The sequence below is a fragment of the Entelurus aequoreus genome, linkage group LG10 (assembly GCF_033978785.1).
Source record: "Entelurus aequoreus isolate RoL-2023_Sb linkage group LG10, RoL_Eaeq_v1.1, whole genome shotgun sequence".
In the NCBI taxonomy this organism is placed as follows: Eukaryota; Metazoa; Chordata; class Actinopteri; order Syngnathiformes; family Syngnathidae; genus Entelurus; species Entelurus aequoreus.
The window spans coordinates 23,408,806-23,552,984 of record NC_084740.1 but is presented as its reverse complement, the minus strand read 5'-3'; the positions used below and the strand labels follow the sequence as shown (position 1 = coordinate 23,552,984).

The window sequence follows — 144,179 nt, the reverse complement described above, 5'->3', positions numbered from 1 at the left end:
TTGTGGATATTACGGGGGAAATGATTTGGTTAATAAAGTCCTTAGTCATGTTTGCACACTCCTGTTTTTGAGTCCTTTGGCTTGAGCCCAACACAACACAATGATGTAATGTGTTAGTCGCACATTTGCTATTATCAACAGTATTTTATTTATTTATTTTAAACTGAAAAACGTTCACACAATAATAATCTATATATTATTTCGCCCTATTTTTCATCTGATTTCTTCACCCACCTTTTTCAGCCTATTGAAACCATTTTCGATATGTTAGCTCAGTCATGACTTCATGACACACGTGCTACCATTTTTTATTTTTTCAAATTCTCACATTTCTAGGAATTGCACATTTTTTGGGACATTTTGTCCTATTCTAAATGAATGGGCAATTTTCTAACTTTCCAGTTGCTGCATTTCTCAACCGATTCAGAGTATTCCAAAGTCTAAATGCTCCCTGCATACAAATGTTAGCATGTTAGGATGCTAACACTAGCATGCTATTTTTTTTTTTACAGCTATACACCACGAAGTAATATACTTTGGTACTGTAAACATGCTGACATCAGCATGCTAGCTTTTTAGCAGACTGCAGGTATACACCTCACAGTCATAAATGTTGGTACTGCATGCTTACTTTGAGCATGCGAATGTTAGCATATCTGCATGCTAACATTAGCGTGCTAGCTTTTTTTGGTAAATTTTGCAGGTATACACACAGACATCATCGGCTGCTGTGGCGCAGGAACCTTTGGCAGCCAACTTGTGATGGGCTTCTACTGGTGTTTCAACGAGGAAAAACACGACGTCAAATCATTGTTCTGCATATTTTTGCTTAAATCGGCGGACCGTGGAAAACAGGTGACAGGGGATTACTTTTCACAAGTCAGAGTGAACATTAGTATTGGTTGGAGTTTGTAAATCAGAGTTTATTGTGTCAGGTTCAAACACTGATGGCATCTATTAAACAAGACAAGAAGCAAGGAATTAAACAGAGCCAGAATTAAATTTGGCTCAATTGAGGAGAGACGCCTGGGCTGTACTCTTGCACAGTCTCACCCCGCTCTGACGAAAGATTGTACGCCTCCTCTTTTATTTGGACGTTCCCTGATTACATGGCAACGGCTGTTTCTAAGGTACGGGGGTCGTAAACAGCCAGCGCCTTTGGTTACAGAACAGTTCAAAGAAAAGGTCGCCTCGAGGGGAGTCCGGTCCTGCTCCCTCTCCGCTTTGTAGTTCTCGGGTCAAGACAAAATCTTTCTGTGGATTACAATACACCAAAGAATCATAACACCTTCATGTTGCTTCCCATCCTACACAGTGGAGTTTTACAAGCCTTCTTCTTGGTAGGATTAAAGACAGCTTTTGTCCTCTCGCCGGGAACTCATTGAAACACAAAGTTTTGTGATAACTTAGACACAATTATTCTGACATTTTGTATTGTATTAATGCCCTCCAGCGAAATCGTTATAAACCAAGCTAAAAAAAACAGTTTAGTACTTAGAAAGTTGTGATGCATTAAATGCGCTGACAATTCATCAAGCCTGTCAGCAGATGGAGATGTTGCCCCTTTCAAGATGGCCGCCCTGCATCTCGTCAGCACCAATAGGCAGTAGCGGTCTATGCGGCATCTATGATGTCTATGGGTATACACCTCACAGATATTTTGGTACTTGATGCATCCATACTGTTAGCATGCTAATGTTAGCGTTGTTTGAAGTTATACACCTCAGAGTCTTATATCTTGGTTTTGGACGCATTTTTTGTTACCTGATGCTATCGGGTTAGTGTGCTAACTGTTAGCATTTTAGTTCCGCTTTCAGCATTCAAGCGCAATATTTAACAGAGATATCTTTTCGTACCCAGCAGTAATACACGGATTAAATGATGGATTAAAAAATGTCAAATATTAATACTAGTGTGGAAGGAGATTGTGATCAGCGCGCTGCAGGAGTAAAGGTCAACGCCTCTGTCCATGGTGCTGAAAACAGAGCGCCATCAGACGGGGGCGTGGCATGTGCTGACGGCGAGACACAGCTGGCAGATGATTAGTTTGCACAGGTGGTACGTGTTACACTAATCATCTGTTGTCTTTAACAGTGAGCGGCCGGGTGCAGGAGCAGGGCGAGGATTGGAGCGACTGAAAAGTCAACAAAAGTACATATTGGAGAACTGCAAAAAACATATTAAACCCTGTCAACTCTGTGCAACTGACTTCCAGTGGGAATCCGTGGGACTGTAAGTAGAAAAAGCTTACAACTAGATGAGGCAATTCCTGAAGGAATTGCGTGTGAATGCTCCAATGCTGACGTTGAACTGAAATCCTGGATTTTTTTTTAATAATTGTTGAAATAGAGCACACAATTCCTAAAGAGGCTGAATAGGTTTTAGTTGGAACTGTTAGAATCAGATGAAAAATGTGGGAATTGTGGAACTTTGAAAAATGTCCCATTGATTTCAATGGGAATTTCCAAAACATTTGGGAATTTTGGGAAAAGGGGGATTTTTTTTTAAATTGGTAAAAAACTTGAATGATCTGAATGAGTTGAAATGGTTGGTGTTGGAATTTTTCAAATCGGTCGAGAAATGTTGAGGTAGTAATATTTTTTATTGAGAAATGGTAATAAGGAATTCCTGGAATTTCGGGAAAACCGGGAATTTTTCCAGTTCGAAAAAAAAAAAAGTTTTTTTGTCCTGATTAAGAGGAATGTTTGGACGGTAGAACGCTTGAAGTGGGTTGAAAAATGTGGAAGGAGTAGTCGCCAGAAGGGTCAAAGAAGGGTTTGAAAAAACGAGAATTCAGAGAATTCCTGAATTTTTTTTAACTTGAAAAAATAATAGTTTACATGTCCAGGATGAGTGGAATGTGTTGAAGGTAGAATGGTTTTAATCGGTTGAAAAATGAAGAAATGGTGGAAGTTGGAAAATTGCCATTTCATTTTGAATGGGAAAAATGTCCCGGAAAACCTGGAATTCTGAGAAATTTTAATATTATAAAGCCATTTACATTCTATCAATATATACCGTATCGTCCAACAGACTACATTGCATTAGTTACATTCCCTTCTAGTAACTGTTTGTTATTGTCCTAATATTTAAACAAAAAATAATCCCTTTTGATAATATAAAAAAATATATATTTATGTAAAGTATTTTATGAATCCTTTTTTTTTATGTATCATTTATTTTTAGATATTGTTGCGTTGACCAGCATTCCTCCAATGGGGAATTCAAATTGCTAGTCTCTCCCAGATTCTTTTAATGGCAATAAGCTGATGTTTATATTCAATCAACAGGCAGTAGTTGGTATTTTGTGGTTTATTCTCCAAGCTTAGAGGACAAACGTGAGACCAATCTCAGTACACAAGCGTTCCCTAGCCCGGTCCAGATCGGTCTCCCCTCAAAACCCCCGGAAGTCCCGTGATCTTCCCTCTGTCCCTCGCCCCCACTACCTTTGTTTAGACTACTCCGAGTTATCTCTACTCTGACACATTCCAATCTAGAAGGCCGACACCTTACTATGAGACTCAAAAGAAGGAAGAATACTAGCTATTCTTTATATGACTATAGGAGTTTAGAAAGAAGTAACACTTAAATATGGATATGATTCTGATCTGCTTCCCACAAGTCCCCCTTTAAGATCTTCTAATAAGATCTTTATTACTTGTACAAAACTTATAAAGAACGCCCCACATTAAAGTCTTAAAGTTACCACTTTGCTAGACCCCCTTTAGTGACACTTAGCACAAGGGGCTGTGTGGTTCTGGATGGTCTTGAGGGAGGTTGTTCAGCAAGTCCCTCAACTGTGTCACGAGTCAGGTTGGTTAGTCTCAATGGCGGCGGGGAGTTAGAGAGGCCGCTGAAACAGGAGTTCCAAGGAGTGTTAATTTGGTGACTGGGGTCACCAGTCCAACCATAGCACAAAGCCCAACGGCTGACGTCGGGATTTTAATGTACAATCTGTGCTCCCCAAAACACCAGAATAAGTCAGCTCGTGCCCAAGGGCCTATCCTAGAGCCATCTATCAGTGTGGTGCACCAGTAACGGTTAATGTCACCCAATTTGTTGGGGGACGAAGAGGGTCCTGTAATTTGAAAACGCGTGTAATTCAGCTTTTGGGCCACAAAGGGAAGAAGTCGGGTGGCATTGTCAACAGAAGGGTACACATGTCAGTCAACTTAAAAGGGGCGGGGTAAATGTGGGAAAAGGGACGTCCAGCGGAAGAAGCAACACAGTCACCCAGGTTTTGGCATCCACCTGAGCCACAGGTTGTCTGCACCCGCTCCTAAGGTCAAAGTTACCAGGCCTTCGGGGGTGATGTCATTAGCACGCACAGATGTGAGAGCCTTTGAAACACCACCGAGGTGGGGTGGTACTTTAGGTGCTACAGAAGGTGTAGAGGTAGTTAACGCCCTCTCAAGGACATTAATTTGAATAATTCCTTTAGCGTCTGTATCAGTCAGGTCTACCCCCAAAACAACATAAAAGGGACGATGGGCACCACTTACCATAGTATGTTGTCTGCATCCGACACCAATGGTTCAGGGTTGGGTCGTAACAAATATAGAGGTTATTACCACGGTAATAGCTATTGTGTCCCCCGTACTTAATCACACTGCACAGGTCAAAAAATAAGTCTTGCTATCCCCTTTGACCCAGTCTATTTAAAGTCCGCTGTATGTTCTTAGACACTTGTCAGTCACTGTCGTCAGGAAGGATAACCTGAGACACAAAGACAGTAGAACACGCCCAAGCACCAGTCCGTCAGGGAATACTAGTCGGGTGTAACATCCTGCCTTTCGTCTATCAATATCAGAGTAATTTAGGTAACAAAAAGGGGATAAACATCAAACTTTTCACTTATTGTAACGACACATATAGTTATGCTGAAAACAAGCAAGAAAAACTAAGAAACATTTAGCATACTGGATTGGTCTCACACAAGGATATACAATATAGAAGTTGAAAAGAGTAATGTAGGTAGAAAATCTCTCTCGTCTCCTGGGCTGTGGGGCAGATGATGTGGCGAGGGGGTCAAGAGGGGCAGATGTTGTGGCGATGTCAGCAATGACATCCGCTGGTAATCTGTCAGGTTCTTCAGCAGTAGTGCAGAGGGAGAGGTGGTACCAGGTGTCCCCTTTACCAGCCAGTCGAAGGGCGTGGGACGTCCGTTCCACGACCTTGAATGGACCAGTCCACCTGGGCTCCGTCCACTTGCGTTTGATGACCTTGATCTTGACCCTCTCAGCGGGCGGAAGGGAATCTGTACAGAAGAACTGGCACACAAATTCTGCAATTTTTTGTGTAAAATACCGTTTTGGTTTTACGCTGAGTCCTCCTTCCATGGGGGGCTGCTGGTCCTGTGAATGGCTGACCTGTATGCAGCTCATAGGGTGAAAAACTCAAAGGGCGGTAAAACAGTTTTATTCACGGACCTTCGAATGATCATTAACGCTAATTGCAACATGTCAATCCAATTAAATTTTGTCTGTGCACAGATTTTAGCCAATTAGTTTTTGATGTTCTGGTCCATCCTTTCAACCTTACCTTGGGACTCAGGATGGTACCCCAAACCTGTGTTCTAGTCCGAAAGCCTTTTCGACCAAGGCTAAGTGAGTATTTTTTTTTAAAATGGTTGCCGTTGTCTGACCTAATCTTTTTGGGGAAACCATGTCGGGGTACTAGGTCATTCACAAGTCATTTAATTACTGATATTGCATCCTCCTTTGAGGTTGTTGTTGATTCCGGCCAACCACTGTGATTGTCAACACAAGTCAGTACGTACCTTTCCCTTGTACCGTATTGATCATATCAGTGAAATCAAAGACATGGTTCACCCTCACCTCCTCCATATTCTAAATTTGATCTACTAAACTACTATCGATGTGTAAAATCGTTATTTTGAAATTAAAATTAGTTATAACTTCTTACCCACGGGAAAAATGTTAAAACTATGGAATGTGTCAGAGTCGGATGATTGTCGATTTTGTTCCAAAGAGTCTGTATCCACCCTCACTCACCCCCTTCTGTTTCTGAAAAAAGGACTGTGTTAGTCATACTATCACTTTCAGAAACATCTAAGAAAAAGGTCAGCTAATAGTCAAGTAGCGGAGGACAGGTCATGTTTGAGGTCAATGATTGTCTCTTTAGCCTGTATGGTCCACTGGGGGGTGGTGTTAGGGTAGGGGACCCCTTAGCAATATCACAAATATCTGAAACTCAACTAAACCCTAACTTTTTCGTAACTTATTCAATATGGTGAAAGTAACAAAATATGCTTATATTTATATTGTCACCAATACTAGAAAAATACTACCCTTATGGCGGATGCTTTAGCAATAGTATTTTTGAAATTTTACCACAACTGGTGGCCCCAATAATTCATTAAGTCAAGCTCATGTTGTAGAAAGTCGAATGATGCGGACATGTTTGTTACTGAATACTTTCTATCAGACTTCTGCCATGGCAACTTTGTGTATGTATTGAGCAACTATAATTATTTGATATACTTATATGTGTAATGTGTCGTTTTAGCTCAGCTGTTGTGTAGCTGCTAGCTCCTCGTAGCCTACAGGTGTCTAAAGTGCAGCCTATAGTTATGTGTTTAACATAACCCTGGGCTAAACCTAAACAATTGAAAATGTGTAATTTGGGTGTCGGTGTAATTTGTGGCAGCTACGCCGTGTCTTATCATTGGACCTAAGTTCTTTGGTTTTGTAGGCGAGACAGAGAGCAAGGGAACAATGTGGGACATCAATTGTGTGCATCTTATACCATGCTAGCTGTTGCAAAGATAGGTCAACATGAGCAGCCACACCTTGAGTTCCAACATATATAAATATAAAAAGGAGTCAAAGGTCTCCTGGTATGAGTGTCTAACTGGTAATCATAACATATGGCGAGTCGGGTGGCAGAACACACGGAAGCATCTCAGCCAGCCAGGGTTTTTACTGTTAGAGCAGTTGGATGTCAGCCATTCCTGTTGTTTCAGGTTGTGGTATTTGAATGTCAGGTTACAGTCTGTAAAGGAGGTCCAGCAATCTGAACCGGAAGTGGTTTGGTGACAGGTAACCTTCTTGTGACCCCAGCGAAGCCTTCAACCTTTAAAGAGGAAGCACACAGTTTTTTTGGTACCTCTGCACTCAGAATCGAATGGGCGGCTGCCGTTGACCCTCATGTCCAGCAGGGGTCCTGTCGGTACTTCCTGCTGGGGCTCCTGATGTGGGCGTCCTCTGCCACGCCTTCGTGTTCGTTTGTCGGCACGACGGAACCTTTCCTGTTCGGAAATGTTCGGACAGTCACGACTCCAGTGACCAGGCTGGTCACAGCCGAAACAGTTTCTACCCCAGACTGGCTTTGAAGCATTTTGTTGTCCACCACCCGAGTCCAACCGTCTGGTCGCACGTCTGTTGAGGATTCTTTCCTCCACCTGTTGGAACTCAAAAGCAAGGTCACCCACTGCTGAATATACCCTAGCTGATCTTTGACCTTTTGGTTCTTTTAACTTTTTATCTTCAGCGATCTGTAATTTAAGTAGTCGTTTCCTTGTTGCTCTGTCATTAACCCTATTTTGCATGGGATGAATAAAATGTCCATGCCATATGTTGGTTTTGGCACCGTGTATATCAGGTTTAACTTTGTCCAAAGTGTTTGGCCAAAGGTTCCCTCCCTGAGGTACAGGTGGGAAAGCAAGGTAGAGGTTGGTAGAGTGGCTGTGCCAGCAATCGGAGTGTTGCTGGTTACTGGGGTTCAATTCCCACCTTCTACCTTCCTAGTCACGTCCGTTGTGTCCTTGGGCAAGACACTTCACCCTTTGCCTCTGATGGCTGCTGGTTAGCGCCTTGCATGGCAGCTCCCGCCATCAGTGTGTGAATGTGTGTGTGAATGGGTAAATGTGGAAATACTGTCAAAGCGCTTTGAGTACCTTGAAGGTAGAAAAGCGCTATACAAGTATAACCCATTTATCATTTATTTATGTATGCATCAGCAAGAGACTTATATTGAAATAGGCCCCTATAATTGTCATGTGTCAAAAATGTCTGCCGGAGAAAATGGTCAGACGTGTACAAGGGGTTAATTTTCGGAGGCAGGATTAATCTTAGAGGGGGCGTGTTAATACCTCCTTCTCTTGTCACTGGAGTAGGGGGCGGTGGCCTAGTCAAAGTCTGGGCGGGTCGTTTGAATTGTCTTGCGCTTGCGCGGCAGACAACAAAAAAAATCAGTCTCTTCTGTCATATTTGTCTCATTAATCATCGGTTCTTTTGCTGCATTTCGTTTTTCCACATAATCCCCGCTTACTTTTATCATACGCCAAACTCTTAAATTCTCAAGCACCAACCTTGCTCCTTTTACTCTATCTCTGCGCGTTCCATTTTCACCAGCGCACACACACACACACACACACACACACACACACACACACACACACACACACACACACACACACACACACGCACGTGTAAGCACATGAGCAAGCAAGCGCTTACGCACACACACGAGCATGCGCAACCTGCAGCACACACATACACGCACACACACACACACACACACACACACACAAGAAAAAGCTGCACCTACCCTTATCTCTGCGTTTCACTTTACCATAAAACTTCCAGTTACTTTTCTTAATTTACCAGACGTTTGAGTTCACGACTTTTCGAGTATTGTAAACTCCCTCTTAACCCTTTCAAGGAATGTTCTCTTTTTTTTTTTTTAAACTCTACCTGCTAATTCCATTGTCGACAACCGTGCATTCAATTGATCATTAAACAGTAATGATTCATCACATTTTCCCCAGCCGCCATCACATTCTTGTCTGTCACACTCTTTGGCCATTGTGTCTATTTTTTTTTTTTTTTTCAGGGGCCTCGAACCCCTGAAGGCCTTTAAACCCCAAACCATACGGCGGCCTTTAACCCCGTGCAATTTATCGTACAATATGCAGGCCTCTAACCTCCATATCATACGAGGGCCTTTAACCCGTTACTCTTTTAGGCGGCGACCAACTACCCAGGGTGAGCCACACCCAACTATTAGTTCACTCGTCAATGAAACTGCCCGTCACGGTAATCGAGACACAATGGCGTGAGTTGACCACTTATTTACAATTTTAATGCAATGGCAGGCTCGGCAAAAATGCAATCAATCTATCAAAATCACCAATCTGTGCCTGGGATTAAAAACCGTGTTTGACTTACAGACTTCAGGACAGACTCCTAAAGCAGATTTTATATAAAAAGGCTCTGCTCACCTTGTATTGGCCATTTGAGTCTGTCCAGAAGATTGCAAGAAGTCATCAATCAACAGCGTGCCATCCCGGACGAGCCCCCAAATTGTTGCGTTGACCAGCATTCCTCCAATGGGGAATTCAAATTGCTAGTCTCTCCCAGATTCTTTTTATGGCAATAAGCTGATGTTTATATTCAATCAACAGGCAGTAGTTGGTATTTTGTGGTTTATTCTCCAAGCTTAGAGGACAAACGTGAGACCAATCTCAGTACACAAGCGTTCCCTAGCCCGGTCCAGATCGGTCTCCCCTCAAAACCCCCGGAAGTCCCGTGATCTTCCCTCTGTCCCTCGCCCCCACTCCCTTTGTTTAGACTACTCCGAGTTATCTCTACTCTGACACATTCCAATCTAGAAGGCCGACACCTTACTATGAGACTCAAAAGAAGGAAGAATACTAGCTATTCTTTATATGACTATAGGAGTTTAGAAAGAAGTAACACTTAAATATGGGTATGATTCTGATCTGCTTCCCACAATATAATGCCGTACATAAGAATAACACACTGTATACTGTGTATATATATATATATATATATATATATATATATATATATATATATATATATATATATATATATATATATATATATATATATATATATATATATATATATATATAATTTTAATCTTAGAAGGAAAAGATTCCAGAAGAATAAACAAGGATACACAAAAATGTGCCTAATAATTTATATTTTTTTCATTGTTAATAACAATAATAACACATTGGGGTCTCCTGGGAAGATCTGGACGAAGTAGCTGTGAAGACAGAAGTCTGGGCTTCTCTGCTTAGGCTGCTGCACCCGCGACCCGGCTTCGGATAAGCGGAAGAAGATGGATGGATGGATGGATGGAATAACAATAATAATAGCACATTATTTTTGCATTTGTTTGTTCTACTTTTTGAAAGTATATTACAAACCTAAAATTAATAGATAACAAAATACACTTTTTTTTAAATTATCTTAAAACAAAAAATAAAGTTTCCAGAAAAAAAGATTGGAATTTCACATATACTTATCTATAATTAAATTCACTTTAATAATCGTAGAATCTTAGTATGCTTCACTGTGAATAAAAAGTGCAGTAAAACTTACAAAAACATGTTGGTATGGGAGGAGAAATTCCAATGTTTGCTTTGGTCAACAGAGGGCGCTGTGACGTCACATTTTATTTGTATGCACTGTCTAGTTGAGCACACTTTTCAGCAGGTGGAAAGAGAGGAAAAAAAGACAGTTTGAGTGAGACAACAAGGAGGTTCTTCAGGTTCCGGTGTGTGTCACCATCTAGAATACTATGCATTACTCATGTAATACACACACACACACACACACACACACACGCACACACACACACACACACACACACACACACACACACACACACACACACACACACACACACACACACACACACACACTTGTATTTGTTACCTTCTTGAGAGCTCCGAATAATGCCTACCTCTTTAGGACCACCCTTTCTGGATATATAAAGATTTGTATTTACAACATTAATAATATATACATACTATGCAAATATAAAAAACAACTGGTTGTGAAAAATGAGAATAGAAAAAGGTCACAATTTCACCAAAAAAAAAACTTAGAATGTTGGCAGTTTTATAATAAAAGTTGTCATTTTACTCAACACAAGTCAATATTTCACAAGAAAAACGGAACATTTGTGCAATATTATGATGAAAGTTGGAATTTTACTCAATAACAGTCGCAATTTTACAAGAAAAAGCTTACAATGTTGTCAATTTTATGAAAAGAGTCGTCATTTTACTCGACAAAAGTCTAAATTTTATAAGAAAACTTTAAAATGTTGGCAATATTAAAATAATAATTGGAATTTTACTCTGCAAAATTATAACAAGTCATAATTTAACTCAAAAAATGTCGCTATTTTACAAGAACAACCAACAAATTGGCAATATTGTGATTAAAGTCAGAAATGTATATGACAAATGTCACCATTTTGCATTAAAAAGTAGTAATTTTACATAAAAAGTCATAATTTTTACATAAAAAAGTAATAATTTTTACGTAAAAAAGTAATAATTTGACGAAAAAAATATTGCAATATTACAGAAACAGAAAGAATATGAGAAATCGTTCCCAATTTTATGAAAAAAAAGTCGACACATTGTGAGAAAAAGACTGCTTTTAGTTAATTTTTTTGGAGGGGGGGAATTTTTTGTTTGTAATTGGTTCTTAATCTTCATTATTTTCTTCAAGTTATTACAGTCATACATGTCTCTCTCTCTCTCTCTCTCTCTCTCTCTCTCTCTCTCTCTCTCTCTCTCTCTCTCTCTCTCTCTCTCTCTCTCTCTCTCTCTCTCTATATATATATATATATATATATATATATATATATATATATATATATATATATATATATATATATATATATATATATATATATATATATATATAAATATATAATTTTATTTTATTTTATATTTTTTTTTAAATTGATTTTGGCCAAAGGGGGCACATTTCAATGTCTTACACACACTTGTTATTTCATATGTTGACCAGAGGGGGAACACTTTTCAAACCGACACACAGTCAATTTGAAAAATCCCTCCTGTTTGGGACCACCCTCATTTTGATAGATTTCACCACCAGGGGTGCAAATGAGATCTCTATTTTTTGTTTTTTTGTAATGTGCTTAAGGCCGATGACAAAGGAGTCACAGACGACAGATGACCTCTGTGCCGCACTTTGGGCAACCCAGCTGTAGAAGCTAACTGTTAATGACCACTATAGTCTTAGTATACCTACGGTCACTTATGGGACGCGGGTTGTCTTACGTCTGCACCCGAAGTCGTAAAATCATCTGTTCACCCGGCGGGTTTTTTGGGGGGATGAATAAGGAAGTCCTTCTTTCACTGCCGTCTTGTTTTATCATATATTGCTGCCTTTGCACCTGTCAATGTTTACTTTTGTATACACATTAAATCAACAAAAAATCCTGACTTTGGAGCAATGTTCACAGACTCTAGTTTTTGGCTTTCTATTAAATGCAATGGTTTTCCGTACTGACCTACTCAGTGGCCTAGTGGTTAGAGTGTCCGCCCTGAGATCGGTAGGTTGTGAGTTCAAACCCCGGCCGGGTCATACCAAAGACTATACAAATGGGACCCATTACCTCCCTGCTTGGCACTCAGCATCAAGGGTTGGAATTGGGGGTTAAATCACCAAAAATGATTCCCGGGCGCGGCTACGCTGCTGCCCACTGCTCCCCTCACCTCCCAGGGGGTGATCAAGGGGATGGGTCAAATGCAGAGGACAAATTTCACCACACCTAGTGTGTGTGTGACAATCATTGGTACTTTAACTTTAACTTTAACTGGAAGGTACCGTAATTTCCGGACTATAAGCCGCTACTTTTTCCCCTCGTTCTGGTCCCTGCGGCTTATACAAGGGTGCGGCTTATATACGGCCTTTTCTTCTCCGACACCGACGAAGAGGATTTTGGTGGTTTTAGTACGCAGGAGGAAGACGATGACACGATTAAAGACTGACTTTTCATATACCGGTAGGCTGCTTATTTTGATAACGTACAGGCGAGCACTTTGTATTACTTTGCACCGTTGTATTATTTGTACTCTGCACGAATGCTGTTCGCCATGTCAAAGATGTGAAAGTTTGATTGAATGATTGAAAGATTTATAGTTAATAAATGGGACGCTTTGCGTTCCCAAACAGTCATCTCTGTCCCAACAATCCCCTCCGTGGTAGCAGGAACCCCTATATACTACGCTAATTACACATCAAAACCCTGCGGCTTATAGTCGGGTGCGGCTTATATATGGAGCAATCTGTATTTTCCCCTAAATTTAGCTGGTGCGGCTTATAGTCAGGTGCGGCTTATAGTCCGGAAATTACGGTACTTCTCCCTTGTTGATGTCTCAAGAAGGGTAGAAATACAAGAACACACACACACACACACTGAGGGCCCAAAATCTAGAGTACACTGTCCCCTGAGAAAAGAACATGTCAGCCGCGACCTCTTTTTTTATATTCTGCAATATTTGCCATCTTCGATTTCCCCCAAAAGGCTTCTGAAATAGATTTTTATAAAACCTTCACGCCGGGATTGATCGCATTAAGACGAGCACACGGCGAAAACCAAGCAAAGATGGGAACACAGAGGAAAAGTGTGTGCAGCGTTGTTGTGTGCTAGAGCAAAGATGATGCAACATTACAGTAATCGCTTGCTGTGAAATGGATTCCTACAGCATGGAGACATTATGACAACTAAATGAACATCAACTTGTCCCTGCTCTCCTATTCGGCATTTGTTAAGCCTCAAACGATGCGTTTACTGACCATGAGAGGAATAGGGAATTGCTTCGTCCGCCGTCGTCGCCGTCTTTATTTTGGGGCAGAACAGACGGCACGCTATGAAATTTTATAGTCGCGTTCTCGGTGCAAATGTTCCTCGTTTCGGCACATATATCAACATATCATTATTACCCCTGACTGCATGCGCCAAAGAGTGTTTCTCTTTCTGTCCTCATGTCCACTCCTGCTAGTCCAAACTTCCGGTTTCTTTCATTTACCTTCGCATTTTTCTCATCGGGTGTCACCATACGGTACTGATATTGGTTTGATATCGGCAAAACAAATTATATAACCGCTCCGATACAGGCTGGACAGTCAGGTGATGTCCCCCAATAAGCACACAAGGTGGCAGCTACACAGCAGCTAAGCACACGATAGCACACAAGCTAGCGCGTGTCCCTAATTGAACAATATTGCAGTCTAAAACAGCACATGTGTCAATATAAATTAGTATCAAACAATTATTAGAGATGGCCTGCCGATATTATCGGCCGATAAATGCTTTAAAATGTAATATCGGAAATTATCTGTATCGTTTTTTTTATTATCGGTATGTTTTTTTAAAACATTTTTTTATTAAATCAACATAAAAAAACACAAGATACACTTACATCTAGACACCAACCCAAAAAACCTCCCTCCCCCATTTACACTCATTCACAAAAGGGTTGTTTCTTTCTGTTATTAATATTCTGGTTCCTACATTATATATCAATACAGTCTGCAAGGGATACAGTCCGTAAGCACACCTGATTGTGCGTGCTGCTGGTCCACTAATAGTACTAACCTTTAACAGTTAATTTGACTCATTTTCATTAATTACTAGTTTCTATGTAACTGTTTTTATATTGTTTTACTTTCTTTTTTATTCAAGAAAATGTTTCTAATTTATTTATGTTATTCTATTTTTTTTTTTTTTAAAAGGACCTTATCTTCACCATACTTGGTTGTCCAAATTAGGCATAATAATGTGTTAATTCCACGACTGTATATATCGGTATAGGTTGATATCGGTATCGGCTGGTATCGGTTAATTAAGAGTTGGACAATATCGGAATTTTGGATATCGGACATCCCTAACAATTATAGTTGCATTTTTGACTCCAAGTACTATCCAGTAACAAACGTGTCTGCATCGTTCAACTTACTGCGTGATGAACGTCATAAATTATTTTGTTGCAATTAAAAGCCTGAAATAAATGAGTCTTAAGAGTGCTTTTGAAGGTATGTACATTTACGTATATAATATGTATAAAACATGAATATATTGTTACTGTATAACATTCTGACAATACAATAGCATATTTGTCCAAATATTGAGGTCTTTTTTTAAGTAAATGTGAATTATGAAAATTATTTAAGGCATTTAATCGAAATAAAAAGTGTCATTAAACCAATTCAAAAATAATAATAATAATCATTTGACAGGACTAATATGTATGCTTGTATATTAGGGGTTGTGGGGGGGGGGCGTGGCCTGCGGATCTGCAGGGAAGCGGGGTGTGCCAGGACCGGTTTCGTGATTAGCGACAGGTGCGTAGATGGCACACCTGGGCTGGCTTATTTAATCACTGGTCGCTCTGTTAAAGAGCAGCAGCCGGGAAGGAGAGGGGTTGATCACACGCCATCTTACTTAAATGACTATTTAAACGTGTGTGCTACCAAGAGGGGAAGGCGGAAGTAAACCAAGAGCGGTGGCTAAACACGTGAGAGTATCCAAATCTTCTTGGCTGTTGTGCATAAACTGTTTTGTGACTGGATCGAGATGGAAGGGGATAGTGACGGGATGTATGAGGAAGGTATGGACGTGGATAGGACTAGAGGGGAGAAAGGAAAGAAGGGGAGCGGAGGGCATGAAGGAAAGTCGAGTGCTAAAAGAGCCCATGAAGAAGATGAAGAAGTAGAAAAAAGGAAAAAGACTATGGAAGATAATTATAGGATTATATATACATTTAAATCAAGTCAAGACATGAATGACATAAGTTTAATGACACTGGTTAAGGGGTTAAAGAAGGACATCGGAGAGGTGGAGATAGCGAAGGTGCTTAGGGACGGGCGACTTTTGATTAAATGCAAAAATGGAGAGCAAAAAAGTAAAGCAATGCGGTTGCAAAAACTGTGCAATAAGATAATAAAGGAAAAAAATCGAAGTGGGAGAACGAAAGGGGGCAAGAGGAGTAGTGACAGGAATTCCAAGAGGTGAAAATTTAGAAGAATTGAAAAGACAAATAAAAGGGGGAACTGTCAAGATGTTGACAAGAATGATGGCATATAGAAATGGAGAAAAGATGGAGAGCGAATCAGTATTAGTACAGTTTGTCGAGGAAGTCCTCCCGCAGAGAATCATGATTGGGTTTTTAAGCTTTTATGTTAGAGCTTACGTCCCACCCCCAGTACGCTGCTTCAAGTGCCAACGCTATGGGCACATAGCCAGTGTGTGTCATGCTAAGTTGAGATGTGGAAGGTGTGGAGGGGAGCATGAATATGGACGATAATGATCTGGTCAAATGTTGTAACTGTGGCGGGAATCACACAGCAGCGTATGGGGGATGTGTCATTAGGAAACAGGCAACAGAAGTACAGCAAATCAGAGTAGAAAGAAATATTACATACGCAGAGGCAGTTAAAGTAAGAAATCAAGAAAGTGCAGAACAAGATAGAAGTGAGAATAGTTCAGAACGAGACAGAAGTGGCAATAGTTCAAGTAATAAAAAACAAGAGGCAACAAATACAGGACTTTCTATGGACAAGCTAGTTGTGTTCCTGGCATATGTCATAAACTGTACAGAACAGGCAAGGAATAAAACTGAGAAGATCAAAATAATTGTCAAAGCAGCAGCAAAGTTCTTAAATTTAAAAGAACTATCTTGGGAACAGGTACAAGGTGAACTACAGAGAGTAGACGAGACAGAGTCATGTTACCACAATCCAACGCCATGTTAATTATTCAGTGGAATGCCAGAAGTTTAGTAGCAAACGGACAGGAACTAAAGGGATATATTAATAATATGAAAAATAAACCACATATAATATGTATTCAAGAAACCTGGCTGAAGCCAAAATTGAGCTTTATAATAAAAGGATACGTAACAATACGTAAAGATAGGAATGATGGGCAAGGAGGAGGATGTGCCATATTTATTAAAGAAGACATGCATTATACAATATTAAAAGAAAAACAAGAACTAGAAATAGTAGGGGTAGAAGTATGGAATAATAAAGAAAGATACAAAGTGCTAAACTTCTATAATCCGTGCAAGAAATTACAAATTCATCAACTAGAAAAAATAGTCGAGCACTGGAGTGGCAATATCATTTGGTGTGGTGACTTTAATGCACATAGCACAATGTGGGGTGAAAGGGATGACTGGAATGGGGAAACATTGGAAGCATTTTTGGAGGAAAAAGAACTGGTGTGTGTGAATGATGGGTCGGGAACAAGATTAGATGTAGTTACGGGTAAAGAAACAGCAATAGATTTAACACTGGTGTCACAAGGGTTAGCAGGAAAGGTAGAGTGGGAAGTAAATAAAGACAGCACTATAGGAAGTGATCACTACCCAATCTTCATTCACATAAACATAAACCAAAGGACAGAAAGCAATAAAAAAGAAGGAAGATGGAAGTATAATCACGGTGATTGGGGACAGTTTAGGGAAAGTACCGACATGACATTAAAGGAAGTGGATATAAATCAAAATATTGAACAACTAAATACAGATATTACAAAGTGCATAATAGAAGCAGCCAAAAAAAACATACCAAGGAGTAGTATAGGGAAAAGAAGGAAGATAGTGCCGTGGTGGACACAAGCGTGCACAGACGCAATAAAAGAACGGAATAGAGCATTTAGAATATTGAGAAGAACACATAATTTCCAAGATATGATCCACTATAAAAGGCACCAAGCTAAAGTAAGGTACGTTATTAAAAAGACAAAAAAACACTATTGGAGAACGTTTTGTGAATCATTAAATAGAACTACTCCTTTAGGCCAAGTGTGGGGAATGATCAAGAAAATGTCAGGGATCAGAAGTGAACATAAAAATCATGTGATGAAAGATGGGACACGGTGTGCGGTAGAAAATAAAGAAAAAGCAGAACTTTTAGCAAAGACATTTGTTAAAGCGCACAGTAATGATAATTTGAGAAATGTAGAAAAACAAAAGAGAGAAGAAACAATTAGTTTAAATATTGGGGAAATGGTGGAAGACAATGATAATAGTTTAACCAACACTATAGATATGAAATGTTCTTTGAATGAAATGGTTCGAATATTGAAAAAGGTTAAAAATACAACACCAGGAAAAGACCAGGTGAGTTATCAGATGATCAAAAACTTAAGCAGCATTGGCAAAGAAGTGGTCTTGAAATTATATAATAGGATATATGAAGAAGGGAAATTACCAGCAGAGTGGAAAGAAGCTGTAATAATTCCGATATGCAAACCAGGGAAAGACCCGGAAGAGGCAGGTAATTATAGGCCGATAGCATTGACCTCAAATTTGGGTAAAGTAATGGAAAAAATGCTTAATGAAAGACTAGTGTATTATTTAGAGTCAAAAGAAATAATAAAAAACTACCAAAGTGGATTTCGCAAAGCAAGAAACCCAAACGACCCAGCAGTGCAGCTGGAAGAGGAAATTAGAAAGGGACAAATAAATAAAGAAAGTATAATTGCAGTATTTTTTGATGTAGAGAAAGCTTATGATATGTTGTGGAAACAGGGGTTGCTGATAAAACTAAATATAATTGGGATTAGAGGGAAAATGTATAGATGGATAAAAGACTTCTTAACAAGTAGAAAAATATTAGTAAAAATAGAGAATGAATACAGCAGAGTATATGAAGTGGAAAATGGGACCCCGCAAGGGAGTATAATAAGTCCAGTATTATTTTCAATAATGATAAATGAAGTTTTTAGTGAAGTGGAAGGATTAGTGGATGTGGCACTGTTTGCTGACGATGGAGTGATGTGGAAGAGAGGTAGAAATACTAATCATATAGAAAAGAAGATTCAAAAAGCGATAAATAAAGTTCAAGAATGGGGAACGGCGTGGGGTTTAAGATTCTCTGTTGGAAAGACAAAAGTCATAAATTTTACAAAGAGGAAAGTACAAAACAAGATCCAAATTAAACTCTATGGAGAAAATATAGAAGAGGTACAAGTATTTAAATATTTGGGTATATGGTTTGATAAAAATATTAACTGGTCAACCCACATCAGCAAAATAGTGGAGAAAAGTAAAAAGGTGTTAAATGTAATGAGGGCTTTGAGGGGTAAAGACTGGGGGGCTGATAGGCAGACATTGAAAGCAATATATATCAGTTTAATACGATCTGTTATTGATTATGGATGCATTATTTATCAATCTGCTGCAAAAACATTACTTGGGAAAATAGACAGGATCCAATCACAGGCTTTAAGATTATGTTGTGGAGCTACTAAATCAACCCCAGTTGCAGCATTACAAGTAGAGATGAATGAAAAACCTTTAGATATGAGGAGAGATCAACTGTCAGCAGTTTATTGGGCAAACTTAAAAGGGTCCAAGCAAGGACATCCAACCCATCAAGTGCTACTAAACTGCCAAGAAAAAGAGAAGAAAAAAATGAATAGTTTTGGGTGGATAATAGGAGACAGATTTAATAACGTTCAAATTGATAATATTAAAGTTAGCCCTACAGTACCAATCCCCGCAATACCACCGTGGATGTATGAAAACCCAAATGTAAACCTGCAATTACTAAAGGATAGAAATTTAAATAGTTACCAGATAGAACAATGGATTGAGGAAACGTTTTTAGACAACATCATGGTGTACACAGATGCATCAAAAACTATAAATAATAAGGTAGGAGCAGCAGCTGTTATTCCACAAGGAAACATAGTATTAAATAAAATAATTAGTGATAAATTATCTGTTTTTACGGGAGAATTGGTAGCAATTTATATGGCAATTAAAGGCCTACTGAAACCCACTACTACCGACCACGCAGTCTGATAGTTTATATATCAATGATGAAATCTTAACATTATAACACATGCCAATACGGCCGGGTTAACTTATAAAGTGACATTTTAAATTTGCCGCTAAACTTCCGGTTCGAAACGCCTCTGAGGATGACGTATGCGCGTGACGTAGACCGGGGAACACGGGTATGCCTTCCACATTGAAGCCAATACGAAAAAGCTCTGTTTTCATTTCATAATTCCACAGTATTCTGGACATCTGTGTTCGTGAATCTGTTGCAATCATGTTCATTGCATTATGGAGAAGGAAGCTGAGCAAGCAAAGAAGAAAGTTGTCGGTGCGAAATGGACGTATTTTTCGAACGTAGTCAGCAACAACAGTACACAGCCGGCGCTTCTTTGTTTACATTCCCGAAAGATGCAGTCAAGATGGAAGAACTCGGATAACAGAGACTCTAACCAGGAGGACTTTTGACTTCGATACACAGACGCCTGTAGAGAACTGGGACAACACAGACTCTTACCAGGATTACTTTGATTTGGATGACAAAGACGCAGACGTGCTACTGTGAGTATGCAGCTTTGGCTTCTAAACATTTGATCGCTTGACCGTATGTGCGCAACTTTTTTTTGCGTATGTACGTAACTTTTTTAAAATATATAAGCTTTATGAACCTTGGGTTAGGTGAACGGTCTTTTGGGCTGAGTGATTGTGTGTGTTGATCAGGTGTTTGAATTGTATTGGCGTGTTCTATGGAGCTAGGAGCTAGCATAGGAGCTAGGAGCTAGCATAACAAACAAGCAGGTGTTTTTATGCAGGATTAATTTGTGGCATATTAAATATAAGCCTGGTTGTGTTGTGGCTAATAGAGTAAATATATGTCTTGTGTTTATTTACTGTTTTAGTCATTCCCAGCTGAATACCAGGTACCGTGAGTATGCAGCCTTGGCTGCTAAACATTTGATAGCTTGACCGTACGTGCGCGTCACGTACGTAACTTTGTAAAAATATATAAGCTTTATGAACCTTGGGTTAGGTGAACGGTCTTTTGGGCTGAGTGATTGTGTGTGTTGATCAGGTGTTTGAATTGTATTGGCGCGTTCTATGGAGCTAGGAGCTAGCATAGGAGCTAGGAGCTAGCATAACAAACACGCAGGTGTTTTTATGCAGGATTAATTTGTGGCATATTAAATATAAGCCTGGTTGTGTTGTGGCTAATAGAGTATATATATGTCTTGTGTTTATTTACTGTTGTAGTCATTCCCAGCTGAATATCAGGTACCGTGAGTATGCAGCCTTGGCTGCTAAACATTTGATAGCTTGACCGTATGTGCGCGTCACGTACGTAACTTTTTAAAAATATATAAGCTTTATGAACCTTGGGTTAGGTGAACGGTCTTTTGGGCTGAGTGATTGTGTGTGTTGATCAGGTGTTTGAATTGTATTGGCGTGTTCTATGGAGCTAGGAGCTAGCAGAGGAGCTAGGAGCTAGCATAACAAACACGCAGGTGTTTTTATGCAGGATTAATTTGTGGCATATTAAATATAAGCCTGGTTGTGTTGTGGCTAATAGAGTATATATATGTCTTGTATTTATTTACTGTTGTAGTCATTCCCAGCTGAATATCAGGTCACCCCCGGCTCTCACAGCATCTTCCCTATCTGAATAGCTTCAACTCCCCACTAGTCCTTCACTTGCACTTTACTCATCCACAAATCTTTCATCCTCGCTCAAATTAATGGGGAAATTGTCGCTTTCTCGGTCCGAATCTCTCTCACTTCATGTGGCCATCATTGTAAACAATAGGGAACTTTGCGTATATGTTCAACTGACTACGTCACGCTACTTCCGGTAGGGGCAAGCCTTTTTTTTATCAGATACCAAAAGTTGCAATCTTTATCGTCGTTGTTCTATACTAAATCATTTCAGCAAAAATATGGCAATATCGCGAAATGATCAAGTATGACACATAGAATAGATCTGCTATCCCCGTTTAAATAAAAAAAAAATCATTTCAGTAGGCCTTTAATTGGATAGAAGAAAATAAAGCAAGAAAAGCAGTCGTGTGCTCGGACTCCAGCAGTGCATTGACTAGCATAAAAAACATAGCGTCAGAAACAAGACAAGATTTAGTTTATGAAATAGTTCAGGCAGTCTACAGAATAAATAAAGCGGGAGGTGTGGTAACATTTCTTTGGGTTCCTGCTCATGTAGTAGTTGAGGGGAACGAATTAGCTGATAAGTACGCAAAACAAGCAACCACTAAAACAGAAGTAAACATGGAGATTAAGCACAGTAAAGAAGAAGTGAAGAACATCATTAAGATAGAACACAATAAAAAGTGGCAGGATAATTGGAATAAGGAAACAAAAGGTAGAGAGTATTACAAAGTCCAGAGGAGAGTAGGTGTAATGAGAGGAGGCAATAGAAATAGGAAGGAAGAAGACATTATTACTAGAATGAGATTAGGACATACATATCTAAATAGTTCATTGAAATTGATGGGGAAACATGCTACAGGACTGTGTGATTCTTGCCAACAGATAGAAAATGTAAGACATGTTTTAATACATTGTAGAAAATATAATAGAGAAAGGGAAATACTGGGAAATAAGTTAGCGAAAGAGAATATTAGGTTAGCAGTGGAAGATATATTAGGATTGCACTCAGAACACACAGGTTATAAAGCAATACACACATTTTTTAAAAACACTGGGTTAAATAAAATAATTTAGAGTAGGAATCCACCTCGATCCACACTCCATTACAGTAGGTGGCGGTAATACTCACCACAAGGTTGCTTGCCAACCGCCATAAAATCACAAGAAGAAGAAGAAGAAGAAGGAGAGGGGTTGTTGATGGTGGAGAGAAAACCCGAGCACGAACGAGAGTGAGGAAGAGACGGACAGAAATGACTGAAAATGAACACAAAAAACATTTATTGCAAAATAAATCATTGTTCAGAAAGATGAACGAGGCGGTCATGTCTGTAATTGGTGGTCTGAAGAACACGGAAGAGCAAGTCTTCCACAGGGGTGTACCAATCCGATATTGATATCCGATATCAGCAAAAATATATCGCTTTGCATCAAAAATGTCCGATACAAGCAGCCCTGCCGCGTGTTTACTCGTGCAGTTAGCGTCTAAATGTCCTCCAATGAACACACAAGGTTGGTGTTTTCTTGTATTTTAGTAAAGGTCGTTTCCAAAAGGTAAACATGGTACGTTGTAGCAGCTACACAACAGCTAAGCACACAAGCTGTGTCCTTAATTGAACAATATTGCGGTCTACAACATGACATCTGTCAACATAAACAAGTATCAAATAATTATTGTTGCATGTTGCTTACAAATACAAAGTCTCCCAGGCAGAAGCGTATTGGAACGTATCCAGTAACAAACATGTCCGCATCATTGAATTTACTTGGTTGTGACTTAATTTAATGAGATTATTTCCCAGTAGGTGTCACCCAAGAGAATTAAAACAATTACCACTCCACTTCAACTTAAAGACAGCATACGTCCATTCCACACGGTTAATAATAAATAGGTTAGTGATTTTCGTACCTACCATTGTTCTTCTGTTGGATCAAGCCTTGTCTAATAAAGTAATAAAAGTATGAATGATTTATGCTGATATTGTTTCGGATTAATATCGATATATTATTATAATTGATTAACTGTACTAGTAATGTTTTAAGTTGCATTTACTCTTTTATAGGCGTAAAAATAAGCAAATACAAATGAAGAAGCATTTCCTTAATATTCTATAAAACTCTACAACTATTATTGTACAGTGGAACCTCGGTTTACAAACTTAACCAGTTCCTGAACAGGGTTCGTCAATCGAAAAGTTTGTAAAGTGAAGCAAAGTTCTCCATAAGGCACAATGAAAATGTGAATAATTGTTTCCAGCTTTGACAAAAGTCCATATTTTAGTGAATATTTGTACACTTTGAACACATAACCATATATACAGTGGTTTATATCCAACAAACACAAGCTATTAACGAGCTACGACAACAAGCTGAACTGCACTGCAAAAACTGAAATCTAAGTAAGATTAAATATCTCAAATAAGGGTGATATTTGCTTATTTTCTGTCTGATAAGATAATTCTTCTCACTAAGCAGATTTTATGTTAGTGTTTTAGTTGTTTTAAGGGTTTTGGTCCTAAATGATCTCAGTAAGATATTACAGCTTGCTGCTGAGATTTGATGACCTATATTGAGTAAAACATGCTTGAAACTAGAATATCAACTGATGCAAAGCTGTGTCATCAACACTCACAAGTATAAAACTACTTTTTTAAAGTAATAATTTCTTACTTCAAGCATGAAATAAAAAAAGTCATGCTGCCTTGCGCATATCATTATGTCAAGATAATGGCATTAGCATTTACTTATTTAAGAATATTTTTCAACATATTGAGCAAAAACGTAAAAAAAAAAAAAATTCTACCAAGAAAAGTACAGTTGTTATTAGTGAGAATATACTTATTTTACGGTTCATTGAGGTTAGCTAATTTTACGTGTTTTGGAAAGTCTTGACAAGCCAAAACTTTATTGGCTTGTCAGATAATTTTGCTTAGTTCAAATAAAATACCACAAATTTTTGTATTTTTTTTTCTTGTTTTCGAACACTGACTTTTTGCAGTGTAGGGACTGAAAGTACTGACAGCCTACAGAACCAGGCCAGACACTACAAAGTTCTACAGGAGCTTAATTTAAAGATATTTTTCAACATATTGAGAAAAAATATTTTTATTTTTTTTTCTGTTAAGAAAAGTGCACTTGTTATTAGTGAGAATATACTTATTTTAAGGTATTTATTTATTTTAAATTGCCTTTCAAATATATATTCTTGGTGTTGGATTTTATCAAATAAATTTCCCCCAAAAAATGCGACTAATACTCTAGTGCAACTTATATACTGTATGTTTTTTTCCTTCTTTATTTGCATTTTCGGCCGGTGCGACTTATACTCTGGAGCGATTTAGAATCCGAAAAATACGGTATATATACATGTATATACATATGAAATGATAGTACAACATGTCACGATTCTACGTACCAGGTTTCAGGCTCAGAAGGTGAAAAGGAGCAGAGAACGAGTAGTTTTAGTGGTAGAAGGTATGCACTCAGGTATAATTTAAGTCCATAAATGATCCAAATGCAGCAGTTGGAGTGTGTTCTCCAATATTGCCATCTGGAATGAACATGCAGTTTATTTATTGTACACACGCTGTGTTTGACAAACAGTCTTTATTCATTCAGTGTACAATGTTAGTACCATGCGCTGTAGGACGAAGGGAAATAATCATCTGTTAGATTGAAGGATGCACTTGGCTAAGTTGACTAACAAACACTTCATTTGCTCCATCATCTACTGACACAATATTTATCATCTGGGGACGAGAATGTGAGACAAAGAAAGAAACAACATTTGTTCAATACAGTGGTGGGTAATAAATAGAAATGTAATAACACAGACACATGTTGACTATTGCATTCTGCCATCCCAGCCCGTTCAGACTACAAAGTGAGGACTCATGCAAATGTCACTGCGTCGTCAACTAGGACTTCTCCACGCGCTTCTTCTTCTGGAACTTCCTGAACTGCGACTGGATGGCGACGGCCGCCTTCTCCGTCTCCGGGTTGTCCATGTCGATGTCGAAGTCCTCGGGCATGTCCGTCTTGGACGCGTCTGGAGGAGGGAAATAAATGAAAGTGAGTTTTCGGTTGTCATCTGCTTTATAGCGTTTCTCAATATTATACATCATTTACTACAGTACGTACGGTGTATTGTTCCACATATTTACTTCATTTTTAATTTAAATTTTTTTAAATTTATTTTACTGGAGAAATTATGTACATTTATTGTGAGATAATGTTTTTATGCCACCTTTGACCCCACCAAAAATGACTTAAATGTATTTAAATAAGTTAACGGAAATAAATAAATAACCACAATAAGTAGAATATACAAACAGTTTTTTCAAAATAATCCAATAAAATGCTTGCGTTCAATTAGTTTTCACGTCAATAATGTGTGTGTATATATATGTATGTATGTATGTATGTATGTATGTATGTATATATATGTGTATGTATATATATATATATATATATATATATATATATATATATATATATATATATATATATATATATATATATATATATATATATATATATATATATATATATATATATATATATATATATATATATACATATATATATATATATATATATATATATATATATATCCAGCCGAGTCATACCAAAGACTATAAAAATGGGACCCATAACCTCCCTGCTTGGCACTCAGCAACACGGGTTGACACTACCGTTCAAAAGTTTGGGGTCACATTAAAATGTCCTTATTTTCAATGAAGATAACTTTAAACTAGTCTTAACTTTAAAGAAATACACTCTATATATTGCTAATGTGGTAAATGACTATTCTAGCTGCAAATGTCTGGTTTTTGGTGCAATATCTACATAGGTGTATAGAGGCCCATTTCCAGCAACTATCACTCCAGTGTTCTAATGGTACAATGTGTTTGCTCATTGGCTCAGAAGGCTAATTGATGATGAGAAAGCCCTTGTGCAATCATGTTCACACATCTGAAAACAGTTTAGCTCGTTACAGAAGCTACAAAACTGACCTTCCTTTGAGCAGATTGAGTTTCTGGAGCATCACATTTGTGGGGTCAATTAAACGCTCAAAATGGCCAGAAAAAGAGAACTTTCATCTGAAACTCGACAGTCTATTCTTGTTCTTAGAAATGAAGGCTATTCCACAAAATTGTTTGGGTGACCCCAAACTTTTGAACGGTAGTGTTTATATATATATATATGTATATATATATATATATATATATATATATATATATATATATATATATATATATATATATATATATATATATATATATATATATATATATATATATATATATATATATTAATATAGTATTGTATACTATTGGAATACATATTTGGCATTAGGTACAAGCTGTTTTTATGCCACGTTTGCCCTTACCAAAACAAACAGATGAATGTAGTGACATAAGATACCCAAAATATTAAAAAATTAAATATTACATACGGTAGTAAAAAAAAAATAAAACAATAAAAAATACAACAACAACAAAAATTAAAAATACTAATATATATATATATATACACATATACTGTATATAAATATATAAATAATTACAACTTATAATAATATAAATATTAATAAATATTGTAAATATTACATATTATTATTGTAAAAACTAATTCTGTTGTGATATATAGTAATAAGTTATTTGTATTTTACAAAAAAAAACAGTTAAATGTAGTAAAATAAGATCCCCAAAATATATTTAAAATAAGCAGATAAATAACCACAATAAGAACAATCGACGTTAGTAAAACAATTATTTATCATACAAGAGTTATAGATAAAACTATATAAATTAATAAAACCAATTTTATTCAAACTAATCATAATGCAACACATCAAATCACATATATAAATCTAAACATTGATATAAATATTAATAATAATAATATCCATCCATCCATCCATCCATCTTCTTCCGCTTATCCGAGGTCGGGTCGCGGGGGCAGCAGCCTAAGCAGGGAAGCCCAGACTTCCCTCTCCCCAGCCACTTCGTCGAGCTCTTCCCGGGGGATCCCGAGGCGTTCCCAGGCCAGCCGGGAGAGATAGTCTTCCCAACGTGTCCTGGGTCTTCCCCATGGCCTCCTACCGGTCGGACGTGCCCTAAACACCTCCCTAGGGAGGCGTTCGGGTGGCATCCTGACCAGATGCCCGAACCACCTCATCTGGCTCCTCTCAATGTGGAGGAGCAGTGACTTTACTTTGAGCTCCCCCCGGATGACAGAGCCTCTCACCCTATCTCTAAGGGAGAGACCCGCCACCCGGCGGAGGAAACTCATTTCGGCCGCTTGTACCCGTGATCTTGTCCTTTCGGTCATAACCCAAAGCTCATGACCATAGGTGAGGATGGGAACGTAGATCGACCGGTAAATTGAGAGCTTTGCCTTGCGGCTCAGCTCCTTCTTCACCACAACGGACCGATACAGCGCCCGCATTACTGAAGACGCCGCACCGATCCGCCTGTCGATCTCACGATCCACTCTTCCCTCACTCGTGAACAAGACTCCGAGGTACTTGAACTCCTCCACTTGGGGCAAGATCTCCTCCCCAACCCGGAGATGGCACTCCACCCTTTTCTGGGTAATAATTATAATAATAATAAAATAATAATATTGTAAATCTGATAAATATTACAAATATTAATACCTCTTGTAAATATTTGTATTATTGTAAAAAATGTACGTGGTGATATACAATAATTCGTTTTTTTTTGTTTTTTTATTGGAATACTTGTGTACATATTTGGCATTTATTGCAAGCTGTTTGTTTTTATGCCACCTTTGCCCACTCCCCCCCCCCAAAATGAGTTACATGTAGTTAAAATAAAATAAAATAAAAAATAAAAACAATACATACGGTAGTCAAATAAATTGTGTGTATACATATATATATATATATATATATATATATATATATATATATATATATATATATATATATATATATATATATATATATATATATATATATATATATATATATATATATATATATGTACATAAACTATATTAAAACTAACCATGACGCAACACATTAAATCACATATATAAATCCAAATAATATATTATTAATATAATAATACAAAAATAACAATAGTCTAAATCTAATAATTGATACAATTATTAATACATATTGTAAATATTCTTTATTATTATTGTGATACAAATGTGTGTTCTGATATATAGTAATTAGTTATTTGTATTTATTTATTTGAATACATATTTGTCTTTTATGGTGAGCTAATATTTTTATTCCACCTTCCCTCTCCCCCACAAATGAGTTAAATTTAGCTTAACAAATGGAATATACTAAAATCTTAAAAAATAATAATACATAGTACAAACATATTTAATTTATCAAAAGGACGGCGTGGCGAAGTTGGTAGAGTGGCTGTGCCAGCAATCGGAGTGTTGCTGGTTACTGGGGTTCAATTCCCACCTTCTACCTTCCTAGTCACGTCCGTTGTGTCCTTGGGCAAGACACTTCACCCTTTGCCTCTGATGGCTGCTGGTTAGCGCCTTGCATGGCAGCTCCCGCCATCAGTGTGTGAATGTGTGTGTGAATGGGTAAATGTGGAAATACTGTCAAAGCGCTTTGAGTACCTTGAAGGTAGAAAAGCGCTATACAAGTACAACCCATTTATTTATCATTATTTATAAATTAATATTAAAGAAAATAATCTATAAATGTATAAAACCAACTTCAATTAAACTCTTCATCACCATAATACAATACATTAAATACAATACATATACCTAAACATTTACATAATATATATATTACATATTCAAAAAAATAAGAGGGAAAATTAAGGGGGCTCCTATTCTCTTTCATGCAAAAAAAAACCCAACTATATTGAGTTTGTGTAAATTATCTCTTCACTGGTTTATTGAACAGATGTTTGCGTTTAATTTGTGCTCACATCAATACAATTTATATACAAATAGATTTAGTATTTTATTGTATTGGAATACGTGTGTAGATATTTGTCATTTAGTGTGAGTTAATGTTTTATTCCACCTTTGCCCCTTCCCCAAAATGAGTTAAAGGTAGCTAAATACAGGAATCAAAATATATTAAAGTTTTATTAATTCACAAACAATATACAAAAAAGTTTTGAAAAAAAAATATTACAAAATTAATGAATATTTAAAAAAATAATATATAAATGTATAAAATAATTATATTAAAACTAATCATAATACAATACACTAAATGAAATATATAGATCTAAACATTAATATAAATACTATTAAATACAATAGTGTACATCTAATAAGGCACATAACTCTTAATACAAATATTATATATTATTATTGTAATAGAAATGTATGTTATGATTATATTACCAAGTTTATTATGGGAATTATGGGAGCTACTATTTTCTTTCATTCTTAAAATATATAAATTGAGTTAATGTAAATGAGCTCTTCGCGGATTTATTGAACAGATGTCTGCATACAATTTGTGTTCAGATCAATACACTTCATTTGTAGCTTTTCACAGAGATCACACAGAAGGCCCAAAAGGTCAAATGTCTGCCCTCGTTTTTAACGTTATTAAGTGAACGGTGAGTGAACCGAGAGCATTTGTTTCTCAGGTCAAAGGTCACAGGATTGATTCATGGATTGTCCTCCAGTTGGTAATCCTCTTTGGAACGCTGACAAAACCCAACTGACTGTAATCCAAAAATAAATGTGAAAGTTTATGCATTTCAAGCCTTACATTAATAATGCATGAACAACTTCAAACAAGTCTCAGCAGATCGGATTATATGAGTTCCAAATTAAGAAATGAATAACAATAGTTATGCATACAGCACAATCGTACCAATGCGAAACATCGCTATTACTGGGACTTAAATTGGATCATTTCCCATTTTAGGGTCAGAATAGAATATGTTAATAAAGCTGGAATTATTCCGGATTCAAAAGGTCATGACACGTTTGTGAACGCCACTGAGACTCAGACATGTAAAGTAATGTAATGTAATATTATGGTATGTAATGTCATGTAATTGTATGATATTTCAATGCAATGCAAAGTGACCCTAACAATGTAATGTGATGTAACGTAATGTAATGTAACGTAATATGTCATGTCATGTCATATAATGTAACGTAATATGTCAGGTCATGTCATGTAATGTAACGTAATGTAATGTAAAGTAATATGTCATGTCATGTTATGTAATGTAATGTAATGTAATGTCATGTCATGTCATGCAATGTAATTAGGGCTGCAACAACTAATCGATTAAAATCGATTATTAAAATAGTTGCCGATTAATTTAGTCATCGATTCGTTGGATCTATGCTAAGCGCATGCGCAGAGTTTTTTTTTTTAATTTGTATTTTTTTTTTTTTTAATAAACCTTTATTTATAAACTGCAACATTTACAAACAGCTGAGAAACAATAATCAAAATAAGTATGCTCCAAGTATGCTGTTTTTTTTCAATACAATACTGGATAGGATAGAAATGTAGTTTGTCTCTTTTGTCCGATTATTAATCGATTAATCGAAGTAATAATCGACAGATTAATCGATTATCAAATTAATCGTTAGTTGCAGCCCTAAATGTAATGTAACACAATATGTCAAGTCATGTAATGTAATGTAACGTAATGTAACGTAATATGTCATGTAACGTAATGTAACGTAATGTAATGTAACGCAATGTAATGTAACGTAATATGTAATGTTATTTCATGTAATGTAACGTAATGTAATGCAAAGTAATATGTCATGTCATGTCATGCAATGTAATGTAACACAATATGTCAAGTCATGTAATGTAATGTAACGTAATGTAATGTAAAGTAAAGTAATATGTCATGTTATTTAATGTAATGTAACGTAATGTAATGTAAAGTAATATGTCATGTCATGTAATAAAATGTAACGCAGAGTAACCCTAACCAATGCAATGTAACGTAAAGCTGATAGAACATGCAGACTGACTAATTAGGAAGCACCAGAAAGCGCTGAAGGCGGCACAGCAAAGCGAGGCGCGGCGATAACGCGTGCATTGACACTGTCGCTAATCCCACTTTCATCCCCCGAGACGGGCCCTGACTTCTTGTATCTTGCTGCCGGAGGCTGGATCACTAACTGCTGCGTCAAGACAAGATTCCGATGCTACATTAATTGATATCGACTTTTTCAGTTCTCCAATGATTGCTGCTTGTTTGCAGCCGGGAAGAGCTGACGATTGAGTTGTGACCTTCATCACTGACTCACCACCGCACAGAAATCTCATTGATGAATATAAACTACGAGCATCTGGAACGTCTGGAGGAAGAGTGGAGATACCGCAACTTACAAGTATTTTAAGATGTGACTTGTTGCTCGCTTTTTGTTATGCTTTAAGTCGCGTGCATGCATTTGAGTTACTAGAATGTTGAGTGCAGACACAACAATTGTTACATCTATAAACACAACCATTGTTATATCTATGAACACAACCATTGTTATATCTATGAACACAACCATTGTTATATCTATGAACACAACCATTGTTATACTGTATCTATATACACAGCCATAGTTACATTTATGGACACAACCATTATTATATCTATGGACACAACCATTATTATATCTATAGACACAACCATTGTTATATTGTATCTATATACACAACCATAGTTATATCTATGAACACAACCATTGTTATATCTATAGACACAACCATTGTTAAATTTCTGGACACAAACTTTGCTATATCTATAGACACAACCATAGTTGTCGTCGTCGGCGGTCACTCGAAACGAGTATGACTGTCCTCCATCCGGGATGTTAGGGTGGATTCCCTATATGGAGGACGCCTGTGCGTGGAATCTTTTAATGTGGGGAGACTGGTGCACGGTCAGCCACCACACAGTCCTTGGCATTGAGCGGGCCAGGGTCCAGTGGCATGGAGACCAAGACGACTGGGGACCCGTCTTTGCTGCAGCCTTCATCCGCCTTCCCAGCCGTTGTGGTGCATTCCGCTGCCGCCATCTTCCGCCTGGTCCACCGTTGAGGCGGTTTTCACTATTCGCCCATAGCTGGGGTTATTTACCCATAGCTGGGACAGGGGTTGACTGGGCACCAGGGCATGTCCACACACCGGTGGGCCTGCATGCCCCGTCTCTGGGGCCCCCTGCTGCTCCGAGATCCCGTACAACTTAGCCTGGAACCGCGAGGTTCCAGTTACCGTGTGTGGCCACGAGGAGGCATGTACGAGTCTTGACAATGGAGAGGCTATGTACCGGCTGAGGAGGCTTATGCACTCGGCTCCTCTTTTCGCCCTCTGAGACAGAGGGCTAGCCGGCGGCACTAGCTGAAAGCAATGAGTATCAGGCAGAAGCAGCATGCAGCATAGCAAGCAAAAGCGGCATGCAGCATGCACTAACTACAGGTACTACTACTCCAAGGCTACTGCACTAGACGCATCACATCGCCCTGTGCGATGTTTTCTGCACACACACACACAACCATAGTTATAGCTATAGACACAAGCGTTGTTATATCTATGGACAACCATTGTTATATTTCTGGACACAGCTTTTGTTATATCAATAGATACATCCATAGTTATATTTATGGACACAACCATTGTTATATCTATAGACACAACTATTGTTATATTTCTTGAAACAACCTTTGTTATATCTATAGACACAACCTTTGTTATATCTATGGACACAACCACTGTTATATTTCTGGACACAACCTTTGTTATATCTATAGACACCACTTTTGTTATATTAATGGACACAACCATAGTTATATCTATGGACAAAACCACTGTTATATCTATAGACACAACCTTTGTCATATCTATGGACACAACCATAGTTAAATCTATAGACACAACCTTTGTTATATTTGTGGACACAAACAGATATCTATGGTCAAAACCATTGTTATATCTATGGTCAAAACCATTGTTATATCTATAGACACAACAATAGTTATATCTATAATATAGACACAACCATTGTTATATTTATAGACACAACCATAGTTATATCTATGGACACAACCATAGTTATATCTATGGATACGACCATAATTACATCTATAAACACAACCATAGTTACAGTATATCTATGGACACAACCATAGTTATATATATGGACACAACCATAGTTATATCTATGGACACAACCATTGTTATATTTATGGACACAGCCGACACAACAATAGTTACATCAAGAGACACAACCATAGTTATATCTATAGATGCAACCATAGTTATATCTATAGACACAAACCTTGTTATAATTAAGATGATCTTCAAGCACACCTGTGAAGTGAAAACCATTTCTCTTGAAGCTCATCGAGAGAATGCCAAGAGTGTGCGAAAAAGTAATCAGAGCAAAGGGTGGCTATTTTGAAGAAACTAGAATATAAAACATGTTTTCAGTTATTTCACCTTATTTTGTTAAGTACATAACTCCACATGTGTTCATTCATAGTTCATAGTTCATACAGTACAAACGTTTGGCCTGTACTGTACAGAGAGCCAAACCCAAAACAGCAGGTGGGGTTCCAAGGGACCAAGGGACCACCGGCCCCGCGCAGTCAGACCAGCCAGCGACAGGACCCCCAGAGCCAGGGCCAGCGGCAGGCCATAGACAGACGGGCCCAGCAAAGGACAAGGCACAGGAGAAGCAGGGGACAGCCAGGGTTTGGCTTTCTAACTAAGAATAGGGTTTGGCTTAAGGTTTGGGGTTTGCATTGTAGTAAAGTTTAGCGTTATAGTTATCCTTATAGTTAGGTCAAGTATTAGAGTTTTATTCAGGTTTGGGTTGGGGCTGGGATTAAGGTTAATAGTAGGGCTCGGGTTAAGTTTAGGTAAAGTTTAGAATCAGGCTGCAAGGCCTGAGATAAATTGTCTGTCTTTCTTTATGAATGTCTGAATGCGACAGTGACGGATCACTCTCAGTCTGAGGATGTCTTTCCATTTTCAATCTATTTCCTCTGACAGCACCATCAGTGTCCCTGCCTCCACATAATATCTGCCGTCAGGCCATTTCAACAGAGGGTGCTGTTTATGTAAAGGGTTTTGCTGCGTGATAACAACTTGCGCCAATAGATGCAAGGTACTGACATGACTCCCCGGCATGGTGCCAACTTCTTCCACCGTGAAGATGAAATGGGTTCACAAGTGACATCATGAGGCCGTCCTCGCTTGGCCGTCTTTCAGAATGTCTTTTCAAAAAGTGTCTCCGGGGAGACGTGAAATGTGTGGCTCTTTATTGATTTCACCGCTTAAAAAGCAGTCGGGCCATGAGAGGGATTTGTGGACGAGACGCATGAAAACTGACTTCCAGACCTTGAGACAAGTGAGACGGATCGGGAAAGTCAAAATGCAGCTTAAGGTAATGTGATGCAGCGTTTTACACTATTTATTTCGGCTTAAGAGGCTTCTAACAGAGATTTACTTAAAACTGAATCTGAGTCCCTTAATAGCGATGCTAAATCTCAGCAATTACATTTACTACATTTGCGGGATTGTAAGCTACTGTGTGCTGTACAATGTCATATTATGATTTTTTATTCACATTCAAAACACTTCCTTGTGGTCTACATTACGGGTAATGAGGGTTGCCAATCGTCGTTTGAAAAACGAACATTTTCTGTTTTTTAGAAACAAATGTACATGTTCCGTATTGAGCTCTCAAGGGACACACTTTGTCCCATACTTTTATTTACCGTGAGAATAAAAAATAGTATGAAAACATCAATAGATTCCATAGAATACATCTTTGACAAGAGTTTGACGCAAGCTAAGGCTAAACCAATCGATGACAGCATGTCTGATCGCTCACCTGTCAAGTCCAGTTGCCTCCACTCAGCCTTTGCAAATAATATAAAACTCCTTACATACAAATAAAGAAGGCAAACAAAAACATTAGGTCGACCAGCCCCACAAAGGTGTCCATTATTTTTTTTCAGGGAGTTGGCAACCCTACCTGTAATGCTAGCGTTTTGGTAAAAATTTTGCATACATTTTAGGGGTGTCAAAAAAATTGCTACTTGATTCCTATGTGTAACAATTGTTACACACATATATACTGTATGTATGTGTGTGTGTGTATATATATATATATATATATATATATATATATATATATATATATATATATATATATATATATATATATATATATATCAGTGGAGGCTGGTGACTTCCAGAATTGAGGAGGCCATTTTTTTCCGCTTGCTCACTTCACTCGCGATGGAATGTTCCCTGTTCTCTTATCTGTCTTTGTGCTGGCCAAAGGCATACTATTTGGAGTGTAAGCTACAGTCAGAAAGTTCTTGCTGATGCAATTCATTGTGCAGAGCTTAGCCTTGTGCCTTCCTGAAGAAATTACATTGCTGTAAGTCTATGAGCCTGCCTGATAATTAAGCTGAGAAATGACATTTGGATGTTATATAAACGCCAAGTGAACATGTGTAAAAGGCAGGAATTTTAATTATGTAGTTAAAAACAATTTTGTTTAGCTTACATTTTTCATTCTTCTACAGCTTCAACATGTAATCACCAATTTAATCAAGTTTAGCATATAAAAAGGATAAGATAACACTTTCTTTATCATATGTAGTTTTATTCAATATATTTAATATAAAATATGTAAAAATATGGTTCCAGTTGGCTTTATCTGCTGAGAAACACAGACAAAATGGAGTGTTATTACTACTGAGAACTAGTGGTGTAACACTGGTAGAGACATCTAATTAGTTCAACTCACATCTGGTTTAGCTGAGGGGCGGCATGCTCTCTCCTGGACTCCAGGTATCTATCTCCAGCCCAAGATCTCAAATTGCGCCAGAATCTCGCCGATTTCCGAGGTCGTTTTAAGCAAAAGTATTTGGCTATATGAGCTATAAACTTCACGGATGATAGCCAGGGGTGTTCTCTAAATTTCCTGAAAAGCACAAGTTGATAGGACACTCGTAGCCACTATGGCGAGTGTTTGTTTGACTGAAGTGGCTGGCGAATTCTCAAAATGGCTTCTGTGTTGATTAGGAAAGGAAAGGATTGATTCCAAATGAACCAGTAGCATGTGATTGGACGAACAAAATGTCAATCTTTCAGCCCTGGACACAATGCATGGTGAGGCCAGGCCTCCGTTGCCCACCCATTTTCAGTGATCTGGCCAATCACATATTGGCATGAAAAAGCATGCATTACATTGACTTCTATGAGAAGCTAATTTCCTAGGGGAGGCCTGGCCTCCCTTAATACAAACTGATAGGGAAATCTGGCCTGTTGCTTTACAATTGCAATATTGGGTTTTAGCCATGGGAACATTTAGATTTATGAACAAAACTAAAATAATATGAATATAAAAAATAAAAAATATGTTTTTTGTTAAAATAAATAAATAAAATAAATATATTTATTGTTTTTTTTAAATCTCTCTCTTCTCTCAAATTATTGGGGAGGCCAGGCCTCCTCCACCTCTATGGAGGAGCCTCCACTGATATATATATATATATATATATATATATATATATATATATATATATATATATATATATATATATATATATATATATATATATATATATATATATATATATTCATTTTTTCCCCCATAATCTGTCAAGCAGTTTTCTTTAACTGATATAGAAATTTATCAGAGCTGTTTATCTGTTTTATGGAGGAATGTAGTTACTCATAGAACTGGCACCCAATGTTATCAAAAAATCGAGAATCGACTCTGAATCGAATCGTTACCCCCAGGAATCAAAATGGAGTCGTGTGGTGCCCAAAGATTCACTGGCCTAATAAATATCTACTTTGCAGACCATCGCCAAGCCCCCTTTTTTAAACATGTGTTTATTGAGTTTTTACTGACAAACAATTGACAACAGTAAATGCAAATACATCAATTGCTGTTCCCCCAACAAGTAAAACAAAAACTACATATATATATATATATATATATATATATATATATATATATATATATATATATATATATATATATATATATATATATATATATATATATATATATATATATATATATATATATATATATATCCAGCCGAGTCATACCAAAGACTATAAAAATGGGACCCACAACCTCCCTGCTTGGCACTCAGCAACACGGGTTGGAGTTGGGGGTTAAATCACCAAAATGATTCCCGGGCGCGGCGCCGCTGCTGCCCACTGCTCCCCAAGGGGATGGTTCAAATGCAGAGGACAAATTTCACCACATCTAGTGTGTGTGTGACAATCATTGGTACTTTAATCTTTAATCTTTAATATACTAAAACAACAATAATAGTAATACCATTAATAATAAATAAAGAAAAGAAAAAAACAGACAAAAAGGAACCACAGACAGATGTCAACATAAAACCACAGACAGCTACATTCCTGAATGGCCTTAGAGAGATATAACAACCAACAAGCACACAAAAGGCTCATCAACCACCCACATCCCAATAGTGTTTCAATCAGGGTTAATTTGGAGATCAGTTTCTCCTACATATCTCTGAAAGATGCAGAACAACCATTCCATGTCAGCCTAATCTTCTCCAATTTGAGAACATACAAAACATCTTTAATCCAGCGGGTGTGGCAAGAGGGTCAAGCACCTTTTCGAGCGTCGTTCTGCAGGCTGTCGTGTATGAGATACGCTCTTGTGAGGTACATCATAAAATTAGAATTATAGATCATGTGATGGGATCGGGGGCCGATATTTGCCTTTTTTAACGGATCTTTACCGCAGCTGTGTTCAAGTGTTTACGTTGCTAAAGTTTGTACTCGCACAAAAGATTCCTTTAAAGGAGATGCACGACACGATTATGTTTCATATTCCACACAGGCAGAAGATGCATGAATTCCAAGAGGGGGCATGTCTTGCCAGAACACCGGCCCTTGTCGTCTGTCCAGAGTGCAAAGCTGCTTCTAAGATACTGTACTAATCCTCACCACCACGGTGGAAAATGAAAAAAATAAAACGTTTCTTATATGTACTATTATCACTGGAGGACTATAGAAAAAGGAATGGCTAAGCGTATTACACACACACACACACACCAACCAGGACGACACAAGAAGCTAACGTTAAAGCTTCGATGTAAAGTAGGGGTGATTGATTGATTGATTGATTGAGACTTTTATTAGTAGATTGCACAGTGCAGTACATATTCCGTACAATTGACCACTAAATGGTAACACCCGAATAAGTTTTTCAACTTGTTTAAGTCAGGGTCCAAGTTAATCAATTCATGGTAATTCATCGATATTATTGATGCCTCATATGAATTGCAACCCAGCAATTGCAGCTATTCTTAAAGTGTGGTACGCGGGCTCCATCTACTGGTACGTCAAAGAATCACCTAATTAAATATTCAAACACAGTCTCACTGTTCAATCTGTGTGTAATGTTACAGAGGCCAACAATATTAAATATACCTGTTAAATAAAACCTCTGCTTTGTTTTTGATGAATACTTTGGCCTACAACGCTACTGTATTTTAATACTGGTCATTATGGTGGTACTTGGAGAGTGTTTTCTGAGATGATACTTGGTAAGAAAAAAAGAAGTTTGAGAACCACTCAGTTACTCTCAAAGTATCGGATAGGATTTGAGGACCAAAAAATCGGATCGGGATCGCAGGCCAAAAATGTTGATCATGACATCCCTAATTTCAACGCTTCCAAACTGTTATATATATATAAGAAGAAGTGAACCTCTGTTGGTCAGTCAGCATTTTTCAGCACCAATGCTGGTTCAAAACTAACTGTCACGGCGCAAGCGCATGCCGTATTCAATCTGCAATCTACACACCTGACGCTGATGAGGCTCCGCGCTTTTTAAGCCAGCGCAACCTGCGTTCCAGGGCCAGAACGTAGACCCTTGTATAGTACAGTAAGCCTGCACATCTCTAGCTCTCTCCCTATTTTCATTCGCTCTCTCTCTGTTTCTCCTCCTCTGTGCTCATTGTCTTGTGTCCTGTGTCGTCATCCTGCAGCGTTCCTCCGTTTCCTGGTTTCGAGCAGTGTGTCTCGTCTCCCCGAATTCCCTCTGGTTCCCTGGCTGCCTTCCTGGATTTCGACCTCTCGCCTGTACACAGACCTGACTTCCGCATCTCGCTCAACACGCACTTTCAACAACTCCTGGTAACACTCAGTTAAACACAACACGTAGTCACACCATACGTATCTTGATTCATTACACGCGTCATTTTACTGTATTAATAAACATGCTTAGAGCTAAACGACGTCCCTGCCTCTGTGCCGTCTCCTTCTCCCACTGTACCGTTACACTAACACTAAAACAACAGTAAATTCTTCCTAAGGTAAAAAAAACAACTGAATAAAATCTCTGGCTGTTCCAACATACCAAAAAAGTATATGTATGTTTGCGTATGTCGCCCTGCCAGGATGTGTGTTTAATGTTGAAATCGGTATGTGAAAGTCAAAAAGTGACCCTTCATCCATCAAACAGCCTTGAAGTGCGAGCAAAGTGTGAGGGCGCCCTGCAGGAGCGATCGATACGCGGATACACATGAAGGACGATATTGATCACCACTGCAGGCTCGCTTGCTAACTCGCACTCTGTCAAATTTTCCGCGTTAGGGTTGGACATGCGGTAAATGTGTGTATAAAAAGAAAAAAAAAAGAAGCAGTTTGAGTTCTTTCTCGCACGGAATAACTCCAAATAAGCAAGAGATGAATTCACCACAAACAACTAGACGTTACAGTAGAGCTAATTAAAAACGTGTGCAGGAAGTGGGTCATCATCGCTGAGAGCCCGCTGCTATCTATTTATAAAAAAAACAAGGATGACTTTGATCTCTAAAGGTGAGCTCAGTCAAATTATTCCTGGGCTTGTTCACAAAGAGGAGCTTACTCCAGCAGACTACATGCTAAAGGAAGACCGGTTACATGAAGGTTCCATATGACACATAGTAGGTACACAAATTTATAGTGTTTTTTTTACTATAGCTAACTAACAAAAGAAAGAAAAAAGGTCCACTGCAGAAGGCACTGGTTCTCAAGAGGATATGGTGCAAATGGAATAGACAACATGAATACATGTACGTATAAAGAATATTAGATCATAAACTGGAACACCCTTGAAGAGGTCAATTCCATCAAAATATCAACAAATAGCTTACAGGCCTCGAATTTTAACTTTTTAAGGTCAAGGCAAGTGTTGCCTTAAAGGAGGGCTCATATTTTAGGGCACCAAGGCAAGTTAGAAGGGCACCAAGGCAAACATTATTTGCTTTCCAGGGAGCGGCTCCAAAGCATGCATGCATACATATACAGTTTTTTTTTTAAATTCATTATTAATATAAACTTGTCAACTTTTTGTCATTTAATGATGCCTGTATCTCTATTTTTACCTTTTGATAGAGGGAAGTATTTTTATGTATTATTTATTTTTATAAGTTATGTACATGTAGATGCTGTATCGCAGGGGTCCCCAAACTTTTTGACTCGGGGGCCGCATTGGGTTAAAACAATTTGGCCAGGGGCCGGTCTGTACATATATATATACATATATATATATATATATATATATATATATATATATATATATATATATATATATATATATATATATATATATATATATATATATATATATATATATATATATATATATATATATATATATATATATATATATAGATATAGATAGATAGATATCTATATATTAGATATCTATATATATATATCTATATATATGTATATTATATATATATATATTAGATATATTTATATATATATATATATCTAATATATATATATGTACATATATATATATATTAGATATATTTATATATATAAGATATATTTATATATATATATATTAGATATATTTATATATATATATATTAGATATATTTATATATATATATATATATATGATATATATATATATATATACAGTATATATATGTATATATATGTATATATATATACAGTATATATATACTAGATATATATAGCGCACTTTCCGCGCGCGCGATGATGTCGCGTTATCGATGAGAAAATGCATTTTTAGACAATATGATTTGCCTGAGCGGCTAGGAGACACCGTGAGTAGCAAGCGGTACAAAGTGGATTAGAAAAGACAGAGTTTTTTTTTTTTAATATTTGGGACTTTATTTTGATTTTGGACGCTGGCGGGCCGGATCCGGCCGGCGGGCCGTAGTTTGGGGACCCCTGCTGTATCGGGACAGATCCATTAAGAGTTTGAGTAGAAATATGTTGTATAGGAATTAACTGCACACAATAAAACATTAACAAAATTATGTGTCAAATATTTTTTCAAGTAATACCTTTGCGACATGAAAAAAAACATGGCAGTTACTTTTTGATATCAAAATAAAACACAAAGCAGTTTGGCTAATAAAGATAAAGTCTAATAAACAAGATGTGTTCTTCTCTAATGCCACCCTTGTGGTTCAGTACAACAGTTTGGCCAACAACAGCCAGGAGTGACAGCATGTTTCCTCACCTCATTAACTCTGTCACAGCAGCTGATGGACGCTGTATTGTCAAAATGAAAGCAACATCATATGGTTTTTCTCCTTCGCTGTATACTTTTAGTGTGGGGACAAGTGCGTCTGTCTCCAATATTGTCCACACCTGTCTCCATCTAAACACAGCAGTGCGCTCTTAAACACATGGCGGGAAACAAAGGAAAAAGATTGCAAAGCGAGCGCGTGGCCCTATAGTGTCCTCTCTCACCTGAACCCTTAAAGATTAAAGATTAAAGTACCAATGATTGTCACACACACACTAGATGTCCTCTGCATTTGTCCCATCCCCTTGGGGAGCAGTGGGCAGCAGCGGCGCCGCGCCCGGGAATCATTTTGGTGATTTTACCCCCAACTCCAACCCCCCTTAACAACCGCATGCTGTCCAGGCGTCTGCTCTTCCTCCATATAAACAGCGTGCCGACCCAGTCACATAATAATGTAGCGTTGGACGGGTTTAACAATGGTCTTTACTCGAAGATGTCAAGAAATGCTGACACGTCATATGATCTTTTAACTGATTTAACTGACGTTAATTTCAAAGACACTCACATACACTCAAGTAAATGCAAGGCATACCTGATCAACAGCCATACAGGTCACACTGACGGTAGACGTATAAGCAACTTTAACACTGTTACAAATATGCGCCACACTGTCAACCCACACCAAACAAGAATGACAAACACATGTCGGGAGAACATCCGCACCGTAACACAACATAAACACAACAGAACAAATACCCGGAATCCCTTGCAGCATTAACTCTTCCGGGACGCTACAATAACATCTACGGCTTTTGGAGCTCAGTGCACAACTGCAAACACAACAAGAAAGAGACGAAGCAGAAGAACGCAGAAGAGACATGGCGACGACGAGTAAGAAGAAGAAATACGCTTGCAAGTTCCAAAATGATTGGAAAAAAGAATTGCATTTCATCCAGGACAGCTCGAAGGGGAAGAGGTATGCTGCCTGCACCTCAACCCCGCCCCCGCACCCCCCATCTCCCGAATTCGGAGGTCTCAATGTTGGCAAGTATGCCTGACACACCCTGTTACTGTAATTTACCACGGACAGGCCCGGAAGCAATGGGAGGACAGTTTGACACTAGAACAGATGATTGCCATATCCAATATTTGCCATGGGGAAAATTGCCTGTAAATCAGAACCCCTATCACACTTGATTTCCTCTAATAGACACTGAAATAAAGACATATTTTCATACCCAAATCGTTTTTCAAAGCCACTTATACAAAGTTATTATGAAACTTGCATACTCGCACTGCGGTACAGATTTGTCTCACTCTTTGCCTAAAGTGATTATCCATATAATTGCACAAAGTGTGGAGTAAAAAGTGCTGCGATTTGCAGCGAGCTAACTCACAGAAGACATTAGTTTGCCGGTCGATGTTTACTTTGCCGCTGCTCAGGTGTATTGACAGGGAGCTTAACGCTAAACGTGATTTGTAAATTCATTTGCGCGTGACTTTCATTTCCCACCGCAGGCCTTGCGTAAATACAGTCAGTCTACTTTTCTAATCATGCGTATCCTCGTTGGAGGATTTACGGCGTCCTGCTGTTTTGCCTTATTCTGCCCAGCCGAGTCAGGCCGTTGTAACGCGACGTGACTTACGAGTGCGCTGTAAATCATGGCGTGGTCTAACAAAGTTACCGCAAAGTAAAATTGGCTTTTGGATGAGGCAAAAAAAAAAAAAAAAAAGTGTGAGATGCTGGATTGTCTTTGGTGATTCATTTGGATTAGAAGAGCACTGCAGCAGCCTGCTGATGGATGGTTCAGCCCAGCGCTCCAGCACACGCCATCATGACTCCAGGCTGCTGCAACATAATATGACCAAATAGTGCTCAAAAGTGACGGATGAGCTCATTTCTAATGCTTGCCGCTGTCATGTCGACAATGATGATGTGGTCAATGTGTGTGTGTGTGTGTCTGTCAATCATAGGACATGTGTCTTTTAAAAAGCTCATCATGAATACATGAGCCATCATGTTCTATAATCTCTGCCTGACTTGTTCTTCCTCCCACTCCTCCTCTTCCTCCTCAATCATTCCCTGAATGTCTCTGCGAGGCTCCCTGTAGTTCTTCACTTACATGATAAAAAATGTCTTCATATTGGACGTAATGTAATATTTACTTTACAGGAATCCCCCGCGGGTTCCTCTTATACCAGGGGTCGGCAACCCAATATGTTGAAAGAGCCATATTGGACCAAAGATACAAAAACAAATTTGTCTGGAGCCGCAAAAAATTAAAAGCCATATTACATACAGATAGTGTGTCATGAGATATAAATTGAATTAAGAGGACTAAAAGGAAACTAAATGACCTCAAATATAGCTAGAAATGAGGCATAATGATGCAATATGTACATATAGCTAGCCTAAATAGCATGTTAGCATCGATTAGCTTGCAGTCATGCAGTGACCAAATATGTCTGATTAGCACTCCACACAAGTCAATAACATCAACAAAACTCACGTTTGTGCATTCATACACACAGTTAAAAGTTTGGTGGACAAAATGAGACAGAAAAAGAAGTGGCATAAAACACGTCCTAGAAAGTCGGAGAAAGTTATATATGTAAACAAACTACGGTGAGTTCAAAGACCGCCAAAATTAGTAGGACAAAACGGCGCTCGCTAAATACTCGAATCAGTGAAGCATGTTTAATACAAACAGTGTGCTTTATAACAATTAGGGAGGTTTGTGTCATGTTTGTCCTCCTACAGAAACCATACTAAAACAAAAAATATATTTTTTTCCCCCACATCTTTTTCCATTTTTCATACATTTTGGAAAAAGCTCCTGAGAGCCACTAGGGCGGCGCTAAAGAGCCGCGGGTTGCCGACCCCCGTCTTATACCAATGCAGCTTATACCACGGCAACTACAGGAGATTCATTCTAACACTTACAGTAGGTATGCAATTATTTTTAAATACATAAATGCTATTACCACTAACACACAATTGTGTAATAACAGCCACACTTGTATGTGTTAAATAGAAATGTTGTTTAAAACACTACCACTAAACAAAATGTTATTCTAATTCTTCAAATGTTCCCAAATTTGTACAAAGCAAATACATTTTTAATTGAAATGTTTTATTTACATTTTATTTGATTATTTTTCATATATACCGTATTTTTCTGACTATAAGTCGCAGTTTTTTTCGTAGTTTGGCCGGGGGTGCGACTTATACTCAGGAGCGACTTATGTGTGAAATTATTAACACATTACCGTAAAATATCAAATAATATTATTTAGCTCATTCAAGTAAGAGACTAGACGTATACGATTTCATGGAATTTAGCGATCGAGAGTGACAGATTGTTTGGTAAACGTATAGCATGTTCTATATGTTATAGTTATTTGAATGACTCTTACCATAATATGTTACGTTAACATACCAGGCACGTTCTCAGTTGGTTATTTATGCGTCATATAACGTACACTTATTCAGCCTGTTGTTCACTATTCTTTATTTATTTTAAATTGCCTTTCAAATGTCTATTCTTGGTGTTGGGTTTTATCAAATAAATTTCCCCAAAAAATGCGACAAATATATGTTTTTTTCCTTCTTTATTATGCACTTTCGGCCGGTGCGACTTATACCTCGGAGCGACTTATACTCCGCAAAATACGGTACCCTATTTTCTGGACTATAGAAGCATTTAAGTCCCATCTTAAAACTCATTTGTATACGCTAGCCTTTAAATAGACCCCCCTTTTAGACCAGTTGATCTGCCGTCTCTTTTCTGCTCTGCCCCCCTCTCCTGTGTAGAGAGGTTATCAGGTGACCACAGATGAGGCGCTAGCTGTTCAAAGTCGGGACCCGGGTTAAAACACTCATCTGTGCATCAGTTGGAGACGTCTCTGCATTTGTGGTCCCCTCCAAGGTTTCTCATTGTATCCCATTGGGTTGAGTTTTTTCTTGCCCTGATGTGGGATCTGAGCCAAGGATGTCGTGTGGCTTGTGCAGCCCTTTGAGACACTTGTGATTAAGGGGTATATAAATAGTCTTTGATTGATTGATCGGAATATAAACCGCAGGCATTAAATTTTGAAAGAAATCAATATTTTTTACATATATTAGCCGCATCGGACTATGAGCCGCAGACATATACCGGTTTCTTGTGAGAAGGGATATTTACACAGGAAGATTTTGTAAATGTTTATTTACATACCTTCGTTAGCGAAGAAAAATCCATAGATTAGCCGCATCATTGTATAAGCCACGGGCTACGAAGCGTGGGAAAAAAGTAGCAGCTTGTAGTCCGTAAATTAATTCATACTTAAGATACCTAATACTGTAGGTTACATTAAGGTAACCATTCTCACATGGTTACATTTGCACAATATGTCTGAAAAGGAGTCGGATTTTAATTTTTGCTTTTACAATAATACTTATAACATAAATAATGATAATATTAATTTTATTAATAATAATAATACGGATATTAGTATCAATATTAATATTATTTATATTAATGATATTAATATAAATACTAGTAATGATAATAATTATTTTAAAAAACTAATAATAGAAAAGCATTCAAATGTAATTTCTTTAAATTGATTTACTTTAAGAAATAAAGGAAAAATGGTGGAAAATTATGGCAAAAAAGGATTCTGGCTGGAAACACCAGAATTTTCAACAACACCCGGCTCTATGAGTTAAAAGATGCCTTATGCCGGATGAGAAGCCGTGCTGCTGCGGTAGTACTAGATAAAATGTTAATAATTTTTTTATTGAAAGTTAAAATACCTGAAACTATCAAAACATGAAGGCACCCGGAAATAAGGGAATAAAATGGAAGTTACCGAGGGAAAGCAGGTAGGATTATGTTTGTTGTAAAAAAAAACACACTCTTCATCGTGTTTGTGGTAAGTATGTAGTGTTTTGATTCAAATGGCGCTCTCTGGTGGTATTATTCCGATGCAAAAAACTCACGTAAGCATAAAGGCATTAACATTTACAACCTTTAAAGTGCACACATCTGATATCGTGTATTTGCTCCCAGCAGGCACAAGACATTAAAACTACGTTGAGAACTTGTTGAATTAGGTCCTGATGTTGAACAACTCCAACATAACGTTGAAACAACATGCTCTTTGACGACGTTTAATCAATGTTGGGTTCTGACGTTGATTTGACCATTGAATTTTGGTCATTTCTCAACCAATAATCTACAACACAAATACAACATTAAAACAACAGGCTTTTTGACAATGTTTATTTAATATCAGGTTGTGACGTTGATTTGACCATTGAAATTTAGTCATTTCCCAACCAACAACGTAGATCCAACACTGGGACATCAATGTTGACTCAATTCACAAATACAACTATATTGCAAGGTTGTTTTAAAGTCAGTTTTCAAGGACATGTATGTTTAATCAACATTGTACTAGGGTTGTACGGTATACCGGTATTAGTATAGTACCGCAATACTAATGAATCAATTGACGGTACTATACCGCCTCTGAAAAGTACCGGTCCGCCACCAAATACCATTGGTGGATCTTCACCTGACATCCACTGTAATGATACCAAGTACAGTTGCGTATTAGGTCGATATTACTACGATTACGTCAATATTTTTTGGCATCACAACATCTTCTTTCATTTTTAAAAAATTTATATTATGTTTATAAACTCAGGAAATATGTCCCTGGACACATGAGGACTTTGAATATGACCAGTGTATGATTCTGTAACTACTTGGTATCGGATTGATACCCAAATTTGTGGTATCATCCAAAACTCATGTAAAGTATCAAACAACAGAAGAATAAGTGATTATTACATTTTAACAGAAGTGTAGATAGAACATGTTAAAAGAGAAAGGAAGCAGATATTAACAGTAAATGAACAAGTAAATTGATAATTCATGTTCTACCACTTGTCCTTAATATTTTTTTACAAAATAACAGAATGGAAAATGACACAATATGTTACTGCATATGTCAGCAGACTAATTAGGAGACTTTGTTTGTTTACTTACTAAAAAAAGACAAGTTGTCTTGTATGTTCACTATTTTATTTAAGGACAAACTTGCAATAAGAAACCTATGTTTAATGTACTCTAAAAAAAATTGTTAAGATAAAGCCAATAATGCAATTATTTGTGGTTCCCTTTATTTAAAAAAGTACCGAAAAGTATCGAAAAGTATCGAAATAATTTTGGTTCCGGTACCAAAATATTGTTATCAGGACAACACTACGTTGTATCAATATTTTGTGCCTGCTGGGCTGTTTGGCCTTGTTAACCTAAAAAAAAAACATATCGATCCATTCTTTTTCTTCCAAATTGGTTGATATTCTGCACAAACATTCATTTTTGTTCTTACCTTGTCCTCCGGAGGTTTTGTTGTTGCCGGCAGCAGGCCCAGAAACTTGTCTCTGCAGAGCAAAAGCAATCATTTGATTAGCGGGTTAAGACTTTTGCACCGCGCTGCAATATCCCCTAACCCCTCACTCTTGCAATATCCGTCATCCAACTGTATTATTTGAATATTAGACTTTTTTAGCATGAACTATAACACATCACGCTTGTTTTGCACGTCTTCCATCACATTCTGCTCTTGTTTGCTTCTCCTTCCACATCTGCCTCTCGTTAAATAATTCAGCATCAAGCATCCGTCTCACAAGTGATGTCCCAGAGCATGTGTTTACAATGGCCTCTGATGGCCCATCTATCTTCACAGCCACGGTGCATCAACAAAGCCGCCCTACAAGCCTTCATGGGAATATTGCCGTCTTCATGTAAAATTCACAAGATGGACGACGGCATGAGCGAGCGATGGAACGATAGTCAAAACGTTTCCGCACAATCAAATTAAAGTGTCTCTCTACTTGTCGGCGAGGCAGACAACTTTATTGCGGCGTGGCCGACAGGCGGCCGGCTGGTGTTTCGAGCGAGAGCGCAGGCCGGGTGGGAGCTGCGATGACAGAGCAAGATCGATACCAACCCTCTGCAGTTAAGACTTGGTTATACAATCATTGGCAGCGGGGAGATTGATGACTAAAATCAACTCTGCAGCAAAGAAGGGGAGGAGAGGAAGAAGGGCAAACGTCTTTGAAGCCAAAACGGAAAAGTTGCACACTTTCAGATTAAACATATGCAATGGAAAAATCCTAGAGCAGGGGTCACCAACGCGGTGCCCGCGGGCACCAGGTCGCCCGTAAGGAACAGATAAGTCGCCCGCGGGCCTGTTTAAAAAAAAATGTAAAAAAAAAAAAAATTTTTTTTTTTTTTTTAAATTAAATCTACATAGAAAAAACACAAGATACACTTTCAATCAGTGCATCAACCCAAACAACCTCCCCCATGCACACTCATCCACACCCACTCACACAAAAGGGGTTATTTCTTTCTGCTACCAATATTCTGGTTCCCACAACATAGACAACACATCTGCAAGGGACACAGTCCCTGAAGCACACATGATTGTATAGGCTGCTGGTTCACTAACATTTTCATTAATTACTATTTTTTATGTAATTATTTGTATATTGTTTTACTTTCTTTTTTATCCAAGAAAATGTTTTTTATTTATTTATCTTATTTTATTTTATTTTTAAAAAAAGGGCCTTATCTTCAACAGACCAGGTTGTCAATGAAATTAGATTTGTTTAAAGGGTTTTTTAAACCAGGCCCAGTCCAGATAATGTCCAAGTCGGACTCAGCAACACACACCTTCATTCATGTACACAGAAAAAAATTAGGGAACACAACAGATTGCATATAATTTATAAACAAAATTACATTTTCAAAATAAGCATTTATGTACAGTCCAGATTATGTCCAGGTCACTCAAATTAGGGAACACAACAGATATCATATAATCTATAAACATAATTATACTTTCAAAATAAGCCTTTGAGGACTTCTCATCTTTTTTTTTATGTTTTTTGGCATCATTATCGTTTTCAACCATGTAACTTTCTAAAGTTAGAAAATAATGGATAAATGTTTTAAAGAAAGTAATACTAAGTGAATATCTGTTTTTGGCCTTAAAAATAAACATTTTACAGAGTACTATAATTAAATTGACTAAATCATGATTGTCAATGAACTCTCCTAAAATAACAGAAACCACATTAAGCTTCATAAACAAACCAATCTTTAAACACATTTTTTCAACTTCCACCCAAAACAAAGACACAATATGACAATACCAAAACAAATGCAGGGTGGATTCGGGCTCCTGACAACAAAATCGGCAATCATCTGACTCTGTCATATTCCATAATTTTAACATTTTCCCTGTGGGTAAGAAGTTATAAATAATTTTAATTTGAAAATAACGATTTTGCACATCGATAGTGGTTTTATAGATTAGTTTGAATATGGCATCCCATGGCGACGGGCAGTCAAAAAAGTCCTCCCATTTTCCATTTGTGTTGTATGAGGCAGCCTTCAAAGATTTCTTTATCAAATAAAAATTATATATTTTTCTATTTATTTTAGTTCCTTTTTGCCAACTAGAATTTCTTATTAGAGGTTTACTAACTAATAATTTAGTAGTTCCATAATTAATTATTTGTTTCCATCTTTTCCCAATTACTCCAGTTAGTTGATAAAATGAAAAGCTTGAGCAAGCATCACCATACATAGCTCTAAATTCATCATACTTCATAATTTTACCATTCTCATTGATAATATCATTGACAAAAATGATTCCTCTTTCAAACATATTTTTCCAAAAGAAAAGCTTTCCATCTATTACAATATTAGAGTTCATCCATATTAACTGCTGCAAAATATCGTCTCTTTTTTCTGGCACATAAAATTGAAAACACCACTATGAGTGGATTGTTTCATTTATGAACCCCGCCATGTTTCCCAGCAGACTCTCTGGGAGGGGATCACTTGTAAAAAAGGATACAATTTCTTTTGATGCAGTACATGTTTTTTGTCCAACAGGACATTTGTGTACCACTCAATGTTTAAATACATCTTTGGAACAATTGATGCTTTTAAAGACAGACACATAGCTTCAAGGTTGAGAAGTTTCAGGTCCCCATATTCATACTCTTTGTACAAAACCTTTCTTTTAATCTTTTGTGGTTTGCCGTTCCAGACAAAATCGAAGACCCTCCGCTCATAAATCTTAAAAAAGTTTTGTGATGGAGCTGGTAATGACAAAAACAAATAAATAAATTGAGGAATAAGTAATGAGTTGGCAATAGACATTTTACCATACAAGGTTAGGGATTTCCCTTTCCATAATTGCATAATTTTGTCCAGCTTTCTTAGTCGATTATCATAATTTACTGAGCCTAGATCTTCCAGATTTTCTGGGACAACAAAACCAAGTATGTTAACTGGTCCATCTGTCCACAAAACAAGCACTTTGCATTCCATTCGAAAGGACGTTCCCTTTAGATTTCCGATCCTTAACATTTTACATTTATCATAATTAAGCTTAAGGCCAGATTGCTGTGAAAATATGTCCAAAAGATTAAGAAGGTTCCGCAAACAATGAGGAAAAATCTTATCTTTGTGAATCAGCCTTTTCTGACATGAACTTCATCAAGAACAAACACAGAACACGCCTCACTGATGCACATCTGCAAGACTCACTCAGAGTTGCAGTGTCAACTTACACACCAGAGTACAACACACTAGTTAACAGCATGCAATGCCAGGCTTCCCACTAACTGACAAAGAAACAGATAACAGATTTGGTGTCCAGTTCAAAGTGTGACATGATTTAAAAATTTGAGAGTTTACTTTTGTATTTTACATGAGTTATTATTTGTACAAACATGGTGCAAAGTAATTTATGATTTGTTGAAAAAAAATGTTAGTGGCTAGCTAGTTAAAATGGGATATTGTGATTTCACAAGCTGTCTTAGAAGTGATCATTTGAAAATGTTCAATTTGAAAAATGTGCACTTAGAGAAAATATAAAAATAAAGTGTTGCATATTGATATTTATCTGTTTCTATATATATTTATTGTGAGAAATCATTAAGATGATCAGTGTTTCCACAAAGATAAATATCATTAATTATTAATAATAACAGAGTTAAAGGTAAATTGAGCAAATTGGCTACTTCTGGCAATTTATTTAAGTGTGTATCTAACTGGTAGCCCTTCGCATTAATCAGTACCCAAGAAGTAGCCCTTGGTTTTAAAAAGGTTGGTGACCCCTGTCCTAGAGCATAGTAACAGCTGTGGTAATGCATGGATAGGGATGTAACAACAACAACATTTGATATCATTTTTTGATAAAAATATTGCGGTTATTATTATTGTGGGGGTATATGTGCTCAAAAAGTACTTATACACATTCTAACGAAAACAAATAGAGCCAAAGCCCTCCAATTTGCATGTTATTAGTTTTCTTATGCTTCACTGATAAGAGTGTTCTGGCGTCCTACTCCGCCCAAGACCCAACCTCCGGGCTGATTTATAAAGCACCAGTTCCATTGGCAGCAAAACAGGCCCAGAGCATAATACTACCACCACCATGCTTGACGGTAGGCATGGTGTTCTTGGGATTAAGGGCCTCACCTTTTCTCCTCCAAACATATTGCTGGGTATTGTGGTCAAACAGCTCAATTTTTGTTTCATCTGACATCCCATGGACAATGATAAGACCTTCTGGAGGAAAGTTTTGCCAAGGGACATGTAACCAAATATTAACATTGCTGTATGTATACTTCTGGCCCAGCAGATTTGGTCTCATTTTCAGTAGACCCATTATAAATTCATAAAAGAACCAAACTTCATAAATGTTTTTTGTGACCATAAAGTATGTGCTCCAATCACTCTGTCACAAAAAAATAAGAGTTGTAGAAATTATTGAAAACTCAAGACAGCCATGACATTATGTTCTTTACAAGTGTATGTACATTTTGACCACAACTGTATACATACTGTATATATACTTATACATATATGCATACATACATATATGCATTCATATATATATATATATATATATATATACACACACACACAAAGGATTATATACAACGTTCTTACAACCAAACAAACACCTTCCTTCCACCTGTCTTGTTTTAAGAAAAAGCAACAACTGGTACTGAGCAGCAGTTGCCAGTGACTCTTAAAGGCCTACTGAAACCCACTACTACCGACCACGCAGTCTGATAGTTTATATATCAATGATGAAATCTTAACATTGCAACACATGCCAATACGGCCGGGTTAACTTATAAAGTGACATTTAAAATTTCCCGGGAAATATCCGGCTGAAACGTCGCGGTATGATGACGTATGCGCGTGACGAAGTCAGTTTAACGGAAGTTATGGTACCCCGTAGAATCCTATACAAAAAGCTCTGTTTTCATTTCATAATTCCACAGTATTCTGGACATCTTTTGCAATTTGTTTAATGAACAAAGAAGGCTGCAAAGAAGACAGTTGTAGGTGGGATCGGTGTATTAGCAGCGGACTACAGCAACACAACCAGGAGGACTTTGTTGGAGAGCAGACGCGCTAGCCGCCGACCTCACCTTGACTTCCTACGTCTCCGGGCCGCCAAACGCATCGGGTGAAGTCCCTCGTCCTTCTGCCGATCGATGGAACGCAGGTGAGCACGGGTTTTGATGAGCAGATGAGGGCTGGCTGGCGTAGGTGGAGAGCTAATGTTTTTAGCATAGCTCTGTGCGGTCCGGTTGCTAAGTTGCTAAGTTAGCTTCAAAGGCGTCGTTAGCACAGCATTGTTAACCTTCGCCAGCCTGGAAAGCATTAACCGTGTATTTACATGTCCACGGTTTAATAGTATTGTTGATTTTCTATCTATCCTTCCAGTCAGGGGTTTATTTTTTTTGTTTCTATATGCAGTTAAAGCACAATGCTATCACGTTAGCTCGTAGCTAAAGCATTTCGCCGATGTATTGTCGTGGAGATAAAAGGCACTGAATGTCCATTTCGCGTTCTCGACTCTCATTTTCAAGAGGATACAGTATCCGAGGTGGTTTAAAATACAAATCCGTGATCCACAATAGAAAAAGGAGAGTGTGGAATCCAATGAGCCAGCTTGTACCTAAGTTACGGTCAGAGCGAAAAAAGATACGTCCATCACTGCCTCTCAAGTCCTTCACTGTAACGTTCCTCATCTACGAATCTTTTATCCTCGCTCAAATTAATGGGGTAATCGTCACTTTCTCGGTCCGAATCTCTCTCGCTCCATTGTAAACAATGGGGAATTGTGAGGAATACTAGTTCCTGTGACGTCACGCTACTTCCGGTACAGGCAAGGCTTTTTTTTATCAGCGAGCAAAAGTTGCGAACTTTATCGTCGATTTTCTCTACTAAATCCTTTCAGCAAAAATATGGCAATATCGCGAAATTATCAAGTATGACACATAGAATGGATCTGCTATTCCCGTTTAAATAAAAAAAAATCATTTCAGTAGGCCTTTAATTGTGACATAATGAATACAATCTTGTGAAGTTCCCACACCCGACCATTCTTGAGTTCGGCCCTCTTTAAACGCGGTTTAAGGCCACTTAATAATTAAACAAAATGGTCAAGATGTAACTGTGAGGTAAAGGTTGGTGTTGAATAAGAGCTGTCACACTGAAGCCATATCTACACAAACACAGATACGTTCTTAATCACACATTTCATACACTCCAATGTTAAACAAAAACTGCATCAATTCCAGTGAAGTAAACATTTCTTGGCTGTTAATATACTGAGCCATTAGATGTATGATGCTGTGTAGATGATCTTTAAAATCATTTATTTGGAGCCCAGCAATGAGTGTTTCTTAAGGCACATCCTGATCCAATACTGATGTCTGTCCGATATCAGCAATAAAACAAGTATCAAATTATATCGACTTGCATCTAAAATCTCTGATATAAGCTCTGATCCTGCCTCGTGTTAACTTGTGCAAAGCTGAGCAGCCAGTACACATCTAAATGTCTTCCAATAAGAACACAAGTTAGCTTTTTTATACTATTTTAAGTTAAGTCGTTTCCAAAAGGAAAACAAGGTAAAATATAGGCTTCTAAGAGCTAGCAGCTGCGCAACAGCTGAGCACACAATAGCACACAGCTAGACATACGTAATAAGTGTTAAACACATTTGTCAATACAAACTTTTATCGAATAATAATAATAGTTGCATATTACTTACACATACAAAGTCTCCAAGGCAGAAGCGTATTAGAGAGTATCCAGTAACAAATGGGTTCGGATCATTCAACTTGAGCTTAACTTAATGAATTTTTGTCGCCATTAGGTGTCCCCAAAAATGTATTACCACTCCACTTCAACTTAAAGACTGCATACGTTCATTCCAGACGGTCAATGATAGGGGTGTGAATCTTTCGGCACCTAACGATTGGATCCGTTGTGATTCCTGGGGTGAGGATTTGATTCAGAATGGATTTTTGATTTAACACGATATCAAACCGATTCTCGCAATGTATTATTTGGTGAAATAATGCAACTTTTTCAAAACAGGTTACAGGTTAGAAAAGCTCCTTCGGATGGCATGAAAACGGCATAAAAACGTGCTTTTAAAAATTTGAAAAATTAAAAAAAAAATTTAAACAATTAAAAAAAATTATGAATCCAATTAGAATCGGGATGATTAAAAATCGCAATTCAGATGTGATTGGATTTTTTGGAGCATACTTAGTCAATAAATCGTTTTTCTATACCTATGATTGTTCTTTCATTTGATCAAACCTTCTCTAACATTCCACACTATAACATATCAAAGTATGTTTGATTTGTGCTGATATCGGATCAATACCGGTATCGACCAATACTCAAGGCTTTAATATCGGCAGCATATCAGACGTACAAAAAAAAGTCTTAGAAAAGATATAAGCGCTCATCCTTCATACTGTTTACATATCGCTACATGAAACGTCAATTACATTAAAATCTATAAAGATGGTCCACGCTGTCTTCTTCCTTGTGAATTATATTTTTTGTATGTTATATGTTGGTGTTGGAATACTAAAACGGGGGAATACACAGGGCTTGTGCTGGTAACCAAACCGAGACAGGAAATGATTAATCCATTTAGCGGCAACGTACGTGCTTGCATCCTTAGGAGAGTCGCCAGCGTCTCTCCCTGCAACCACGTCGTTGTAATCCCCGCTTGTGCCAAGGTTTCCTATTTGTTCATGTCAGGAAGGCCTGCCATCCCCCTAATAGCAGAGGACTCCACCAGGCATCGTACTATTTGTCCTCTTTCCTCAGCGTGTCTCGCGACATTATTAATTCAGCACTTTTCATGAATTTCAAACAGCAGAGTGTTTGTTTTGATGTCAGGGTGAGGAAGTAAGGGATGATGGCGTTTGGAAGTGTTTTGTTTTTGTTTGTGGTCAACCATCGTCTTTGAGTGTATGTAATAAACCGATCTGACTGATGTATTTTTCAGGTACGGTGGATTCCATATATATTTGCAGATGTTTGGTAAAAAAAATGTTTCCTCCGAAAATAGAAAAAACCCAAAAGAAAAATTACAAAATACATATATACAAAATGTATAAGTATGTTCTAATTAGGCTGTGTTTATGGGCCTTTCAACAAAGTTTATTCGCCACTCGCGGGTTGTCTCGGTCCGTAACCATCCTGGGGGTTTATTGTATATACCACTATTTCTCACTGGCACTCATCGAGGGCGGACGCTCCCCCCTCCTCTCCTTTATCGCTCCTGCTGGCTTCTTTGTCTTGTCTTGTCTTGTCTTAATTTTCTTGTTGCCTCTTTTTGCACTGCTCTCCAAATCTAAACATTGGAACTATTTAACTGGCCTCAACAAAATTGACAAGATCTTGGGTTTGGGGGAACCTGGTTGTCGCGACGGAGTGGTTGTTGCTGGACACACGACGAACTCTTGGGAGAAGAAGGAGTGCCGCGTGCCTGGCGACCCTTTCAGATTTTAGGTTGTCCTGAAGAATTTGGAGGTAATCCTCCTTTTTCATTGTCCCATTTACTCTCTGTAAAGCAGCAGTTCCATTGGCAGCAAAACAGGCCCAGAGCATAATACTACCACCACCATGCTTGACGGTAGGCATGGTGTTACAGGGATTAAAGGCCTCACCTTTTCTCCTCCAAACATATTGCTGGGTATCGTGGCCAAACAGCAACATTTTTGTTTCATCTAAACCCCCGATCTTTCCTCCAGAAGGTCTTATCTTTGTCCATGTGATGTTAGATGAAACAAAAATTGAGCTGTTTGGCCACAGTACCCAGCAATATGTTTGGAGGAGAAAAGGTGAGGCCTTTAATCCCAGAAACACCATCCTACCGTAAAGCATGGTGGTGGTAGTATTATGCTCTGGGCCTGTTTTGCTGCCAATGAAACTGGTGCTTTATAGAGAGTAAATGGGACAATGAAAAAGGAGGATTACCTCCAAATTCTTCAGGACAATCTAAAATCATCAGTATATATACACATTATATAAATATATACATATATATATATATACACTACCGTTCAAAAGTTTGGGGTCACCCAAACAATTTTGTGGAATAGCCTTCATTTCTAAGAACAAGAATAGACCGTCGAGTTTCAGATGAAAGTTCTCTTTTTCTGGCCATTTTGAGCGTTTCATTGACCCCACAAATGTGATGCTCCAGAAACTCAATCTGCTCAAAGGAAGGTCAGTTTTGTAGCTTCTGTAACGAGCTAAACTGTTTTCAGATATGTGAACATGATTGCACAAGGGTTTTCTAATCATCAATTAGCCTTCTGGGTCAATGAGCAAACACATTGTACCATTAGAACACTGGAGTGATAGTTGCTGGAAATGGGCCTCTATACACCTATGTAGATATTGCACCAAAAACCAGACATTTGCAGCTAGAATAGTCATTTACCACATTAGCAATGTATAGAGTGTATTTCTTTAAAGTTAAGGCTAGTTTAAAGTTATCTTCATTGAAAAGTAGAGTGCTTTTCCTTCAAAAATAAGGACATTTCAATGTGACCCCAAACTTTTGAATGGTAGTGTATATATATATATATATGTATATATGTATATATATATATATATATATATATATATATATATATATATATATATATATATATATATATATATATATATATATATATATATATATATATATATATATATATATATATATATATATATATATATATATATACAGTATATATGTATACACATTCGGGTTCTACGGTATACCGGTCCTAATAAAGTACCGCGGCACTAATGAATTAAAAAACGGTACTATACTGCTTTTGAAAATACCTGTATTTTTATTTTTTAATCAATGGTGACAATTGCTGGCAAAAAAGCCTCGGCGCATGTTAATCAACACACACACAGCACTTGCAAGGAAAACGTTTAGACAGGCAAAAATATAAGATTTGTGTCACTTGAAGGCAAAAAAATTAGATTTGGTGTGCAGAGTAAACACAGCCATAGAGTGAAGGCCACTATTTGATGTTATACAAACATTAAAGTCACTGACAGTATTTTACCAGGTGACTTGAAGTTAAAGAATAGAAATATATGAACACCTTCGTGTAGTCGCATTGGTTATCCATGGTTAGGGTCTAGCAGGGTTGCGGCTCCCGAGACCTAACTGGAGGCCATGGGAGTGTTGGTTGCTCAGTGCACTGAGGTGACGATGAGGAGCAAGAGTATCACACTCCTCAGGGTGGCGGCGAGGAAGAAGGATAAGAAGAAGCGTCACGCCTCAGCAGCTCTGGGACTGAGCCAAGTTTAAATTGCCATAACAGCGGGGCTCCACGAGCAAGATTACTGAGCGGGACGAGGCTCTAAACACACGCACGCGCGCACACACACTCATACACACACACACACATGTGGACGAACAAATCAACTTACCCGGGGGCAAAATGTACACACAAACAAGTGGATGTGTGAAGCGAGAAAGCTGTAATTACACCGATGAGAGTGATGGAGAGCAGTGAGATTCATATTGAACCTCTCGTTTATCATTAGTGGCCTCGGAGGGACACATTGAGGTGAATTTGAAACACACACACACACACACACACACACACACACACACACACACACACACACACACACACACAACACGCACACACTCTTGTATTTCTTACGTTCTTGAGACCTCCGAAAAATGCCTACCTCTTTAGGACCACCTTTTCTAGATATGTAAAGATTTGTATTTACAACATTAATCATATATACATACTATGCAAATATAAAAACGCTTGTTGTGAAAAATGAGTTGGAATTTCACAGGAAAAAGGTCCCAATTTCACAAGAAAAACTTTGAAATTTGGCAGTATTATAATAAAATTCCTCATTTTACTCAACCGCAAGTCAAAATTTTACAACGAAAAACGGAACATTTGTGCAATATTATGATAAAAAGTTGGAATTTTATTCAATAACAGTCACAATTTTTACAAGAAAAGCTTAAAATGTTGGCAATTTTATGGTAAGAGTCGTAATTTTACTCGACAAAAGTCACAATTTTATAAGAAAACCTTAACATTTTGGCAACATTATAATAATAATCGGAATTTCACTTGGCAAAATGATGACAAAAGTCGTCATTTCACTAAAAAAATGTCACTATTTGACAAAAACAACAAAACAATTGGCAATGTTGTGATACAAGTCAGAATTTTATATGACAAATGTCGCCATTTTGCATTAAAATGTAACAATTTTACATTAAAAAAAGTAATAATTTTACAAGAAAATATTGCCATATTACAGAAACAGAAAGAATATGAGAAATTGTTTCCAATTTCTTAAGAAAGAAGTCGACACACTGTGAGAAAAAGACTGCTTTCAGTTAATTATTTTTTTTAATTTAATTTTTTGTTATTTATTTCAAGTTATTACAGTATGTCACTATATCCTTATTTGTTTAGTTTTTTAAAAATTAATTTTGGCCAAAGGGGGCACGTTTCAATTTCTTACAAACTTGTTATTACATATGTTGGCCAGAGGGGGAGCACTTCAAATTTTTACACACACTTTTAAAACTGACACAGTCAATTTGAAAAATCCCTCCTTTTTGGGACCACCCTCATTTTGATAGATTTCACCACCAGGGGTGCAAATGAGACATTCTCTATTGGATGGAATGGTTTTCCGTTTTGGGACCATGATTTATGTCCTAACTTGTTCCTCATATGGAAGGTACTTTTCCTTGTTGATGTCTCAAGAAGGGTAGAAATACAAGAACACACACACACACACACACACACACACACACACACACACACACACACACACACACACACACACACACACACACACACACACACACACACGAATAAATACACAACATGCGACTGTGGTCTGCATAGAGTGTTGTGCCCCTGGGCTCACAATTAGGATACTTCAAGGGGAAAATATGAAAGCGCACAAATACAGGCAGGAAACAGACACACAAACACACCCAAACACACACACACAGGATGAGTCAAGCAGAATTTGTACTGCGCTTATATTGTAAGCACACTGCACATCAGAGAATAATGTATCTTCACTGCGATTGGCCAATCATCAGAACACATGACATTATTATCTCTTTATTTAGACACCGTTCCTTCCTCCTAACCTTATTATTATCATCGCTTATTGGACGCCGGATGCAAGACCTCATCCACAAACAACCTTGTTTGTGTTGTTTGCGATGCAACATAGCGGCCCTTAGTGATAGTTCTTAAAGGGGAACTGCACTTTTTCGGGAATTTTGCTTATCGTTCACAATCATTATGAGAGACAAGAACACACATCGTTTTTTTTTTATTCAAAGATGATAAAAAACGCTTTGAAGGTGCACCTTTGTAGCCTTCAAAGCCCTCTAAAACTACTTCAAAACTTTCCATCAACGTTGTATATACACACTGCAAGTATATATATAATGTATTAACAGACACGTTCATAACAATATGTAATATGTACAATATTTACTATATTTTGGTCATTTTAATCATTGCTAGAACTAATTCTTTGGCACATGTATTTGTGTTTCCATAGAATGCACGTCCCACTTCAATTATTCGCTTGTGTGTCTTCTAATCATGGCAGACTTGGTAACAAACAACGAAGACGACTATTTTTGGTCAAATGAGGATTCACAACCTTATCTTTTTGAAGCTGAATATACTGAGGATGAACTACTGCTTCTAGAAGCCATCACGGAGAAAGAGTGAGACGTTGGAGCAGACGGACGCTGACAGAGTGAGGTGAAAGTGAATCGAAGCTGCAAAATGTGGAATTTGGAGCCAAACTATTTCGACATAAATGGATTACTTACCCAAAATCAACAGGAAACAACGTCCCCGGCCAGCTGAACCAGACGAACAACTGTCCATCAAGTGAGTCACTTTAATATCGATCATGATACACGCAGCACATCATGCGTGTTATTACAACTACAGTACATACGCTCTCTGGCTAGCTGTGTACAAACAAAACATGAATTGTGGGCTTATACTTTACATATACCGTAATATGATTGTTCAAGTTTTTCAGTCAGTACAGATTGGTGTCCTATCGCATTGTGTTGTGCATTATGAACTAGCTTATCTAGTTACTACTACGCGGGAAAAAAAGAGTACTTCAGTGTTCGCTCTTACAATAACAATGTTACTACAGCTTGGTTAATATACAGGTTATCGACGTATGAAGTATTGTTGACGGTTTTGAATGCATTTTTAAAATGCTTTAGAGGTAGAATTGATTGCTCCCATTAGTTGCATTGCTAGCCACCAAGAAGGAGACCATTTTTACAAGTTAGAATGCAAAACAAACAATCTTCTTGTCTCACATAAGGATTGTGAACGATAGGCAAAATTCCCACCAAAAAGTGCCGTTTCCCTTTGAAATATCTAAAAACAAAAATGTTTGTACTGATCTTTATGTTAAACCGTTCACTAAGGTGAAGTCTTCGATCATAAAAGACGAGAAGAATGTGAGGAGATGAAAAATCAACCGTAATGCAAAATTCAAGGCTGTTATTTATTTATACAAATTCAAAAATGCATTGTTTATAAATCATTTTTAAACTGTAAGGAAGGACATCACAGTGACATTCTTCCCTGCTTCAACACCACTTGGGAGTAACGCCTGCAGAGAGACTCCAGGCCTATAGACACTACACCACTACACCAGGGCAATGGTCATATCCCCCCCCCCCCCCACCCCACGCTTTTGGCGCCACTAAAACCCCACTGAGGAGATGGAAGGATGCGGCGCACTTTAGATGGCATAAGCCTGCCCTCGTAGCTTCCTCCCGTGTCTTTGGTGCAAGTTTTGTAGTTTCTGTGTAACATGTTTACCGTAATTTTCGGAGTATAAGTCGCTCTGGAGTATAAGTCGCACCGGCCGAAAATGCATAATAAAGAAGGAAAAAAACATATATAAGTCGCACTGGAGTATAAGTCGCATTTTTGGGGGAAATGTATTTGATAAAACCCAACACCAAGAATAGACATTTGAAAGGCAATTTAAAATAAATAAAGAATAGTGAACAACAGGCTGAATAAGTGTACGTTATATGAGGCATAAATAACCAACTGAGAACGTGCCTGGTATGTTAACGTAAAATATTATGGTAAGAGTCATTCAAATAACTATAACATATAGACATGCTATACGTTTACCAAACAATCTGTCACTCCTAATCGCTAAATCCCATGAAATCTTATACGTCTAGTCTCTTACGTGAATGAGCTAAATAATATTATTTGATATTATACGGTTATGTGTTAATAATTTCACACATAAGTCGCTCCTGAGTATAAGTTGCACCCCCGGCCAAACTATGAAAAAAACTGCGACTTATAGTCCGAAAAATATGGTATGTGTGCTTACGGCTATCGAGTTTTTTTCTTGGCCTCAGTCTAAGAGTCCAGTTTGAGATTGACTTTTTTTTACTCATCCCTAACCCCCACAAGTATAAAAAAACCATTTTATTCCATTAAAAAATACCGATTCGCAAGTAGAAACACAATTTTCTTTAAGTTAAAACTTTTGGCAACACTATGCCACCCTTTTGGCAGTAATATTCAATGCTGCGGTGAAAACAAGCTCAACCTGTAAGTTTTATCCTCTTCTGTCTGCTATTTTACTCTGCACTCTTTTTCTTCTTCTTCTTTGTTATTTTTGGCGGACGGCACCATGCGCAAATAACAGTAGCTCTGATGGCCTTAAATTGACTTGTTGTAGTGCAGTGGTCCCCAACCCGGTTCCGGTCCGTGGATCGATTGGTACCGCACAAGAAATTTAAAAAAAATATATATATATGTATACATAAATATATATTTTTTTTAATTAAATCAACATAAAAAAACACAAGATACACGTATAATTAGTGCACCAACCCAAAAAACCTCCCTCCCCCATTTACACTCATTCACACAAACGGGTTGTTTCTTTCTGTTATTAATATTCTGGTTCCTACATTATATATCAATATAGATCAATACAGTCTGAAGAGATACAGTCCGTAAGCACACATGATTGTATTTTTTTATGACAAAAAATATATATATATAAAAAAATAAAATAATACCATCCCCCACCGGTCCGTGGGACAAATTTTCAAGCGTTGACCGGTCCGCAGTTACAAAAAGGTTGGGGACCACAGTTGTAGTGTGCAAATTACGAGTGCAAGAGTGCGGATCGCGCAGGGTGGAATACTACTGCCAAAAGTTTTAACAAAAGCAACTTGTTTTGTACTTGTAAATTGATTTTTTTACTTGCAGATTTTTTTTTTTAACTTGTGATTCATTTTTTCAATTAAATACCTTTTTTTTTCTATTTGCAAATCGTTATGCGTTAGTAAAAAAACTAAAAACTTTTGTGTGTTTGTGAGTTTTGGCAGTAATTTCACTCCATAAAATTCCCCTTGCATTATTATTATTGATGAGGCACTTGCACTGTGTATACTGTCGTATGTATGGAAGCCTTCTTGACCAATGAAACACACATCATGCACAAAAGCATGAAACATGTATATTGGAAGAAATAAGTCCTTGGTTTCTAAGCAACATGTTGCCTCATTCGCCTCTGAAAGGTGGTGTCGAGCATGAGAATGAACGATGTTAAAACTGCTCAGTAGGAGTCAGTCTGTATGCGCTCCTCTCCTTCAACTACTCTCTCGTCGTGTGTGAAAGCTTCCAAACGCACGTTTTATCTGTGCAAGCAGCAGTTACGTAAAACCCACCGTCATGAAGGCCAAAGGGCATCGAGAAGAAAGAAATGTTGCCAAATCCGGAGCTGGATCAATAAGTCCACTCTGCAGAGGAGATCTTCTCCTCCGTTTGGTAAACGCAAGGTGAAGTATTGTTTGTAGCGCAACAAGGAGGTGAATAATTACGTATAAACTTTGACTTACACCAAAGAACTGCCTTAAACATATTTTACTTGGCAAGTATCAGTATTTTTGCTACCTCCACTTACCATGTTTAGCTTTGAACTTGTAGCTTGTACTCACAAGTACTTGGATTGTGGCCTACATGACTTTGGTTTTTGGTTTTACAATATAACTAAAACAAGTATTTAATACAAATATGTCTCTAATGTATTTTATTTTCATAAAAAGAATACCATCTCTGGTTTTCCTGCATACTACTAGATGTACTTGTACCACTGTATGGCATCATAGACTAATTATTCTAGACCAAGGGTGTCCAAAATGCTTTTTTTTTTTTTTAATGGATATTTTAAAAAATACAATTAAACAAGAACATTTTAGTCAGGGAATACTAATAAAACTGTACTCCATTGACAGCAATTGACAACAAATTCACAATAGAAACTACAAAAGCATTTGGAAAGCGCAGACCCCTGCCAGGCCTTTCCTCTCAATAATAACAAAGTCTTGAATCCAGACAGTGATCATTCCCTTAATGTAATAAACTATACCCGCTGCGTTCTATAGTCCGCAAAATACAGTAGATGAAAATCCGCCCATAACTTTTTAAGCTGCCGGAATGAAAGAAATGGAGAGAACACTTTTGTCAGTCATCTGCTGTCTTTGTCTCTGTGGGTGGAGGCAGGATAGATAGATAGATAGATAGATAGATAGATAGATAGATAGATAGATAGATAGATAGATAGATAGATAGATAGATAGATAGATAGATAGATAGATAGATAGATAGATAGATAGATAGATAGATAGATAGATAGATAGTACTTTATTGATTCCTTCAGGAGAGTTCCCTCAGGAAAATTAAAAGACCACAAGCATATATACACACACACACACACACCAAAAGTTGAAGCTTGTGATGTAAACGTAATAAAAAAGGATCCTGATCAGCCCTGAAATATAATCAATTGTTCCTTATTGCGTTTTGGACAAGTTTAATGACAAAGCGCTAACAACGTTTTGAGTTAGTTTGTTAACTAACTGACAGACAAACCAACGACAACAATTCTTTTTTTTTTTTTTTTACTGTACTATGTATTGATGGTAAATCATCAATAAACATTGATTTGCCCGTACACACACTGAGTGACATCACAGGCAATCAGTGGTTCTGCAATAATGGCATCTATTTTCGTCTAATGACGCTTCAGCACCCACTGAAAACACTGCAAAAACTGAAATCGAAGTAAGATTAAATATCTCAAATAAGGGTGATATTTGCTTATTTTCTGTCTGATAAGATAATTCTTCTCACTAAGCAGATTTTATGTTAGAGTGTTTTACTTGTTTTAAGGGTTTTGGTCCTAAATGATCTCAGTAAGATATTACAGCTTGTTGCTGAGATTTTATGACCTATATTGAGTAAAACATGCTTGAAACTAGAATATCAAGTGTTGCAAAGCTGTGTCATCAACACTCACAAGTTTAAAACTACTTTTTTAAAGTAATCTAGTCTTATTTCAAGCATGAAAAAAAAAATCATGACTTTGACACAATTGTGTCTCATATTAAAACAGACGACAGCCAAATAGACTTTGCTGTTTTATTTTCAATGAAACAATAGAAAATACGTACTCATATAGTAGTACAGTTGTTATTAGTGAGAATATACTTATAGTAAGGTATTTTTGGGTTCATTGAGGTTAGCTAATTTTACTTGTTTTGGAAAGTCTTGAGAAGCCAAATTTTCTTGTTCTATTGGCAGATAATTTTGCTTAGTTCAAATAAAATACCTCAATTTTTTTTTTTTTTTTATTCTTGTTTTTGAACACTGACTTTTTGCAGTGAAGGCGGGACCTTGAAGGAGTAACACACTGACCACAGCTGTTACGCAATCAAGTAGCGGTTCCTGGAAGAACATTGTTTAAAGTCCGTGAGCTGACTATTTGGTGCCACGACAACGGCAAAAATTTCGAGTTTTCTTTCGAATTCTGATTGAATAAATATTTAATTTAGACAAAATCCCACTAAGGGATAAAACATTACATGGCCGTCTTTACATCTTTTTTTTTTCAACCCCCCCTCTCCCGTAACACGACCTAATGATCCTGGAAATTGACAAAATGCCAAGTTTCAGTGTTTCTTTCATTAGTGTGAGTGTTGTGCCATCGTCTTGATGATTACTTTCTCTACTATTTGGGATTGCAGCGACATTGGGAGCGGGAAAAGGAGAGAGAGAGAGAGAGAGAGAGAGGGATGAAGTTCATACATGCTCAGGATGGCTTCAGGTTCAATCAGCCAGCCAATTTACTCAAAGCAGAGATTGTTTCATTCTCCTTGACATGCTTTTAATCACCCGGTCCTTCGGTCCCTTTGTTTTTGTGCTGAAGAAACAATCAAAGCAATCTTGTGTGCACGGTGCGCTCACTTGATTAAAGGTACAGGTCAACATATAAGGTCTTGGCCAGGTCATTAGTGTAAAGATTTGTTCTCAATTGACTTACCTACAAGATAAGAGCTGTGGTCTCAGTTAACCTAAATCAAAAGTATTCAAATGATTTATGAATGTTTTTTTTTATGTGTTTCAATACCCAGTAGTGCGTAAATGTGTTTCTGTATGGTATTTGTCCAGCAATGGTCATGGGGCGACATCAATTATGGTATTTTTGAGAGGTAATCATTGAAGCAATGATTTGGAAACGTGCGGCCCACCACTGCAATTAAGGTATGTAAATAAATATTTAAAAAATGTTCGTACCGGTATATATCTGCAGCTTATAGTGTGTGTATATATATATATATATATAAAATTTGGTGGGTGCGGCTTAAATATCGGTGCATTCTATAGTCCGGACATATTGTATGTTGCTCACTAGCTGACAAACTGCAGAGGTAATAATAATAAAAGGGGAAAACAAGAGTAATGGCATGCACTGTAATGCACATTTTCCGGTTCTTCTGTCCAAAAAGATTTAGTTCTTACGGTGTCCCAGCTAAATCCTGCTACATGCAACTTCCTGTTTGTAAGCAGACAGAATAGAATCAATAGTCCGTCCTCTGCTGTGAAAAGCTTCTTAGTTTATAATCCGGGATACGCGACTCATAAGCAAGGTTGGCATCAAGCGACGATTGATGTTATGGCTTCAGCCCCTTCATCTGGATCAGCGACGTTGACCCTTTTGGACTAAAGGGAGGTCCAGAGGGAGGCCGGCCTGTTGCCAGGTGAACTCTCCCCCTGCTTGCGGGGGCATTTGGCATGACGCGAAGTAATAACTTGACCCAGATAATGCTGCTGTCTGCTTTTGTAGGCCAAGCGGCAGGAGAGCCTGCACATGAACTGCGAAGAAGAGCGGGGCTTAAACTGGGAGACTAAATATGAACAACATGATGATGGACCTGTCCTCTGCCTCTGGACAGGCATGAGATTCAAACACAAAAAAACAATCGCACGTCGCTGTATCCACGCCGTGTGATTTTAATAAGTGGACTGGAGCGTACAGTATGGCTTGGCAGCTCTCCAGACGCTCTCAATGGCGATTATAGAAGCATAAGTAGAGTGTGGACAATAATTCACCACCGAACATTTCCTCAAAAGCTGCACTGTCAGTTCACGTACAGGTCAAGCCTCGGCACACGGCATGGCTCGGGCGAGAAGCGCTCCGGAGAGCGAGGACGGCGCCGATTTGAGCGAGCCGAGGCGACAGCGAAGATACGCGTCTGACTCGATCGTCTAGCACAGGGGTGTCAAACTCGTTATAGATCGGGGGCCACATCGAGAAAAATCTACTCCCAAGTGGGCCGGACTGGTAAAATCACATGTCGTGACCTGAAAATGAACCAAATATGAGCGATATTGTTTTATATAAGCGCCAAAGCAGATGGCCTATTTTAGCGGCGCATAGATAGCAGTGAGCTAATGCTAGCTTACGCTGCTATTGTTGACACGTTTGCTTCTGCTTCGTCTCAAACTTGATAGAAGCAAACTGTAGATTATAATTCATGCATTTATCACCTGCTAGTAGACAAATGTGGCCATGGTTCGAGAGGCTGGTCGACTTTGACATCACCAAGGTGGCGAAAAAGACACAAAAAGACGCTTTTTGCAGGAACTTTTTTTAAACCCTTTGTAAGGATTGCGATTGAATCTTCATCTAAACGTAAATATGTGAGTGTCCTGTCGGTCGGCATCCCAGCAAGAGTGAAAATATTACAGTGTTTGTTTGTTTTGTTATGATTTATTATTGTTAGTTTGTATGTTTAGCACCTAGTAATGCTGCGGATGCTAGTTTCACAATAAAGCTGCATCCGGGTAGCAGTTGGCTTTCTAAAACGTATTGTTCATCGTTTTTGTGTTCGGGCTCAAAAATAAAAGGTCTGTGATCATAATTTTCCCAAAGTAATCGTTGTTGGCTCTCACAAAGTCTTCTTGATTAGCATTGTTGTTGATGGGGAAGGAATCTGTCACGAACACGTGACTGGCTTGCTCATTATCTCTCAAAATGTCTCGGGAATTTCCGTGAGATTGATACTAATTTGATCATATTTATTTATTCGCAAACTTTGAACGTCTTTTGTTGTCATAAATCATATATATATATATATATATATAATAATTAGAGATATTACCGGCTGATAAATGCTTTAAAATGTAATATCGGAAATGATCGGTATCGTTTTTTAAATTATCGGTATCGTGTTTTTATTTTTTTTATTAAATCAACATAAAAAACACAAGATACACTTACAATTAGTGCAGCAGCCCAAAAAAACCTCCCTCCCCCATTTACACTCATTCACACAAAAGGGTTGTTTCTTTCTGTTATTAATATTCTGTTTCCTACATTATATATCAATATATATCAATACAGTCCGCAAGGGATACAGTCCGTAAGCACACATGATTGTGCGTGCTGCTGGTCCACTAATAGTACTAACATTTAACAGTTAATTTTACTCATTTTCATTAATTACTAGTTTCTATGTAACTGTTTTTATATTGTTTTACTTTCTTTTTTATTCAAGAAAATGTTTTTAATTTATTTGTCTTATTTTATTAATTTTTTTAAAAAGGACCTTATCTTCACCATACCTGGTTGTCCAAATTAGGCATAATAATGTGTAAATTCCACGACTGTATATATCGGTATCGGTTGATATCGGTATCGGTAATTAAAGAGTTGGACAATATCGGAATATCGGATATCGGCAAAAAGCCATTATCGGACATCCCTAATAATAATAGCTTCAAAATATAGGAAACTTGTTTTTAGACTTTACTGGCACTTTAAGGATTTTTTTACTTATTGCAATAAATTGAGTTCCACTTCCTGCAAGTCCAAGTCAACATCCTGTGAGGTGGAGTCAATTCAATTCCAATTTTTCAAATGAACTGAATTGACATTCCAAATTCATTATTCAGTTCAGGCACATTGTAGTCCTCGCTAAATCATCTTATTTGCTTATTTCAACATCACGATAGTAGGCCTTGGCTTTCTTCTTGTGTGTACTTTGGCAGCAAGAATACTTATCTTCCACTAGCCTTACATCATAACAAAAAAAAAATTCTGTGCCGGCATCTGTGTATTAACTTAAGTCTTACATAAGCACGCTCACTACAAGAAGGGAAAGGTTACAGATAATTCTTCCGCATAATCTTCGGATTTACCGTCTTGCTGAACAGGGCAGCGGTGGTGATGACTGACGGTATGCAAATGTCTCTGCTGAGATCTTTCCAAGCCTTGTCGACGGTTTCTGCAAACCTTTCTCCTTATTAGCTCGGCCCTGCAGACCCCCGCAGTCTCTCAAGTGCTATTTTCAGCCTGCAATCTCTCTGGGGTGTGATGCTGTAATGATTTTTTTTGTGTTGGGTGAATTTGCAGCATGCAGCAGGAACGTCGCTGGGCTAATTCCGCCTGCTTCTCACTTGTAAGGTGCATGACGGGAAACGTGCACGGTGCTGAGCTTGCGGAAATGTGGGATTTACATGACTGCACAGCCAGCAAAGGTGTACTGTGATTGGACACGTGTTGAGTTTAATGGTAATATTCATCTTTATTTGATCGCCATTATCTTCCCTGATATGTTTGCATGCATAATGCTTATTTATCAGCCACTGCAAGAAAAGCACTTCAGCCAAGCAACAGGCTTAATAGAGACATCCATTTATTTTATTGATTCTCTTTACATTGCCTCTGCCAGTTGCAGTCCCAGCCACCACAGAGCTGCATGTACGTGCGCGTATGTTTCTGTGTGTGTGTGTGTGTGTGTGTGTGTGTATGTGTGTGTGTGGGCTTGCGAATGTATAGCTGTATAACTATCAGACTCATATGCACTATGAAAACGTATAAGGGGCTGTAAGGGACATTATTCAAAATTACCTCTTACATACGCTACTGAAATGCTCTCACATTAACAACTGAAAAACGATGATCTCATCCACGCTACTCAAATTCTGTCATACACACTACTGATTTGTTTTCTCTCATACACGCCACTGAAATCCTCTTATACACACTACTGAAATGTTTTCTTTCATACACACTACTGAAATAATTTCATACACACTACTGGAATCCTCTCCCACACACTACTGATTTGTTTTCTCTCATACACACAACTGAAACACTCTCATTACACTACTGACATCCTCTCATACACACTGCTGATTTTTTCTCTCTCATACACGCCATTGAAATCTTCTCATTACACTACTGACATTCTCTCATACACACTACTGATTTTTTTCCCCTCTCTCACACACCATAGAAATCCTCTCATACACACTACTGAAATTCTCTCATACACACTAGTGATTTTTTCTCTCATACACACCACTGAAATCCTCTCATACACACTACAATTTTTGTCTCTCATCCACACCACTGAAATCATTGTGTAGGGAGTAGCGGGGGGTGTATATTGTAGCGTCCCGGAAGAGTTAGTGCTGCAAGGGGTTCTGGGTATTTGTTCTGTTGTGTTTATGTTGCAAGATGTGCTTTAAGTGCAGACTTTGAGCTTTAATTTGAGGGTATTTACATCCCAATCAGGTGAACGGTGTAGGAATTACAACACATTGTACATGTGCCTTCCACTTTTTAAGGGACCAAAAGCAATTGGACAAACTAACATAATCATAAATCAAATTGTCACTTTTTAATACTTTGTTGCAAATCCTTTGCAGTCAATGACAGCCTGAAGTGTGGAAGCCATAGACATCACCAGACGCTGGGTTTGGTCCATGGTGATGCTCTGCCGAGCCTCTGCTGCAGCTGTCTTCACTCCCTGCTTGTTTTTTGGACATTTTCCCTTCAGTTTTGTCTTCAGCAAGTGAAATTCATGCTCAATGGGATTCAGGTCAGGTGATTGACTTGACCATTGCACTTCCTTGCCTTAAAAAACTTTGGTTGTTTTTGCAGTATGCTTCGGCTCATTGTCCATCTGCATTGTGAAGCACCGTCCAAGCACCGTAGCATTTGGCCCAAACATTTCAGAATTCATTCCGCTGCTTTTGTCAGCTGTCACATTGTCAATAAACGTAAGAGATCCAGTTCCATTAGACTACCACCACCTTGCTTCACTGATGAGGTGGTATGCTTTGGATCTTGAGCAGTTCCTTCCCTCCTCCGTACTCTTCTATTTCCATCATTCTGGTACAAGTTGATCTTTGTCTCATCCATAAGATGTTGTTCCAGAACTGCACAGGCTCTTTTAGATGTTTCTTGGCAAACTCTAATCTGGCCTTACTGTTTTTGAGGCTCACCAATGGTTTACACCTTGTGATGAAACCTCTGTATTTCCTCTGGTGAAGTCTTCTCTTATTTGTTGACTTGGACACAGATACACCTACTGTACCTACTGGAGACTTTTCTTCATCTGGCCAACTGTTGTGAAGAGATTTTTCTTGACAAGGGAAATGATTTGTCTGTCATCCACCACACTTGTTTTCCGTGGTCTTCCAGGTCTTTTGGTGTTGCTGAGCTCAGCAGTGCGTTCTCTCTTTTCAAGAATGTACCAAACAGTTGATTTGGCCACACCTCATGTTTTTGCTATCTCTCTGATGGCTTTGTTTTGATTTTTCAGCCTAATGATGGCTTGCTTCACTGATAGTGACAGCTCTTTGGACTTCTTATTGAGAGATGACCACCCCTCCAAATCTAGGCCTTTTATCTGCTCTTTGTAAATGAAATAAATGGAAAAAAAAACAAGGGAATAACACACACCTGGCCATGGAACAGCTGAGTAGCCAATTGTCCAATTACTTTTGGTCCCTTAAAAAGTGGAAGGCACATATAAAATGTCAAACATCATATATCACACATCATACATCACACATCATATATCGCACATCATGTATCACACGTCATATATCACATGTCATGTATCACACATCATGTATCACACATCATACATCACACGTCATACATCACACGTCATACATCACACGTTATACATCACACGTTATACATCACACGTCATACATCAGACGTCATGTATCACACATCATGTATCACACGTCATGTATCACACGTCTTATCACACATCATACATCACACATCATACATCACACATCATACATCACACATCATGTATCATACATCATGTATCACACATACATCACACATCATACATCACACATCATACATCATATATCACACATCATACATCACACATCATATATCACACATCATGTATCACACATCAAAGAACTATGAACTTGTTGCAGGTATGACCACATGGTGGCGATAGTTTCTAAGAACTATGAACTTGTTGCAGGTATGACCACATGGTGGCGATAGTTTCAAATAACTATGAACTTGTTGCAGGTATGACCACATGGTGGTGATAGAGCACAGCGGGCGAGCTGCGGATGGGAACTACTACAACATGAGAGGAATGAACATCTTGTGGACCCAATTGATGACTTGTTTATTGCTGCAGACAAGCTGACAGGTATGACAAGTACAGGTATGTAACACCTGAGAGACATGGCACACACCAACAGCTCAACAATAGGTGGGTAACACCTGCGAGACATGGCACACACCAACAACTCAACAATAGGTGGGTAACACCTGAGAGACATGGCACACACCAACAACTCAACAGGTATGTAACACCTGAGAGACATGGCACACACCAACAGCTCAACAATGGGTGGGTAACACCTGAGAGACATGGCACACACCAACAACTCAACAGGTATGTAACACCTCAGTGTTTCCCATTAACTGCCAAGATACCTGTGGTGGTGGGGGCGTGGCTATGGGCGTGGTCACCATGACATCATCAAGTAATTTGCATAATTTACTACAATGATATGATTTTCACTTAAAAGGCTCAAAAAATGTATACTTACTAATTAATAATAACAGTTTTGTTTTAAACGTCCATCCATCCATCCATCCATCCATTTTACATTATGAATACACAAAAGATAACTACTACAGTATCAAATTAGTATTAGTATCTGAAGCACCGTCTCCACGTGTGTTTATTGACAACAGGGTTATAACCTGGACACATTAGCTCGTCGGTATGGTAACAGGTGACTGTTACTGCGTGCATTCTTTCATATCTCAAGTTATCATTACGTACAGGTATATGTATTGTTGCATTTGAACAACTGTATTGTTGATAATAAAGGTAAAGTATTGGTATTGTTCATTATCAATAGCGCTATTTCTATTGGTATTTGTATTGCTCCATTTGTAGTGTAATAATGCTCATTGTCATTTCTGTATTGTTTTTTATTTTCGCTAACTGCTTATTTGCTATTACTTTTACCATCATATTTGTACATGTCGTATTTGCTGATGTTGCTCTATTGTTGTTGTTGTTGTTGTGTTTGCTGTTGTTGTTTTTGTCTCTCTGTCTAATCCCTCTCTTGTCCCCACAATTTCCCCCTCTGTCTTCTTTTTTCTCTCTTTTTATCCCCTCCTGCTCCGGCCCGGCTGCACCAAATGATAATATAAATACATTTAATAAAGTCAAATACAAAAAAAGCAACAAGAGAAGTATCCTACACTTCTCTTTTGTAAAGTAAATCTGAACAGCCGATATGGGCATCTACATCAACTATATGATTTGCCTGAGAAGCTGGACAGGACAGAAAAAAAAAAAAGCCGAAAAATCTATTTGTGGCGGACGTAAGTCTTTCGTGGCGGGCCGCCACAAATAAATGAATGTGTGGGAAACAGTGCACCTGAGAGACATGGCACACACCAACAACTCAACAAATTGCCACTACATGCTTTTTTTCTTTACTCTCGTATTTAATGACAACATTCTTCTGCGATCGCAATAAGAAACATTTAATGTATCATACTATGTTCTGTTCAAATAATACCATGTTTTGGGGTCCCCTTTATGTAGAAAAGTGTCAAAAAGTAAATGAAATACATTTTGGTACCAGTACTAAAATATCGGTATCCCAATTGGTTTGATATGTAACTGAGGTTCAACATTTTGTTCCACCTCAATCATAGTTTACTGCAACAGGTGTCCCGATTACATTAGTGAATGAGCCAGACTACACTTACAACAAGACTGAGAGACTTACTTCATGGTTAAGACTGCTGCCTCTCAGTCAGTAAAAGTGGATTCAAATCCATAACTTTGTATAACTAGTTTTTTGTTTCATCTATCATAGTTTAATGATTGCATTTGTATATGAGCGAAAATCATGTCTTGATGGGACCCAGGATAGCTCAATGGTCAACACTGTGGGCTCCATATACAGGGGTACTGGGTTTGAATCCCAATTGGTTTGATATGTAACTTAGGTTCAACATTTAGCTGTACCTCAATCCTAGTTTATAGATTATATTTTAGATTATATGCATCAAGTGTTAATTCAAGGTTAAGGCAAAATATTGCGATATATATTGTGTATCGTGACATGGCCTAAAAATATTGAGATATTAATAAAAGGCCATATCGCCCAGCCCTAATGAGGTGGAACAAAATACAGCCAACCAGAGTGGGGTTTGAACCTAGTACCTTTCATTCCAAGTCAACAGACTTAATCACTGGGCTATCCTCGGTCTTGTAAAGGGGATGATTTTTTTCTCATACACAAATGTAATCGAGGACCCCTGACTCAGTAAAGTATGATGAGGTAGAACAAAATACCATCAACCAGAGTGTGGTTTGAACCCAGTACCTTTCATTCCGAGTCAGCAGTCTTAACCCCTGGTCTATCCTTGGTGTTGTGAAGATAAGATTGTGTTCCATACACAAATGTAATCGAGGACTCCTGGCTCAGTAAAGTATGATAGAGGTGAAACAAATTGCTGTCAAAATCTTGTCTCAACAAGACCCAGGATAGGTCAATGGTTAAGACTGCTGCCTCTCACGCAGTACTACTGGGTTCAAATCCATAACTTGGAAGATCTTGTCTTTTGTTTCGCCTCGATCATAGTTCACTGATTACATTTGTATATGAGCGAAAACCAAACCTTAATGGGACCCAGGATAGCTCAATGGTCAACACTGTGGGTTCCTAATACAGGGAAACTGAGTTCAAACCCCATACAGGGAATCAGTAATTTGGCTGTATGGCGTCGAAACGACATACGTTGTGGGGTGTTTCTTCTCCCCCACACAGAGTAATGTTATGTGCTAGTTGTTTGAGTAACATATAGTTGAAAAATTAAGTCAACACTAATAATAATAAAAAATAAATTGTCAAATAGTCAATGATGACACCTCAGGGGTTACCTGTGAGTGTGTGTGTGTGTGTGTGTGTGTGAATGAATGAGTGTGTGCGAGTGAGTGTAATTCCTGAGGTGGGTGGGAATAGGAGTAAAAAGTTAATAATAAAGAGCGTTGACCAATTACCTCTCCTGGGTACAATTTAAAAAAAAATAGGTTAATTGTAATTGGATAAAAAAAAGTTTATTAAATAATTTTTTTGACATTGCATGGGAGAAGTGACACAGTCATAACATATGTCACCTTGAAGCCTCCAGCTGGCTTTGTAAATTACATGTCAATCCAACCAGGATTCGAACCCAGCACCCTTCAACCTGAGTCAACAGTCTTAACCACTGGGCAATCCTGGGTCTTGTGAAGAGGATATTTTTTTTCATACACAAATGTAATCGAGGACTCCTGGCTCAGTAAAGTATGATTAGGTGGAACAAAATACCGTCAACCAGAGCGGGGTTTGAACCCAGTACCTTTCATTCCGAGTCAGCAGACTTAACCCCTGGTCTACCCTAGGTCTTGTGAAGAAAAGATTGTGTTCCATATACAAATGTAATCTAGGACTCCTGGCTCAGTAAAGTATGATGAGGTGGAACAAAATGCTTTCAACTAGAGTGGGATTCGAACAAAGTACCTCTCATTCAGAGTCAGCAGTCTTAACCACGGAGCTATCCTTTGTCTTGTGAAGAGTAGATTTCTTTCCATACACAAATGTTATCTACGACCCCTGGCTCACTAAAGTATGATGAGGTGGAACAAAATGCTGCCAACCGGAGTGGGGTTCGAAGCCAGTACCATTCGTTCTAATTCAACAGTTTATTTAGTAGTTATTTTAACATTACATGGGAGAGGTGAAACAGTCACAATATATGTCACTTTAAAGCCTCCAGCCGGTTTTGTAAATTACATGTCAACCCAACCGGGATTCCAACCCAGCACTCTTCAACCTGAGTCAACACTCTTAACCCCTGGTCTATCGTGGGTCTTGTGGAGAAAAGATTGTGTTCCATACACACATGTAATCGAGGACTCCTGACTCAGGAAAGTATGATGAGGTGGAACAAAATGCTGACAACTAGAGTGGGGTTCGAACCCACTCTAGTGTGCTGAATGGCAATATACGATATATATCTCAATCTTTTTTCCATAAAGTAAAAACAAAACACAAAACAGTCCTAGTTACCTGAGATACTAAGTATGTCATTATTTTGACTTAGTAAATATTGACATACTAAGACGAAATAATGACTAAGTCAAATTAATGACTTACTGTAAATAAGCGTTTGCAATAAGCGTTTGAAAAAAAGAGTTAACAGTGGGGCCACATGCTGACATATGCTCAACTCATCATGCTGAATTTATTACAGCATTTGGGAAGCCTGTAGTTGATTTTTTATATGTAAATGAAATAACTTAGTTGTTAACTGTAGGTCAATAACGCTTGTCTTTCTCTCAGACAGGGCTTTGCTGTCCGTAACACACACGCACGCACGCACACACACACACTGCAAAATGAGCTAACGTTACGCTAAAAGCTGATTAGCCTTCTAGATGTATTCAGTGTTAAAAAATATTGGTAACACTTTAGTATGGGGAACATATTCTCAGTAACAAAGACTTAATTTAGAGTTATTTGGACACCAGGGGAACATATAGGGGTTAGGGTTAGGGTTACTAATAAGCAATAATTCTGAGGTTATTGAGGGAAGAATCTTAGTTAATGGCTTCCTGGTTGTATAATAAGGCCATGCAGAATAAGGCATTAATAAGTACTTAATAATGACTAAATAAGACCCAATATGTTACTAATTTGCATGTTATTTAGCAACTAATTAATGGTGAATATGTTCCCCATACTAAAGTGTTACCAAAATATTATATGGCTCTCACGGAAATACATTTTACAATATTTGGCTTTCATGGCTCTCTCAGCCAAAAAGGTTCCCGACCCCTGACCCAAAGGACTGCAAGCGAGCTGAGCCGCCGCTTATGTTTCTAGAACGTCAACGGGCTCATAGTGATGTTACTAGTAGTTGACTGGGAGGTGTTTATTATAATTTGGGGAGAGTCCGCTGCATTATGCTCACCTGCTAAACACCTTTCTGCTAACCCGCACCGTCTCTCCTCTCTGCCTGCCTCTGCCGTGAGCACTGACTGCATGCGCTCTGAATACTCACTGCTGATTGGCTGTTACCGCTCTGAATACGCACTGCAGATTGGCTGTTACACGCGCTCTGAATACGCACTGCTGATAGGCTGTTACCGCTCTGCGTGTAACCAATCAGATGGTTGTGTGGGTGGGACAATGCTGGTTGCTGCAGAGACGTACTGACAGAGGCAGAGGCAGTACGAAGCGTAGCAGCTTGTTAAGACTTTAGTTTAGCACCAAATGATAATATAAATACATTTGATAAAGTCAAATACAAATAAGGCAACAAGAGAAGTATCCTACACTTTTCTTTTGTAAAGTAAATCTGAACAGCCGATATGGGCATCTACATCAACAATATGATTTGCCTAAGAAGCTGGACAGGGCCAAAAAATTTAAAAAAAATAAAAATAAATAAATAAAATAAAAATAATAGAAATTAAAAAAATATATAAAAAATACTTTAGTTTAGGCGGTGGCTCTTTGTTGTTAAGGCGGCCGCCTTAACAACAAAGCGCTGCGGGAAACCCTGCATGGCCTCATCAACGCAAACAGAAACAAGTGAAGTCCATCAGTGAACGAACACAAAACAGTGATGAGTTTGAATCCATCGGCCTGCTGAGCAGCCAATGAAAACATCGTGGGAGGCCAAGGTACAACAGATCGAACACGATCCACAAAGTCCCCTAATCCTGCGGAACACGCTGGAAAGCTGCTTACAAACATGTGAACGTAGTGACACACTACGTCCTCCTGGGGCTTTGCCAATCTGCAGAGAGCAGGGCAGACTTATCCTGTGGCCCCCAGCCTCAGATACACTCGCTGGATTATAAATGTCGCCGGTGGTGAAAACTCCTGATGTGACTTTTTTTTTAATGGGATAGTAAGTTTGAAGCCATGAGAGGGAACAACTGGCAGACTAATTCCTTAAATGAGCAAAGTCCAATCCCACCTCCATTATGTCCTCCCAGAGCACTAAGGTCAGAACATTCTAAATATAATTGGTACTTTTTCTTAGGGATTTATTATTTAATTGTTGTGCTGTAATGTGCCCTTTGCCTCTTTTCTACCAACCATCAGATGGAAGCAACCTCCTGATATTTCAGTCTGAGTACTTAGACAAATCTAGCTCTGACAGCTTTTTCTTTCAAATCAATGCTTTCCAACTATGAATTTAAGCCTAAAATACCAGAGTAGAAATTCTGGGTAGTTTGGACATCGGACCGGACCATGAGTTCACTTCAAAAACGTAGAAGCTACTATTATCTAGGTATGGGCACTATTAACATTTAAGTTGATACTGTACCGATTCCCAGTAGCTGGGAATCGATACCGGTACTCAATGGTACAAATTTCTGTGTGTGTTCATGTGGTCATAAATGTTAATAATTTATTTATTAAAACAATCAAATATGTTTTTAATTATATACACTATATTGCCAAAATTGACTCACATATGAACTTGAAGTGCCATCCTATTCCTAACCCATAGGGTTCAATGTGATGTGGGTCCACCTTTTGCAGCTATTACAGCTTCAACTCTTCTGGGAAGGCTGTCCACAAGGTTGCGGAGTGTGTTAATAGGAATCGTCGACCATTCATCCAAAAGCGCATTGGTGAGGTCACACACTGATGTTGGTTGAGAAGGCCTGGCTCTCAGTCTCCGTTCTAATTCATCCCAAAGGTGTTCTATCAGGTTCAGGTAAGGACTCTGTGCAGGCCAGTCAAGTTCATCCACACCAGACTCTGTCATCCATGTCTTTATGGACCTTGCTTTGTGCATTGGTGCACAGTCATGTTGGAAGCGTTTGGGGCCCGCTCCAAACTGGTCCCACAAGGTTGGGAGCCTGAAATTGTCCAAAATGTTTTGGTATCGTGGAACATTCAAAGTTCCTTTCACTGAAACTAAGGGTCCAAGCCCAACTCCGGAAAAACAATCCCACACCATAATTCCTCCTCCACCAAATTTCACACTCGGCACCATGCAGTCCGAAATGTACCGTTCTCCTGGCAACCTCCAAACCCAGAATATTTTGGAGCGAGGAAATTTCACGACTGGATTTGTTGCACAGTTGGCATCCTATGACAGTTCCACGCTGGAAATCACTGAGCTCCTGAGAGCGGCCCATTCTTTCACAAATGTTTGTAGAAACAGTCTCAATGCCCAAGCGCTTGATTTTATACACCTGTGGCCGGGCCAAGTGATTAGAACACCTGATTCTGATCATTTGGATGGGTGGCCAAATACTTTTGGCAATATAGTGTAGCATTATATAGTATACTTTGCATGCAGTTTCACTACCAAGACGTTAGATGGCAGTATAGGCTTTAGTGTGTTGCCTAGTGAGGGAGTAGTCTATGCTAAATCTAGTCTTGATACCAGTGGTTCTCAAACCAGCACCTCAAAAAAAACTTGGCTCTCCAAGTACCACCGCAATGACTAACATTAGAATGCAGTAGCGTAGTAGGCCTAAAAATTCATTAAAAACAAGGCAGAGGTTTTATATAACAAGTACCATATTTTCCAGACTATAGAGCGCACAATATTTTAGCCGCACCCACTAAATTTTAGGGGAAAGAAATATGTTTCCATATATGAGCCGCACCGGACAATAGGCCGCACATAGGCCGTGAAATGAGTTATTTACACAGACATATTCTGTAAGTGTTTATTTACATACCTTAACACTGCCTTTAACATGGCAGTAAAACGGCTGATCAAACAAAACAGAAGTTATTGTCAAATACCCACTAGCTGCGGAAACTAGCTCTCCAATCAGCTAAAGAGACTCAATAACTCCACGGTGACGTTTTGGTGAATTTACTGAGGAATTTGTGACACTGAAAAAGTACAAAAATAATGCCGTTCTAAGTTGATAATACCAACACAGACACTTGTAAACGTGTTAGCATATTAGCTGTTGCTAACGACGCTAGCGTCATTACATTACGATAGCACATACAAATATACAAGAAAACACTCCTACAGACATCACACATGGGACGGTTCAGTGAGTATGAATTGTTTTAGCTATATTATAAAACTTACACATTTTGCTTGGAGTGATGAATGAAGACTCCATACCAGTAGAACCGCTATGGATGGCTAGAACATTGAACTGCACTCAGTTAAAAAAAATTTTAATGAAAGGACACTGCAGCACCTGCAGTGAGCTAACTCGTCCAAAGGATGGCGCTTTAGCACAAACAACAAAACAACTTGTTAGCGTATTTGCTTGTTTTTTTTTCATTTTTGAAAACTTTTTTTATGGCCATCAGTGAAGAAAGGGTTCAAAGTAAAGGAAAAAAGTAGCGGCTTGTAGTACGGAATTTATGGTATGTTTAATAATGTTGGCCATTGTAACAGTACACACAGTTTAAACAGTAACACTGTGTTTGAATATAGGAAAATAAAACAGCGTACTCAAGTGATTCTTTGGCGCACCACTAGATTCAGCCCCCGTATCACTAGTGGTACACGTAACTTAGTTTGAGAATTGCTGGTTTACACTCTATTAGTGTTGTTCCGATACCAATATGTCGGTACTTTTCGGTACTTTTGTAAATAAAGGGGACCACAAAAAATGGCATTATTGGCTATATTTTAACAAAAAATCTTAGGGTACATTAAACATAGGTTTCTTATTGCAAGTCTGTCCTTAAATAAAATAGTGAACATACAAGTCAACTTGTCTTTTAGAAGTAAGTAAACAAACTAAGGATCCTAATTTAGTCTGCTGACATATGCAGTAACATATTGTGTCATTTATCATTCTATTATTTTGTCAACATTATTAAGGACAAGTGGTAGAAAATGAATTATTAATCTACTTGTTCATTTACTGTTTATATCTGCTTACTTTCTCTTTTAACAAGTTCTCTCTACACTTCTGTTAGAATGTAATAATCACTTATTCTTCTCTTGTTTGATACATTACATTAGTTTTGGAGGATACCACAAATTTGGGTATCAATCCGATACCAAGTCATTACAGGAGCATACATTGGTCATATTCATAGTCCTCATGTGTCCAGGGACATATTTCCTGAGTTTATAAACACAATATACATTTTAAAAAAACGAAAGAAGATTTTGTGATGCTAAAAAATATCGATGTAATCATAGTAGTATCGACTACATACGCTATTGTACTTGGTAGTACATTACCTACATCTCTAGAGGACCTGCATAAGAGACACTGCAACAGGAGAGCAAACAGCATCCTCAGGGACTCATCCCACCCAGGTCACCACTAGCTTGAACTCTTGCCCTCAGGGAGGCGCTATAAGACCATCAAAGCAAGGACAAATAGACTGAAAAAAAGTTTCTATCCTACAGCTGTTATTGCCCTAAACTCTGCACTTACCTGAACACTCACCACTTTATTACTTGCTCACCTCTGATAAAGATCTACTGTGCAATATGTTTTTTAACATTTTATTATGTTTTGAAATTTTAAATTGTTTTATTATTGTTGTTGTCTTAAGACTATTTTATGTAGGTTTGTTTTAAAAGCACTAAGCTGGATTGCTGTCCAATTTCGTTGTTTCCATACAATGACAATAAAGGTATTCTGATTCTGGTATCATTACAGTGGATTTTAGGTGTAGATCCACCAATGGCGTTTGTTTATATTGTAGCGTCCTGGAAGAGTTGGTGATGCAGGGAATTCTGGGAATTTGTTCTGTAGTGTTTATGTGGTGTTGCGGTACAAATATTCCCCCAAAATGTGTTTGTCATTGTTGTTTAGTGTGGTTTCACTACATGGCACTTGTTTGTGACAGTGTTAGCGTTGTTCATACGGCCACCCTTAGTGTGACATGTATGGCTGTTGACTAAGTATGCCTGTCATTCACAGTCAAGATTAACGGCTTAATAATTGTTGAATGGACTTAGTGAAATCTTATACTGGATTTGGTAATTTTAGACCAGTTGTAACGTGCATAGTGAAGCCTGTTTAGGTATCACTTGTCCTACAGGGATGATACTCCACTAGTCACCATGGAGACAAGGATTAGTGATTTAGAAATAAATACAGCACTGCTGACTGCCGATAAATATCAGCCGCTAGCTAGTTAGCTAGCCAACATGCTCCACGGCGGGTGGAGGACCGGTACTTTTCAGAGGCGGTATAGTACCGAATATGATTCATTAGTATCGCGGTACTATACTAATACCGGTATACTGTACAACCCTACACTCTATACAGTTTATACTGTAAGTATTGTACTTAATACACACCAGCTGTTTGATTGTAACGTGCATCTTAGTTGTAGTTTTCACTTACACATTTGGAGGTGTTTAAATCGCTATGAAAAATCTCCAATGCTAATCAGTAGCATGTCTATGACAAATACAATGTAAATTAGCATCGAGCTAGCACATTTTGAAAAGAGGAGCCGTACTGTGCGTTCGAGCGCTTTTTATCAGGCTAACTTGCTTTGTTGGTACGAAAAATTGAAACATTACCTAAAGGCAGTCCGACTGAGTGCTGCTTGAGTGCTTGTTTGCCCGCCAAGTGTTTGAGTATGCAATCGGGCTCTATCTGAATTGATTTTACGTATATAGATAGCCGGTTGTACAGGAGGAATTAGGTCGGTGCCTATTAAAGTACCGAATTTTGTACCTATCCCTACTAATATTAAATAGAGGATCTTTTTAGAAGCAGATTCTTAAAAACAGCAAAGTGCTCCTGTCAGGTTTGAGGATCTTTGACCAGCGTTTTTGCAGTAGGTCCTTAAAAACCCCACAAAATGTGATGCAAAGTAGACAATAGTGATGAATGTAACAGTTACTATGATGTCACTAACAGTGTCAGTGGCTTAACCTCTTGTCTGTGCGGAGTTGGGGGGGGGGGAAATAACGGATTAAAATGTCCCAGTCAGCCATTTTCCACTATCTGGAGCGACTGACAGTTTTTCTCTTGTCAGCTCATTGGTTTCCCTTTGACAAGCCGTTGCTGACAAAAGCTTTAAAGACTTGTTCTGCTGGATTTTTTAATCTTTTTTGAAGTTGTTGACTCGCTACTGTGCGCCTGGGAGACGGCAAAAAAAGCAGCATAATTAAAAAGTCAAATGAAATGTGCAATTACCTCAGGCTGCTCCACTCGTGCAGCCACGTTGCCTGGACACTTTATTAGGTACACTGCAGGGATGTGAGGATATCCGGTCTCATTTTTAGAGAGGCATTCATTTTACAATGTTTTTTTTTTTTTGGTGGGGGTCCCCAATACTGTGGCACCTTGTATTTTCAGACACAGCTTATTATTATGCTTTAAGTTGCAAGCAAAATATTGAGTTACAAGCCTCCCCACCCCGAGTTGGTGTGGCGATGGTCAAAATAAACCACCCAGAACATCCAGTCTTACTCACTAGCATTAGCTTTTAGCTAGCGATCAACATTGTTTGTTTTTTTTCCAACCATTGGAATGATGGAAGTGAGTGTGAAGGACAGTGCTGAGAAGGAGGGAATGATGGTCATTGAATTAAATAAACAAATCATCAAAAACGTAACCAACAGTGGTGAGGCAGTATCTGCGCCACACTGAAGCAAAGCCAGCTTTTTTGCCTGCCAAATACGTTAAAATATTAATTAACGGCTGAAACGTATCCATTTAAATATGAAGAAGCTGCTGATTGTGTGTTTGATGGAGATAGTCATGTCTATATTCTTGTGTTGTTCTGTTACTGACTGGTACTTAAAGGACCTCTTGCATGCACATTGCTTACCATCCCTGCATCCTGGGACAAGCCAAATGAATTGATTTCAATTGATTTCTTTTGGCGATGTTGATTTGAGTGTTTTGAGTTACGAGCAGCTCGGTCAGAGAACCAATTAAGCTTGCAAATGGAGGTTCCACTCTATACTGATGACTTTATTAAACTACACAAAAAGTGCAAAATATTACAAAAGAGCTCTTAGTTTGAAGTTGTTCAGTTGTTCATTGCTACCAGCACAATGACGATAACATATTTTTTTTAACATGACTTCTGCTATCAGTGACAACCCTATTCAATTTTAAGAAATTCCATTATGATATCACAGTCAGGGATAAAAGTAATGAGCAAAACTGTTAAAGCAAAACATTAACCTAATTATTTTTAAAAGGTTTCATTTCAAAAATGGATTTAATTCGGATCTGATTTAGATTGGCAGCCATTTAAATGTAACATTGAAAATGCCGTTGAACGTGAGTGATGTAGAATACATGTTTCATTTTTTCCCTACACTTTGCACCCTGCGGCTTATAAAATGGTACAGCGAATAAAAGGATTTTTCTTCGTTAACGACGGTAATGTTTAGTATTCAACAAATCGTTTTCATGAAACACCGACAGACACTGAAAAGGTGTGTTATTAATTAATGTTATTATTAGACCTGCTCAGTGGCCTTGTGGTTAGAGTGTCCGCCCTGAGACTGGAAGGCCGTGAATTCAAATCCCGGCCGAGTCATACCAAAGACTATAAAAGTGGGACCCATTGCTTCCCTGCTTGACACTCAGCATCAAGGGTTGGAATTGGGGGTTAAATCACCAAAATGATTCCTGAGTGCGGCCGCTGCTGCTCACTGCTCCCCTCACCTCCCAGGGGCTGAAGATGGGGATTGGTCAAAAACAGAGGATCATTTCACCACACATAGTGTGTGTGTGAGACTATCGTTGGAACTTTAATTTTATTGTTTGTGCTATAGTGCCATATTTTGGACGAGTTTGCTCACTGCAGGTGAAAATGTACTCCCTGTTCCGTACCTGGAACCGGAAGTATAACCGTCCATAGCGTCTATGCTTGAAAGTAATCTTCATTCATCACTCCAAGCAACGTTTGTAAGTTTTATAATATATATACTTACTAAACCATGTGGGATGTCTGTTGTTTCATGCATTTTTGCAATCAAGCTAGCGTCGTTAGCATTAGCTAATATGCTAACACTTTTACAAGTGTATGTTTGTATTATTAACTTACAATGGGATTGTTTTTGTGTTGTTTCAGTTTTGTAAATTCAACAAAACGACACCGTGGAATTATTGAGTCAGTTTAGCTGATTGGAGCGCTAGCTTCTGCAGCTAGTGGATCCATAACGATGACTTCTGTTTTGTTTTGATCATCTGTTTTCCTGCCCTGCAACAGGCACAGTTTGGAAACAGGTATGTAAATAAACTAGAGATGTCCGATAATATCGGGCTGCCGATATTATCGGCCGATTAATGCATTAAAATGTGATATCGGAAATTATCGGTATCGGTTTCAAAAAGTAAAATTTATGACTTCTTAAAACGCTGCTGTGTACACGGACGTAGGGAGAAGTACAGAGCGCCAATAAACCTTAAAGGCACTGCCTTTGCGTGCCGGCCCAATCACTTAATATCTACGGCTTTTCACACACACAAGTGAATGCAAGCATACTTGGTCAACAGCCATACAGGTCACACAGAGGGTGACCGTATAAACAACTTTAACACTGTTACAAATATTCGCCACTCTGTGAACCCACACCAAACAAGAATGACAAACACATTTCGGGAGAACATCCGCACCGTAAAAAGACAACATAAACACAACAGAACAAATACCCAGAAACGCTTGCAGCACTAACTATTCCGGGACGCTACAATATACACCCCTCGCTACTCACTACCCCCCCCACCCACCTCAACCCCGCCCCCCTCAACCTCCTCATGCTCTCTCAGGGAGAGCATGTCCCAAATTCCAAGCTGCTGTTTTGAGGCATGTTAAAAATCAATAATAAATATGGCAGTGCCATGTTGGCATTTTTTTCCATAACTTGAGTTGATTTTTTTTTGGAAAACCTTGTTACATTGTTTAATGCATCCAGCGGGGCATCACAACAAAATTAGCCATAATAATGTGTTAAATCCACGACTGTATATATCGGTATCGGTTGATATCGGAATCGGTAATTAAGAGTTGGACAATATCGGAATATTGGATATCGGCAAAAAAAACATTATCGGACTTCTCTAAAATAAACATTTACAAAATCTTTCCTACCGATATATATCGGCGGATTATGGTCCAGTGCGGCTAATATATGTACAAATATTTATTTGTTCTAAAATTTGATAGTTGCGGCTTAAATACCGGTGAAGTTTATAGCCCGGGAAATCTGGCATACTTGATTTATTTGTTTTTTGACGCCTACAGGTAAAACTTACAGTATTCCATGTTTTTGGTGGTTAAAGCCTATTAGCTTGGGCAAATCTTGAATATTAGACCCTTCCTTACAAGAGTGGTACAAACGTGTTCAATTGTGAGGGCATCTCGTGTGCACTGCCCCCTTCAGTTGGCCCTATTGAACATCTATTTAGATGCTCACATTGCAGTCAAATCTCCTCAGATCATGTCGTATGAAGTAGGGCCTCATCTCCATCCATCATATTCTTCTGCATCCAAAAGGGAAGAAAATGTCAACAAGGCTGTCAACGTGTGAAATAAGCTCAGGAATCACCATCGTCTCATTCACACCTCATCTAGCTTCCATTCACACATTCATACATCCTGTCTAATGCTACACCGCGTTTAATCAACAGGAAGTGGCACCGTCTATTTACTTTGCATATTAACGCCAAATCAAAGGCTGGTGATTTCGCTGCGGGCCAAAATGATTCAATTATTAAAATAGCTCCTGTGTGTGCGCACACACACACACACACACACACACACACACACACACACACACACACACACACACACACACACACACACACACACACACACACACACACACACACACACACACACACACTTTATTAAGCAGCGCAATGAACAATTTGTTGTAAACAGCTTGCGGGGAAGTGTGTTGATGTCTGTAGATTTGCCATTTGAGGTAATGACAGACTTTAATAGAGAGTGGCCATTGAAATAACAACACCTTTGTTCCAAGGGTTGCTGTCACTTGCCTGGGACTGCATTAAAACTGTTGTTAAGTAGACCAATTAAAGCAAAATTGCCATAGACTTTATGACTGTAAGTAAGCACACTGCACAGCTAGAAATTATTACTGTACAAAGAAGATTACCTTGATTGTAACTTTACATGTTATATTTGTATTACTAATGAGACAGGTACTAGAAATATCTTTAATATAATACTATTGGCTTTGAGAGGTGTACAACTGCATTATTATCAGGGCGCATTGAGTATTGGCTAATACAGGTAGTGATCTGACATGATATCTGCACACATTATACATACCTTTTTTTTTTTTTTTTCTAGTGTGGCATGTTAGAAAAGGCTTGATCAAGTGAAATTAGTCAAATAGAGAACAATGATATGTATGGAAAACACTGACCTATTTATTATTAACCATTTGGAATGGACTTATGCTGTCTTTAGGTTGAAGTGGGGTGGTAATTGTTTTTCCAGAGTCACCCCGTGGTCACAATAACTCATTAAATTAAGCTCATGACAAAGTAACTTGAATGATGCGGACACGTTTGTTACTGGATACTTTCTGAATATGCGTTCTGATAATCCATCCATCCATTTTCTACCGCTTGTCCCTTATGGGACGCGAGGGGGTGCTGGAGCCTATCCCAGCTACGCATGGGCGGAAGGCGGGGTGCTTTCTGATAATATGCAACTATAACTATTTGATACTTGTTTTTAATTGACAAATGTGCTGTTCTAGACTGCAATAATGTTTAATTAAGGACGTGTATTACAGATGTGTAGCTTGTGTGCCATTGTGTGCTTAGCTGTTGTGTAGCCGCTAGCTCTATTATTGAACTGGCGGCCCGCGGGCCACATTCAGCCCGCCAAAGCTTTTTTTATTTGGCCTGCCGATCATCGCTTAAAGGCCTACTGAAAGGAGATTTTCTTATTCAAACGGGGATAGCAGATCCATCCTATGTGTCATACTTAATCATTTCGCGATATTGCCATATTTTTGCTGAAAGGATTTAGTAGAGAACATTGACGATAAAGTTCGCAACTTTTGGTCGCTGATAAAAAAAGCCTTGCCTGTACCGGAAGTAGCGTGACGTCACAGGTTGTGGAGCTCCTCACATCTGCACATTGTTTACAATCATGGCCACAAGCAGCGAGAGCGATTCGGACCGAGAAAGCGACGATTTCCCCATTAATTTGAGCGAGGATGAAAGATTTGTGAATGAGGAAAGTGAGAGTGAATGACTAGAGGGCAGTGGAAGCGATTCAGATAGGGAAGATGCTGTGAGAGGCGGGTGGGACCTGATATTCAGCTGGGAATGACTAAAACAGTAAATAAACACAAGACATATATATCAGAATCAGAATCAGAATCAGAATCAGAATAGTTTTATTGCCATTGTTTGAGAACGGGTTCACAAACTAGGAATTTTTCTTGGTGCAAACGTGCGACATAAAACACATAACACATATTTGGTAATAAAAAGAGCTGTGACTGAGCTATCAGATAGACTTAGAAGGGATTCAAGGAATTCAAGGAGCTGCTGTTAGGAGTTATTTATTTAATATGCTACAAATGAATCCCGCATAACAAACACGTCCCCCCTCCCGTCCATATAACCCACCAATACAAATCAAACACCCGCACAACACACTCAATCCCACAGCCCAAAGTACCGTTCACCTCCGCAAAGTTCATACAGCACATATATTTCCCCAAAATTACGTACGTGACATGCACATAGTGGCACGCACGTACGGGCAAGCGATCAAATGTTTGGAAGCTGCAGCTGCATACTCACGGTAGCGCGTCTGCTATCCAACTCAGAGTCCTCCTGGTAAGAGTGTCTGTTGTCCCAGGCCAATGGTAAAGCTTGACTGTCATCATTCGGGAATGTAAACAATGAAATACCGGCTACGTGTTTGTGTTGCTGCAGCCGGCCGCTAATACACCGCTTCCCACCTACAGCTTTCTTCTTTGCTATCTCCATTGTTCATTAAACAAATTGCAAAAGATTCACCAACACAGATGTCCAGAATACTGTGGAATTTTGCGATGAAAACAGGCGACTTAATAGCTGGCCACAATGCTGTCCCAAAATGTCCGCTACAATCCGTGACGTCATGCGCAAACGTCATCATCCCGAGACGTTTTCAGCAGGATATTTCGCGGGAAATTTAAAATTGCACTTTACTAATCTAACCCGGCCGTATTGGCATGTGTTGCAATGTTAAGATTTCATCATTGATATATAAACTGGTCGGTAGTAGTTGGTTTCAGTAGGCCTTTAAATAGGCTCGATGAAACCATTCAAACTCGGGTTGATCATGAAAGCAGTGCCACCGCCACACCGCAGGGGGCAACAGCGAGGCATGTGTGTCATAATAAAGCAGCAGTGGGGTAAAAGAAGACTACTCATTCAACCCTGAAAAAAAAAATCAAAATAAATGGCAACCATTTGACTTTTAACAACGACTGGACAACAAAGCATGAATGTTCTGCCCTGAGCAAGTGCTCGAGTCATTATTTTCTGGTGGACCTTTTAAGCCACGGACACGTTGATCCAGACGAGCAGCTACAATGGTAGAAACCCCAGCGTGTAAGCTTCATCACCAAACTTATAATTTGTGCATAAAGATATTTTGTTTTGTATTGAAATTTCTGACGTCGTGATGTCTTTTGTATTTGTGGTCGTGTGGTTATTTGTCTGAGAGTAACTGGGCGATCAGAGCTAGTTTAATACACGTAGCGTTATTGCCCAGTAGAGGGCAATAACGCTCCACCTTAGGTTTAATTGTGATAAGTACCATACATTGTGCGCAACGTTTGGTGTGGAAAATGTGTAATTTCTATGTGTGTAAACATTTCGTGTTATTGTGTGAATATGTTAACACTAAACCTTCTATTATATTTATGTAAAATATACAAAGGACATTATTTTTGTAAATTACACAATGGACGTTATACATTTGTAATGTTTAGTATGTTCATATGTTCAGTCTTACAAACTTAAATGAAGAAAGAAGTGTAAAGAAATAAAACTGAGGAAGGCAAATAAATCAAAAGAAGGAATACTCAACAAAACGTATGTAGCGTCTGTTTCTTCATGCAGTTAACTAGCTGCACACGCTGGAAACGAGTAGCGAGGGCAGAATAATGAATTTAAAAGCCGATGTGTTGAGTAAACACAGTCTCAAAGGAATACAACCTGCGGAGGCACTTTCTAACGAAACATCCACATTTCAATGTCCGGCCCCTGAGCCCTTGGGCTCTTGAAACTGGGGCCCTCTTCATTATGTAGTTGAATAGCCCTGGCCTACCATGTTTACCTTTTGTAAATGACTTGAAAAGAAAAGGCTAACCTTGTGTGCTTATTGGAGGATATTCAGATGTTAACTGGCTGCCCGCCTTTGCAAAAGTAAACATGCTGCAGGCCTGGTTGTATCGGAGCTTGTATTGGTGATTTTAGATGCAAGCCGATATAATGCATCTTTGCTGATATCGGACCAATAGCCGATATCATCAGATCGAGACATACCTAGTGTTTATACGAGGGATAGATATTTAACTTAATTTCCTTAACAGACTATACCGAAAATTTACAATAAATTTACAAGGTTTCTCATTGTCATTCCACTGGGTTGAGTTTTTCCTTGCCCTGATGTGGGATCTGAGCCGAGGATGTTGTTGTGGCTTGTGCAGCCCTTTGAGACACTTGTGATTTAGGGCTATATAAATAAACATTGATTGATTGATTGATGATACTCAAAAACAGGCAACATTTTTAAATAAGTATACATAGGAAATAAATATATGGTTTAAACTTATCAACCAGAAGATGTACTGAAATTGAAAGCTTATTTGCCACAAAATTCACATGGAGCCAACTTCACCTGCGAGTTCATGCCACATATTGGAAGCTAAACCGCAGTGAGTGGGCGGAAGTCGGGAAAGCAATGGAGGTATTTGCATAGCAAAAAGTTATTTTCTGGCACTACGTGGTGCAAAAAAAGTTTGATAATTATCGCCATAGCTGACGTTGTAGTGTTGGGACTGTATCAACAGCGCCTCTGCTGGTTGCAGCCTAGTAGTACGCTCCCTTATGACAATACTAAATCAATTCATCGACTTATTGATGTTTAGCTCTAATGTTTAATAACTTCTTGGTTATATTAAAACATCCTTGACTGTATTATCATTGAACGTATTTATTCGTTATTTATTTAAAAAAAAAAAAAAAAATCTTTATTACGATTTCTTGCATTGGACCAGCGCAGAGGTATCTGATTATTTGCATTCTTTTGCACATAAAAAACTAAATGTTTCTTTCAACTGGAGCTGCAATTGCAAATATGATGCATGTTCATGATTTGTGCAGCCAATACAGTTCTATCCTAACCTTGCCCATGCAGCACCGCTTTGCATGGCAACAATGCAGCAATGTACGAGATGTTCACAAGTGTCTATTGCCTATTTATTCAAATGCACCGTGTTTTAAATTGTGTTAGGAGAAAGCGGGCATAAAACAGAATATGTTGAAATAGTGTTTCTGGGTAGAATAAAATAAGTGGCTATATTGTAATGGGTGACTGATGGATGGAAGTATGTATTCAAAGGATGAGAAAATGTATTATTATAAATAAATATGGAGTATTTAGTACATTTAAATGAGTGTATATTAATGTACAGTGACCAAGCACACAACTTGCATGAATTAGATAACATTGTCCATCCATCCATTGTTCTACCCTTGTCCCTTTCGGGGTGGCGGGGGTGAGGGGGGTTGCAGTTCTTCATTTAAATGTATGTTGCCTAATTGCTTTTCTAATGAAGGGCACAAACATATGTAAACAATATATTTGCATAAATGCACAATTACAACCCGCTATTAATTAACACCACATGAAAAATATCATCAAAAGTGACAAATGACAGCTGAAGATACATAATGGAGCTTGTCAAAAAATGTTTAATGTAATGCAAATTGATAAATTATTTAAAAAAACAAAAAACTTTAAGCTAATTTATTTTTTCAAATTAAATTACTTAAAGGGAAAATGTGTTTTCATGGGGTAGAGTTGCATCTTGAATACTCCAAATATTGTTCCTGCAGTGGTGTTTAAAGCCCTACCAAATGGTAAAATGAATGCATTGCATTTAAGATGAACTAAACCATATTAATAGAAGCATGGATCTATACAATATATTTGCGTAAATGCACAATTGCAACCAGTAGTTTATTAATAATGCATGCAATTACTCATTAAAAGTGACAATACGTGACAGTAAAAGAGAAACATAAGGCAGCGGTACAGTTTTACAATCCTCCCTAACGATGCGTCCTCTGTTCGCATGACAATCCGTGCGTAAAACCCCATAAAAAAAAGAAGTGCAATAATCCTACCTCGCTCATGGTGCGCCTTTTGGTGTGGAGGTGTGATGATCTTTCTGCAAGATTGCTTTCACAGAGAGTGACTCGCAGCGCGCAGGGAAGCTTTTATAAAGTCTTCAAGCCGACTCCTCCGTGGAATCACGTCAGCGATGAGCCAATAGCGGCGCCGTGGGCGAGCCGGGGTCTCCCTGAAGTTACCACCCCAGATGTTTCAACACGCAGGAAGCCCCCCCGTCATGGTGATCAACTTAAAAAAAAAAGGGGTGGGGGAAGCACATTCATGTCGGAATTATTTCATAATAGCGTCTGCACTCGCAAATTGGGGAGGGAAGCTGTTTATTCCTGCATTTGAAACAGTCCGTTAAGTACTCCTACGGCAGGGGTCGGAAACCTTTTGGGCTGAGAGAGCCATGAAAGCCAAATATTTTTTTAAAGAATTTCCGTGAGAGCCATATAATATTTTTTAACACTGAATACAACTAAATGCGTGCATTTTTAGAGTATAATACGTCTCTTATTCTTTTTAATGACAGTGGGCCCCATTCAGCAACCGTTTTTAAGAACAAATTGTGTTCTTAGGCCCACTTACGAAGTTTTTAAGGAGATGTTTGTATTCACCAATGTTTTCTCATCTGGGATTTGTTCGTAGGTAAGAACAAAATCTACAAGTGCACCAGAGCACTCTTAGGGTGTCCTATTTGTTCTTAAGTATGACAAGTTCCCTTACTTCTATTTTCTAATGTTAAATTAATATCATGGATAGATAGATAGGTAGGTAGGTAGGTAGGTAGGTAGGTAGGTAGGTAGGTAGGTAGGTAGGTAGGTAGGTAGGTAGGTAGGTAGGTTGATAGGTAGGTAGGTAGGTAGGTAGGTAGGCAGGTTGGTTGGTTGGTTGGTTGGTTGGTTGGTTGGTAGGTAGGTTGGTTGGTTGGTTGGTTGGTTGGTTGGTTGGTTGGTAGATAGGTAGGTAGATAGGTTGGTTTGGTTGGTAGGTAGGTTGATAGGTAGGTAAGTAGGTAGGTTGATTGGTTGGTAGGTAGGTAGGTTGATTGGTTGGTTGATAGGTAGGTAGGTAGGTAGGTAGGTAGGTAGGTAGGTAGGTAGGTAGGTAGGTAGGTAGGTAGGTAGGCAGGTAGGTAAGTAGTCAGGTAGGTAGGTAGGTAAGTAGGTAGGTTGATTGGTAGGTAGGTAGGTTGATAGATAGATAGATAGATAGATAGATAGATAGATAGATAGATAGATAGATAGATAGATAGATAGATAGATAGATAGATAGATAGATAGATAGATAGATAGATAGATAGATAGATAGATAGATAGATAGATAGATAGATAGATAGATAGATAGATAGATAGATAGATAGATAGATACCTACTCAGTGGCCTAGTGGTTAGAGTGTCTGCCCTGAGATCGGTAGGTTGTGAGTTCAAACCCCGGCCGAGTCATACCAAAGTCTATAAAAATGGGACCCAGTACCTCCCTGCTTGGCACTCAGCATCAAGGGTTGGAATTGGGGGTTAAATCACCAAAATGATTCCCGGGCGCGGCACCGCTGCTGCCCACTGCTCCCCTCACCTCCCAGGGGGTGAACAAGGGGATGGGTCAAATGCAGAGGACAAATTTCACCACACCTAGTGTGTGTGTGACAATCATTGGTACTTTACTTTAACTTTAGATAGATAGATAGATAGATAGATAGATAGATAGATAGATAGATAGATAGATAGATAGATAGATAGATAGATAGATAGATAGATAGATAGATAGATAGATAGATAGATAGATAGATAGATAGATAGATAGATAGATAGATAGGTTGGTTGGTCGGTCGGTAGGTTGGTTGATAGGTAGGTAGGGGTTAGGTAAGTAGGTAGGTTGATTGGTTGGTTGGTAGGTAGGTAGGTAGGTAGATAGATAGATAGATAGATAGATAGATAGATAGATAGATAGATAGATAGATAGATAGATAGATACACACACACCCCCACTCACACAATCAATCATCAATTACCGGGGTGTTGATTTAGTGATTGGTGACTCTTTAAAAGACCAACAGGCCTCTCACACCCTGTTGCAACTCAACTCACACAATGGCAATGCTTTTGCTGCTACTGCAAGATGCCGCAGATTCGTGCCCTGGGGAGGGAGCGCATATTTCACGACCATTGTAGACCTATTTGCCCGAAGTGACGAATATTTATTTGAACGCTTTAGGCTACCTCAGTGGTACCCCCTTTCTGAAACTTACGTTTTGACATTATGTATTTCCCCCGTGGGATAATACGAATTTCTCTTCTGTAATCTGTTTGTGTTTTCTCCGTGTGTTTGATGTTCGGCTTTTCCGCCGGAATTGTGCACTTATATGGGGAATTAAGGGTGTTTTCCTGTACAAATTACGGAATTAAGGGTGTTTACATATGCATATTTGTCATGATCTGTGTTTTTGTTGTTTTCTTTTAGTTTTGGACTCTTTTAGTTCCTGTTTGTGACACCTCTGAGTTTGGTTTAGGTTGCCACGGCTGCTTATTGTTTTCACCTGCCTCTGGTGTTCGGGACGCTCACCTGTGTCTAATCAGAGGCACTATTTAAGCCTGCCTTTGCCAATCAGTCGGCCTGGCGTCATTGTTTGCTTCATGTTCTCGTCACGTAAGTTCTGCTAGTCACGGTTCCCTGAGTATTCCATGTCCATAGTTTATGCTAAGTGTTTGCTACACGCAACTGCTACATGATTATTCCTGTCTCTAGTCTATGCTAAGTGTTAGCCCTAGCATCCAGTGCGATCGGCACTTTTTCCTTCGTCTTGTTTTTTCTGTTTTTGGTGCTTCTTTGATTTTCGAGGAATAAATCATGTTTTTACCTGCACGCCTTGTCCGGAGTAGTCCGTCTGCCTTCCTGGGAGAACGACCCCGCATAAAGATGCGACCCCGCCGTGACAATATTGGGGATATAAGGGCGTGTTGATATGCAAATTATGATAGACACGCATGCGCTAACCATTTGGCATTCAGCAACTTAAGAACAGCAGGTGGGAACAGTTTGGCTGTTTAAGAACACGTCATGAATTTGAATGGACTCCTCGTAGGAAATCACTTAGGAAGAAAGATAAGAGGAACATTTAGGAACTTATTGCTGAATGGGGCCCATTGTTATTCTGAAGCTAACTAATAATACATAAAATACTTCTTACCATTAATGCAACTTCTTTAACAGGTGCGGTAGAAACGGATGGATGGATTAAAATGCATGAGAATGTTTTATATTTTGAACGTTATTTTTAACACTGTGATTACCAGCGGAATTATTCATTACTTATCGTGTTAAGCGATGTCAGCTAAGATTTATCTGAGAGCCAGTCATCAAAAGAGCCACATCTGGCTCGAGAGCCATAGGTTCCATACCCGTGTCCTATAGGAACGCGGAGCAGCGCTCACAATCCAATGCAATTAAAACGTCACGTGATATAAAAAAACAAAAACAAAACAGTGCTTTTGCAATGCAGTTTTGACAATATGTTTACTACTGAGTTTCATCTGGTGCCTTCAAGCTAAAGCGGGAACAGGACCAGCCAGGTCCAAGTCCAAGCCATGTCCCCATGGACTCTTGATGGATGGAGGGAGTCGATTAGAAAACAGGCCCGGCTAGCATGTCCCTGAGTAACCGTCAACGTCTGACAAGCTGGATTTGCTCCAAATGTTGGCTGTGGGCTCTTCCTTTCTACAGAAATAGCCTTCAAAATCCTCCATGTACGATTAGTTGAAAGGACAGAAGTATGTTTTTTTTGGTTGTTGTTGCTGCCAAATGGAGCAGATGGTCGCAGAGCTTCTATAGAGGCCTCGTCTGATCAGAACTGTGAAAATGTTCTCAATCTCTTAAAGGACACCTCCTATATATTAACTGCAAAAAAAAATAGTTGGACACTGTGCCAACAGGAAGTGAACATGGAGACTTGTCCTCATTGCACTGCTGTTAGAAGGACTCTTAAGAACATTTGTGAGGTCAGAGGTCACTGATGTGTCTTCTGGTTCAGTGTTTCTTTAGCGAACGCCAAAAATATATGTTTCTCAGCTGTGGTCCTTTTGTGCCGCAGTTGTACTCACTTGTAATGCACTTTTCCACCACTTGTGGCAGTAATGACAATATCAAACAAACAGAAGAAGTCTGGAGCTAAAGTCATAGAGAAGTTTCAGCACAAAACATATGACTAAAGTGGTGAAGCTCTATTTTCATTTCCACTTTTATGGATAGTTTAGTTAAGAAACATCCATCCTTTCATCCATTTTCTACCGCTTGTCCCTATTTATTATTAATTTAGTTTACCGTATTTTCCGCACCATAAGGCGCCCCGTGTTATTAGCCGCACGTTTAATGAACGGAATATTTCAAAACTTTGTTTACCTATTAGCTGCCCCGTGCTATTAGCCGCACCTACGCTACGCTAAAGGGAATGTCAACAAAACAGTCAGATAGGTCAGTCAAACTTTAATAATATATTACAAACCAGCGTTCTAACAACTCTGTTCACTCCCAAAATGTAATGTACAAATGTGCAATCACAAAAATAGTAACACTCAAAATAGTGCAGAGCAATAGCAACATCAATAACTCAACGTTGCTCATACGTTAGTGTCACACGACACACAAAACAAACATTTAAAGCTCACTTTCTGAAGTTATTACTCATCCACAAATCCCTCGAATTCTTCTTCTTCGGTGTGCTTCACTTGTTTTTTGACACCATCGATGATGTGGACGCGCATGCAGTCGTAGATCGACAGGAACGGCGCTGCGTGAAAAAAGTCACCCGGTGTCTTCGCGTAAACGTCTATCAACTACTCGCTCATCTTTTCTTCATCCATCCATCCCTTCGAGGTAGCTTTTATGATGACGCCGGCTGGAAAGTTCTCTTTTGGCAAGGTCTTCCTTTGGAATATCACCCTGGGTGGAAGTTTCTGGCCGTTAGCATGGCAAGCTAGAACCACAGTAGGACGACTTCTCATTCCCTGTGGTGCGAATATTCACCGTACGTGTTCCCGTTGTATCCACAGTGCGGTTCACATGAATATCAAAAGTCAGTGGAACCTTGTACGCGTGTCTCTTAGTAGGAGACATTTTGTTGTCTTTACAGAAATACACAAATGAAATGAAACGTAATATCCGCGTGCTTCTTCTTCTACGGGGGCGGGTGCTCACCTTGGCGGTTGCTTACCGTAGAAGAAGAAGCGCTTCCTCTTTTACGGGGAAAAAAGATGGCGGCTGTTTACCGTAGTTACGAGACCTAAACTTTATGAAAATAAATATGAATATTAATCCATATATAAGGCGCACCGGGTTATTAGCCGCACTGTCTGCTTTTGAGAAAAATTGTGGTTTTTAGGTGCGGCTTATGGTGCGGAAAATACGGTATTTATTTCAGCACTAAATATTTGAACCCTGTATGATCCCCCAAAAACATCCAGTCTTGCTCGCTAGTGTTAGCTTTTAGCTAGAGATCAACATTGCTTTGTTTTCCAACCGTTGCAATGAAGGAAGTGAGTGTGAAGGACAGTGCTGAGAAGCAGGCGAATTAAATAAATAAATCATCAAAAACATAACCAACTTGGCGAGGCAGTTCGAGCGTCTGCACCACACTGGAGCAAAGCCAGCTTTTGTGCCTGCCAAATACGTTAAAATAATATCCAAAGGGCTGACGTTTATCCAGGAAAATATGAAAAAACACTTTAATGTAAATGTATGGTATGTATGTAAATTATATTTCTGTCAGTTATTTATGAGTGCCTTCTTACGCGGAATATTTGGTTAGTACTTATTTTTCCAATCAGCCTGACCGAAGCCTAAGGTTTATGTGTTAAATATATAAAACACAGGGTTTCGTTACATTTGACAAGGTGGCTAAACTAAGTAGGTTAGACATACACTACCGTTCAAAAGTTTGGGGTCACCCAAACAATTTTGTGGAATAGCCTTCATTTCTAAGAACAAGAATAGACTGTCGAGTTTCAGATGAAAGTTCTCTTTTTCTGGCCATTTTGAGCGGTGGATCACTGCGAGACCTAATGTGAATTGCAGGGCACTTTAAGTTCCTATGACATGATGACATTAATTCACTCATTCACTCCTGGCCTCGCTGACAACAGGGAGTGTCACAAATGTGATGCTCCAGAAACTCAATCTGCTCAAAGGAAGGTCAGTTTTGTAGCTTGTGTAACGAGCTAAACTGTTTTCAGATGTGTGAACATGATTGCACAAGGGTTTTCTAATCATCAATTAGCCTTCTGAGCCAATTAGCGAACACATTGTACCATTAGAACACTGGAGTGATAGTTGCTGGAAATGGGCCTCTATACACCTATGTAGATATTGCACCAAAAACCAGACATTTGCAGCTAGAATAGTCATTTACCACATTAGCAATGTATAGAGTGTATTTCTTTAAAGTTAAGACTAGTTTAAAGTTATCTTCATTGAAAAGTAGAGTGCTTTTCCTTCAAAAATAAGGACATTTCAATGTGACCCCAAACTTTTGAACAGTAGTGTAATTATTGAACATAATTAGGATCAAGAGTAAGATTACTAATTCACTGTTAATATTTGAGGGGGCCCAGGCTCCTCTGTAGTGGAAAAGTTGGGCCCAATGGTCAAAGAACCCCTTTTCTACTATATCCCACACATGTTCATGAGTTCTTGGACCTTACTTGTGCACAGTTCCCTCAAAGCTGATGACTTGCTGTTATGTATTATCATTTTTGTTTTTAAAAGACATAACAATTTTTGAAAAAAAGTTTCTCTGACATTTTTAGAACCAAATGCCACCAGACTGGCCTATCTCCTGCGTGGTATCGCCTCCGCACTCGAGACACTGTCCTACAATGGCAGGGGTCGGGAACCTTTTGGGCTAAGAGACCCATGAAACCCAAATATTTTAAAATGTATTTCCGTGAGAGTCATATATTTTACTATATGTGAACATTTTTAAGACAAGTCTAAACTTATTTTTCATGCACCGTATTTTCCGGACTATAAGGCCCACTTAAAATCCTTCGTTCTCAAAACTCAACAATGCGCCTTATTAGTGCACCTAATGTACGGAATAATTCAGGTTTTGCTTACCGGCCTTGAAGCAATTTTATTTGGTACATGATGTAATGCTAAGTGTGACCAGTAGATGGCAGTCATACATAAGGAGATACATGTAGACTGCAATATGATGGCAATATGACTGAAGTAAATAACACCAAAATGTTATATGTTCCATTAAAAATATAGAACATTACACACGGCGCTCAAAAATCTATCAAAATGTTTTAGTATGACTTTGGTAAGCTATGAAGCCGCACCGCTTAATGGATTGTCGGCGCGTTAAACATACACGTTTTGTTATGGTGTGTGTGTATAAGGTAAGACATATTATCTGGCGTAAGCCTTGCAGGTAGCTGGAGCCAAACTGTGGCTTGAACTCAAGCGATGGATGGATTCAAATGCATGAGAATATTTTAAGGCGCTAAAATTTATCTGCGAGCCACATCTGGCTCTCCAGCTATAGGTTCCTTACTCATGCGCTGGACACGGCAAACCGGCCGCACAGACATCATCATTGCATTCCCAAATTGGCAATAATGCACGTGCATGTCGCTTTTAAGGACAAAAAATGAGCAAAAAAATTAAAAGGCAGTATAAATATGTTTGGAAATACAAATTTTTGTTTTTGTGTTTTTACGTCACAAGCAAGAGAAAGCAGCATGTGAGGATTCATGGTTACATTTCACATTTGAACTGATACAGTACTATTTCCCGGTATCGATTGTTGCTACTTTTGTTTGTGTTTAAATGTATTGATAGATGTTAACTGTTTGAAATAAATCCCTTTTTTAAATTTAACTTATAGCTGTGCTGCCCAGTTGTTTTTTTGTAGACTTCAGTGTCTCATTTGCAAGTACTGTACCGTATTATATAGTAGTCTTTGCATGCGGTTGCAATCCCAAGACGTAAGATGGCAGCAGCGTATAGACTACGGTGTTTTACCATAGCCAGGAAGTAGTCTTTTCCATTAAGTTTAATGTGTCAAGCTTGTTTTTTGTTGAGTCCTACCAAGTGTTTATTGTCAGGTTCAAACACTGATGACATCTATTAAACAAGACAAGAAGCAAGGAATTAAACAGAGACAGAATTACATTTGGCTCAATTGAGGAGAAACGCGTACACCTGTACCCTTGAACAGTGTCACCACGCTCTGACGAAAGATTGTACGCCTCCTCTTTTATTTGGACTTTCCCTGATAACACGGCAACAGCTGTTTCTAAAGGGATGGGGGTCGTAAACAGCCATCGCTATTGATTACAAAACTGTTCAAAGAAAAGGTCGGTTCAAAGAAAAAGTCATAAACAGTTCAAAGAAGAGGTCTCAAACAGTTCAAAGACGAGGTGCCTGGAGCTTGGGCAGGTCATGCTTTCTCTCCGCTTTGTATATCTCGGGTCAAGACAAAATCTTTCTGTGGATTACAATATATCAAAGAAACAGAACACATTCATGTTGCTTCCCATCCTACACAGTGGAGTTTTACAAGCCTTCTGCTTGGTAGGATCAAAGACAGCTTTTGTCCTCTCGCCGGGCGAGCTGAACTCAATGTAACACGTTTTGTGATAACTTAGATACAATTATTCTAACATTTATACTGTAAGTATTGTACACTGTTAAAAGTGATTTTGGCTTTTAGTTAGAAGGACTATTGTTGTCAAGTTGACTGAACAAATTGCCCATTACAACTAAGTAAGAAGAGTTATGATAACTTCAACGAAAAAAAAGTGCAGGAACTCATTAAAAGCTCATAATTATATGTTCATTTAACTTCAGAAAGTAAGTCAAGGTGGACCTTTCAAACAACAGGCTGGCACTGTGACGTCACACACAGTGTTATACCTTACAAATCTAAAAATCATATGTTTGTTGAACTTAAGTAATGTTTTCCGGTGAACAATACATGATACAAACACAAGTTATGAGTCGTATCGGTTGTCTGTGTGAATGGGTGAAAGTGATAATGTATACTAAATGTGTACATGTATGAACATATGTATAGTGGGTATAGTGGTACAGACCATTTACCATGTTGAGCCAACTTGACTTAAAATTGTAGAAACTTGATAAAATATATTGAACCTACATATTTTAAAGTTATCTCAACTAATGTGTTTGAGTGTATCTTCTATCAGAATGAAGGTCAACTCATGTTTTGAAGTGTAATGTACTTGACACTAGAAGTTGACTCAACTTAACTCAGTCAACACATTTTTTTTTACAGTGTATACTTACTACACACCAGCTGTTTGATTCTAACGTGCATCTGAGTTGTAGTATGCATAGCAGTTTTCATACATATAAAATGCAGCACAAAGTGCTTTACATTTATAATTTACATTTTAAAAACAGTGCGTCCCGCCTTCATTACATAACCCCAGGCTCAAACAGTCATTTTCTCCCATCCAAACATCCATGTACCCCCACCACATGCACACAAACAATACAAGTAATGTCCTGGGTCCTCTAGTCTACTGAGAACAAAAACACAATCTTAGGGAATCAAGTACACCAGGAGCTGTGCAATGACTCTGATCCAGGGCACACAGCGAGGGACCAAGGAGCCATTTTGCCAAGGAAGCTATGATACAGAGACCCAGCAAAGCTATGTAATATTCAATCTAAATTAGCATCGAGCTAGCGCATTTTGAGAAGTGGAGCCTTACCGTGCTTTTGAGAGCCTTATTCTTTGCTTTGTTGGCATTGAAATTTTTAACATTACTTAGGGCCTGTCCCCACAGATATAATTTGAGGTGGAAAAAGTGAAGATATGTGCCGTTTCAGCTTTTTATCCTAACATACATATACTGTGTATGCATATACTGTACATACATATATATATATACACATCTGTACATACATATTTGCATACATATACGCATACATATGTACATACATACATATGTGCATACATACTGTATGTACATACATACATACACGCATACATATGTACATACATACATACATATGCACATACATATGCGTATGCTTATGTACATGCATTTGCGCATACATATGAACATACATACATATGTGCATATATACATATGTACATACATATACATACATATATACATAGAAACATACAGTATATACATATACATACATATATATATATACATAACATATATACACACATAACACATACTGTATATACACATATATATATATATATATATATATATATATATATATATATATATATATATATATATATATATATATATATATATATATATATATATATATATATATATATATATATATATATATATATATATATACAGGTATATACACACATACCACATACATACAGTATATATATATATATATATATATATATATATATATATATATATATATATATATACAGTATATATACACATATGTATATATGTATATATACACATATACGTATATATATACACATTTATATATACACACACACACACATATATATATATATACATACAGATATGTACTGTTTATATATATACACACATATACATACATACACACAGCACCCACTGCTCGTTGAGAAGAGCAATACATGCAATACATGCTTTCCTGTTAGAGGCTCCAAAAGTGCCAAAAAAACCCCAGAAAAGATCAAAACATGTGTCATTAGATTTTTTTAAAGACACTTTTGGGCTAGCTTTAGCAATTTTATGTGGCGATTTCAACACCTCTAAATTTGGTAATCAAAACTAACTATGACGCACATTAAAATGAAAAAGCTGGAGATTAATAAGTACAACACTGTCAGTATAAACACTTTGTGGGGCTCAACAAAAGACAAGACTGGCACATTTACTTTAATGGCAAAGACTACTTCCTCAAAATAGCCAGGAGCAGCCCTGGAGTAGACGCTTTCGAGGCCGTTACACTTCCTGTCCCTCACTCAATGTGTTTCATGTGGGAAATCGGTACACCTCTGTACTGTACCGAAAAATCAGATTACAAGTACATGCACCGTTACACCCCTATTATCCATCAGAAATCCTGAGCAGGCAAGAAAACAAGATATCAAAGGGAAGAGGGCGGAAAAAAAGCACGCATTGATTTTGTCTTCAGGGAGGTAAACAGTGAAATATTTCCAAACAACGTTGGCTGAGGAAGTGGATTAACATTTTGGGAAAGATCAGACAGTCCCACAGGACGCAGTGAACACCATCAGGCAGGTGTCCAGCAAAGGATGGCACGCTGTGCCAAGTGCATCATGGGAAGGCACACCAGAGGGGAAAAAAAGTACACCAGTGTTTGCTTTCAGTTGTACCTAACTGCCGGATCAAAATAGCTGTCCCTGAACAAAACAGGCTCTGCAGCACAGCTCTGGGTCCAAAATACTAATTTCATTCTTGTAATGTTTCTTTTTTTTAATTATTCATGTGATTAGTGCTTGCAGGGATTGTTACACTGCAAAAATTCTGAATAAAATGTTGATAGTTTTCATTGAAAATCCGGTAGGAGTCACATTTTTATGAAATATAGTGTTTTATCGTAATGGCATTCGTTTTACAATGACTAACTTATTTTTATACTTGTATGACTAAGAATAGGTGCATTAGCAGTTTCACTTTGGAACTGAATAACACTACTTGTCTTCATTTTCAAACTGACTGTACCTTATAATATTTATACTAAACATTAGGGGTGTCAAATTTTTTTTGTTGCAATTTTGGTCTTTTTTTTAATCTAATTTAACTCTCAAAAACATCAAAAATTGATTTAAAAAAAAATATATTTTGATGTATTTGTCCAGCCACTAAATCAAATCATATTGTTGATGTAGGTGATCATATCTGCTGTACAGGTTTACTTTAGAAAAGAAAAGTGTTGGATACTTCTCCTGTTGCCTTATTTGACTTTATTAAATGTTTGGGTAGAATTTTACTGAACAGTTTTCTTTTAAGTTTTATTTTGCTTATCTATTTTATGGAGGACGTTAATCATAAAACTTCCACCAAATGCGGGGTTGTCCCGATACCAAAATGTATTTTGATACTTTTCAAAATAAAGGGGAACAGACAAAATTGCATTGCTGCCTTTATTTTTACAGACAATCTTATGATACATTAAACATACTGTACATTTCTTATTGTGTACAGCTCCACTAATGGACATTGGAGTGTTACTTTCAACTTGGATTTGGTGTAACCATCATGAGCGTTCTGTTCAGGTATATTTCTTTTATATTTTGATAAATCATCATATTTATGTATTACTAAATTTAAATAGGTATTGATCAATCTTTAAGCTGTGTGTATTTGATTTCAGTTTGCTTTTGACATCTTATTTAGAATTGTAGTTGAAACTTTTACAACCTTGTGTTGCGCTCATGATGACGTAACCAAACTAGATTTCATTTAATGATCTTATTTTGAATATTTATTCCCTTTTTTACATTTAGTATAATTAAATATTTATTTATAAACATTGAATACATTTCAAATATCAATAAAATGCAATTGCCTTCATCTTATAGGGTAATGTTTAGTTACACCAAGTCATGAGCGTAACACTAAGCTTCATCACTTTGACTTGTAATATCTCTAATTCTGGGGGTGTTTTATGCTTCTTTTTTTTGGAACATGTACTATACATACGTGTACATCTACACTAATGGCCATTGGAGTGTTACTTTCAAAGGCAAAATTAAAGTATTGCTAGAAACATAATTTTATATGGGACTTTATTGTATTATAAGTTATATGTCAGAGCGTGGTGAGACTGTACAGAGAGTACAGTCCATACGTCTCTCCTCAATTGAGCCACATTTAATTCTGTCTCTGTTTAATTCCTTGCTTCTTGTCTTGTTTAATAGATGTCATCAGTGTTTGAACCTGACATATATGGAATAGCGTACACTCGAATTGTCCCCTCACTTTCCTTCCGGTGCAAAAAGAGCAAAAAACAGCAGGTGCAACAACAGCAGTGCAAGTAGCATTTATACATGTGAATAATATAAATAAGGCTATGGAATCGAATAGAATTGTCCTATCACTATTCTTCTGGTGCAAAAAGACAGCAGTGCAAGTATCATTTTTCACATGTGAATAATATAAATATGGTATAGTATACATTCAAGTACAGTCAAAATGGAATAGGAGAGGATTCAGTTTTTAGCCTTCCGGTGCAAAAACGGCAGTGCAAAACAGCATTTAATGTATGAATTATATAAGTAATGACTATTTTCCAGTTTAATATATGCATTATACCCTCTGATTCAAGTACAGTCAAAATGGAATAGGATATAGTTTGTCCAGGCAGTGTTTAGTCTTCCGGTGCAGAATAATATAAATAAGTTATGATATACATTCAAGTACAGTCAAAAATGGAATAGGAGAGAATTCAGTTTTTAGCCTTCCTGTGCAAAAACAGCAGTGCAAAACAGCATTTTAAAGAATTAATTGTATAAGTAATGACTATTTTTTAGTTTAATATATGCATTATACCCTCTGATTCAAGTACAGGCAAAATAGAATAGCATAGAATTTATCCAGTCAGTCTTTAGCCTTCTGGTGCAAAGAAATCAGTGCAAACCAGCATTTTAAATAAAAATGATATACGTACAGCCCTAACCCAACGTTATTAAAAACGTATTGATTTTGAACCGAGAATCGATTCTAAATGAAATCGTTACACCCAAGAATCGAGTCAAACCGAATTGTGCGCTGCCCAAAGATTCACAGCCCTACTAAACATCACACAACAACATTATATGTAGAATAGGTTGAGTATTCACATTGTGTGTTACCAGTGGCAGCAGCAGCAGTCATGTTTTATTTACATTATTTAACGGAGCATTTTAAATAATCAATGATGGGACGGTATTGTTTCTTTATGACCAGTCACGCCAAAGAGCACCATTACTGCAGCACTGTATGTATATGTACGTCTGAAAGCATGGAAGCATGTTCTTAATGGATGCAAACATGCAGCTAAGTGTGCTCTTCAGTGCAGTGTGAAGCAGCCTTCACATTATGGGGGCTCTATAGCATGTTGATGTGTACGTGCGGACATATTTGTGCTCTATCTGCTGACGTCTTTGCGCTTGCAGCTCCAAACTGTGGACGCTGACATGAAATCTGCATCGTTCTCAGAAAATCAGGGTGTGATTACGCCAGTAAGTGACGTAAGGGGCTCGGAAATGTCTTATAATTTACACTAATCCAGGATGAGTTGCATGGAAATACAAATTATTCTTCGAGGGGAGCCTCTGCAGGATTATTTAGAAATTGGTCCTAAAAAAAAGACATTTGTCCAATATGGAACGAATGACACTGCTTATGACTTTCATTTTTGTCATTAATATACAGTAAATCATATAATAGGAGAATGTGTTATGAATTGAATAGTAATATTACAGTGGCTTAAGCAGCAGACATTGGACATGGACTTGAAAGAGATTCAACTGAAGTGTATAATTGGATACACCATGACATTTCTCCCAACTAATTAGCAAAATAAGGGGAATAACACAATTTAAAATATTTTTTCAGTTTTTTTTAACAATTAAAAAATAATAATAATAATAATAAAATGTTAAAGTTAAAGTGCCAATGATTGTCACATACACACTAGGTGCGGTGAAATGATCCTCTGCATTTGACCCATGCTGCAGTGAGCAGCAGCGGTGGCCGCGCCCGGGAATCATTTGGTGATTTAACCCGCAATTCCAACACTTGATGCTGAGTGCCAAGCAGGGAGGTAATGGGTACCATTTTTATAGTCTTTGGTATGGCTTCGTTTGAACTCACGACCTACCGATCTCAGGGCGAACACTCTAACCAGTAGGCCACTGAGCAAGTTTTAGGGTTGAAGGTTTAAGGCAGGGAGCTTTTCCAAAAATGTATGAAAATTAGGGATGTCCGATAATGGCTTTTTGCCGATATCCGATATTCCGATATTGTCCAACTCTTTAATTACCGATACCGATATCAGCCGATACCGATATACACAGTCGTGGGATTAAAACATTATTATGCCTAATTTGGACAACCAGGTATGGTGAAGATAAGGTCCTTTTTTAAAAAATTAATAAAATAAAATAAGATAAATAAATTTAAAACATTTTTTGAATAAAAAAGAAAGTAAAACAATATAAAAACAGTTACATAGAAACTAGTAATTAATGAAAATGAGTGAAATTAACTGTTAAAGGTTAGTACTATTAGTGGACCAGCAGCACGCACAATCATGTGTGCTTACGGACTGTATCCCTTGCAGACTGTATTGATATATTGTATTGATATATAATGTAGGAACCAGAATATTAATAACAGAAAGAAACAACCCTTTTGTGTGAATGAGTGTAAATGGAGGAGGAGTTTTTTTGGGTTGGTGCACTAATTGTAAGTGTATCTTGTGTTTTTTTATGTTAATTTAATTTAATTTAAAAAAAAAAAAAAAAAAAAAAAAAACGATACCGATAATTTAAAAAAACGATACAGATAATTTCCGATATTACATTTTAAAGCATTTATCGGCCGATAATATCGGCAGGCCGATATTAACGGACATCTCTAATGAAAATGCAAAAAGATGAGGGATAAATATATTTTTGGTTTTGATATGGTTTCTGTCGGAGGACAACATGATACAAACTTTCATAATTGTTAGAAATCCCACTGTTTGCTTCACTGATGAGAGTATTTGACGAGCCGTTTTGTCCTACTAATTTCGGCGGTTCTTGAACTCACCGTAGTTTGTTTACATGTACAACTTTCTAAAACGCTGTCACAGAAAGGTGTGTTTTATTCCACTCCTTCTTTGTCTCATATTGTCCACCAAACATTTTATGCTGTGCATGAATGCACAAAGGTGAGCTTTGTTGATGTTATTGATTTGTGTTTAGTGCTAATCAGGCTTATTTTGTCAGTGCATGACTAAAAGCTAATCGATGCTAACATTGTACTCAGGCTAGCTGTATGTACATATTGCATCATTATGCCTCATTTGTAGGTATATTTGGGCTCATTTAATTTCCTTTACTTATGTCCTCTGTATATTTAATTTATATTTGCATGTCTCATGACACATTATCTGTATGTAAATATTGGATTCGATTCTGATAGTTGTTTGTGCGCCATGTTGTTCCAGACCACAGCAAATGTTACCCAGCTTGCAAAGATTGTAATAAATCCACTAGAAGAAGATAACCTGCCGTTCCCTTTAACTTGGACACACACATCTATACCTTTGGACATTCTAAGCCAATAATTTCCAGGAGCTATCTCACCCTGTGAGAGGCCTCGGTTTTACTAATGATTTTCAATGTTGTAAAAATGTGTACAATAAACATTACATTTCAACATTTCTGTCAACAAAGATTTGCGTCAGCCTGCGACACATATTCATTTTGATAGTAGGCTAATATAGCTAATATAGACACTTACATCATGTGTTGCCTTCATTATAACACTTTTATATTAGGCATTTAAAGGCCTACTGAAATGAATTTTTTTAATTTAAACGGGGATAGCAGATCTATTCTATGTGTCATACTTGATCATTTCGCGATATTGCCATATTTTTGCTGAAAGGATTTAGTATAGAACAACGACGATAAAGATTGCAACTTTTGGTATCTGATAAAAAAAAGGCTTGCACCTACCGGAAGTAGCGTGACGTAGTCAGTTGAACATATACGCAAAGTTCCCTATTGTTTACAATGATGGCCGCATGAAGTGAGAGAGACTCGGACCGAGAAAGCGACAATTTCCCCATTAATTTGAGCGAGGATGAAAGATTTGTGGATGAGTAAAGTGCAAGTGAAGGACTAGTGGGGAGTTGAAGCTATTCAGATAGGGAAGATGCTGTGAGAGCCGGGGGTGACCTGATATTCAGCTGGGAATGACTACAACAGTAAATAAACACAAGACATATATATACTCTATTAGCCACAACACAACCAGGCTTATATTTAATATGCCACAAATTAATCCTGCATAAAAACACCTGCGTGTTTGTTATGCTAGCTCCTAGCTCCTCTGCTAGCTCCTAGCTCCATAGAACACGCCAATACAATTCAAACACCTGATCAACACACACAATCACTCAGCCCAAAAGACCGTTTACCTAACCCAAGGTTCATAAAGCATATATATTTTTAAAAAGTTACGTACGTGACGCGCACATACGGTCAAGTTATCGAATGTTTAGCAGCCAAGGCTGCATACTCACGGTACCTGATATTCAGCTGGGAATGACTACAACAGTAAATAAACACAAGACATATATATACTCTATTAGCCACAACACAACCAGGCTTATATTTAATATGCCACAAATTAATCCTGCATAATAACACCTGCGTGTTTGTTATGCTAGCTCCTAGCTCCTCTGCTAGCTCCTAGCTCCATAGAACACGCCAATACAATTCAAACACCTGATCAACACACACAATCACTCAGCCCAAAAGACCGTTCACCTAACCCAAGGTTCATAAAGCTTATATATTTTTAAAAAGTTACGTACGTGACGCGCACGTAGGTACGGTACGTGTTATTCTAGCTCCTCTGCTAGCTCCTAGCTCCATAGAACACGCCAATACAATTCAAACACATGATCAACACACACAATCACTCAGCCCAAAAGACCGTTCACCTAACCCAAGGTTCATAAAGCTTATATATTTTAAAAAAGTTACGTACATACGCAAAAAAAAGCCAAAGCTGCATACTCACAGTAGCACGTCTGCGTTTTTGTCATCCAAATCAAAGTAATCCTGGTAAGAGTCTGTGTTGTCCCAGTTCTCTACAGGCGTCTGTGTATCCAAGTCAAATGTCCTCCTGGTTAGAGTCTCTGTTATCCGAGTTCTTCCATCTTGACTGCATCTTTCGGGAATGTACACAAAGAAGCGCCGGCTGTGTACTGTTGTGGCTGACTACGTTCGAAAAATACGTCCATTTCGCACCGACAACTTTCTTCTTTGCTTGCTCAGCTTCCTTCTTCATAATGCAATGAACATGATTGAAACAGATTCACGAACACAGATGTCCAGAATACTGTGGAATTATGAAATGAAAACAGAGCTTTTTCGTATTGGCTTCAATGTGGAAGGCATACCCGTGTTCGCCCGGCTACGTCACGCGCATACGTCATCCTCAGAGGCGTTTCGAACCGGAAGTTTAGCGGCAAATTTAAAATGTCACTTTAAAAGTTAACCCGGCCGTATTGGCATGTGTTATAATGTTAAGATTTCATCATTGATATATAAACTATCAGACTGCGTGGTCGGTAGTAGTGGGTTTCAGTAGGCCTTTAATTTTTTGCGGCTCCAGACAGATTTTTTTTTGTGTATTTTTGGTCCAATATGGCTCTTTCAACATTCTGGGTTGCCGACCCCTGGTTTAAGGGTTAATTCATTTATTTATTTATTCAAAATTCGGATTTGATCTAATGAATTGAGATCAAATTATGTTTGATTTAAGCGTCTATTAAAGGGTTACATTTGGACATTAAATTACAATTTTACAATTAATGTATTCAATACAAAATGTTGTGGTTAAAGGTTTAGTAGTTAAAATGTGTTGCGGTTTTTTCATTTAAAATTTGGATTTGATTTGATGAATTTCATTTAAATTAAGCTGAGTTCAAGTGTCTTCTAAAGCAGTGGTCCCCAACCTTTTTAGCCATTATTTTCAGGGACCACTTGTGCCATATAGATAAATACAGCAAAAACAAATGCATGAAAAATACAACTCACTATAATGCTGAATTAGTGTTTCTTTGCAATGAGATGCAGACGGAAATCAGCCTTTGGCTACAATCTGTCACATTTATATTTTATATATTCATTAATGTGCATTGTATCATAGCACAAAGTTATAACAAATATAACAAATGGCAACTTACTATGAGGAGTGTTATTGTACATATATAAACAAGCTTATTGGTGTGTCTAGACATTTATGAATTATTTAATGTTTCTCTGCGGCCCGGTAGAAAATGCGTCAAGGACCGGTACCGGTCCTCGGACCGGTGGTTGGGGACCACTGCTCTAAAGGGTTACATATGGACATTGTGTTACGGATAAGGCAGCAGAACAATGGGATTTCTATCAAGCTAATAAGGGAAACAATGGAATGACAACATTTAAAAATAATAATAATAATAAAATTGAATAGGAAAAAATGTGCAATATACTGGTAATTCATCATTATAATAATAATAATGATTGACAATCCAAAAAAATGTCTATAAAATCAAAACATTGTATTTTAATATGTAAATATAGAATTTCTCATAGGAAGCATCATGACACCTCTGTGAATGTAGTCATTCTAATTTATGTTGACTTATTAATGTTTTGGTGTACAACAAAGCTTATTCAGCATACACAATTTATGCATCGTTATCAACAAACACAAAAAAAACATATTTTTGACATTAAAAAAATGCTATTATATTTAATGACCAGCAATTCCTAAGAAAACAATAGCAGCATATGTTAATAAATGATACAGAAACCGACCCTAAAGTTTCATATATCATATGAGCATAGTGCATAATGTACTTTCAGACTGGACTGGCGTGTGCTTTAATCATTGCAATGCTTCAGCGTGGACTTTTCCACACGCTGCCACAGTGAAAAGCGACAACAAGCTTCAGAAGCGAGCCAGCCTCATTTTGCCTTCATATCAGGTCGCCTCATTTTGCAAGCCTCACAGCATTTTATGGCTCAATGGAACATTTCTCGTCTTCACACGTTTGATTAACGTGCCAGCGTGCAGCGCTCACCACAGGCAGTGCGGTGCTTAAATTCAGTATTATTATATAAATTCTAAAAAAAGTGTGCTGCTTTGGCCTCGACTGTAGCACACAAAATACATTGTTATTGCCTTTTGCAGACATAAACTCTATTATGTGTTCAATTAACATACCCTACTTTATTTACATTACTGTGTATAATATGATATGCTGTTGCCATTGCAACACTGCTTTTCATCGTTAGTGTTTTTATACTCTACTTTACAAAGTTCTTTCTTGGCACAGTGAGGGCTTTCCTGTCAAAATACACACTTGTAACCTCAGATCATGGAGCATGAGAGTATTATCTCATAATAATGTATGTATATGATAATATATCATCTCATAGGCTTCGCCCTATGCCCTTATCCAAAGTTTAAATGAGTTTTACAGTCGTTAGCTTCTTTTCACACACAACAAATGGTAAAAATTGCTGTGTGAGAATCATCTGCAACAAAAAATTACCTTCAAATTGTTATTTTTGTCATCAAAGGTGAGCTGAAAGTGTTTTTGCCTATCATTCACAATCTTTTTTAAGACAAGAACATATGTTCTTCTTATTTGTATGTATTCCAACTAGAGATGTCCAATAATATCGGCCTGCTGATATTATCGGCCGATATATGCATTAAAATGTAATATCGGAAATTATCGGTATCGTTTTTTTTATTATCGGTATCGGTTTATTTATTTATTTATTTATTTTTTATTTTTTATTAAATCAACATAAAAAACACAAGATACACTTACAATTAGTGCACCAACCCAAAAAACCTCCCTCCCCCATTTACACTCATTCACACAAAAGGGTTGTTTCTTTCTGTTATTAATATTCTGGTTCCTACAATATACATCAATATATATCAATACAGTCTGCATGTAAGCACACATGATTGTGTGTGCTGCTGGTCCACTAATAGTACTAACCTTTAACAGTTAATTTTACTAATTTTCATTCATTACTAGTTTCTATGTAACTGTTTTTATATTGTTGTACTTTCTTTTTTATTCAATTTATTATTTATCTTATTTTATTAATTTTTTAAAAAAGGACCTTATCTTCACCATACCTGGTTGTCCAAATTAGGCATAATAATGTGTTAATTCCACGACTGCATATATCGGTTGATATCGGTATCGGTTGATATCGGTATCAGTAATTAAAGAGTTGGACAATATCGGAATATCGGATATAGGCAAAAAGCCATTATTGGACATCCCTAATTCCAACTCATAAATAAACGTTAGCAAAAGTCAGCTAACAATGGAGTCATTGTGTGTCACTCGGTTACGCCTATAAAGAGCTCTAAAAAACCTCCACATAGTTTTATATAATATAATATTTACATGTTTTACTCATTTGCTCATTATAAGCATAAGGTGACGTATTAATTTTCCTTCAACAACAACAACTATTAGTTATGCAGCCATCATGAGAGCCAACGACGATTACTTTGGGACAAATCATGGGATGTTTATATTTTTCATTTTAGATGAATATTTAATCATAATCCTCACAAAGGGTTTAACAAAAGGTGGCTTGACCAACTTCTCGGTTTATGGTTACAACCTTCTACTGTAAAAGGTGAAAGGCATGATTTATAATCTAGTTAGCTCTCTATGATCACGGCATGGCTAAAAATAGTTTGTTTGCGTTAGCGATTATGATAAAGATATTGCTAATACTTGGTTAATATTCAGGTCACGAGATGTAAATTGAGTGTTGGTGGCGTTTTTTGGATGTTTCTACAGGGCTTTATGGGCAGAATAGTGTACTCCCACTAGCTGCATTGTTAGCCACCTCGTACTTGCCATATTTTATGATTTAGAGTGCACAAAGACAAGAAAAATATACAGTCGCGATCAAAAGTTTACATACTTTGTTTGTTTTAATTTTTTCATTCTGATTTATTTATTTATTTCAGGCAATGACATAAAAAAGTACAAAGTTGACAACACATAATAATATAAATTAATATAGTGCAAAAGGTCATGTATAATATGTAATGCATGATTGTCCAGAATTGTAAAGAACATAATGTCATGGCTGTCTTGAGTTTCCAATACTTTCGACAACTCTTATTTTTTTGTGATAGAGTGATTGGAGCACATAACTGTTGGTCACAAAAAACATTCATGAAGTTTGTTTCTTTTATGAATTTATTATGGGTCTACTGGCAAGCTTCTGGTTGAATTTTTGACCACTCCTCTTGACAAAATTGGTGCAGTTCAGCTAAATTTGTTGGTTTTCTGACATGGACTTGTCTCTTCAGCATTGTCCACATGTTTAAGTCAGGACTTTGGGAAGGCCTTTGTAAATCCTTAATTCTAGCCTGGTTTATCCATTACTTGACCACTTTTAACGTGTGTTTGGGGTCATTGTCCTGTTGGAACACCCAACTGCGCCCAAGACCCAACCTCCGGGCTGATGATTTTAGGTTGTCCTGCAGAATTTGGAGGTAATCCTCCTTTTTCATTGTCCCATTTACTCTCTGTAAAGCACCAGTTCCATTGGCAGCAAAACAGGCCCAGAGCATAATACTACCACCACCATGCTTGACGGTAGGCTTGGTGTTCATGGGACTAAAAGGCCTCACCTGTTCTCCTCCAAACATATAGCTGGGTATTGTGGCCAAACAGCTACATTTTTGTTTCATCTGACCACAGAACTTTCCTCCGGAAGGTCTTATCTTTGTCCATGTGATGTCATCCACAAGCTTGCCAGAAGCTTGTGGATGGCTACCAAAAGCGCCTTATTGCAGTGAAACTTGCCAAGGGACATGTAAGCAAATATTAACATTGCTGTGTGTATACTTTTGACCCAGCAGATTTGGTCACATTTTCAGTAGACCCATAATAAATTCATAAAAGAAGCAAACTTCAGGAGTGTTTTTTGTGACCAACAAGTATGTGCTCCAATCACAAAAATATAAGAGTTGTATAAATGATTGGAAACTCAAGACAGCCATGACATTATGTTCTTTACAAGTGTATGTAAACTTTTGACCACGACTGTATGTTCTTGTCTTACAAGATGATGAATGATTGGCAAAATTCCCCCCCAAACAACAGTACAGTTCCCCTTCAACAGTGTTTAGCTTATTTTTACACTTGTTTGATAGTTCGACCATAGTTATTCCCCAATTTTGATTATTTTTCTTCAAGGAGGAGGTGTGGTCTACACTGGCACAGAGTGTCAAAGATCTTGCAGACTTTCGGCATCGTAATCCTTTCCGGCACACAATCACCACTGGAGAGGCGGCGGCGGCGGCATAATGAAATCTTGCAGTGAGACAAAATGACAGCTCCGCCTGCCTGTGATCATCTTCATCATCATCATCCACCCCCTCAACCAGCACTCCGCCTCCTACGCCTTCTGCCCAGTAATGGTGATGTCACTCACCTCATCATGTGTGTCCTTTTCTGCAACGACAACAAACAGTCTGCAGTCCTCATGGAGTCCTTGGTCACTTCATTAGGTACTCCTGCATGGCATTTAAAAAAAAAAAAAAGAGCTGCATTTTAATGACACTGGATAGTTGTCCTCCAAGGTAAACTGCAAGCACAACAACAATAAACCTGGTCGTTAAATTAATATAGCGCTGAGATCGTCGTTTTGGCTTTCAGTCAGATGAACGCCGGCCGGGCAGGGAAATAAAATGCTAAGTGCTCCAAGATGGTAACGTTCAAGGACTGTCATTTATGGTCAGGATCAAATAAAAATGTATATAAAGTGACATATTACAATAAAACATAAGATTACGTGCGTGATTAATCAAAATATGGGGTATATTTAGGGATGGCCTAAAATATATCGCAGCGTTTTGCGATAACGATATATATCACAATTAGAGATAAAATCGGCCTGCCGATATTATCGGCCAATAAATGCTTTAAAATGTAATTTTGGAAATTATCGGTATCGTTTTTTTATTATCGGTATCGGGTTTTTTTTGTGTTTTTTTTTTTATTAAATCAACATAAAAAACACAAGATACACTTACAATTAGTGCACCAACTCAAAAAAAACTCCCTCCCCCATTTACACTCATTCACACTCATTCACACAAAAGTGTTGTTTCTTTCTGTTATTAATATTCTGGTTCCTACATTATATATCAATATATATCAATACAGTCTGCATGTGTCACACCGCGGTGAGGGATGTCTTGTCTTGGTTTTTTTCTGTCTTGTGATTTTCATGTTTTATTTTGAAAAGTAACTCTCCTCTCGTTTCAGGTCACTTGCCCTTCCTTTTGTGTCATCAGTCTGACGTCATCCCTGTTCCCTGATTGTTTCCACCTGTTCCCTATTACCCTCATGTGTCTTATAAGCCCACTCCTTCCTTTGTTCTGTGCCAGATTGTTTCGTTCATTCGTACTTTCCAGCGTCTACGTCCATGTCCATGCCTTGCCTTGTATCCAGTCTATGTTCCATGTTCTTGAATCCCTTCGTGGCTATTTTGAGTTTTCCTTTTTCCTCCTCAGCAGAGTGATTTTTTGTTATTGACTTTATTCAGCCGAAGTGGTAAGTTATTAGTTAAATTCCTAAATTTTTGAGTGACTATTTTTGTTATACTTTATTAAATAAGATAGTGTAGAATTGTTCATAGCTGTTGTTTATTCCTCCCGTTGGAGCGTTTTTTGTTTATACATTTTATAGCATTTACTGCGCCAATTATTAGTTCGTCTTTGGTTTTGTGTTTTCCTCCGTTCGGAGTGATTTTCAGTTGTTCCTATTTTTTGGAACCTTTTTCATCGAGTAGTTTTTTGGTTAATTATAGTATTGCATTCCTTGACTTTGGAGGTGAAAGGAAGCTGCCAAAATAAAAGCCTGTCAAGTTCCCTACTCTGCATCTGAGTCCAATCCTTTTACCAAGCCCTGACAGCATGTAAGTACACATGATTGTGCGTGCTGCTGGTCCACTAATAGTACTAACCTTTAACAGTTAATTTGACTCATTTTCATTAATTACTAGTTTCTATGTAACTGTTTTTATATTGTTTTACTTTCTTTTTTATTCAATAATTTTTTTTAAATTTATTTAACTTATTTTATTTTATAATTTTTTTAAAAAAAAGGACCTTATCTTCACCATACCTGGTTGTCCAAATTAGGCATAATAATGTGTTAATTCTACGACTGTATATATCAGTATCGGTTGATATCGGTATTGGTTGATATCGGTATCGGTAATTAAAGAGTTGGACAATATCGGAATATCGAATATCGGCAAAAAGCCATTATCGGACATCCCTAATCACAATATATTATTTAGTGTGTAAATCAGGGGTCAGAAAACTTTTTGGCTGAGAGAGCCATGAAAGCCAAATATTTTAACATGTATTTCCGTAAGAGCCGTATAAAAAATGTTAACACTGAAAACAACTAAATGCGTGCATTTTTAAGTTAGACCAACATTTTTAAAGTATAATAAGTTTCTTATTATTTTTAATAACAGTGTTATTGTGAAGCTAACCAATAAATAAAATACTTCTTACCATTAATGCGACTTCTGGTGCTGCATGGTTTTGCTGATGGCTTTGTAGTCTGGTTGATACGTGGTTATTTTTAACACTGTAATTACCAGCGGAATTATTCATTACTTATCGTGTTAAGCAATGACAGCTACGATTTATCTGAGAGCCAGATGCAGTCATCAAAAGAGCCACATCTGGCTCTAGAGCCATAGGTTCCCTACCCCTGGTGTAAATGATATAGAACCATTTCAAAACGGGTTCCAAATTTGGCTGCTGACGTAAAATATTGCATAATTCCTGGTTGTATTTTTTTCTCAAACCTAATATTAATCTACTTGGTATCCATCCATCCATCCATCCATCCATCTTCAACCGCTTATCCGGAATCGGGTCGCGGGGACAACAGCTCCAGCAGAGACCCCCAGACTTCCCTCTCCAGAGCAACATTTGCGACTTCCTCCTGGGGAATCCCGAAGCGTTCCCAGGCCAGAGAGGAGATATAATCCCCCCATCCGGTCCTTGGCCTGCCGCGGGGCCTCCTCCCAGTGGGACGTGTAATGAGGACCTCCCTAGGGAGACGCTCGTGAGGCATCCGCACGAGATGCCCGAACCACCTAAGCTGGCTCCTTTCCAAGCGAAGGAGCAGCGGCTCTACTCCGAGTCTCTCTCGGGTGACTGAACTTCTCACCCTATCTCTAAGGGAGATGCCAGCCACCCTTCTGAGGAAACTCATTTCGGCCGCTTGTATCCGCGATCTTATTCTTTCGGTCATGACCCACACTTCATGACCATAGGTGAGAGTAGGAATGTAGATAGCTCGGTAGACCGAGAGCTTTGCCTTCTGGCTCAGTCTCGTTTCGAGACTGCAATACTGCCCCAGCTGCTCCGATTCTCCGGCTGATTTCCTTCTCCATCTTTCCCTCACTCGTGAACAAGACCCCGAGATACTTAAACTCCTCCACCTGGGACAGAGTCTTGTCCCCTACCCGGACTGTACAAACCATCGGTTTCCTGCTGAGAACCATGGCCTCAGATTTGGAGATGCTGATCCTCATTCCAGCCGCTGAACACTCGGCTGCGAACCGATCCAGTGAGAGCTGAAGGTCACGAACCGAAGGTGCCATCAGGACCACATCATCTGCAAACAGCAGTGACGCAACCTTTAGCCCCCCGAGACATATACCCTCTCCGCCGTGGCCACGACTCCGCCTAGAAATCCTGTCCATGAAAATCACAAACAGGATAGGTGACAGAGCGCAGCCCTGGCGGAGACCAACCCCCACTGGAAACGGATCCGACTTACATCCAGGCACCCGGACACAACTCTCGCTTTGGTTGTACAGAGATTGGATGGCCCTCAGCAGGGTCCCCCTCACTCCGTACTCCCTCAGCACCTCCCACAAGATCTCCCGGGGGACCCGGTCATACGCCTTCTCCAAATCCACAAAACACATGTAGACTGGTAGGCATACTCCCAGGCCCTCTCCAGGATTCCCGCAAGCGTAAAGAGTTGGTCAGTTGTTCCACGACCAGGACGGAATCCACATTGCTCCTCTTGAATCTGAGGTTCGACTATCGGCCGGACCCTCCTTTCCAGTACCTTGGCGTAAACTTTCCCAGGGAGGCTGAGTAGTGTGATACCCCTGTAATTAGCACACACCCTCTGGTCCCCCTTTTTGAAAAGGGGAACCACCACCCCAGTCTGCCACTCCCTCGGCACTGTCCCAGACTTCCACGCAATGTTGAAAAGGCGTATCAACCAAGACAGCCCATCAACACCCAGAGCCTTCAGCATTTCTGGACGGATCTCGTCAACCCCCGGAGCTTTGCCACTGTGGAGTTGTCTAACTACCTCAGTGACTTCACTCCGAGAGATCGACGTCGATCTCCCATCATCCTCAGGCCCTGCTCCTATCAGGGAGGGTGTGTCTGATGTAGTTGGGTTCAGGAGTTCCTCAAAGTGCTCTTTCCAACGCCCTACGACTTCCTCACTTGAAGTCAGCAAAGTCCCATCCTTGCCGTACACAGCTTGGATGGTTCCCTGCTTCCCCCTCCTGAGGTGCCGTATGGTCTTCCAGAACAGCTTTGGTGCCGCCCGATAGTCCTTCTCCATGGATTCCCCGAACTGCTCCCACACCCTCTGCTTAGCTTCGTCCACAGCCACGGCCGCTGCCCTTCGGGCCCGTCTGTACCTTGCAACTGCCTCCGGAGTCCCCCGGGATAACATACCCCGGTAGGACTCCTTCTTCAGTCGGACGGCTTCCCTGACCACCACTGTCCACCAGGGTGTTCGAGGGTTACCGCCCCTTGAGGCACCTAAGACCTTCTGGCCACAGCTCGCAGCTGCAGCTTTAGCAATAGAGGCTTTGAACATTGCCCATTCCTGTTCAATGTCCCCAACCTCCACAGGGATGGCAGAGAAGTCCCGCCGGAGGTGGGAGTTGAAGTCCTTCCGGACAGAGGACTCCTCCAAACGTTCCCAGTTCACCCGCACTACACGCTTGGGTTTGCCAGGTCTGTCCAGAGGTTTCCCCCGCCATCTAACCCAACTCACCACCAGATGGTGATCAGTTGACAGTTCAGCCCCTCTCTTCACCCGAGTGTCCAAAACATACGGCCTCAGATCAGCTGATACGATTACAAAATCGATCATTGATCTTTGGCCTAGGGTGCTCTGGTACCAGGTACACCTATGAGCATCCTTATGCTTGAACATGGTGTTTGTTATTGCAAGTCCGTGACTAGCACAGAAGTCCAATAACAATGCACCACTCAGGTTCAGATCAGGGAGACCGTTCCTCCCAATCACGCCAGTCCAAGTATCACTGTCATTGCCCACGTGCGCGTTGAAGTCCCCCAGCAAGACTATGGAATCCCCTGCTGGCGCCCCATACAGGACCCCATGCAAGGTATCCAAGAAGGCCGAATACTCTGAACTCTTGTTTGGTGCGTACGCACAAACAACAGTCAGAGTTTTCCCCCCTCCAACCCTAAGGCGAAGGGAGGCGACCCTCTTGTCCACCGGGGTGAACTCCAACGTACAGGCACTCAGCCGGGGACTCGTGAGTATCCCCACACCCGCCTGTGCCCTCACACCCTGAGCAACTCCAGAAGTGAACAAGGTCCATCCCTTGTCCAGGAGTGTGGTTTCAGAGCCCTTGCTATGCGTAGAGGTAAGCCCCACCAGATCCAACCGGTAGCGCTCCACCTCTCGCACCAGCTCAGGCTCCTTCCACACCAGCGTAGAGACGTTCCACGTCCCGAAAGTCAGCCTCTGCTGCCCCGAATTGGTCCGTCTGGAGCCTCCACTTTCACTGCCATCCACTTGGCAGCGCACCCGACCCCACTGGTTCCGACCGCGGGTGGTGGGCCCACGTGGCGGAGAAGATGGTGTGTCCACGTAACTTCTTTGGGCTGTGCCCGGCCGGGCTCCGTGGCTAGCCCGGCCACCATGCGCTCGCTGACGAGCCCTACCTCCGGGCCTAGCTCCGGAGGAGGGCCCCGGGCTTCCTCCGGGCCGGGTAACCTAATATTAATCTACTTGGTAATTTATTGTTAATGGCTGTTGTAAAATGTTCTATCTACTTATACTTCTGTTGTTTGGATACTTGTGTAAAACTTGTTTTCATTCAATTTACACATCAAACACTTCGAGTAGCATACACATCCCACGCACTCATCAAAGGTTGCAATAAACCTGTTAACCTGATCTTCCTTGTGGTGTCGTCTCCTCCCCTAATGTACGTAGTAACATTATGGTTCCAAAGTCCAGTGGAAAAAGGGGCTTATTGAGCCAATCATGCTCACAATGCGCTATTATAGTGGGAAAACTAGGGGCTGAAGCACTGTTCACTACTCTGTATTAAATAGAACACTGAATTAACATCAATTAACATTGATGTTCGTCAACATTTAACATTGTCAGGTTATCGATGGGAAAATTCATTTTTAGACAGTATGATTGGCCTGAGCGGCTAGGAGACACCGAGTAACAAGCGGTAGAAAATGGATTAGAAAGGAAAGATGAAAAAAAAAAAAAAAAAATGTAAAAAAAAAACAACTTTTTTTTTACTTGGGACTTACCGTGGGCCAGATTTTGGATGCTGGGGGGGCCGGATCCGGCCTGCGGGCCATAGTTTGGGGACCCCTGATCTGGAGTGTCACTACTCCTCAAAAACAAAAACGTGCCCTGATTTCACCTTTACATACCTAGCTAGTGCAAGCATTTTAGGCAATTAAAATCAATATCCAGGGATTGGACATTATGACTGTTTTACCTTTGACCTTTGTAATGGCAAAATTCATATTTTAGTAATCGCTTGTCTAAAACCACAACTTGAGTCTATGAGTTTGTGTGTGCGCCTTTGTCTTCACTGCATTGGTTTGTTTTTTGTCCTAGGATAGGCCACTTTTATGACCCTTTTACGCACTCTTGGGGCTTGCTGGGGATATCCTTAAAACCCCACCTTCTCTGTGAATAGGACAAAGATTGCTGTGATTTTGGGACATCTTCAATGTATGTTGCATTTGTCTTTTGGTCAAAAGGTTACTCTCTGAATGGGTTTCTTTTATAATTGAGGTTGTATTAACTGCCACAGAGTTTGTAGTCGCCCGTCTTCTTCTCTCCAAACAAGGCAAAAATGAAGACGATGACGACACACAAACAGACATCTTTACCTTTCTCCCATGGAGCAGACTTGACGCGGCGTCTTCTCCGCTATGCCCACACACACACACACACACTCATTAGCAGGAATGTTGCTAGTGAGGAAGGAAACCATGTCTCACAACAGACGAATGTCTTCCAGTCAAAGAGAGAAGACAGCGATGGATGAGTCCATCAGCCTAATTCAATGAGAGTGAAGTCAGAGCTCTTTGCCTACAGGGGAGCTTTGGATTCACTTTAATCTTCTCGCCTTGTCTGAAGCTCCTAATCAATGCCGCCTGTCTTGTAAATGTTACCAAGTCATGCAAAAAAAAAAAAAGGATAGTAATTCAATCCATCTTAAAACAATCCTTCTTATCGTGGACACAGTGGAGCCCTAAAGACAATTTGTTATAGAAAACCTCCCATTGGAAATAATGGTGAGTAAAATAATTACCATATTTTTCGGAGTATAAGTCGCACCGGAGTATAAGTCGCACCGGCCGAAAATGCATAATAAAGAAGGAAAAAAAACATATACACTACCGTTCAAAAGTTTGGGGTCACCCAAACAATTTTGTGGAATAGCCTTCATTTCTAAGAACAAAAATAGACTGTCGAGTTTCAGATGAAAGTTCTCTTTTTCTGGCCATTTTGAGCGTTTAATTGACCCCACAAATGTGATGCTCCAGAAACTCAATCTGCTCAAAGGAAGGTCAGTTTTGTAGCTTCTGTAACGAGCTAAACTGTTTTCAGATGTGTGAACATGATTGCACAAGGGTTTTCTAATCATCAATTAGCCTTCTCAGCCAATGAGCAAACACATTGTACCATTAGAACACTGGAGTGATAGTTGCTGGAAATGGGCCTCTATACACCTATGTAGATATTGCACCAAAAACCAGACATTTGCAGCTAGAATAGTCATTTACCACATTAGCAATGTATAGAGTGTATTTCTTTAAAGTTAAGACTAGTTTAAAGTTATCTTCATTGAAAAGTACAGTGCTTTTCCTTCAAAAATAAGGACATTTCAATGTGACCCCAAACTTTTGAACGGTAGTGTATAAGTCGCACTGGAGTATAAGTCACATTTTTTGGAGAGATTTATTTGATAAAACCCAACACCAAGAATAGACATTTGAAAGGCAATTTAAAAATAAATAAAGAATAGTGAACAACAGGCTGAATAAGTGTACGTTATATCAGTGGTCCCCAACCACCGGTACCGGTCCGTGGACCGATTGGTACCGGGCCGCGGCCGCACAAGAAATTTAAAAAAAGATATACTTTTTTTTTTTTTTATTAAATCAACATAAAAAACACAATCCGTAAGCACACATGATTGTATTTCTTTATGACAAAAAAAAGAAATGGAACTATGGTAGCATGGGTAACATGGGTAGCAGAAGTCAAACAGAGTTAATGTCGCCAGGCGGACTTCCTGGCAACTATTGGCTTAATTAGTCTTGAACATGATTACTGACAGGTGTGTGAGTCCAAATGAATCAGGTGCGTGACATGAGGACAGGTGAAAACTAATGGGTTGTCATGGAAACAAAACAAACAAGAGTGCAGAAAGAGCCCAAAAAACAAACAGCACATGGCCAAACAAAAACATGATCAACAGACATGACAAAAACTACAAACACAGAATTAATGACTACTTACCCTTTGATGATTGTCTTGTCGGCGTTTGGCATTTTTAAATGTCGCTTTGGCCAAATAGTACCGGGCAGCCAGGACAGTGGCCCTTTTCCTACATCGTAATAAGTTTAATTTCAGCCTCTATAACATGGGTGTCAAACTCTGGCCCGCGGGCCAAATTTGGCCCGCCGTGTAATTTCATTTGGCCCTTGAGGCAATATCAAATTTACATTAGAGCTGGCCCGCCAGTAATGTACTGGCCCGCTGGTATTATAAAGCAGCGGTGCCGCTGTAACACCGCATTCACCGCTAATACTCAATACTTGCCAACCCTCCCGATTTTCCCGAATTTCAGTGCCCCTCCCGAAAATCTCCCGGGGCAACCATTCTCCCGATTTCCACCCGGACAACATTATTGGGGGCGGGCCTTAAAGGCACTGCCTTCAACATCCTCTACAACCTGTCGTCACGTCCGCTTTTCCTCCATACAAACAGCGTGCTGGCCCTGTCACATATATGCGGCTTCTACACACACACAAGGCATACTTGATCAATAGCCATACAGGTCACACTGAGGGTGACCGTATAAACAACTTTAACACTGTTACAAATATACGCCACACTGTGAACCCACACCAAGCAAGAATGACAAACACATTTCGGGAGAACATCCGCACCATAACACAACATAAACACAACAGAACAAATACCCAGAACCCCTTGCAGCACTAACTCTTCCGGGACGCTACAATATACACCCCCGCTACCACCAAACCCCGCCCCCGCCCACCAAGTTAATGTTGATATTTACCTCAAAAAGCTACAAATACAAAAGAGGCATTAGATTTTTTATTTACATTTTATTTAATACACCATTGATGTTTTTTCATTTGTTTTTTGAAAGTTGATTTTGCACTATTAAGTTATATAAGCGTTGCTTGTTCCATCTTCAGTGTTAAAGCAAATCCGCGTAGCAAACTGAGCAATAATTAACGTTTTATTCATGCACTTTCTCTTGCTACTTCAAGGCTTGAATGTTTGATTCATTCATTATTGTTATTTTATTTTCAAATTTATTGTTAGCCTGTGGAAAAAGTTTATTTTGATATTTAACTCAGAAGGCTGCAAATAGAAAAGAGGCATTCAATTTTTATTTAAATTGTATTTGATATGCCATTGATATTTTTTAATTATTATTATTAATATTATTTGAAACTTGATTTTGCATGTCACTCTAAAGTTATATAAGCCTTGCTTGTTCAATATTCAATGCAAAACTTGTTTGGGTCCCTATTAAAAGGTTAATTTGTTCAACCTTGGCCCGCGGCTTTGTTCAGTTTTAAATTTTGGCCCACTCTGTATTTGAGTTTTACACCCCTGCTCTATAATATTAAATCAAAAAGTACATACCCTTTGATGACTCATGGCAATCTTATAGGGGGAATGGCACCTTTTTAGGGAATTTTCATTCACAATCCCTATGTGAGACAAGAACACGTTTTATTATTTTTGTTATGCATTCTAACTTGTAAATAAACGCTAGCAAAAGGCAGCTAACACCAGAGCAAATAGGATTAACATATTTCACCCTGAAAGCCCTCTAAAATCATCCAAAAACCGCCAACAGTACAATATCAACCAAGCATTTGCAAAATTATTATAAGCACTAACAGATTAGAAATAAAACTTAATAAAATTGCTGTTAAATAATCAAAAAATTATTAGCAACTGAATTTGAATTTTTCTTGTTTAACTCTGTCAATGAACTAACACAAATGTTTAGTTCATCGGAAATAGCCCGTAGTTCGAGTGATCCTGAACAGCTGGTTTTTAAATTAAAGCTAATAACTTATCTCGAAGTAGCAAACATTATTAAGTCTATGAAACCTTCAAAGCCAAAATTTGCATATGGCCTGGACTAGGGATGGGAATTGAAAACCGGTTCTTGTTCACAACCGGTTCCAAGTGTATCGATTCCTTGGAATCGCTTGCCATTGTTTCCAAACGATTCCCTTATCGATTCTTGAGGGATGACAGATGTCAGATCGCAAAATGGCAAAGCCCGGGCGCAACAAACCCTCTAAAGTTGACTACATTTTACAAGTAAACATGGCAACAGCACTAATTGTAGTAATTGTAAGGCTGCTTGTTCATCAAGGAGAACATACGCCGAAACATTTGAACACACAGCATGCAACAATTATAAATGAAAGTCGCGTTTTTAACCGCTCCTATCTAGTCCCAGCAGCAGTAACGCTAGCACGTCATTTGAACACAACAGGTACTAACACCGCCTATCATGTTAGCGCTTTTATTTGTTAAATTTTAATGAATGCATTCTTAATTAGATGAGTTTGATGAGAGACAGATTCTGACTGGCTCCGAGGAGGGCAGCCCCAGTTCACGTCTGCCGCTAGACGAATGTCACAGAGCAGCGACTAAGTTTGTGGTAAAAAGTTTGCATTTTCGGTAGGTGAATGTTTAATTGTAGTCATAGAAAAGTTGCATGTTTTCCTGAAACCAGATTTTCTCTCAGTCATTATACAGGTGAAACCCAAATAATGAGAATATGGTGTAAAAGTCCATTCATGTCAGCAATTAACTTCAAATGTGAAACTAATATGTGATATTAATTTATTACATGCATTCTGATTACAATGTTTGAAACCTTACATTTTCTGAGATTTTCAATTCAAAGTTTTCTGGAACAGACTTCCCAGTAATATAAGAGAGAGTCCCATCTCAAATTGTTTGTTGAAAATTCACAGTCATGTCGTCACTTTGACTAATTTCATTGTAATTATCTTTAGTGTCTGGGTTTTTGACATGATGTGTTATTGTCTTTCCGTGTTTGTGTTTTTATGTTTTGGGGTTCCAGATGTAAATTAGCAATTTAATCGGGCTCATTTACGATTTGTAAATCAGGTTGTTCATCAATGTGCATTGTCCTGAATAAACAAATCATACCACGGAGGAACTACTTTTACAGAGTGGTAACTAGCTTATGCACCCATTGACATACTGAACTGCTGCTGCATCACCTCAGAGTTGGTAAAAGTTCATTTTCGATTATAAATCATGCCTCCCAATTATAAAGTAAAAGCACACAGCCATAAACTGAGAAGTAGATCAACTTTGATATTAAACTTAAGTGATTGTTTTATTATGTTCTTAGTTGTATTTCATGTTTAGCACTTGGCAATGCTGCTACATGATGTTTAAGTGTTTCACTAAAGCTTAATGTCTTTATCACGGCTTCTAAAACGTGTGCTCATCCTCCTTATATTCAGGCTCAAAAATTGGATCATCATTTGTCCTATAGTAGTCGTTGTCGGCTCTCATTAAGTCTGCCATGAATAGGAATAGTTGTCTTAGGGCGGAAATAGTGTTGCCATGCATCTGCGAAAAGTAAAAATTAAAATGAGCGAAATGACGTAAATATGACATGTTATGAATTTTATTGTTACTATATGACATATGTATAAAGTTCACACAGTGTGTGTATACAATTTTAATGGAGGTTTTTGGATTTTTCTGAGAGCGCTTTATAAGCGTAATAGAGCAAATCCCATTGGCTTCTTTGTTAGCGGACTCTTGCTAGCATCTATTTACAAGTCAAAATGCAAAAAAATAAGAAAAACATATGTGTTAATATCTCACATAAGGATTTTAAATGATAGACACACTTCAAAAAAAAGTACAGTTCCCCTTTAACGGTGTAAAAATAAGTTGTATGCCATATAGTAACTGTTGAAAACAACAAATAAACTTTAATGCATGGTTGAGTTGCAACGATTAAATGATTAAAATGAATAATTAAATTTTTTTTTTAATTGTTGCTTTATATTTTGTTGTTTCGATTAATCGTCTGAGTTTAACTAATAAAAATTGATCAAATCCAGAACACAAGGAATGCCCGGAACTTTCCGCATGGCCGCTGCATTAGATCGCACATGACAACGGTGGTGTGTGGGTGTGGCAGAAAACTGCAGAAAGTATTTTTTTTAAATATCAATGCACACATGTTTAATGTGCAAATTAAATTCACAGAAAAAACAAACAAATTATTGCAAAAAGAAAAATTGCTTATTTCAACTATTTTCCCTAAAATACGCATTGAGTCTTTAAAGTGAGTTTTATCCGATTGCTCAATTATTCAAACAAACTAAGCTATAGATCACTCGATTACTAAACAAATCAACAGCTGCAGTGAATAAAGATGTGAAAATTACTGCAAGTCAGAGGTCAGGACTGCAATATATTCGCTTCTAGTTTGCCTAATTGGCCGTGACGCACGTGCATTCCATTTTTATGGACACATGAAAATATAAATAAGAATGAAAATGAACTTTCTCCGCTTGCTTATTGTTTTATGTCACAAGATGGAGCCGTCTGTGAATGCAGCCCCCCTGCTTGTTGAGAAGAACGATTGATTCCATGCTTCCATGTTGGTATATTCGAAAGTGTCCAATAAGACCAGAAAAGTTATGCGATGTTTCGTTTAAAAAAGACAAATCTAGAGGTTTTGAATACTCGCTAAAGTTGATGCCACGGATCCCTCCTGCTACGTCTTCTTATTCTCTCTCAGAGCAGGTTTGTTAAGTTGCAGAGTTCGCCATCTACTGTACTGAGTTGTAACGGCAAGCTACATTCACAGACAGTCCCGTCATAGAGTGTTTGTGAGCAAGGGTCAACAGGTAGAACCGAATCTATTTGTGGTGGTTCGAATGTATTTGTGGCAGCCTCTTAAACATTTGGCAATAATACAAACATTTCACACTAAAAAAGCCAATTAAAAAGCTAAACAACAACACAGAAAAGTGCAAGTATGCTCCACATGAGGAGAATAATGATGCATTTTTTTTCCCCAAAGAGCAGTGCAGCTCTGCAAAAGAGACACGGTACAGTAAAGAGCAGACATGATGAGTCATGCATGATTATAGACCCCAGTATACCCCCCTCTGGCACCAAATGACAAATTAGGACACCAGATCCAAATGGATTGCTTTAAGCTACATTTTAATTGTTATTATTCCATCGGACATAAATCTTGAGAACAACGCGAAGGACGTCCTTCAGACGGTAACAGACAAGCACAAGGTTAAAACGCTGGTTGACTATCAATACCTGAAAGTATGGAGACCAGTGCAGAATTTGACTTTTGTATAGCCTACAGATTAAGAGATATGAATACATCGTTTGGCGAGTCACTGGATCGATCAATATTTAGTATGGATTGGTAGATGCCTGGTTGGAAAGTCATGAATCATTTGCTTGTAGATCTACTACAAAATATGGCCGCTTTAATCTTGCCCAGATTTATGTGATGACGTAATACGAGAGTATCGTTCTCGTTTGCGACTGACGACACAAGAACATAGCAGACAGCACCGAACTTGTGGTGTTATAACACATCTACTTGATGCACACCTTGCTTTCTTTCTTTCTCTGTAATTAATTATTTTTACCTGAGCAAACAACAGTAAATACCTGGTAGCTCTTCCAAAAGTGTTTTGTTTACATCTTCTTTTCTTTAAGTATATGGTTTGCAATGCCTTGAAGTTCATACTTCTACTATTTGCTCATAATTAATGCAGGCATCACCTGCTTTGTATGTATTTTCTTTACACCATGGAGAGCTTCCATCTGCTTCGAATTGCATCGAATCATATTCAATCAAATCGTAATGTTTTAAAAAGTATTGTTCGTGAACCGTATCATAACCCATGTATTGAGATTCATATCTAATCGCCATTTAAGGTAGAGATGCACTCCCCTAATCCATCCATCCATTTTCTACCGCTTATTCCCCACTCCCCTAATATATATATATATATATATATATATATATATATATATATATATATATATATATATATATATATATATATATATATATATATATACACACACACATATATACACATACATACATATATACTGTACATATATACACATACATGCATATATATATATATATATATATATATATATATATATATATATATATATATATATATATATATATATATATATATATATATATATATATATATATATATAAATACATTGATTGATTGATTGAAACTTTTATTAGTAGATTGCACAGTGAAGTACATATTCCGTACAATTGACCACTAAATGGTAACACCCGAATACGTTTTTCAACTTGTTTAAGTCGGGGTCCACTTAAATTGATTCATGATACAGATACTGTATATACTATCAGATATATACTATCATCATAATACAGTCATCACACAAGATAATCATCAGGGTATGTACATTGAATTATTTACATTATTTACAATCCGGGGTGTGGGATGTGGAGGGGGTGGGGGGTTAGGTTTGGTTGTTATCATCACTTCAGTCATCAACAATTGAGAACACATACATACTGTATGTACCAGGGGTCACCAACCTTTTTGAAACCAAGAGATACTTCTTGGGTACTGATTAATGCGAAGGGCTACCAGTTTGATACACACTTAAATAAATTGCCAGAAATAGCCAATTTGCTGAATTTGCCTTTAACTCTATGTTATTATTAATAATTAATAATATTTACAGTTAATTGAACGGTTTAAAAGAGGAGAAAACACGAAAAAAATTACAATAAAATTTTGAAACATAGTTTATCTTCAATTTCGACTCTTTAAAATTCAAAATTCAACCGAAAAAAAGAAGAGAAAAACTAGCTAATTCGAATCTTTTTGAAAAAATTAAAAAAATAATTTATGGAACATCATTAGTAATTTTTCCCGATTAAGATTAATTTTAGAATTTTGATGACATGTTTTAAATAGTTTAAAATCCAATCTGCACTTTGTTAGAAAATATAACAAATTGGACCAAGCTATATTTCTAACAAAGACGAATCATTATTTCTTCTAGATTTTCCAGAACAAAATTTTTAAAAGAAATTCAAAAGACTTTGAAATATGATTTAAATTTGATTCTACAGATTTTCTAGATTTGCCAGAAGAATTTTTTTGAATTTTAATCATAATAAGTTTGAAGAAATATTTCACAAATATTCTTCGTCGAAAAAACAGAAGCTAAAATGAAGAATTAAATCAAAATGTATTTATTATTCTTTACAATAAAAAAAATAAATTTACTTGAACATTGATTTAAATTGTCAGGAAAGAAGAGGAAGGAATTTAAAAGGTAAAAAGGTATATGTGTTTAAAAATCCTAAAATCATTTTTAAGGTTGTATTTTTTTCTAAAATTGTCTTTCTGAAAGTTATAAGAAGCAAAGTAAAAAAAATTAATGCATTTATTTAAACAAGTGAAGTCTTTAAAATATTTTCTTGGATTTTCAAATTCTATTTGAGTTTTGTCTCTCTTAGAATTAAAAATGTCGGGCAAAGCGAGACCAGCTTGCTAGTAAATAAATAAAATTAAAAAAATAGAGGCAGCTCACTGGTAAGTGCTGCTATTTGAGCTATGTTTAGAACAGGCCAGCGGGCGACTCATCTGGTCCTTACGGGCTACCTGGTGCCCGCGGGCACCGCGTTGATGACCCCTGGTATATACACATATATACATATACATATATATACATATATATATATATATACATATATATACATATACATATATATATATATATATATATATATATATATACATATATATATATATATATATATATATATATATATATATATATATATATATATATATATATATATATATATATATATATATATATATATATATATATATATATATATATATACACATATATATATATATATATATATATACATATATACATATATATACAGTACATATATATATATATATATATATATACATATATATATATATATATATATATATATATATATATATATATATATATATATATATATATATATATATATATATATATATATATATATATATATATACTGTGGAGGGGGGCATGGTCTGGTCTGATCATCCAATCACCTGCCATGCTTATTAGCAGCAGCCGGGCCGAGACACGGGTGTTGGAGTTGGAGCGAGAGAGAGACAACACTACCGTTAAAACGTTTGGGGTCACATTAAAATGTCTTTATTTTTCAATGAAGATAACTTTAAACTAGTCTTAACTTTAAAGAAGTACACTCTATACATTGCTAATGTGGTAAATGACTATTCTAGCTGCAAATATCTGGTTTTTGGTGCAATATCTACATAGGTGTATAGAGGCCCATTTCCAGCAACTATCACTCCAGTGTTCTAATGGTACAATGTGTTTGCTCATTGGCTCAGAAGGCTAATTGATGATTAGAAAACCCTTGTGCAATCATGTTCACACATCTGAAAACAGTTTAGCTCGTTGCAGAAGCTACAAAACTGACCTTCCTTTGAGCAGATTGAGTTTCTGGAGCATCACATTTGTGGGGTCAATTAAACGCTCAAAATGGCCCGAAAAAGAGAACTTTCGTCTGAAACTCGACAGTCTATTCTTGTTCTTAGAAATGAAGGCTATTCCACAAAATTGTTTGGGTGACCCCAAACTTTTGAACAGTAGTGTATATATATATATATATATATATATATATATATATATATATATATATATATATATATATATATATATGTATATATATATATATATATATATATATATATATATATATATATATATATATATATATATATATATATATATATATATATATATATATATATATATGCATGTATGTATGTATGTATGTATGTATCACCGTTGTATCACCATTAAAAAATTAATAATGCTAACTGTACAGAGAAATGTTCTGTTGTAGTTAACATTGTTAGCCGCTATATAAGTGTGAACAGAAGCTAGCTATTTAACAAAAGTTAAATAAAATTAAAGAATACTCACCCGTTCTGGGTCAATTCGGCACACACACACACACACGTCAAGTTTACTTTCAGTTTCGATTCCTGCCAAGGCTCAGCAACCAGGAAGGACAAAAGCATGAGAGACGGGTGACCATTTTGAGATTGCTCTTTATCGTCACCCTAGTGGCTCCCTGGAGATTTTTCAAAAATGTATGACAATGGAAAAAGATGGAGGAAAAATATACTTTTGTTTTGGTTTCTGTAGGAGGACACATATGACACAAACATTCCTAATTGTTAGAAAGCCCACTGTTTATTATGTTTGTGTTCATTCTTCACTGAGAGAGTATTTGGCAAGCACCGTGTGGACTGTGGCGCAACAATTTGTTTACATGTACAATTTTCTCTGACGTTGCCACAGAAAGACGTGTTTTATGCCACTCCTCCTTTGTCTCATTTTGTCCACCAAACGTTTTATGCTGTGCGTGAATGCACAAACGTGAGCTTTGTTGTTATTGACTTGTTGGAGTGCTAATCAGGCTTATTTGGTCAGTGCATGACTGCAAGCTAATCGATGCTAACATGCTATTTAGGCTAGCTGTATGTACATATTGTATTTTTATGCCTCGTTTGGAGGTATATTTGAGCTCATTTAATTACTTACTTAATTGTGTCCTCTGTGTATTTAATTTATATTTGCATGTCTCTTGACACATTATCTGTATGTAACATTGGCTGCATTTCTGATCCTTGTTTGTGTGCCATGTTGTTCCAGACCACAGCAAACGTTACCCAGCTTGCCAAAGATTGTAATAAATCCATTAGAAGAAGACATCCTGCAGTTTCCTTTAACCTGGACACACACATCTATGCCTTTGGCCATTCTAAGCCAGTCATTTCCAGGAGTTATCTCACCCTGTGAGAAGCTTCCGTTTTACGAATGTTTTCTAATGTTGTAAAAATGTGTAGAATAATTATTAAATGTTAATATTTCTGAAGAAGAAGATTTGCGTCAGCCTACGACACATAGTCATTTTGATAGTAGGCTAATATAGCTAATATAAACACATCATGTGTTGCCTTCATTGTAAGACTTATATAACGATTTTAAATGTTTTGCGGCTTTAGACAGATTGTTTAGTTTATTTTTTTATTTTTAGTCCATTATGACTTTTTTGACATTTTGGGTTGCTGACCCCTGCCCTGTGCCATCTATTGTTGAAAAAATACACCAAAAAAGTCAACAAAAAAAAGCAAAACACACTTGAGCTAATGTTTCTATAGGTGTATTTTCTTTAATTGGACATTACACCAATTGAAATTAAATTAACAATGTAGAATTTATTATTGGCCTATTTAATAATTAATTAAATTATTATTACATTAAAAATAATAATCAGCTTCGTCCAATAAAACCTTTCTTTTTGAATGAGTGAATGGAAGCGAACATAACCCAGTGAGTCCCAAACGGGGACAAGACGGGCTTAAGAAATGGCTCCCGGCAGTAGAATTTACTCGCTCAGCCAGGCCTCGGAATTTGGTCAGTGATGATACCCGCTCCACTGTCACCATAAAGCCACTAAATCAGCCCCACAGAAAAACACATTGCGCCTGCGTTTCCACGCTGCAACAGTGGCGCCCGCGTCAAGGATTTTTAGCCCCGAACGCTGTTAATTGGCGTTAATTGGCCCGCGCACGTCACAGCACAGCGGTTATTGTACGTTCACTGATGCTTGAGAGGACGTGTCAAGTTATTCATCATTGGTGCTGTTCTAGCCTGAGAGCCCAAACAAAGCTACAAGCTCTTAATTGGCCCTGACCGAGGCTAACGGGCCTGTTTGAATCAACGTCATACGCGATGGAAGTAGCTGTTGCTGGAGACCATTATTTACTGTCGAAAGCAGTGCAACATCCTTAAAGCATCCATTTTCTATACTGCCTGTCCTCATTAGGGTCACCCGTAAACTGGAGCCAATCCCAGCTGACTTTGAATGTGAGGTACTAGGGTACAATCACTGGCCACAATAATCTCATAATTCTATTTTTAAACAGTGCAGAAGTGACAATAACAAATTTCAAAGATGGTGTTTTATTTTTTTTTATATATATATTTTTAACAAAAAGTGCTGAAAAATTTTATATAAAGTGGTCCAAATATGATTCACTTAAATATGATCATGAGTCTGTAAGTTTCTTTTCACTCCACTAGTGTTGTCCCGATACCAATATTTTGGTACCGGTACCAAAATTATTTTGATACCTTTTGGTACTTTTCGATACTTTTCTAAATAAAGGGGACCACCAAAAATTGCATTATTGGCTTTATTTTAACAAAACATCTCAGGGTACATTAAACATATGTTTATTATTGCAATTTAGTCCTTAAATAAAATAGTGAACGTACAAGACAACTTGTCTTTTGGTAGTAAGTAAACAAACAAAGGCTCCTAATTAGTCTGCTGACATATGCAGTAACATATTGTGTCATTTATCATTCTATTATTTTGTCAACATTATGAGGGACAAACAGTAAAAACTGACTATTTATTAATCTACTTGTTCATTTACTATCTGCTTCCTTTCTCTTTTAACATGTTCTATGTACACTTCTGTTAAAAAGTAATAATCACTTATTATTCTGTTGTTTGATACTTTACATTAGTTTTGGTTACCACAAATGTGGGTATCAATCCGATACCAAGTAGTTACACGATCATACATTGGTCATATTCAAAGACCTCATGTGCCATGGGTAATATTTCCTGAGTTTATAAACATAATATATGTTTTTTTTTTTAAAACGAAAGAAGACGTTGTGATGCCAAAAAATATCGACGTAATCATAGTAGTATCGACTAGATACGCTCCTGTAACTGGTATCATTACAGTGGATGTCAGGTGTAGATCCACCAATGGCGTTTGTTTACATTTTGACGCCGGTGAGATGTGTAGTGAAGCATGTTTAGCTAAGGGACATGTAACCAAATATTAACATTGCTGTTTGTATACTTTTGACCCAGCAGATTTGGTCACATTTTCAGTAGACCCCTAATAAATTCATAAAAGAACCAAACTTCATAAATATTTTTTGTGACAAACAAGTATGTGCTCCAATCACTCTATCACAAAAAAAAAAAAAGAGTTGTAGAAAATTATTGGAAACTCAAGACACCATGACATCATGTTCTTTACAAGTGCACCAGCAACATTGGACTCCATAACGCCAATCAAATGGAGGCTGGCGGTCACGTGACAGCAGTAGTACTACACACTGTAAAAAGTGACATGACGGCAATATTTACCTTCATAAGGTATGGAAAAGAACATTTATATCATGCGCTGTCATCTGTGTCAGTAGAAGTGTTGACGCGTCAGCCTACAAGAATTCCACCTCCAAATAAAGAAAACATGTTGCGGTAAGTTGTGGATGTTTTTTTTATGTTACAGCGTGCATATGCTAACATTAGCCCTGTTATACCCTCATAACTTCATAAGTGACTGTAAAATGTGCATTGTTTGATGTACTGTACATGATGCAGTAGGGTCTCACACACACACACACACAAACACACCCCCCTGATCTTAAGTAACGGTACTCTTCTTTAAATAAAATGTTTGGCGACTGTATCCACCTTTGCAATTCTATACATATTCACATACATATTTCAATACAATTGTCTTTAAAAGAAGTAGAAGTGAAACAAAAGTAGGTGCTGTTGTTCCAGCTACTTTTTTATTTATTTATATTCTGCAGTTTTAGTTGTTGTCAACTTTTTTTTCCAAAGGTACTTCCTGTGACCAGTGGTGGACCCTAATGAAGAAGAAGTGGAAAGCGGTACTGTAACAAGCCACTGTAGATATTTTATTTGCTGGCCTCCAGGGAGCCATTAGCCAAAGTTTGCATTTCAAACGTGGACCAAGGAAGGCGAGCAGTGACGCGAGGCTAATCATTGCTAGCAGGATATTGTTAAGGTGGAGTCCTCAGTCATTGTCTCTCATGGCTAGGTTGAGTTTATTACATTTGAATACATCAGGGAGAAATAGAATATACTGGAACTCCAAAAATGTACTGTACCTTCAATACTTGATGGCGCACACGCTTTGCCGCAGAAGACCGAGCAAACATGCTAACCGCTAGTACATACAATAACAATCTGTTTAATTGCTCTTCAACCAATCAGATCATTAGTCCCGCCCACCACCTATTTGATTGGTGACTTTGACAGCTTTATTAAATTTGGTTTCCATAGGAATACTTATCAGTGTTTTTTTTAGATTGCATTTTAAAATTGTATTAATCATTAGATCATTTAAAAATATTGAACATTTTAGTTAAATAATATTATAGTCATTAAATAAATGGTTCTTCATCTAATAAAATATAATTAAATAATAAGACAACAAATAAAACTGATAAATTGCAATGTGATTTTTCACATTGTATTTTAAAATTGCATTCAATTTGAAAAAATTACACATAATGGCACGGGGATAACATGTATACGTCACATAGGAAGCCCTCGAGCTCAGGAATCGAACTCAGGACCTTCTCGCTGTGAGGCACGAGCGCTACCCACTGTTACACCGCGCTGCTTAATTTGAAAAATTATTTAACATATTAATTGATATTATGGTCATGAAATAAATGGTTATTAATTGAATAAAAATATCATTAAATATTTGTAAGGTAAATACAAATCATAAATGCAAGAAATTTATTTTAATATGATTATTTTACATTGTATTTTAAATGAGATTCATTATTAGACAATGTTTGAAAAAAAATTGCATTTTAATTAATTTATTATTTTTTTAGCTTATTTAGGTAAAAAATAGAATAACTAATTAAAAAAATAATGGTTATATGCAGAATTAAAATATAATAAACAATTTAAACCAAAAAAATAATAAATGCTAAAAAATAATAATCTTTATAAAATCATTAAACAATAAAAGAAAATCATTAAAATGTTATTCATCATTATACAATTTCAAAAATGTTAGATCATTAGATCATTGAAAAATATTTAAAATTAGACTTAAATAATATTATAGTCATTAAATAAATGGTTCTTCATCTAATAAAAAAAATTAAATAAAAAGACAAAAAATAAAAATAAATAATTGCAATGTGATTTTTCACATTGTATTTTAAAATTGTATTAAAATTGAGACAATTTTTAAAAAATTACACATAATGTCATGGGGATAACATGCAAACTCCACACAGAAAGACCTCGAACTCAGGAATCGTACTCAGGACCTTCTCGCTGTGAGGCACGAGCGATACCCACTGTTTCACCGCACTGCTTAATTTGAAAAATTATTTAACATTTTAGTTAATATTATGGTCATGAAATAAATGGTTATTAATTGAATAAAAAAACATAATTCAATATTTTTAAGGTAAATAAAAATCATAAATACAAGAAATGTATAATTATTTTACATTGTATTTTAAAATGAGATTCATTATTAGACCATGTTTAAAAAATATTTTACATTTTAATTAATTTATTATTATTTTTAGGTAATTTAGGTTAAAAAAATTAACTATTTAGAAATAAACGGTTATTTGCAGAATCAAAATATAATGAAAAATGTAAACCAAAAAATAATAAATGCTAAAAAAATAATAATCTTTGTATAATCATTAAATAATAAAAGAAAATCAAGAAAATGTAATTCATCATTATACAATTTAAAATATATATATTGCATATATATATATATATATATATATATATATATATATATATATATATATATATATATATATATATATATATATTTAAAAATAAATAATATTAAAATAATGAAATAAAAGGTTAATAAAATAAAAATATTATTGAATGATCCATCCATTTTCTTCCGCTTGTCCCTTTCGGGGTCGCGGGGGTGCTGGAGCCTATCTCAGCTGCACTCAGGTGGAAGGCGGGGTACACCCTGGACAAGTCGCCACAGATCGGTAGGTTGGAGTTCAAATCCCAGCCGAGTCATACCAAAGACTATAAAAATGGGACCCATAACCTCCCTGCTTGGCACTCAGCAACAAAGGGTTGGAGTTGGGGGTTAAATCACCACAATGATTCCCGGGCGCGGCGCCGGTGCTGCCCACTGCTCCCCAAGGGGATGGGACAAATGCAGAGGACAAATTTCACCACATCTAGTGTGTGTGTGACAATCATTGGTACTTTAATCTTTAATCTTTAATCATGGCAGGGCCAACACAGACAACATTCACACTTACATTCACACACTAGGGCAGTGGTTCTTAACCTGGGTTCGATCGAACCCTAGGGGTTCGGTGAGTCGGCCTCAGGGGTTCGGCGAAGGTCAAAACACACCCGACTCATCGTGTAAATACAAACTTCTCCCTATCAGCGCATTACGGATACGGCAACAGCTGACTGATTTGCAGGTAATTTGTTGGGAGTTTATGCACTGTGTTGGTTTTGTTCTTTGAACAAGGTGATGTTCATGCACGGTTCATTTTATGCACCAGTAAAAAAACATGGTAACACTTTAGTATGGGGAACATATTCACCATTAATTAGTTGCTTATTAACATGCAAATTAGTAACATATTGGCTCTTAATTAGTCATTATTAAGTACTTATTAATGCCTTATTCGGCATGGCCTTATTATAACCCTAACCCTCTAACCCTGACCCTAACCCTAACCAAATAACCCTAAATTAAGTCTTTATTACTTAGAATGTGTTCCCCTAGTGTCCAAATAACTCTAAATTAAGTCTTTGTTACTTAGAATATGTTCCCCATACTAAAGTGTTACCAAAAACATATAACTTTGTCTTGAATTTGAAAAATAAACATTTTATTTTTCACTAAAGAAGGGTTCGGTGAATGCGCATATGAAACTGGTGGGGTTCGGTACCTCCAACAAGGTTAAGAACCACTGCACTAGGGTTTATTTAATGTTGCCAATCAACCTATCATTATTAAGATATTTCAAAAATGTACTTAGCATTTTATTTAGTCAATATTATTGTTATCTACTTTTTAAAGCTCATTTAAGCACAACAAATATTTTTAAAATTTAAAATGTAATTATTAAATGTAATTAAAATCTTGATTTAATTTTAGTGAATTTAGATAAAAAATAATAATTTAAAAAATGTCTAACAATGGTGACTCAGTTTTTGGGTTTGTTTCTCCATTTGGTATTTAGTAGAATACTTCCTGGTTCATGGAGGAAAATGTTTAGGACTCAACCATTGGCATTCTGGTGCAGGGTGGTATACTAAAACAATAAATGTTTGCCAAATATGTTATGAATATGTTGCAAAAGTGAAAAAATGCCTCGTTGACACAAAATGGAATCCAATCAATCTGCTTTTTTGATTAAAGTAAGCGACACCTCCCAAGTATGCCCTGGGGAGGGTTTAATGTGGTGCCTAAGCAGGTCACATAAGAGCCATCCCAGCGTCTTCCTGTCTCTGTCAGGCCCACTGGAGGAAAGCTAATTTGTTTAATAGCCCGCCGCTTCCATGCCAAGCACTTGGGTGCGAGGAAACAGAAGGCAGCGATGATGAAAGCGAGGCGGGAGGGGAAAAAGAGAAAGAGCGTGAAAGGGAGAGGCCGGCCTTCGCTGACGAGTTGTGATTTCCAAAGTCAAGATCTGTGTCAGCCATCTGGTGACAGCGAACACCACGCCAGCGTTCTCCTTTCGCTTTTCAATAATGCAAGCGTGCATGCTGTCTCTTACATGAATGAGCTAAATAATATTATTTGATATTTTACGGTAATGTGTTAATAATTTCACACATAAGTCGCTCCTGAGTATAAGCCGCACCCCCGGCCAAACTATGAATAAAACTGCGACTTATAGTCAGAAAAATACGGTAGTCTGCTGACGTATGCAGTAACATATTGTGTCATTTTCCATTCTATTATTTTGTCTAAATTATTAAGGAGGGGGGGTGGAGTGGAGGACTGGTACTTTTCAGAGGCGGTATAGTACCGAATATGATGTATTAGTATCGTGGTACGATACTAATACCGGTATACCGTACACCCCTAGAACAGTCCATAGTGTGGCCCTCAGCTTAATTTTGAAAATAAAATCAAACACAATATCAGCAACGTAATGGAAAGCAAGCTGGAATTTTCATCCTAATAACTAAAAATGATCAGCTTTGTTACTATTACACATAGCTGACACAGTTCAGTCTTTAAATGTACATAACGACTGTTTTAGCATTGTTTTTGATTAGGGCTGCAACGATTAGTCGACATCTTGTGTTAAAGTGAAAGTACCACTGATAGTCACACACACACACTCTAGGTGTGGTGAAATTACTCTCTGCATTTGACCCATCCCCTTGTTCCACCCCCTGGTGGGTGAGGGGAGCAGTGAGCAGCAGCGGTGGCCGCGCTCGGGAATTATTTTTGGTGATTTAACCCCCAATTCCAACCCTTGAAGCTGAGTGCCAAGCAGGGAGGTAATGGGTCCCATTTTTATAGTTTTTGGTGTTCCCAAAATGCAATAGGGAAATGCAGGAAGCAGAGTGCAGTTGAGATGATGTAATCCTTCTTCAAGCAGGGCCAAAATGCATGGAGTCGTGACGCCGGAAAGCGATTGTAAAGCAAAGCTCCAAAAACATAAATGTAAGAAAGAATAACAACAAGAACAATACAGGACATGACCTGTCCAAATTAGAGATGTCCGATAATGGCTTTTTTGCCGATATCCGATATTCCGATATTGTCCAACTCTTAATTACAGATTCCGATATCAACCGATACCGATATCAACCGATACCGATATATACAGTCGTGGAATTAACACATTGTTATGCCTAATTTTGTTGTGATGCCCGCTGGATGCATTAAACAATGTAACAAGGTTTTCCAAAATAAATCAACTCAAGTTATGGAAAAAAAATGCCAACATGGCACTGCCATATTTATTATTGAAGTCACAAAGTGCATTATTTTTTTTTAACATGCCTCAAAACAGCAGCTTGGAATTTGGGACATGCTCTCCCTGAGAGAGACTGTGAGGAGGTTGAGGTGGGCGGGGTTGACGTGGGAGGGGATAGCAGGGGGTGTATATTGTAGCATCCCGGAAGAGTTAGTGCTGCAAGGGGTTCTGCGTATTTGTTCTGTTGTGTTTATGTTGTGTTACGGTGCGGATGTTCTCCCGAAATGTGTTTGTTATTCTTGTTTGGTGTGGGTTCACAGTGTGGCGCATATCTGTAACAGTGTTAAAGTTGTTTATACGGCCACCCTCAGTGTGACCTGTATGTCTGTTGATCAAGTATGCCTTGCATTCATTTGTGTGTGTGAAAAGCCGTAGATATTATGTGATTGGGCCGATACCGATATTTTTGAAACCGATACCGATAATTTCCAATATTGCATTTTAAAGCATTTATCGGCCGATAATATCGGCAGTCCTATGTTATCGGACATCCCTAGTCCAAATGTATCCGCTTATGAAATGTTAAATTGTTCTCTATAAAATTCATACGTTTGGGTGTGTGGATCGGATGAATTGGATTTGCTTTGTTATGGGAAAAAATATGTTTTTGTACATCTTCCTTGGATCTTTTGGAATTGATTGCCAACAAAAACCAGGTAACCGGGAGCGGCGTCAAGTATGCTGCCTGCGTCGGCCCACAGGAGACGCTGTTAACAGCTATTGAGCGGATTGACTTATTGCACATAAAGGTAATAAATCCAAATGGATTTGCTGATCACATGACATTCCTCCTGGTGCCAAGCACAATTTACAATACTTCCCAGGAGCCATGTTGAGGGTATGACCGCACGCTTGTTGTATCAAGTCCAGCCAAGAGGCCTGACACAGGAATATTTATGTATCTGCTCTGGGCCGGATCCCGAGCGGTGGAAGGGGGGGGGGGGGCTCTCGCACATATTCGGCTAATCAATGCTGCCAGAAAGCGATAACTCAAACGTGAAGCGGGCGCCGCAATCACAATATGCATCGGCCTTCGGCGCAATGAAAGTCTGTTTCCCATTCAACAAAACCCCCAGCTGCTGATTGCTTTTTTCTTTCAAGCACTTCCGCGGCGTCATAGATGACGGGAACGCTTCTCCAAAAGGTCACGGCGTTTTTTTTCCCTCGCAAATGACGCTGTTGTTTTTTTTTACCACGTTTCTCTTTTTCTTAATCATCATAAGCAAAGAACGATGACTTCCCCCGTATAAACGACGACGCACACGCGGTTTGTTTATGTGAAGCGTCATGTCACGGCCATTTTTCCCCTGATGAAACTATATGGCAGATTCATAGGGCTCCATCTCATGAAATGCAAATGCTATGTCGCCGCCCCTCATGTGGCGATAAATCTTTGGCGTGCATCACCGCGGAAGACAGCGCCACCGGAAGACTCACTTGGGGTTCATTTAGAGGCTTGAAAATGGAGTGGGGGAGCACGTATTTTGATGACGGCAGTCGTGGACGCGCACTCGAATGACGG

The 144,179-nt window shown here is 38.0% G+C and overlaps 2 protein-coding genes across 2 annotated transcripts in view; one reads left to right on the top strand and one right to left on the bottom strand.

The window, feature by feature from the left end:
• LOC133658382 (cell adhesion molecule DSCAM-like) overlaps positions 1-50 on the top strand; it is a 302,795-nt gene extending 302,745 nt beyond the window's left edge. The window contains 1 exon segment of the mRNA XM_062060368.1: positions 1-50. This exon segment is cut by the window's left edge and continues 1,029 nt beyond it. The gene's annotated coding sequence lies outside the window, so the exon portion shown is untranslated.
• A 24,805-nt stretch (positions 51-24,855) lies between these two features.
• On the bottom strand, positions 24,856-93,418 carry pcp4b (Purkinje cell protein 4b). Its single transcript, XM_062062079.1, has 3 exons — positions 93,301-93,418; positions 48,175-48,226; positions 24,856-25,316 (listed from the first exon to the last, which is right to left on the bottom strand). The coding sequence occupies exons 1-3, from the start codon at positions 93,307-93,309 to the stop codon at positions 25,186-25,188; spliced, it is 192 nt and encodes a 63-aa protein (XP_061918063.1). The 5' UTR covers positions 93,310-93,418; the 3' UTR covers positions 24,856-25,185.
• Positions 93,419-144,179: the final 50,761 nt, after the last annotated feature.

Bases quoted from the DNA above. Each gene is read 5' to 3' on its own strand.
- pcp4b (XM_062062079.1), bottom strand. The intron at 25,317-48,174 runs GTAAGAACAAAA...TCCCTCCTCCAG, and splicing joins CAAAACCTCCGGAGGACAAG to ACGCGTCCAAGACGGACATG.